Source organism: Bos mutus, chromosome X (genome assembly GCF_027580195.1).
Source record: "Bos mutus isolate GX-2022 chromosome X, NWIPB_WYAK_1.1, whole genome shotgun sequence".
Taxonomy (NCBI): Eukaryota; Metazoa; Chordata; class Mammalia; order Artiodactyla; family Bovidae; genus Bos; species Bos mutus.
Window position 1 is genome coordinate 86,280,929 of NC_091646.1, and position 129,492 is coordinate 86,410,420.

The 129,492-nt window shown below is 40.1% G+C and overlaps 1 long non-coding RNA gene across 1 annotated transcript; it reads left to right on the plus strand.

The window, feature by feature from the left end:
• The first annotated feature begins 37,162 nt into the window (after window positions 1–37,162).
• On the plus strand, window positions 37,163–81,088 carry LOC138986459 (uncharacterized). The gene is made up of 3 exons (XR_011463309.1): window positions 37,163–37,366; window positions 39,391–39,488; window positions 80,909–81,088. It is a non-coding gene; the product is annotated as an uncharacterized lncRNA (long non-coding RNA).
• The last annotated feature ends 48,404 nt before the right edge of the window (window positions 81,089–129,492 follow it).

Consider the following 129,492-nt stretch of genomic DNA (forward strand, 5'->3'; position numbering starts at 1 on the left):
TCTTTCATTCAGCAAATATTAATAATTACTGAGTACGCACTCTAGCCTATTCTATGCAAGGTCCTGGGATGGGGTGGTAAAGGTGACTGACTTCCCAAACTACATTCCCAGGGTGGTATGACAATGTGTAAAGGGGGAGGGTTATTTGGGAAAGTCTTTTTTTTTTTTTATTCAAATTATTTTTATTTTATTTTTAAACTTTACATAATTGTATTAGTTTTGCCAAATATCAAAATGAATCCGCCACAGGTATACATGTCTTTTTGAGGGAGTGATATACAAGCTGAACTTTGAATGACATGCAGATTGGACTTCCCAAAGGTCTGACATGTTGTTCCCCCATCGTTGGAAGACTTATGGAACTAACATAGAAAATGATTATTTTCCCTGTTCCTTTTTTTTAGGCTAAAAGAAAACTCCTCTAAATTTGATAGATTTACTTTATTTTTCCAAAGCACAAGCTTCTAAGCCAACTTGGCTTGCTCTGGACCTCACTTACGGGTTATGGCCCTTCTCTTTGCACAAGGACCTGCCCTGATCTGCCTGCCATGGCACATTCTCTGACTGTCACCCTGTCCTCCCCATTTTCCTTACTCTGGCCTTGTCTTGCCCACGAATCTGACATATACGGTTGACAACCTGGCTACAAACTGGGCTCTTCTGAACAGCTCTGATTGTCTACACCAGTGTCCAAACCTCTGACACTGACTCTGTGTCCACCAGCATAGCTGCCCCTTGACTGACCACAGCCTTCCTCACAGCACCTGAACATTTTGTTAAATGCATACAATAAGAACTCCAAGATGTTCTACCCTAGTCCCACTAAAATGTAAGTTCCTCAAAGACAGAACCAATGTCTCCCTCATCCCAAGCAGTATGCTTGGCACAGTCCTCACAAATTCATCTATAAACACCCCAGTTCCCTGCCCTCTTGGCAGAGGGCCAGGCATAGCTCTGAGATGTGCACTGGACAGTTTCCCAGAGGTCCCCCATGGCAATGAGCCCCGGTTGTCCACAGTGATAACCTACTTGGTGTTGTACCCTTTATTGGATGCTTTCTCTTCCCTGTCTTCCTTCCACATTCTTCTGCTCATGTTACCTGGGATCATCTTCCAGATAAAATGCTTGCACTCACATCCTTATCCCAGGATCTGCTATAGGGAGTCTGCTATACAGACTCAGTCAGCTGTCTATGAGAGAGTACCATCTCCCTTACAAGACTCATCTCAATGAATCTTCAAGGCAACTTTAGGAGGTACTTGTTTTATTTTTCCTGTCTTGTGGAGAAGAAATTGAGGCCCCGAGAAGTTAAGTGGCCCTAGATTATACAATAAGTTAATGGGGAAGCCAGGATTCCAAGAGAGACAGTCTGATGCTACAACTGCATTCTTAACCATCACCTAAAGACTATGGTTTTTCCTGTGGTCATGTATGGATGCGAGAGTTGGACTGTGAAGAAGGCTGAGCATTGAAGAATTGATGCTTTTGAACTGTGGTGTTGGAGAAGACTCTTGAGAGTCCCTTGGACTGCAAGGAGATCCAACCAGTCCATTCTGAAGGAGATCAGCCCTGAGATTTCTTTGGAAGGAATGATGCTAAAGCTGAAACTCCAGTACTTTGGCCACCTCATGCGAAGAGTTAACTCATTGGAAAAGACTCTGATGCCGGGAGGGATTGGGGGCAAGAGGAGAAGGGGACAACAGAGGATGAGATGGCTGGATGGCATCACTGACTCGATGGATGTGAGTCTCAGTGAACTCCGGGAGTTGGTGATGGACAGGGAGGCCTGACGTGCTGTGATTCATGGGGTTGCAAAGAGTCGGACACGACTGAGCGACTGATCTGAATCTGAATCTGAAAGTTTTAGAAATGTTTTTTTCCCCTACAGTCAGATGGCTACATTAACTTAAACTGTACCAACAGTGAAGAGAATTATTTGCCCTCACTCTGCTTACATCTAAGGTCAGTCTTACTTTAGGGCAATCTGGATTCCACAGTACTCCAACACACAGCTTGCATCCTCAGTGGTTTGTCTATAAAGTATTATATAAGGTACGGTTTATTATGCTAATGGAAAAGGGTGTACCTAAGCAAATTGCATAGCCCAGATTTTATTCAAATTTTCACAAAGTCCAAATAGAGTCCAAATGAGTGAAATTGAACTATATTTTGAAATTTATAAAAGTTGGTACGTAAAAAAGCTAAAATATGAGTGTAAATCTTACTCCCTATTTAAAGGTGGGGTCAACAAAAGGTGGTTGAAAGAAAAAGGGAATTTTTCTATCTCCAAGGCAGAAAATAAAGAACAAACAGTGGGAGCTAAAAATCCAAAAGACAGCTGAAGAAGTTCTGAATTGTAACTCCCAGGGTTTTAAGTGTTGAGATGAGTTTTCTTCATGGGAAACAAAAGGCAAATCAGTTAATGAGAATGAAGGTGAAGTGTTACGAATCTGCAGAGAAAGCAAGTTGACAGCTTGATTGGCATATTGAAGGAGAGGAGGAGAATGAATGGAAAATTTATCAGACAAATTTACAGATGCCTTTTTAACCTCAGGAATGAACAGGGGTAGAGATGGAAAAATGCTTTCATCCTTAAATGGCCAGTAATTATGGGCCCTGATTGTCTGGATACAGGGAGGATTTATCTAACTGATATAAAATCTTATTGATGCACCTAAGGATGAGAATGAGACAAATTCATGGGGACAGAATATCCATAAAATAGAATTGAGAATTTATGTCTAATGCCTCTGAAGTATCCAGCAAGGACCAGGTATCTTGAGAAGCAACCTACCTGGTCCCAGCAGAAACATAAATAACTGGACCCAAGGATCATAGAAGCTGGGCTGGGGGGTTAGTTCTTGAGGGTTTTGTCTTCCTATCATTTTTCTTTTCCATTTGGAGCCCTGATTTTTTGACCAAGCTAGCTGTAAACCATATTCCTTTTTTGTTTCATGGCTTGTTGCTTTTCCTCTGAAGTATTTAGCTAAACAGTGTATCTGGTCAAGTTTTCCACTTGGCCCCTTGACCATTCTAGTTGCCTCTGCCAAGGAGGCAGCCCTCAGTGTCTATTCACGGTTCTGGATTTGTTCCTGAGGGTTAGACTTCAAACATGAAGAGTATCAAATAGCTAACAAGATGTTTGGGGATACACAAGTACCAGGGGCTTTCCAACTTCCATAGTGACTTGATAGCCATGAGGCCCATTGGTTTGGGCCCAGCTTGTTTATGGTTACAGCTGGGATAGGGGTCAGACCAGTTCAGTGCTCTTTTCCTTATGATTGTCCTCCATGGGCTGCACACTGTGAGATACCTTCTTAACTTCCAGTTGGTCACACACCTATTCTTTGCTGTATCTTAAGGCACTGCTGAACTTAGGTTGCTTGAAAGTGGGTGTATTAGGGTTCTCCAGAGAAATAGAATCAATCAAAGAATTGGCTCATATAATTACAGAGGCTGAAAAGTCCCAAGTTATGCAGTTGGCAAGCCAGAGACCCAGGAGGTCTGATGGTATAGTTCCAGTCCAAGTCTGAAGGCCCAACAACCAGGAGAGTTGATGGTGTAAGTTTTACTCTGCAAGCAGAAAACCAATATCCTAACTCAAGTAGCCAGGCAGGCAAAGTTCCCTCACACCCTGCCTTTTGGTCTATTCAAGTCTTCAACTTATTGGATGAGGCCCACACTCACTGGGGAGGGCAATCTGCTTTAGTCTACAAATTCAAATATTAACCTCATCCAGAAACACCCTTACAGATATACCCAGAACAATATTTGACCAAATGTCTGGCCACCTTGTGGTGGAGTCAAGTTGCCATAAGTTAACCTGAATATCAGTAAGATTATTACTTTCCAGCAAATATTCTAAAAGGGTTTTCTAGCCCTACTCACCAACCAAATGTCTATCCCACCCTCTTCTTAGTTCAGGAACCAATCAGAATAATGAAAGGTTATTTTTTTATGTATGTATGTATGGATTCCCAGGTGGCACAGTGGTAAAGAATCTGCCTACCAATGCAAGAGATGCAAGAGACATGAGTTCAATTTCTGGGTTGGGAAGATCCCCTGGAGTAGGTAATGGCAACCCAAGCCAGTATTCTTGCCTGGAAAATTCCATGGACAGAGGAGCCTTGTGGGCTACAGTCCATGGGGTCACAAAGGGTTGGACATGACTGAGCATGCATGAACAGTCCACAGTCCATGCATACATGTCTTTTTAACAATAATGTTGCAATTGGTGCAGAAGAGAAATGAAAAGCCTTTATTTCTTCTCCTGTCTCTTCTACTTCCTGGAAAGCCTTGTGACTTCAGGACAGGATCCATGACATTTTGGACTCATCAAAGGAGTGAAAAACAGACTTAGAACAAGATGAGAGTCATCTAATATAATTTGGCTAACTCCAAGTTTCCCCTCAAATTGGGACTTATTTCTTTGATATACTACCTTTAGTCCTAGCTTCCAACTTTTCTTCCTCAACCTAGAAAGTAACTCATATTAGTCACCAGGTGGTGCCTTCCTCTTAATACTTTTGGTCAGGATCTTCCATTTATACAGGGAGAGACAGTATCCAGATGCCTTCTGTCTTGTTTTATGCAGACACAAGGCTAGTCAATAGCCACAAACGGGATCAATTTTGGTAATTAAAAATCCTGAATTCCTTTGTGTTCTATTTGGGATCTGATTTCACTACAGTTTTGGTAATCATTCCTGGTTATTACTTTGGGTTTGTATGTTTGTTTTGTTTTATATCATTGCCAATCAGTGAGAAGTTCTGTAGAGATAAGGTAATCTTACATCCCAATTTGCCAGGGACAGTCTCAGTTTATGAGTATTACCTTGACTTCATGTGTTAATAATCCTTTTTTTTTTCATTTCCCAAAGCATCCCAGTATGGATGATAAATCATATGTTCACCCTATAAACAGTGGTCATTTGGAACAGATTAAGGTTAAATTTACTCTTGTGGGCCAATGTTAAACCATATTTTGGGCTTTTCTGAGACCAGATTCAAATTCCAGCCTAGGTGTTTCTGGGTGTCAAGGTAAACATTTGAAAAGGAGTACCTTTGGGAGCTGCCCTCCACTATGCCACTTCAAGGGTTACTGAGAATTTCTATGTATCTGATCTTGAATTATCTAATCTCTAGATATTTCAAAAAGTCTAGGTTTACTCTGAAAGTTTATTCCTAGAACTCGAAACAATTTTAGCATTATTTTAATGTGAACTCAAGACATCTTTCCTTCGAATTTTATTTTTAAAATAAAAGCTTATTTTTCCTTGAAAATTAGAAGGCTTTGATCTGTATGAAGAACCTGTATTTATCACCCTGGACTGCAGATTTCTTTTTTCATGGGTCTGTGTCAGTAGGATTGTCAAGTGTCCATTAGAGCCCAAGTTGCTGCTCAAGACTTGTCATTTAGCTTAGCCTATTTGATTGCAACCAAATATAAGTCCAGCACAATCTTCATCCTTCTGATGCACTTTGGGAACCATTGTTCAATTCATAGTTATGGAACATTTTCCCAAGTTAAAAACTTGTGCTTGAATCAACAGTCATAGGGTAAAATAAAAAACAAAAATTAAGGGCTGTGTGTCAAAGCTGGATAGAAGCTGGACCTGCTGGGGATAACTGGCTGAGGGAAGGGGGAATTTGTTGGTACCTGAGTCCCAGAGAAGACTGTGGAATGAGTTTTCTTTGCCATCTTTTCTTTCTCTCCCTCTTCCCTTCCCTTCTGTGACTTGCTTTTTTTTTTTTTTTTTCTAGCTTATCTTTTCATCTTCTTTCTTTCTTTAAATATAGTTGATTTACAATATTATGTTAGTTTTAGGCGTAGAGCATAGTGATTCAGTATTTTTTGCAGAACTATACTCCATTACACATTAGTACAAGATAATGGTATTAATCCCCTGTGCAGTATAGCACATCTCTGTCACTTATCTATTTTATACATAGTAGATTGTGTCTGTTAATCCCATAACCCTAACTTGCCCCTTCCTGTGACTTGCTTTCATTTTCCTTTGCTCCCAACTCTTCCTAACCTCTTAGACTCCAACAAAAGCTAGGAATCCTCTCCCCAGAATACAGCCCAAATGTGCAAATTGAACATATAACTTCTGGGAGTTGATACCTGAAGCTTTCCAGGTTAATAACTCCTGGGATAAGTGTACTTGTGGTCCACCTCTTGTCATAAATCAGATGATAAAATAGTTTCAAGGAATCACCTTAAGGAGACAAAAACAACTTCAAATGAATTTGGCAAGTAGGTGATTAGTATGAATGTTAAAAGATTACACTAGATTATATAGCAGTCAGGGAGCTTGGAAAGCATGAGACCCAGGATGATTTCAGATGTCCACACACTCATAAAGCTGTTTGTTAGCCAATGCTGAAAATAGAGATGTGGCATAATCCACGTGGTGACATCTAGAGCTACATCTATGACTATCATTGGTTGTATCTATTGGTGACATTTTCTGTATACTATAAAACCCCTAAACATTATATACTTGTAAGAAGTGTCATTAATGTGAATATAGCTGGTCAATAAATGTAATAGCCCTGAGTGATTCTTTTTATAAATGAATATTCTGAACATTGAAGAATAACTTTAGGCTCTTAGGAGCTATTTTGATTTTGAACACATTTTCATGTACATGCACACATGTATATACACACACACACACAAACTTCCTTTAGTCCCTCATTTTTCCTAAACATGTTTTAAAACTTCTTACTCAAGGTGCTGTCCTGTTTATAGAGAAAAAACTCTGCTTTGTGTATTTGTCATCTTGTCCCAAATCTCCTATTTGGACTTTTTTTCTCATTTCCTACCTACTACTCAGCAGAACCAGATGATACTCTTATAAGGAATTTGCATGATATAAATGCACTATTAAATAAGCATAACAGAAATGTATTGCTCTATTGTAAATTATTAATATAATCTCATTTCCATCTGGGAACTCTTTAAAGCATGCTTAAATTTTTAGTAATGGTAAGTTAATGACATATTAAAAATGAAACAATAACTACTTATCTGAAGTATCAACAATATTATTATTGTATATATTAAAAGGTCATCATTTACTTAAAACATAATTATAGAATGACTCTAAATCACACAGAGACTTACATTTAAAAGTATACATTACATTCTCCCACTGATACTTAGCTGTATTTAAACAGTGGTGGTTGGATTTTTAAAAGGAGGAAGCACTATATCATTATCATGTATTTGTCCTTTGGACAAATTTGGCCCATAGGGCATTGATCTTCTAAAATCAAAACCAACGGTGCCACATCAATGAATCGATAGCACTGGGTGTGCTCTCTCCTCTTTTGCCCTAGTTTCAGGTTCTAGGGATTATGGGAACTTAAAAAGAAATATGATGAAAATAACTTGGCCAGCTGGGAGGAAAAAGCTCCACTTAGGAAGTAGGGAAGAGTCAAATGTATCAGCTAAATGGCACTTCTAAAAAAATAAATAAATGGCTCTTTTCTCTTGTTAAAGATCTCTCCAAGTTATCACAATAAACTCAACACAGTGTGAGTTAGCAGTTAACCCTTGATTATCTTTAGAAAATATAGTGTGCACCTCAGATTTGCAGATGACACCACCCTTACAGCAGAAAGTGAAGAAGAACTAAAGAGTCTCTTGATGAAAGTGCAAAAGGAGAGTGAAAAAGTTGGCTTAAATCTCAACATTCAGAAAACTAAGATCATGGCATCTGGTCCCATCACTTCATGGGAAATAGATGGGGAAACAGTGGAAACAGTGTTAGATTTTATCTTGGGGGGCTCCAAAATCACTGCAGATGATGACTGCAGCCATGAAATTAAAAGACGCTTACTCCTTGGAAGGAAAGTTATGACCAACCTAGATACCATATTCAAAAGCAGAAATTACTTTGCCAACAAAGGTCCGTCTAGGTCATGTATGGATGTGAGAGTTGGACTGTGAAGAAAGCTGAGTGCCAAAGAATTGATGCTTTTCAACTGTGGTGTTGGAGAAGACTCTTGAGAGTCCCTTGGACTGCAAGGAGATCCAACCAGTCCATTCTAAAGGAGATCAGCCTTGAGTGTTCTTTGGAAGGAATGATGCTAAAGTTGAAACTCCAGTACTTTGGCCACCTCATGTGAAGAGTTGACTCATCGGAAAAGACTCTGATGCTGGGAGGGACTGGGGGCAGGAGGAAAAGGGGATGACAGAGGATGAGATGGCTGGATGGCATCACCAACTCGATGGATATGAGTTTGGGTGAACTCCGGGAGTTGGTGATGGACAGGGAGGCCTGGTGTGCTGCGATTCAGGGGGTCACCAAGAGTCGGAGATGACTGAGCGACTGAACTGAACTGAAAATCACTGTAGATGGTGACTGCAGCCATGAAATAAAAAGACACTTACTCCTTGGAAGGAAAGTTATGACCAACCTAGATAGCATATTAAAAAGCAGAGACATTAGTTTGTCAACAAAGGTCCATCTAGTCAAGGCTATGGTTTTTCCAGTAGTCATGTATGGATGTGAAAGTTGGACTATAAAGAAAGCTGAGCGCTGAAGAATCAATGCTTTTGAACTATGGTGTTGGAGGAGACTCTTGAGAGTCCCTTGGACTGCAAGGAGATCCAACCAGTCTATCCTAAAGGAAATTAGTCCTGAATATTCATTGGAAGGACTGATGCTGAAGCTGAAACTCCAATACTTTGGCCACCTGACACAAAGAGCTGACTCATTTGAAAAGACACTGATGCTGGGAAAGATTGAAAGTGGGAGGAGAAGGGGATGACAGAGGATGAGATGGTTGGATGGCATCGCCAACTGGATGGACATGAGTTTGGGTAAACTCTGGGAGTTGGTGGTGGACAGGGAGGCCTGGCATGATGCAGTCCATGGGGTCGCAAAGAGTCGGACATGACTGAGCGACTGAACTGAACTGAACTGAAAGGATCCCAAACAGGATAATATTTTAAAAGTTCTGTTTCACTTAGCATTTAGCATCTGTTTCGCACAGCATCCCATTGTGTGTTTCTTAAACAACTATTAAAATCATTTTACTTTGCCCAAGGGGCACACCTCAGTGTGAGGGATTCAGGTTCCTTGGAGTGTTGCGTGACTGGGGAAGACACACATCAAGTGAAATAATTACCACAGAAATATTTGCCCAAAGAAAGGAGAAGTGATAATAAAAATTGGGGTTTGTATAACACAGCACAATTTATAAATTTCATGTATATATTCCTCAACCTCAGAAGATAGAAAGGTATATAATTATTACCCATGGGTTATACATGGATGGATGGAAAGAAAGAGAAACAATAATAGGAATTTATTTTTAGTAGTCCATGTAGACACTTAAATTTCAGTTTAATGCAAACCCCAGTTGTAGCCCTCCTGATCAGCACAGACAAACGTTTTCAATTTTGCATCCTATGTCTGAAGCTACCAGGTTCTACCTTCTCCAGGCGTGGCATCCAAAACAGAGACTTTGCACATGCACACACCTCCCAGTAATCGCCAGTCGTATAGAATTCAGATCATTTCCTGGTTAATGTTTATTTTGGATGAATGTTTTGTTCATGGGAACATTTTGAAAGAAGGCTGCTCATCATCCAAATATGAATTCATCCATTTCTCCACTTACCAAATATGTACTGAGCGGATCATTGGTGTGCCCTAAAGGTTAAGAGTGAATCAGAAGTGGTCCTGGCCTGCAAGAAGCTAAACATAGATCTTAAAATAGCAAACTAACTGGAAAGTACTTGGGGGGAGTTTGGATGCTATGAATTTAGCTCTTGCCAAGACAAGATGTGTTCTTGGTAGTGGTGGTGGTTAGGGAAAAACGTTTTTTGTAGATTTGAGAGACCCTAATTCAATGATTTGAAGCTTCTGCATCCTAAAAGATCACCAGGGAGCCTTATTTAAATGAGATGTCTGGGCTCCACCCCCAGATACAGTATCCTAATTTAATTTTCTCAAGTAGGGCCAGTGAATTTGAATTTTAAACAACCCCCATCACCTGGCCCCCCAACCAAGGCCTTCAAATAAGTGAGTTCAAGAGACCCAGATAGCCCTCAAAATGTTCTGTAACCAAGTAGTCTTTGCTTGGGGATCTTGCACGTCTAGTCATACTCTTTCTCTGGAACTTGATTCCAAAAAGAACTTGAGAATTAGTCCAAATACTTTGAGTTCTCACAGTGGGGGTGATCTTCATGAATATGTCTCATTTGCAATGAACTCTGTTTTCTTAAAGCACGCACTGTTTGCCTTAATTATAGAGATGAAAGCTTTCTGCCTTATATTCTGGTCTTAGTCTGTCCCTCTCTCTCTATTGATGGTGAGCTACCAAAGGCAAGGGGTTCACAGTCAACAATCTCTCCACCACCCTGCCTTGCACATGAGGAAGTTTGCAAGAAATACTCATTTGGTTGAATTAAATGGACAGGATTTTAAGAACTTGAAATGTGTATGCTTTTCTATTCCAAGAACCACTTGGAATTGCCTTGGGATGATTCTCCTCTACTGAGCAGAAAGCCCTAGTAAGAGTTCTGTTCACCCTTAATGAACAGGCAAATGTTGTTATAAAGGGCTGCTCCCTATGTTCCAAACTCTTCTGGCTTTTGTGAATGTCTTTGCATTAAATTCATGCAGAACTGATAATTTACTTAATGTTTTTTCTTCAACTATTTCCTCATAGAAAGCTTGAACCTAAAAAGAAAATTTTCACTGAAATGATGAACCCATTGCAAAGTTTTTAGTGAAGCTTCTGGGCAGGCTGTGTGTTATTAGTTCTGAGCCTTTAAACATGAACATACACACAAGCAACCACATCTGCAAAAAGTGTCCATGTGCATCATTCCATGGTGTTACTCAAAAATATAGAAGAAAATGAGTTAAATAAAAACATGCAACAATGAATGTGTCTGCTGGGAGAACTTCCTTGTATTTTCCATTATCACAGCTAAATATTGTCAGACCCTTAACTTGATTTTAATATATTTAAGCAATAACCATCAAGGTACAGGGCACTTTCTGGGAATTAATGAGCAGCAAGAAAAGTTGGTGGCCCAAAATCAGACTGAGAACTGTTAACCCCAGTTAGCAATCAATTTGCCAGGAAATGCCTGGCACTGAGGTTGGTATTACTATTTATAAGCCCTTTATATATGTAGAAAAGAAATATATACATCCCCCTGCCATGCCTTCATTTCACAGAATCCTGTGGGAAAGCTGAGAGGTGAATCACACTGTTGCCGCTGCCTTAGGCCTTTTCTGCTAAATTAAAAGTAATTATCAAAATGGAGGCTTTGGTCAACAACCAAAGCCGTATGTAAGCGCTCCCATACTACCCTCCTCTTCCTCATCCCCACCACCTGTAAATTAAAGGGAAGTAATGACAGCACCTTCCTGGGACATTTTCTTAATTAAGTCCAGCACACATGTAGGAAAGTGCATGAATCTTAAGCATACAGCTTGATACAATTTTTTGAGATGAACTCAGTCGCGTTATGACCCAGATCAAGGCTGAGACCATTTCCAGAATCACTAAAGCCTTCCTCATTCTCTCTCTCAGGCAGGATCCCAACAAAGGTAATCACAATTCTGCCCTCAAATGCCATAGAATTGTCTTTCCTTTTCCTAAAGTGTCATTTGCTCAGCCGTGTCCAACTCTTTGCAACCCCATGGACTATAGCCTGCCAGGCTCCTCTGTCCATGGGATTTTCCAGGCAAGAATACTGGCATAGGTTGCCAGGCCCTCCTCCAGGGAATCTTCTCAACCCAGGGATCAAACCCAGGTCTCCCGCACTGCAGGCGGATGGATTCTTTACCATCTGAGCCACCAGGGAAGCCCTTTCATTTTCCTAAGTGTAATGTAAATAGACTCATACAGTGGGTACTCTTTTTGTGTCTTTTTTTCCTCAACATTGTCTGTGAGACGCATATATGTTGTTGCGTGCCACTCTTTTTCATTGTTGCTTCAGAGAAACTTTTTTTTCAATGTAAGTGTTTAATATTAATGGAGACAGAGGAAATTGACTTCTGGCTTTTATTATTATTAAAATTTTCAGTGTAATAATGATTGTTTTTAATCTTGAATCTTTTTATTGAAGTACAGTTGATTTCCAATGTTGTATTATAGATGTATAGCAAAGTGATTCAATTATATATATATATATATATATATATATATCTACTCTTTTCAAATTCTTTTCCCATTTAGATTATTACAGAATATTGAGTAAGAGTTCCCTGTACTACACAGCAGGTCCTTGTTGATTATCTATCTTATATATAGTGGTATGACTGTGAAGAAGGCTGAGCACCGAAGAATTGATGCTTTTGAACTGTGGTATTGGAGAAGACTCTTGAGAGTCCCTTGGACTGCAAGGAGATACAACCAGTCCATTCTGAAGGAGATCAGCCCTGGGATATCTTTGGAAGGAATGATGCTAAAGCTGAAACTCCAGTACTTTGGCCACCTCATGCGAAGAGTTGACTCATTGGAAAAGACTGATGCTGGGAGGGATTGGGGGCAGGAGGAGAAGGGAACGACAGAGGATGAGATGGCTGGATGGCATCACTGACTCGATGGACGTGAGTCTGAGTGAAGTCCAGGAGTTGGTGATGGACAGGGAGGCCTGGCATGCTGCGATTCATGGGGTCGCAAAGAGTCGGACACGACTAAGCGACTGATCTGATCTGATCTGATATATATGTTACTCCCAAATTTCTAAATTATCCTTCCCCCCCAGCTTTCTCCTCTCATAACCATAGGTTTGTTTTCTCTATGAGTCTCTTTCCATTCTGTAAATAAGTTCATTTCTCTTTTTTTTTTTATTCCAAATAGAAGTGATGTCATGTGGTATTTGACTTTGTCTGAAGAGTAACTTTTAAATATGCTAAAGCTTGAAAAAAAAAAGAAGCATAAAAAATGTTCTTCTTTTTCTGACCTGTAAGAAGCTCTGATGCCTCAAAGCATGAATGCCTAGATTCTGTTAGGACTGGGATGGTAACACATATACAACGGCACTGTGTGTTTAGGACATAATAAACTTCACCCGTGCTAAGGCAACTGCTTCATAAGGCTGTTCCAAGGACAGGCACAAGAATTATGTATAAAATTATACACAAGAACTGTGTATAAACAAGCATAAAATGTAAAACGTAGTTGAGGCATCTTTCTTAACCTCTCTCCTCCTTCCCCATTGTGAAAGGAATTATTATCAAGTGCCTATTACGTGCTAGGTTCTTTAGCACTTTTGTTGCAGAAACCAGTACTCGAGAAACCAAGCACCACATTCAGACAGTTGGAGAACTCAGGTTTATTACACCAGCGCGCCCAAAGGAGTTAACACTCCAAGCTCTGAGCCCCAAACAAAGGGATTACAGAGTTTTTATAGACAGACTGTAGTGAGTAACACTAGCTGTTAATAGGCTGGTTTAAACTAAGGGGTTTCACGCATGCAGGAACAGTGGTCAAGATGGGGAAGAGGATGCCTGACCTGGACAGGCATGATTAAGCAGGTTTGCAGGGGCAAAGAGCAGGACTAGGGTGAGTGGGATAAACTCCAGTTTCTAGTATTGCAAGTCCCCACTTTCTGAAATGACGTGACCTACGTGATCTAGACTCTGCAAGGGGCAAGCTGAGTTACAGAGGCAGAAGAAGGAGGTTATGTAAAATTTTAACTTTTCCTCCTCACTTTGTCCTCACCACACTCCATGAATGTAGGTATTGCTTTCTCCAGTTCACAGTTGGAGAAATTGAAGAATGCAAGCTAATTTGCTCAAGGTCACAAAGGTAAGTGGTAGAGTTAGAACTTAGGATCTAACTCTGAAATTTAAGCCCTTTCATCATACCCATAGCCAGGTGAGAAAGGTGGGCCAGAGGGAGTCATAGACTAGGGAAGGGAGAAGATGACACAGGATTCACTGAGATTCTAGTCAGCATCCCTAGGCTTCTTGGGGCAAATCTGAGCCTTCAGTATCTGGACTTTTAAGTGCCATTTTATTTTATAAAAAGAAAAATTTTGGCCATGCCACATGGCTTTCAGGATCTTAGTTCCCCAAGCAGGGATTGAACCTGGGCTCTGGCAGTGAAAGCTCTAAATCCTAACCCCTGGACTGCCAGGAAATTCCCTAAGTGACATTTTGATGAAACTTGGCTTTAGTCTTCATTTACCAGTATGAGAGATGTCTTAAGCATCTTCTCAATACTCTTATAAATTGATGCATAACATTTTTGATAACTTAGTATGTTCCAGACACCCTGTTCATGCTTTCTATGCATTAGCTCATTCAGTTCAGTTCAGTTCAGTTTAGTCGCTCAGTCGTGTCTGACTATTTGCAACCCCATGAATCGCAGCACACCAGGCCTCCCTGTCCATCACCAACTCCTGGAGTTCACTAAGACTCATGTCCATTGACTCAGTGATGCCATCCAGCCATCTCATCCTCTGTCATCCCCTTCTCCTCCTTCCCCCAATCCCTCCCAGCATCAGGGTCTTTTCCAATGAGTCAACTCTTCGCATGAGGTGGCCAAAGTACTGGAGTCCTTTTAAACACCTTATGAGAAAATACTCCAGATAACCCCATGTTACAGAAGAAAAAACTGAAGCATGAAGGAGTTAAGTAGCTTGCTTGAGGTCACACAGCTGGAAGTAAGGGGTCTGAATCTGAATTTGAACCTAAGGATTCAAATCCCAGGTGGTTGAGATCCATTAGCTTGTAAACTATATCATACTGCCTCAAGTTAAGCTAGTGTACATTTTATAAGCAAATTTGCCCTTGTCCTGTATTTTGACCCAGCCATTCAATTCAGATGCAAATTCCTAAAGGGCAGACTGTATCATATTCCATATTATTGTTTTAAAATTTATCCTGAGTTCTGTATTTAGTGGGTGATGGGTAAATATCATCTGACTCACATATCAAAACATTTATTGAATCTCCAATAGGTTTTCATTTTGGAGGATGGATCGCCTGATGGATAATTCATAACAGTGATCCTATTTCCCAAATGAAAAATTAGAAGATATTCTCCGAGCAGTTTTGTTTTTAAATTTTTGAATATAAAAAGTATTGGGTAGGATGATCAAATCACATTTGTTGGTTATTATTCTCATTATGTATTGCTGTGTAACGAATCACCCAAACTTAGTAGCAGGAAGTCACAATCATCTTTTTATGCTCCCAGATTCTGTGTGACAAGAATTCAGGCAGGGAACCAGCAAGTGTGGCTTATCACGCTTTCAAAAATTCTGACGCCTCAGCTACGAAGAATCAGATGACTGGAAGTAGCTTGAATGGCTAAGGTCTGGAATCACCTAGAGCAGGGGTTCCCAACCTTCAGGCCATGGATGGGTACCTAGAAACAGGGCCACACAGCAGGAGGTGAGTGGCGGGCAAGCAAGTGAAGCTTCATCTCTATTTACAGTGGCTCCTCATTACTCTCCCATCACCCCCAGATGTGACCTCCTAGTTGCAGGAAAACAAGCCCAGCGCTCCCACTGATTCTGCATTAGGGTGAGTTATATAATTATTTCATTATATATCACAGTGTAATAATAATAGAAATAAAGTGCACAACAAACATGCTTGAGTCATCCTGAAACCATCCCCCCAATCCTTGTCCATGGAAAGACTGTCTTCCACGAAGCTGGTCCTTGGTGCCAAAAAGGTCGAGAACCACTTATCTAGAGGCTTCTTCACTCACATGTCTGGTGTCTGGTCTGTGATGTCTTATAGACTGGGAATGATGAGCACCTACTCATGGTCCCTCCATGTGACTTGGGCTCCCCCACAGCCTGGTATCTCAAAGTAGTCTGACATCTTACATGGCAGCTCAGGGCTCCAAGTCAGAATGTTCTACCAAACAAGGTAAAAGCGACATCACTTTTTTTAATCTAGCCTCAGAAATCATCTAGCACCACTTTTACTAGACTCTATTGGTTAAAGCAGTCACAAGCCTGCCAATGTTCAAAGGAAGGGTTTGATCCCCACCTGTCGATAGAAGTATCAAAGAATTTGTAGCCATGTTTTAAAATCGCTACAGTTATACAGTCACTAATGAAATTTATTACATAAAGTCTTCACTGTCCTAGTGATAAGAGAACAGACTCTATGGTTTCAATACCTTTAAATCATGAAGTTTTTGCACCTTACTTTATGTCCCTTGGTATGTTCCAGTGTCTCCTAGTTTATTGTCTGTGGAAACTTGAATAGTATTTGTATCCTGCTGTTGTGTGAAAATTGTATAAATCTTAATTATATTGAATTGGTTCATAGTATTTTTCAGGTCTACTATATCCTTCTACTTTTCTGTCTATTCATTCTATTAATTTTTGAGAGTTTGATATTGAAACCCTCATTAAAAATCTTAATTTATCTACTTAAAAAAATTAAGGTAATCTATAGTGGAATTATATGTAACTTTATTCTGTATTTTCCAAGTCTCCTGTGAATGTGTTATCATACTTTCATAATTTAAAAAAATAAGAAAGGAAAAATAAGTCTGCATTGTCCCAAGAAAGCCAAGACCAAGTCAGCTTCGATAGAGCAATGATGGAACTTGAAAGTGTTGAATTGGGGTTGAAATTATATTACTCAGGTGTCCAACTAATTTTATTCTATAATCTTGGGACATCTTGAATCTCCAGGGATGTCCGTTAATGAAGCACTCCCATTAATGCATGTAAGTTGCCTTTGCTCTTCCCCCCATTAGGGTAAGGGGACATTTCAGCTCCCAGCTTTTGCTTCCCTGCTTCCTCACTCCTTCCTGGGTGGTACTGTAACTTGAGATTTTCCTCTCACTTCTTCCCTGTCAAAGCCCTGTCCCATGTGGGACATTATTGGTTAGGAAGCTGTGATCCATTTGAGGAGATAAATGTGAAGCAGAGTAATCAATATCTAAGGTCACAACCCAGGTTGATAACCTCATGGTGAATGGGGCTCCCAGTTATCTAGTAAACAGTTGCCCAGGGTATTTGCACTTGCTATCTAGTAGATTTGTCATTTTGTAACCATCAGTCTTTCTGTATGTTTAGTTGTCCTAATCTAGAATCAAGTCATCTAGAATATCAGAGGGCACTCAGGGTTCATGTTTTGTTTCAATCAGTGTGTTTTACAGGTGAGGGCACTGAAGCCAGGGAGGTCGCTAGGGAGCCTTCTCCGAAGTCAAAGGCTATGAAGGAAAGGAGTACAGAACAGAACCCAGGTCTCTTTACTGCCAATCCAGGCTCTTTTCACCTCACTGCCTAAATCCTCACCACCGCTTCCTAGACCCATGCAGTGCCCCTCACAGTTGCTTAAAAGAGCCCTATCCACAGAGGCACCTGGGAGCCGAAAAGCTGAGAGACTGCTCTCTTTCTGCTTTTCCCGTTTTCCTTTCCTTAGCTATATTGAGGATAGGACTCTGGTGTGTGTGTGTGGGTGTGGGTGTGTGTGGGGGTGTGTGCACGCGCGCGTGCTCAGTCATGTCTGAGGCTTTGCAACCGTATGGAGTGTAACCCTCCATGCTCCTCTGTCTATGGGATTTCCCAGGCAAGGATACTGGAGCGGGTTGCCATTTCCTTCTCCAGAGGATCTTCCTGACTCAGAGATAGAATCCACATCTCTTGCATCGCCTGCATTGGCAGGTGGATTCTTTACCATTTACGCCACCTTTGATAGGGAGATTGAACGGATTGTAAGAAACTGGAAGGGCTTTTGATCTTTAGGTGGTATTTTTCTGGGATTTTAACAGACTGTGTTGGATCATTTTGCATGGAGGCAAGTTTTAAGACGGAGGATTACCTTCTGCTTAGGAGATGTCTTTAGTTCCAAAGAGCTGAGGCTACTACGACAAGGTTCAGAGGATAGGAAGAGTTTGTGTGAGACTTGAAGGTAAAAGGAAAATATATAGAAACCTCGCATACTCCAAATTTTTCCAAGGCAGTCTTGATTTTTATTTTTGGTCAATTGTTTAGCCTTATGTTAAGATGGAGGGTTTGCTATACAAACTAGGAATAGAAGGAATCTTCTGCAACCTGATAAAGAATATCTATGAAATAGCTATACTGAAGATTATGCTTAATGGTGGAATACTAAGCACTTTCCTCCTAAGACCAGGAAAAAGGGAAAGATACCTGCTCTCATTAATTTGATTCTGTTTAAAATTACTGTTTAAAGAGTCCTTGCCAGGGTTTTCCTGGTGGTCGAGTGATTAAGGCTCTGAGCTTCAACTGCAGGGGACATTGGTTTGATCCTTGATCCATCCCTGATCTGGGAACTAAGATCCCGCTTACCCCATGGTCAAAAAAAAAAATACTCATTAAAATATTTGAGACTTCTCTGGCCAGTGGTCAAGACTGCATTTCCAATGCAGGGGGTGCAGGCTCAATCCCTGGTCAGAGAACTAAGTTCGTGCCTGCCACCAGGCATGACCAAACTAATAATAATAATAATAATAAATGAAGAGTCCCAGCCAGTGAAATTAAGCAAGAAAAAAGACACAAAAATTGGAAGAAAAAGTAAAGCTGTCATTATTTATAGATGTTCAGTTCAGTTCAGTCGCTCAGTTGTGTCCGACTTTTTGCCACCCCATGTACTGCAACACGCCAGACCTCCCTGTCCATCACCAACTCCCGGAGCTTACTCAGACTCATGTCCATCCAGTCGGTGATGCCATCCAACCATCTCATCAGCATCTCATCCTCTGTCATCCCCTTTTCCTCCTACCTTCAATCATTCCCAGCATCAGGGTCTTTTCAAATGAGTCAGTTATTTACATCAGGTGGCCAAAGTATTGGAGTTTCAGCTTCAGCATCAGTCTTTCCAATGAATATTCAGGACTGATTTCCTTTAGGATGGACTGGTTGGATCTCCTTGCAGTCCAAGGAACTGTCAAGAGTCTTCTTCAACACCACAGTTCAAAAGCATCAGTTCTTCAGAGCTCAGTTTTCTTTATAGTCCAACTCTCACATCCATACATGACTACTGGAAAAACCATAGCCTTGACTAGACGGACCTTTGTTGACAAAGTAATGTCTCTGCTTTTTAATATGCTGTCTAGGTTGGTCATAACTTTTCTTCCAAGGAGCAAGCATCTTTTAATTTCATAGCTTCAGTCAACATCTGCAGTGACTTTGGAGCCCAAACAAATAACGTTTCTCACTGTTTCCCATCTATTTGCCATGAAGTGATGAGACCAGATGCCATGATCTTAGTTTTCTGAATGTTGAGTTTTAAGCCAACTTTTTCACTCTCCTCTTTCACTTTCATCAAGAGGCTTTTTAGTTCTTCTTCACTTTCTGCCATAAGGGTGGTGTCATCTTCATATCTGAGGTTATTGATATTTCTCCCAGCAATCTTGATTCCAGCTTGTGGTTCATCCAGCCCAGCGTTTCTCATGATCTACTCTGCATAGAAGTTAAAGAAGCAGGGTGACAATAAACAGCCTTGACGTACTCCTTTTCCTATTTGGAACCAGTCCGTTGTTTCATGTCCAGTTCTAACTGTTGCTTCTTGACCTGCATACAGATTTCTCAGGAAGCAGGTCAAGTGGTCTGGGATTCCCATCTCTTTCAGAAATTTCCACAGTTTATTGTGATTCACACAGTCAAAGGCTTTGGCATAGTCAATAAAGCAGAAATAGATGTTTTCCTGGGACTCTCTTGCTTTTCAATGATCCAACAGATGTTGGCAATTTGATCTCTGGTTCCTGTGCCTTTGCTAAATCCAGCTTGAACATCTGGAAGTTCTTGGTTCATGTACTGCTGAAGCCTGGCTTGGAGGATTTGGGGCATTACTTTGCTAGAGTGTGAGATGAGTGCAATTGTGTGGTAGATTGAACATTTTTTGGCATTGCTTTTCTTTGGGATTGGAATGAAAACTGACCTTTCCAGTCCTGTGGCCACTGCTGAGTTTTCCAGATTTGCTGGCATATTGAGTGCAGCACTTTCACAGCATCATCTTTTAAGATGATTTATAGATGATGATTGTTTATACAGAAAACTAAAGAATCTACAAAAAAAATTAGTAGAATATGTGAGTTTAGTAGAATATGTGACTCTAGCATAATATAGGAGAAGGCGATGGCACCCCACTCCAGTACTCTTGCCTGGAAAATCCCATGGATGGAGGAGCCTGGTAGGCTGCAGTCCATGGGGTTGCTAAGAGTTGGACACGACTGAGCAACTTCACTTTCACTTTTCACTTTCATGCATTGGAGAAGGAAATGGCAACCCACCCCAGTGTTCTTGCCTGGAGAATCCCAGGGATGGCGGAGCCTAGTGGGCTGCCGTCTATGGGGTCGCACAGAGTCAGACACGACTAAAGCGACTTAGCAGCTTAGCAGCATGATATAAGGTCAATATACAAAAATAAACTCTACTTGCCTGGAGAATCCCATGGGCAGAAGAACCTGTCAGGCTACAGTCCATAAGTTTGGACACAACTGAAGCAACTTAGCATGCATGCACACAGTACTGACAATAGACAATTGAAAAATGAAATCAAATCACTATAATAACCTCAGATACCATTATATACTTAGGAATAATTCTAAGTCTATGGATAATTGTAGTACGTCACAATTTAGTATGCTATGAATTTCAACAATTTCACTAAAAAACAGTTGCTCCAACCCAGTGATTTCCTATCTACTCCATGCTTCCAGTCACACTTTTGCTATCAGATGCCTTCAATTAAGAGTCGGACATGACTGAGCAACTTCACTTTCACTTTTCACTTTCATGCATTGGAGAAGGAAATGGCAACCCACTCCAGTGTTCTTGCCTGGAGAATCCCAGTGACGGAGGAGCCTGGTAGGCTGCCATCTATGAGGTCACACAGAGTCAGACACGACTGAAGCGACTTAGTAGCAGCAGCAGCAGCAGCAGCCTTCAATTAATCACACAATTTGCATCTTTCATTGTATAAAGTTGAATGAAATACATTAAGCAATAATGTATTTTATTTTATTGTACATTTAAAACTATATTTTGACATTTAGAATAATCATTTAAAAACTGTAGCATTTGGGAAAACGAAGTTTATGAAATTGTAAAATAGCCAAAACATGGGCACTGGAAGCAGTTACTTCTACCAGTTTTGATGGCTAAGTTACTAAAATGAAGCTAAAGAATAAATAAATAATGTTAAAATGAGTTTTATACATCCAATAAATATAGAAGTAAAAGAAATTATGCTATTAGGGAGTTGAGCTGAAAGTAAGAACACTGTAGGAAATTAGAAATGAGACCATGTTTTCCTGGAAGGTGACAGTAACTTGTGCTTCACAAAAGCTTGAACAAGTATGATATAGGGTGAAATGGACTTTTCCAGAATCCGTAAAAAAGTCTTTTCTATAAAAATTTTTATAAGAGTATAGTTGATTTACAATTTGTGTGAGTTTCAGATGTACAGCAAAATGACTCAGTTATACATATATGTATCTGTTCTTTTTCATATTCTTTTCCTATATAGGTTATTACAGAATATTGAGTCAAGGTCCCTGTGCTATGCATTAGGTCCTGGTTTGGTTATCTATTTTATCTACAGTAGTGTGTATATGTTAATTCCAGTCTCCTAATTTATGACTTCACCTCCACATTTCCCCTTTGGTAACCATAAATTTGACTTCAAGATCTGTGAGTCTGTTTTGTATTAATAAATAAGTTCATTTGTATCGTTTATTCAGAAAAAAAAATAAGTCTGAAAGAAATTTGCCTAAAGTGAAAAATTGTATCACTAAATAAAAAATGACAGTCTCCTAATTTTTGTGTGGCTATAACAAAGACCCGGGTCCAGTTTAAGATCATTTGAAATCATACATTCACAAAAATCTAGAAAGACTTTATGAACTTAATCAGACCAGAATGTGGGGAAGCAAGCACCCTGAGTGAATTCATGAATTAAACTTTTGGCTTCCTTATAGTTTTGAATTCAGAAGCTCTGTCCTCTCCCCTCAGCACTTACCGGGACAAAAGGAACTTAGAACAAAATTTGCATATCTGAGAGTGGGGAGAGAGAATTTTCTATCCTCAGGAACTATCAGTTTAAGAAGCACACAACACCTGTAAGTTTGACCTAATTATAGCAATGTGTTCTAATTGAGATTTCCTTTGAAAGACACTCAGACTTTTAAGAGGAAATGGATAATAAAAATCTATGTAAGAAATACTCCTTTTTGAAAGACACTCTGAAGAATTTAGGAATAAAGAGAAGTGATATCCTCAACTTACTCTAAAATGGTTCAAAAAAAATTACCTACGCACATGCACAGGAATGATAAGAAAGCAAATGGGGCAAAGAAGAAACTGTTTATGAATCTGAGTGAAGGCTATAGAAGAGATCTTTAAATTTGAAATTATATCAAAATAAAAAATTTTCCCCATGTCTGTCTAAATCACATACCTTTCACAGCCACTGATGTAAGCTACCTATAAAAATCACGTTTTAGTGGTTTTTATAACCTGAACTGGAATTCTACATATGCTATTTCAAGTGGCTTTTCTAATATAGAACCACCACTTATTATATCTTCACAAAGAACTCATTATACTAACTGAAGCTCAAGCAAAGTTCATCTCTTTAATTAAGCAAAGTTGAAAAAATACTTTATCAGAAACAATTTTGGAATTTTCCTGTCCATATGGCCAAATATCCCCAGGAAAATAATTGCTTTCTTTAAACTAGAAAAGAATGAGAAGAATGGATGGAGACAAGTGATCTTGTTTAAATATGTGTTGTTAGAGGATGAATCTTCGATTTTATAAGTATTTGAAAGCTGATAAGATAGAAGAGGGTGGTCTAAGAAGGATCACAGTGAAGGGTGAAAGATAAGAACATATGGAAATAACCCAAACCTGAAGCTACTTATCTCTGGATTTCTTGTTATGTGAGGTAAATGTCCTTACTGCTTAAAGAAATATGGAAATAATAACAATTAATGATGATGATGATGATGATGATGACAATGTCATCTTTGCTGGAGTCAGCCCTGAGTCTTATATTCCAGATTGGAGAGTAGAAACCATTTTTCCCATTTGGTCTAATGAAGGAAGTGGCATTCAAAATAATTCTTGTTGCATAAAAATTGCCAAACACGGGGTGAAAGGAGAACTATGTCCAAAACTGGTGAGAAAATGAGCCCAAAGATTGGCACAATGTCTTTCAAAAAAAAAAAAAAAAGTGGAGGAAAATTGCCCATAATTTGTTTGAATTGGAATCTTAGATTCAGTGCAGCTTCATTTCTTTCTTTGATGAAGTGCATTTATTCTTGCTGGTATTCTCCCTAAAAGATGCAAGCATTTTTCAAACTACAATTTCACAGAGTGAAAAAGAACATAAGGATAGTTCTGTTTCTCAGCGAAAACTGTGTGGTTTCCTGTGATCTGGCCTCAAGTGTCATATGTCAGCATTTCCACACTATTGTTCCAAAAAGAACCCAGATTCAAGGGCAGGGCACATAAGCCCTACCTTTTCAAGGGAAATTAAAGAATTGTTGTTGTTGTTCAGTTGCTAAGTCGTGTCTGATTCTTTGCAACCACATGAACTACATACAGCATGCCAGGCTTCCCTGTCCTCCACTATATCCTGGAGTTTGCTCAAACTCATGTCCATTGAGTCAGTGATGCAATCCAACCATCTCATCCTCTGTTGCCCCCTTCTCCTCCTGCCCTCAGTCTTTTGCAGCATCAGGATCTTTTTCAATGAGTAAGCACTTCGCATCAGATGGTCAAAGTATTGGAGTTTCAGAATTAGTAACCATTTTTAATAGTGGCCACATTTCAAGATTGACACTTGTGCCTCAGTGCTTCCTTCAGGCATCCTGTTCCTGTTGTCTCCATTCACCCAGGTTTCTACAAAGGTGAGTTCACTGTCACTTCCGATGGACATCCCTCAGTCAGCCATTGTATTAGTTTCAAGCTTAGTGGCTTAAAACAATACAAATTTTCTTTTTATAATTCTGGAGTTCAGAAGTCTGCTTCCCTCTTATAAGAACCCTCCTGATCATGCTGAACCCACCTGGGATAATCCAGGATAATCTCCCTGTCTCAAGATCCTTAATTTATTTGCATCTACAAAATCCATTTTGCCATGTAAAGTACTGCATTCACACGTTCTGGAATGTGGGCATCTTTAGAGGATCGTTATTCTGACTACCACCACCGTGTTTCCGGAAGCAATGGACCACTTGCCTTAATAACTGTGTGATTATCATGTACTGTTTCAGAATGTGGACCTTATGATGTGTTGGCCAAAGAGAGACTTAAAAGAAACCAGATGTAGTATTTATTTCTTTTAGCTTCTGAAATTTGTTATTAAAAGTTGGATGTTATTATCTATCCTATGACTATCAGCTTAATCTTGCCTTTAAAGTAGCTTGATACAACTTCTAATTGTTAGGCTTTTGTGAAAGATTTCTGATCTGATTTTCTAATTCTTCACAGCAAAGTTCTCTGACAATTATCCTTTCAAGACTTTATCCTAGTACTTGACATAGAGTAAATTTTCAAATAATGCATGTTGAATAAATTGAGTCTCTATATTGCTGATGAAAATATTGCGTGTGAATTCTCTGTTTATCAGGTGGTGCCTTTAAGTTGTGGGCTTCCCTGGTGGTTCAGATGGTAAAGCATCTGCCTGCAATGCAGGAGACCCGGGTTCGATCCCTGGGTTAGGAAGATCCCCTGGAGAAAGAAATGGCAACCCACTCTAGTACTCTTGCCTGGAAAATTCCATGGACAGAGGAGCCTGGTAGGCTACAGTCCACGGGGTCGCAGAGTCAGACATGACTGAGCGACTTCGCTTTTAAGTTGCTAACAATAATCAATAAGGGGCTTCCCTGGTGGCTCAGTAGTAAAGGATCTGCCTGCCAATGCAGGAGACTCAGGTTCGATCCCTGGGTCTAGAAGATCCCCTAGAGAAGGAAATGGCAACCCACTCCAGTATTCTTGCCTTGGAAATCCCATGGAAAGAGAATACTGGTGGGCTACAGTCCATGGGGTTGCAAAAGAGTCAGGCACGACTTAGTGACTAAACAACAGCAATAAATACTCCATAAAGTGTTTTCTTGGTGGAGGGTTTGCTCTCTAACCACAATCCTTTGGTTAGTGAAGTTGTTTGATGGTGTTACGCTGGCATGTGTAAAAAGAGATTTCTAGACAACTGGCAGTGACCTGACACTGACCTCCTTCTGAATTAAGACTTTTTATACTTCTATATTGACTTCCCTTGTGACTCAGCTGGTAAAGAATCTGCCTGCAATGCGGGAGTCCTGGGTTCAGTCCCTGGGTTGGGAAGATCTCCTGGATAAGGGAAAGGCTACCCACTCCAGTATTCTGGCCTAGAGAATTCCATGGACTGTATAGTCCATGGGATCACAAAGAGTCGGACACGACTGAGCAACTTACACTTTCACTTTCACTTCTGTATCACAAATGATAAAACCTACCACATATCAAAGGACTTTTCCCAATAGTGTGTTTATTAAAGGAAAGGAGGTATAAATATCTCAGCTAATTACACCTAAGAGATATTTACCTTCAATTTCTCTTCACTAAAATTGTTGGCTAGGTCTGGCTAAGGTAAATGCCCTTTTTCTGATTTTACATCTTCATCTTCTTTCCATTGATTGAACATGGTGGTCAATTCCTGTCTCAATCCGTGCTGAGTCATATTGCACTACTCACTTTTTCATATGAGAAGTGATAGGTGAATTACAGGAAATTTTCATTTTTTATCTGCTGTTACTCAGTTACGAATTCACATCATAATGTCTATGTCACTAATGGTTTTATAGCTCTTTCCACTTGCTAGTAAGGAGATAACATGAAAAAATGGAGACAGAAATAGATGGCTCCACATTAATTTTCCTTTTGGAAAAAGTATGCCCATTCTCTGCCTGGGCAGAAAGGTTTCATACATCAATTTAATATTTAGCAGAAATAAACAAATATCTTTCAGGCTGAGTTCTTTCTGATAAATGACCCTCTCAAAGCTAGAAATCCCCATAATTGTTATGTACATGCCCTATCTCAAAGTCATCATCTTATGTTGGTTTCTGAGTGGTTATAAATGCTACTTTTCCTTGAACGTTGGATTTCCAACAGGTCAGGCAACTGGTCATGCCCAGTGGGTTTCCACAGGGTTGAAGCAACAGTGGGAAATTTCTCATTGGAAATTTCTGAAGATGCAAAAATGGAAGTCATTAACAGAAAGCCAAGAACCTTCTAGAAAGCTAAAGTCTAAGAAATTGGAATGGACTTCCCCAGTGGCTCAGAGGTAAAGAACCCACCTGCCCATGCAGGAGATGTAGGAGACGCAGGTTTGACCCCTGGGTCAGGAAAAACCCCTAGAGGAGGGCATGGCAACCCACTCCAGTATTCTTGCTTGGAGAATCCCATGGACAGAGGAGCTTGGTGATTTACAGTCCATAGTGTTGCAGTGTCAGTCATGACTGAAGTAACTGAGCATGCTCGTATGCAAGAAACTGGAAGAATCCAAAGGAGTCTTGAATGTCAAAGCTAGAAGTAGGTATAAGTACAGAGCCAAGAATCTAAGAAAGAGGGAGATGGGAAGAAATGGAAATGAGTGGGAAAGAGTAAATGGAGAATATTCTGGAGCAAAGACTTAGAACAGGAGTCACTATCCATAGTTCACTTCTACATGCTGTCAAGAGTCATGCATGGGGTGGAGTTTGGAGAGTTGTTCAGTATTCAGATTATTCCCCATTTGTCCTTCCATGTCCATTCTCCAGCTTCCTTTGCCCTGGTTAGTACGCCTTTAAATTCCATCATCTAAGTTACTTTACTGTACAGTTTTGACCAATGGAAGGCCCCAAGAAGAGATCTGAGAGCAGGAGAGAAAGATCAGAGTGTTTATTGGTTCCAAGTCCCATCCTACTGTGCTGCAGACTGGCAGCAGCTGAGTCCTACTGGAGCCTTGGCTCCTGCCTAGTTGACTCTTTCCAACTACCACAGGTATCACTGAAAGTGAAGGTGTTAGCTGCTCAGTCGAATCTGACTCTTTGTGACCCCATGGACTGTAGCCTGCCAGGCTCCTCTGTCCATGGAATTTTCCAGGCAAGAATACTAGAATGGGGAGCCATTCCTTCTTCAGGGGATCTTCCTGACCCAGGGATTGAACCCTGGTCTCCTGCATTGCAAGCAAATTCTTTACCCTCTGAGCCATAAGGCAAGTTATACAATTTCTCTTTGTCACTTGTCCCCTCAGGCCTAAGGATAATATTGTGGCTTTCCACATTTACTAGCTCCAAGGTACTTCACCATCCATTGTCAGTTCTCAATTCCCTGTTGTCACCTCTGTAAACATTCCCTTCTTCAAAATTCCATTTGGGTGTGCCTTCTGTTTCCTGTTGCTGAAACCCCAACTGATAGACAGTAAATGGATATTTACTAGAGTTGTCCAAAATTCTAAACATTTCTGAGTGTTGTTACTATCAGTTATGTAAGTGTGTATTCTGTGCTGTAAGTCACCCTTTCGTGTGACTTGTGATTCAGGAATAAAATGCTTTGTTCCTGCCTTTTATTGGTTTATGGTCTGCCAAGATTACAAGACTGAGCATGCTAAATAGTATAATACTGTGAAGGAATTGCTACAGTGCTGGGAAACGTAATGGGAGAATGGAAAAATTACCCAGGTTCACTTGGGGTTTTCAGGAAAATTCTCTGTTGGCAACCTGAAGAAGGAATTACTGCAGGATTGATGACCTATTGTCTTCCCTTGACTTTGAACTTTGAAAGATGTCCTTTCTTCCCCAGAAGACATCTAAGCAAAGATATCTTTATCATATAAACACTTCCTGAATCAAGCTTATCTTTGGTCAGTTTCTCCAGAGCAGAGACTCAAATAAGAATTCATGAAGAAGCTATTTATGAATGAAGTGTTCCTAAGAGAAACCAATAAGAGAGTGGGACAAGCAAGACAAGGATTGAAGAAGAAGTCAAGGGTGTGAGTTTTGGTAATATCCCAGCCTCAACCTAATCCCAAAGAGAGCTCAGAAGTGTAAATTGCATCTCAGAGCTGTTTCCCTTGTGACATGGGAAGGGGGAGTTTTTGTGTTTCTGTACCAGTTATTGCTTATGAGCTGTCCAGGGTAGAGGGTGGGTTAGTTGGGGAGCCACATAAGTGTCCCAACAGGTCCAGGAAAGATTAGAAGTGAACAAATTGGATCCAATAGTCCAAGGGATGGTCTCTGAAGATGGTGGCAGGTAAGAGTAGTTGGGAGGCCAGCATGCAGACACTAAGGAATGATACGTAGAACCCATAAAGGTGAATCTAGAGAAACTGACTAGAGCACCAGCAAGATCTGCTACAGAATGCTTCCAGGAGCACATCTGCAGCTGTTTAACACACCATTAGGCAAAATCCTGGGCAAAGCAAACAAGCATGGCTTTCTTCACATGTGCATTTTTAGGTTTTAGAGGCATTGCAAGAGGTCTTGAGTGATGCCTGTCTCTAAGGTGACCAACGGTATCCCAGGAGACCAGATTTTCTGTGCTAAAACTCAGATGGTCCTGTGTAACCTGGGATGGTTTGTCACTCTACCTGTATCCAAAATGTCCCTCAGTGAAGAAATCGCAGGTTGTCTCAGAGAAGATCTAACCCAGGCAGAGCCAGTAGAGTATAGGAAGGTTGCAAACAGTTGTTTCTGGAGCTGCGTGGAGTGTGGCAATCTGGGGAGAAATTGAGTCTTGACAAGTGGGGATGTGGGAACTGTAGAAGAAGAAGGAAAGGGCTTCAGATCTGGCTTATCTTCCAGGTATAGCAAAAGCCTTTATAACCTCAGGCAGCTGCGAGTGCCCTTCTCAAGGTGCACTTCTGAGGAAGACCTTGGTTCCCCGGGACAGGAGAAGGTGCTGAGATTCGTCAGAGGCTCATACTAGTGGGACTAGCTCAGGATCAAGACTCTTTATTAGCCATTCCTGAGGGCTTTCTCCCAGATAAACTTTCCAGACTAATGCTTTCATACTTCTTCGTCTTCAGGGAGGAGGTGAGGAAAAAGATGTTTGACATGAGTTTGAATTTTTTACAGTGTTACTGTGAATTCTATTGATGTGATAATAAATTTCCATTTAGCAATATTCTTGTTTAGCTTTGTTTCAAGTCTAATGTGAATGATGATGAGTAATAACACTTCAAATTACATCAATTTTCTATATGAGAAAATATGCCATGTTCATGACATTTTTTGTTTTTGAAAAAGGGAATCAAAAGGTGATTCATGACTACAGCTTTTAACTTATGTATGGGTTGAACTTTTTTCTAAAGAATGTTGTCATGATGATTTCACGCTGGGTAAGCTGAAAATGTTTCAGCATGAGGGTTTTGAGTTACTGAATTAGAGATAAGTTTGTATGCAGGTGTCAATTGTAACTGTAAGAATCTTCTGAATTTAATGATTCCCAGAGCTAGAATGACAGTTCTCAATTCTGACTTCATGGGAGAACTATCTGGGGAGCTTTAAAATAATTCCAGTATCTGGACCCCACTCAAGACCAGTGATATCTGAATTTCTGGGAGTGAAGTCCAAACAGGTAGGCTTCATGGACCCATGACATATGCAGTTCCGTGGGGCCTTGGATTTATAAGCACCCGGCCTCACCCACTTGCTCTGTCTCACTGGAGAGTTGTCAGGGGTCAAGCCTGTCACGTGAGCCTTGAAGGGAGCATCTACCATCACATCTCCTACATACAGGGTTAGGAAAATAGGGATGCGTGCTGCCATTTTCCTGGTCCACTGCTCTTCAAATCAACAGGCTTACTTTGTGCCTCTGCATCAGTGAGGCAGGAGACCCACCGTTAGGTTTTCCTCTGAGCCAGGTAGCCAGTGAGGTCTTGGAACCGTGTGAGACACTTGGCAAGTCATCTACTAGTAGAAGTCCCTGAACCCTAGACACCAAAAGGACTGACCCAGTATTTGGCAGGATGGAGGCTAGAGAGAAAAGTAGGCAGAAAACCCAAAGTCCTAAGTGTTTTTCCTTATTGTCTTCATTCTCCAGAGTGGCCCTTGGCTGAATCTTATATTCTTTGAGTCAAGACTCCCTTTCCTGTCTTTATCATTGGAACATGGGCTACTGCACAGAAATCAGGGGAAGAGCATATTATGTAAAAGAAAGGTCTTGGGTAGATATGTCCTGTGAGTCAAAGCTGATCAGGTTTATCTTTGTTATTATATTCAGAAATAAAAATTGAGCTGACAAAGGGAAAGAGAACACAGAGTGCTCATCATGAATGTTCTTCACATTGTACCCTATCTTTCATTATTAAGTCTTTGCATCAATACAATAAAAACAGTCCAAAAATGAACTGGCTTTCCTATCAAGAAGCAGGAGAATACTTGGAGCATACTTCAGTTATGTTCAGTGAAATAGATGAAGTTATAATGTTTGCAACAATTTCTCTTTCAACAAATATTCATCTAGCACTTACCATGTGCAGACGCTGTTGTAGGTACAGAGGCTACAGCAGTAAACAAGATGAACAAAAATTCCTGCCCTTAGGGAATGCATATTCTAGTGGGGAGACAGGGACAGTAATAATGAGTAAGATATAAAGGATATTTGATGGAAATAGATGCTACAGAGAAATATAAAGCAGGAAATGGAGCTGCTGGAGGTTGAAGGTCAAGTAGGTTTTGGGGCTCAGGTAATGTCTAAATGATCACCTTGGTCTTGGGCACTGGGGAATTTTTATTCTTACTCCTGACTGAGATTGGCTACCACTATCCTAGGGAGGCTTCCCTGGGTGCCTCAGCAGTAAACAATCCACCTGCAATGCAGGAGATGTGGGAGACTCAGGTTCGATCCCTGGGTTGGGAAGATCCCCTGGAGGAGAATATGGCAACCCTCTCCAGTATTCTTGCCTGGAGAATCCCATGGACGTGGACAGAGGAGCCTGGCAGGCGTTAGCCTATAAGAGTTGGACACAACTAAGCGCACACACACACACACACATACCCTAGGGAGCCAGAGGAAGTTTGGTGCCCCAGGACCCAACTGCTGGATGGCACTTCCAGAGATGGAGTCAGCCACCCTATTTATACCATCAAATAAGTTTAGCAGTTGATGGAATTCACAAGCATTGTAAAGATGAGCGACCTTTACTGAGGATGTCATACCAAAAATACCATGAGTAGACAACCAATATTTTAGACTTTTCTTTGCGAGCCTAGTTTTTTTTTAAAATCTAATATAAAATTTGTTTCCATTCTATTGTAACACTGTGATTCAGTTGGTGGGCTAAGAGTAGGGGTGAACTACTCTTGCACATTTCATGAAGAAATAAATCCCTGGGACCTCAAGCAACTCCTGGATATTTCAAACATTTTCAAAAGTTTTTAGAGCCTAGGTATCAAGATCCAACAACAGAGAATTATTCCAGCTTTCCTTTCTTCAGAAAATTGAGACTTTCTTTATTTCTCCTGGGCACGTCTGACTAAAGAAACACTCTATTCATCTTCAAGTGGCTCAGACTTCTATCAAAAGTATTGGATTCTCTTTTATGGAATATATACGAAGGAGGAGACTTTCTGATACTGACTGAGGCTTTGTCTTAGGATCTGTCCCAAGCAAATGTTTCAAAATGAGTTCCTCACTAGCAGTGGCAGCTTCAGCATTTCAATTCAGGAAGGACACAGAAGCTTCATCTAAGTGGAATTCGGAGGTGGGGACAGGTGATAGAATTCGTGCTATGTCTTGCTTGAAGTTGCATTCACATAACAAATACATTATTTTTATTCAGTTTAGATATTTTAAGGGGCTGTCTGGAGAGGAGGTTAGGGCTGGTGGAGGTTACTACAGAAGGTAACTAAAGGTAAAAGCCTTACCCTGCCTTGCTTCCTCACCGCAAATGCTTACCAGACTGGGAGAAGTAAAGAGAAAAAGCTATTAGCTGACGTTTCACTTCTATGTCCCATGTCACCATCAGAATCAGGTCTGGGACTTCTATATAGAGCTCTGAAATTAAGTTTGTCTTGGACTCTCTTCTTCCTCTTCTCCATCTCTCCTCTATTCACCCTACCCAACCCCTCATCTAGTTCCAGCTAATCTCTGCTTTTCGGTTCAAGTTGGCAAATATTTATGAAGGATACTCTATGAGCTCCTCATTTGACTAGGCAATGGAGGGAATACAACGATGAACTGATAAGCATACAAGTTGGGAACTGACAAGAGTTCAAGCTAAGTCTAAGTTTAGAAAGTCTTCCAGACTTATTTACATCTTAATTTGAGACCACTGAAGATCCAAAGTTTTAAGATAAAGGGCAGAAGCTATTTTAACCCAACAACTGGAGGTGGAATTGAATCAGTAGGGCACGTTGGGTGTTGAGGGGCACGCGGGAGTGGGGGAATGGGGGATGTTCTGTGTGCAGTGAACCCTGTCCAGCACCTTTTAAAGTCATACCACCTAGGTATCACATAATCTCAAAAGAAGAGAAAAATCTCCAAGATCCTTTCAACAGGTTAAGATTCTGTGACTCTATGATTCCCAGCTGTAGCCGAGTCACATCTTGGAGTAGCAAATAGATTAGGTAAATTCTCAGATGCTTTCCAATTCCTGGATGATGCTACCCTGCTGTTGTCCTTCATACATTCAGATGACTCTGCCTTTCATTCTTGAACACTCTACACTTAAACATTTTCTCTCTCCTGGATGAAAGATGGTGGGCTGACACCACCAGGAGTTAATGATTCCCTGGTGCATTGTTTTATTAGGCAGCAGTCACAAAGTACCACAAATAACATAAGTTTATTGTGTGACATTACTGGAGGCCAAAAGTCCAAAATTAAGGTGCTGGCAGGGCCTCTATGGGAGGATCCTTTCTTGACTCTTCCAGCTTCTGGTGGTGGTTTAGTTGCTCAGCTGTGCCCAACTCTTGCTACCCCATGGACTGTATGGGGTAGAACCCGCCCACAGAACCCGCCAGGCTCCTCTGTCTGTGGGATTTCCCAGGCAAGAATACTAGAGTGGGTTGCCATTTCATTCTCCAGGGGATCTTCCCGACCCAGGGATTGAATCTGTGTCCCCTGCCTTAGCAGGCAGATTCTTTACCACTAAACCACATGGGAAGCCCCTCCAGCTTTTGGTAGTCCCAGGCATCCTTTGTTTGTGGCAGCATAACTCTATCTCTACCTCCATCTTCACATGGTTGATTTCCCACTGTGATCATGTCTTTTCTTCTCCTCCTGCAAAAACACCAGCCATATTGGACTAAGGACCCACCCTACTCCAGTATGACTTAATCTTAACTTACATCTTAATTACATCTGTAAAACCCCATTTCCAAATAAGGTCATATTCACAGGCCCTGTGGGTTAGGACTTCAACATATTTTGGGTGATACAACTCCACGCACAACATCTGGTGACCAACAATGTTTTTCCGTGTCTAGGAATAAGGTTTTGGTTGGCAGCCATGAAACAAGCCAAAACAAAATGGTCCATGGGGGAGGAAACCATGATCTGACTAGCCTGACATGCTTGTCAGTTTGTGCTAACCAATCTTACATGTATTTACCTTATCACACCGGCTGTACACTTTCTTTCTTTCCCCTTCCTTTCTTCCCTCCTGCCTCCCTCTGCCTTCCTTCTGTCCCTCATTCCTCCTTCCTTTCTTTCTTTTATCATGGAATGAAACGGTTAAATATTTGGTGCTGGGAGATTTATGGAAAGATCTGGATCAGAAAAAAGGTACTTTCCTGTGAGTAAGGTAAATATTGAGGTACTCATCAGTTTATCACATACCCTAAAACCATAAGAGAGAGCTTGCCAAGTGTTTTGTAATGGAAGGATCCACTGCAAGTATTCAGGTTTATATTTATCTTTGCATTACACACACACACATAAACACACACACACATCTGCATTCACACACACACATTTTTAAGTAACTTAGCTGACAGCATCAACATTTCATTCAGAGCATTCTGTGGGTGGTATTGTCTCCAGCACCACCGTCTTGTGAGATAACTGGTCACATATTTCCCTAGCACAAGGAGACCAATTAAAGTAATTGGCATTCTGCAAATTTGAACCAATGATTTGCTCACTAATCCCAATCAGCCAAGGTGAAGAAATTTGGTTCATGCTTCTCGTAGAGCCAGAAAAGGAAACTCTAGCAAAAAGAGCTGCCCCATCGTCTTCTCTTCCCCTCTTAATCACCTCCAGGTCTGCAATTCTCAGTTATCAGAAAACAACACTCTAGGTTCAGGCTCATGATAAATTATAACACAGCTCAAAGAGTAAGAGAACAAAAATTATTAAAATAATTATCAGGAGACACTTTCTCAAGAGCTTAACGTGTTATAAAACTCTTTATACTGGGGTAAGTCAGAAAAGGGGCTTTCCAGGTGGCTCTAGTGGTAAAGAGCCCTCCTGCCAATGCAGGAGACAGAAGAGACGCAGGTTGGATCCCCGGGTCGGGAAGATCCCCTGGAGAAGGAAATGGCAACCCACTCCAGTATTCTCACCTGGAAAATCCCATGGACAGAGGAGCCTGGGGTCTAAAAAAGTTGGATACAACTGAGCAACTTAGCACACACGCATGAGGATCAGAATGGGAGATGCCAATAGGATTAAGCTGTTACATTTTTTGTTTTAACCTCACTGTTTTGAATTTGGACTGGTCATTGAAACTCCCTCTCCTTGACTCTGCATGGGATATACAGATCTGTTCTTATCAATGTCACAAAAATACTTTTGAAAACAAGTGGAGGGTGGCACAGGAATCTCTGGAGACATCATGAGTGTCTAGATGCACTTTCTGATTTAAAGATCTTATTTGAAGAAAAATTCTCAATAGCTCTGGAACTAAAAGGGAAGCATAATGGTGTTTGGTCAGTGGAGCAAGAGATTTGTAGCTGTGAGAGAAAATTCAGATAAAGTTATTTAGAGTGTGCTTTTTATACATCTCTTAGCATAACTCGGGCTTAGAAAAGATCTCAATTGTGATTTTGCTGGTTTAGTTTTGACCTGAACAAAACGGATTTGCCGGTTTTGTTTCTTCTTTTTATTTAGATAGGACACACCCTCCTGGTTTTGAGAAATCTGATCATTATCTCTGAGTTAGAATCAGGCCTGATGAAGTTCTTTTTCCAATTTTGGATGTTTGATCATGCTGGATTCCTACCAAAAGCCTCAAGGAAGACTTAACTTGAAGGACAAAGATGATTGTCAAGTGAGCTATGAATTAGGGTCTGATTCTTTGGTAGACATTCAATGAAAATGGTTTAGGCAAAGGTAGATTCAATAAGGCAGACAAAAATGCTTTGGGGAATAAGCAAGGCAAAGTAAACACACAGCAACTCATTAAAGAAACAGCCAATGACCAATTCAAAACCAATATCTGATACATAATTTAAGACCCAAAGGTCACTTAATATCAACTTTATTGCAACACAAAAGCACAGAAAAATCTGGCTGGCATTTGTTCTTCAGCTTGCCTTAGCTGCTTTTATTTAATGTAAGTGTTTCTCCAGAGGCACAAAAAAATGTAAGAGTAAAATCGGATTTATCGGAGGCATTTGTTTGGATTAATTACATAATAAAAGCATTTTCATATTGCTAATTTACTAAGCAATGTCACTGGAATGCTGAATTGCTTTACTTTTATTATGATGATCAAAAGAGATAAATGCAGGCCTGGCCACAAAACCAAAGCAGAGAGAAGAGAGGCAGCAGTCATTCTTCGCATAATTACTGGTATTTGTCATCCTTGTCTTGAAAAGGGGATCATCAGTTTTTCTAAAGACTGTTTTCTTTGCTTCAGAGCCTCTTCTTCAGCATGCTGTTTATCATCCATGTTGTCCTTATTTACCCAGCAACAAATAAACGACGAATATGTTTTTCATTAGGCAATTTAATGAATTTAATTTTGCTTCAAAATGTTAATTTAAAAGTGTGCATTTCGTTCTTACAAGGATAAAACTGAAAAAATTCTTGGTTCTCAAGTGTTAGATTAAATTACTAGAAGTAGAATTGAAAACCAGGATTAATCAGTATGAAATTTAGTGTTGTGAGCCTGAGGTTGATTTTTATCAATTATAATTAATTTTCCTATCCCTTTAAGAAAACAAAGGCTCAAGAATCAGGGCTTCTATAGCTTTATTTACATTTAGGGAGAAATTTTTGAAGAAAACAAGTGTAAGAGGAAACAGAAAGGAAGTTTGCCTCAAGGAGAAAAACCCTAAAGAAAAAGCTGCTATCCATCACTAGAAAATGAATGAGAATTGTATTATTTCTTGGCTTTTAAAGAATCTGTCTTTTGCCAAATCTAACAATGTTGCCAACTTGGAAGAAAAAGGATCCATTTTTTCCCTACATAACCACATTTAATAATTTCCATGAAATTGACATTTTAAAACTATGGCAAAAAGCCAAATTAAAACTTTTGGGTTCCTAATCCCTAAATTCTGAACTCGTTTTCTTAAGGAATACCTATGATACACTTTAAAACGAATCCAATTAATATAATTACAGAGAGGTTAAATAACACATACACTCTGGATCTGTTTCTGTAAAACAAACCTGTTCTGTTATTTATATTTGGTTATTTTTAAAAATTAGAAATGGGGCCATATATATAAAGTAACTTAAAAAAAAAAAGTGAATCTGTTGTCTTCTGCACCATTAAATTTGAAAAAAGCCCCTACAACCAAGTAGCTTGGAAATCTCATATTCATGCTTCTGAATATTGCTGCGGTGGTAACGAGAAAAGCAGTGCATCCAGGTATTTAATGTGTAACCGAAACAGGGTACAGGCATCAACCTGTATCCCGCGGCAGTTGACATGCTAGTTTCTTCGCCTCCTCTCTCTCGCGCGCACTCCACCTCGCTTCCCCAACCCTCTTCCTCCACAAGATAAGAGGCACCCTCTGGGCCGTGGAAGGTGCCTCGCGGCGAGTGAAGAGCCACCGGAAGAGTGAGGGCAGAGCGCGCGGAGCCCACGCCCTTGGCCGCAGGGTGAATGCGGGCGGCCGCCGCGGGCCGGGGGAGAGGGGAGCCGGGTAGGAGCGCGGGATTGGGGATCTGCCGCACGTGGCGCTGGCCCCGCAGCCCTCCCGGGGAGGATGGGGGGGGTTGGGGGGGGATGGGCGGGCCGGGGGCGGAGCGCTGCGCTTCGCGGGGCGGCGGGAAAGGGGCGGAGAGGACAGCTCTGACTCGGGCGGGCAGAGGGACGGTGGCAGAACCTGCGGGCTAGTTGGGAGGCTCACCCTCTGGGAGGAAGGGAAGCGGAGACAGCCGCTGCCGAGGAGCGAGGAGACGCCTGGAGGCCGAGGGTCAGGCTGCCGCTACCTCCTCCAGCAGCGGACACCGCAGAGATAGCGCAGCCGGCGGGCGCACCGGCCACCAACGGCGACCCTTCGCGCAGGTGGGCACCCTAGAGCGCTGCGTTCTGTCCCCTCCTGGGCCACCGTGGGCCCGATGCCCTCCCTTCCGGGCCCCTGAGCTCGGGGACGAGGGCTGGGCAGGTCCGGGGACCGGAGGAAGGTGCTCGGCCCCTTGGTGTGCACAATTGTGCGCGCGCGCTGTGCTAGATGGGGAAGAGGTGCGGAAAAGCTGCCTCTCTCGGGGCTCACTGTCCCCATCCCTACCCTTTCCGGACGAGCTGACTCCCCGAGAGGCTTCGGAGGACTGCGACCCCCTTCCCTCGCCCTCAGTCTTAACGGTGCGTGCAATTCGCTCCCCTCTTCCCAATGCACACCCAGCATCCATCAGGACGCCCCTTGGAGAGAAGAGTGGTGGCAGGACCAGGTAGGGCGTGAGCGGGGAAGGCGAGAGTTGCTCGAGTATTGTCTGCCGGGGCGAGTGCCTGAGCCCGCGCGCTCCCTCCCGCTTTAGAGGCCAAGGGTAGGGGTGGAGGTGGTGGTGGTGCAGGAGGGAGCGGGGAGGAGGGAGTGGGTTTGCCGAACTTCTCTCGGAAGGCTGACTGTGTGCATGCACTTGGCGCCTTGTGCATGTTTGGGTGAGGGTTTAATGGAGACACGTGGGAGCAACATTGGTTGCTGGCGGGCCCTCCAAAGAGCCTCTTGGGGTAGCCCAGAGCGCCTTCGAGGTTGGAAAGGAGGGGTTGGTGTTAGTGTAAATGTCAGTCCTAGGGAGGAGAAGGAGAGCGGCTTTAGGAGACTTGATTTTCGTAGATTTGCTGCCATTCCTTAAACCAAATCAGGCTTTCCGGGCGTTAAAGTAAATTACCAGTAAGTGGAGACGGATCCCTGATGAGGCTGAAAAGGCCCCCGGGTTTGCTGGGGAGCGAGCTCGGCGGGCCTGCTGCCTGAGTGGCTTCTGGTGCTGTCTCGCGTGGGGTGGGGGTAGGGGGTAGGGAATGGTACTTGTCCCTTTAGCTTGAGGTGCTGGAGCTGGAACACTTCTTCTGGATAGACTTTAGGACCAAGAGGAGGCAAAAATTCTCAACTCTGGAATCCCAACCTCTGTCTCTGTCCTCTCTCCCTTTCTTTCTCCCTCTTCTTCTCCCTCTCCCTCTCTCAGACACACACACCACACACCACCACACCACACCACACCCTGGGGTAGTCTGCTTGTCTGTCTGTCTCTGTCACACACATCCACACCACACATACACCCTGGTTGGGTCTTTTATTCTAAATTAACTCCAGCATCTCCGTGTGTGTGTGTGTGTGTGTGCGCGCGTGTGCGTGCGTGCGTGCGTGTGTGTGAGGCTTACCACACACACACATATCCCTCTCAGCTCATGGCTGCTTTGACTCACTGATACACAGTTGCTCATGGATTTTTATTCATTGCTTGTTCTGCTCATAGATTTTTATTCTTTTTTTTTTTTTTTTAAGAAAAAGACCTGCCTATATTAAAATCTGTGGAGTGTCAGAAAGACCTTTCAGCACTCATTCACATTCAAATCAAGAATAGGGCCGTATGATGAAAACACCCCACATAGATGTTTTAGATTGGGCAAAGCTCTAGTTTGTGGTAGAATTAATATTATTATTTTAAATAGACACTTTTACAACTATGTGACAGAGTAATCTTTTCCTGGATCTCTCCCTTTTTTCTTTGTGATAATTTACAGAATTCTTAATTACCTGGTTAACAAAAGTTGTCCTCTAATATTAAAAGACCCGTCTTGAAACAATTGCAAGGTTGGCATGAGAATAGATTCTGGGACTCATATCTCTTTAATGAACTGATCAGAGTGGTGTTGATCTGAGACTTATGTATGGGCAAATTTCTAAATAATTTATCAAACCATTGAGGGTGAGGGACTCCTTACAAATTTTCCACACAGAAGAGAGAGAGCACTTTTATCTTTTAGAGCAAATATTTTGCCACTCTCCCTCCAATTGTCTCTGTTAGATGCCTAGAAAATATGCATGGTAAATGAATAATGCATGGCTTATTTCTCTTTTTCATCTACAGGTGGCAGTGTAGAAGCCAAGACGGGAGCTTCCAGAAGTACTTTCAGAAAAATAAGAGTGAACCTCAGTACGCAAACACAGGGATCTGAAAAACCACAGGTATGTAGAAAAATTAATCCATCTATCTGGCTTTATAATTATTGCATTCCACTATCCTGACATTTATATCGACTTTTATGAAGTGAAATGTATTTTGAGGTCTTCTCAAAGGGGAAAGCAAGTGTATTCTATTGCAGACAATGTATTTAAATAAAACTACTGTGCATCATTATACTGTGTTACTTTTTACTGCTCTAAAAAAGAGGCATTGTTTCCATTGTGACCACATGGCTTTGCATTCAACCAATTGTCCCTTGATGTTTGCTTTTAAAAACACTTTTCCTGAAGCTGTATGAAACTGCCAATTGTTTTGAAAAATTTATTTTGGGACACGGTTACCAAAGCCACCCTGTTGAACCAACATAATAATACCCAGTTTTTATTAAAAAACTGTCTCACTTGACATCTCACTTATCAGAATACATACAGGCTGCTGCTTTTTTTTTCTTGGCCACTTGGGGCAGCATGTGGGCTCTTCCTTCCCTACCAGGGATCAAACGAATGCCCCAAGGGAAGTCTCTGTGCTGCTACTTTAAAAAAAATTATGTATGGAACAGTCTTATGGAATCTGTGGGAGAGGGAGAGGGTGGGAAGATTTGGGAGAATGGCATTGAAACATGTAAAATATCATGTATGAAATGAGATGCCAGTCCAGGTTCAATGCACGATACTGGATGCTTGGGGCTAGTGCACTGGGACGACCCAGAGGGATGGTATGGGGAGGGAGGAGGGTTCAGGATGGGGAGCACATGTATACCTGTGATGGATTCATTTTGATATTTGGCAAAACTAATACAATTATGTAAAGTTTAAAAATAAAATAAAATTTAAAAAAATGAGCCACATGCTCAGCAGTGACAGTGCAGAATCCTAACCACTGGACTGCCAGGGAATTCCCTAGGCTGCTTCTTTTAAACCAGCCCTTGTCATTTTTCTCCTACTTTGCTGGCTTTTCCAAGCCCCAACATATAAGAAGTACCTTCATAATTCACCCACTTGACTCAACTAATGACAAATTTAATATGGGAACAAAGACAGTCAAGTTCTCAAGTTCAGAAAGTTGTTCATTGTGACACAATTCAAAATAATTTGCCTCTGGTCATCATTAAAATATAAGATTTTGCATATTAAGGCCCTTTTTCAACTGAGTTATGAATGGTAGAGGAAGTGGGGGTAAGGGGAGTTCACCTTGGTAGCTTTTTATTTTCTTTCCTTAGATTTGTGGGCCACAGCTAATGATGCTTTCACAGGGAAACTATAGTTAACGATCATGTTGCTTGTATAAAGACCTGGCATCAAAATGGCTGTTAAAGGGGATGAAGCTTTGTCTTTCCCCAGGGGATGTATGCATTCATCCAATGCCAGAATGTGGAGATATCTTGTGATTTTTTTACTTTCTGCCTTTACAGTTGAAGAGGGATTTGTTTAGCCCCTGCCAATGAGGGTGTAAGACAAAGTCAGATGCTGTTCTTGAAGAGAATAATATCAAATTGGACATTTACCAGTAGAAGGCAAATTGGGACCTCTGACTTGAAAAGTATAAATTGAAAACTGAAAGATTGTTTGCTGGAAAGATCCCATGGGTGTTGAGTGGCTTGATGACAGCTCTCAGACACTTAGGAACACATAAATTTGCACGTGTGTGGGCCTTTGATTCATTATCTGACTCTGTAAACTGGGAAGTAACTAATCATTGCACAATTTGGCTAAGAAGAACGGGGTCTAATCTTCTAAGTCAGAAAGGAAAGGAGCAAAGATGAGATTTCACTCATTTCTGGAATTATAGCATTCTCAATATAGAGACATCAGGTGCTTTAAAGATGTGCCCAGGAAGAGCACTGCTTTGAAAATACTGTATTTTATTTTTAAGGTATAACATGGGACTTCCCAGGTGGCATTCGTGGTAAAGAATCCACCTGCCAATGCAGGAGACACAAGGGATGCGGGTTTGATCCCGGGGTCAGGAAGATTCCCTGGAGTAGGGAAGGTTCCCTGGAGTAGGAGATGGCAGCCTACTCCAGTATTCTTGCCTGGAAGATTCTATGGGCAGAGGAGGCAATAGTCCATGGGGCCCCAAAGAGTCACACAACTGACTGAGTACATACATACAATAAAGTGTGTACAATGCATTAATCTGAAGTGTATTGCTCTATGAACTTTTATATGTGTATATGCTCATGGGACTACCACCCAGGTCAAGAATACAACTTTTCCAGTATCCCAAAAGATTTCCTCCTCTTTCCCCTTCTGGTCAGTTTTTATCCTATTTCTAATCTGAAGATAACTACATTATGATTTGGATTCACACTGTAGTATTTTTTAAACTCCATCCATTCCTTTTATTGGTTGTTAAGCTCCATGTAAATAGAGTCATATAGAAGGAACTTGTGTGTGTATGTCTTCTTTCACATAACATAATGTCTTTGTGGGGACTTCCCCATAAGCTCAGTGGTAAAGAATCCGCCTGCAATACAGGAGATTCAGGAGATGCAGATTTGACCCCTGGGTTGGGAAGATGCCCTGGAGGAGGGCATGGCAACCCACTCCAGTATTCCTGCCTGGAGAATCCCTATGGGCAGAGGAGCCTGGTGGGCTACAGTCCAGAAGGTCACAAAAAGTTGGACACGACTGAGCCACTGAGCACACACGCACAATGTCTTTGTGATTTATCCATGTTGCTGTGTTAGTAGTTCATTCTAATAAGTTGACTAGTAATTTCTGTTGTATGGATATAACACCATTTGTTTATCCATTCTCCTGTTGGATCTTTGGATTGTTTCTACTGTATGACTAACATGAATAAAGCAGCTGTGAATATTCTGGCTTATGAGTTTTGGTGCACATGCTCACTCATTACTTTTGAGCATATACAGAGGTGTGGAACTGTTGAGGTCACAGGGTATGCTTGTATTTAGCTTCAGTGAAAGTGAAAGTCACTCAGTCGTGCCCGACACTTTGCAACCCCATGGATTATACAGTCCATATAATTCTCCAGGCCAGAATACAGGGAGTGGGTTGCCATTCCCTTCTCCAGTGGATCTTCCCGACCCAGAAATCGAACTGGGGTCTTCTATATTGCAGGCAGATTCTTTACCAACTGAGCTATCAGGGAACCCCATCCATTAGCTTCAGTAGATATTGCCAAATGGTTTTCCAAGATGATTTTACCAATTTACACTCAACCAGGAGTTCCAGTTGCTCCACATTTTCACCAACACTTGGTTTTGTTGGTCTTTTTAGTTTAGCTGTTTTTGTAGGAGAGTAGTGATACGTACTTGTGGGTTTAAAATTTTTTTTTAATTTAAAAAATTTTAGCAAAATGTACATAACATTTACCATTGTAACCACTTAAAAATGTTGGTGGTATTAAGTACATTTACTTTGTTGTACCACTATCCATCTCCAGAACTCTTTTCATCTTGTGAAACTGAAGCTATATCCATTAAACTATAACTCCCCTTTTTCTCTTCCCCTAGTACCTGGCAAACACCTTTCTACTTTCTATCTCTATAAATTTGACTAAAGTACCTCATATGGGTTGAAATCCAGAATATTTGTTCTTTTGTAACCCACTTATTTCACTTAGCATAATTTCCTTAAGATTCATTCATGTTGTAGAATGTGTTGGAATTTCCTTTCTTTTTACAGCTAAGTAATGTTCCATTGTATGAATATCCACCACATTTTATTTATCCATTCGTCTGTTGGTGGATACTTGGGTTGCTGCCGCCTTTTGGCTATTGTGAATAATGCTGCTAAGAACATGGATGTATAAATATTTCTTTGAGACCCTGCTTTTATTTTTGGGGATGCATACCTACAAGTGGAGTTGCTGCACTGTATGGTGATTCTGTTTCAATTTTTTGAGGAACCACCACACTGTTGTCCATAGACACTGCACCATTTTACATTCCCAGCAGGTACAAAGGTTTCCGTTTCTCCACACCCTTGCCAGCGCTTGTTATTTATTTATTTATTTTTTGACAGTAGCCATCCTAATGGGTGTGAGGTGGTCCTACGGTTTAAATTTATGTTTCCTGATGAGTAATGTTGTTAAATGCCATTTCACATACTTACTGGCATTTGGATATCTTTTTGTGAAATTCCTGTTAAAACCTTTTTCCCAGTTTTGAATTGGATTCTTTGTATTTTTCTTTTTCTTTTTGTAATTTCTTTTTATTCTGCACATGGACCCTTTGTCAGATATATGTATTACATTTTCTCCCAGTCTGGGTTGCCTTTTCACTGTCTTCACAGTATTTTTGATGATTTTTAATGAATCTAATTACCATTTTTTTTCTTTCTTGGGTATTGCTTTTTGCATTCTATTTATGAAGTCTTTACCTACTTTGGGGATATTTTTAAAAGCTTCCCATCTAGTTACTGAAAATATATGAAGGCAATCTGTTTGGAAGATGCAATAAATTAACCAGAAGCAGATTTCAAAAAAGTATCCTAAGAATGAAAGTTGGTGATGTTCTTTGCTGCAGCAGGTGCCACCAAGGGCTTGAAAAAAAAGTCTTTGCTGCAGCAGGTGCCACCAAGGGCTTGAAAACAAAAGTTTTTTTCCATCAAATACATGGACACTGATGATCTTCCTCAAACTGCTCCTGTTGCTTTCTCCCCCTACCTCCACTGACTGTGACTTCAGGGCCCCTCTAAAGTGGGAAGAACCCTAGGAAAAAGTCCCGGGGATGGCTTGGCCAGAGGAAAGAATGTGGCAAAAGGGATGGTTTTCTATTTTTCCTTAATTTATAACCCATGCTTCCAAAATTAAAGTACCTTCCCCTCCCCTCTTCCATCCCCAAGGAAGGTTGCTGCTCTTTGGTGATACTTCTTTCCTTTGCCGCTGAAATATTTATGTCCTCAGGATCGTGCCATCCCTCGGCTCCTCTCTGTCTCCATCTTTTCCCGGAAGGCCCTGTGTTCACATTTACTCTCCAGTCTTGAGCTGGCCATCTGTCCCTGCTCTGTGTTCTAAAGATACCCCAGGTCTTTATCTCCTGTTTTCCATACCCATCCCTCAGCATAAGGTCCAGATCTGTATTGTTCTCTGCCTCCTGGACATCTCTCACTGGGTATCCCATAGGTGCCTTTCTAAAAACCCTGTTTTGTTCCTTTCCAGTCCGCTCTTCTGCTCTTAATGCCTTAACTGATACATTTGCTATTAATCTAGTGGTTCTCCCACACAACTTATATATCACTCTCAAAGCCCACCTATAGTTGATTGTCAAGGCTGTTAGGTCCTTCTCCCATCTCTGAATCACCTTTCAAAGGCATCTTCTCTTCCTTAATATTTACTACCTTGTGATTCAGGTCCCCCCTTGTGATTCAGTCTCCAAATTCATCTTCCTGATTCTTACTCTTGCCTCTAATCCCCTACTTCTCATCAGCTTTTGTTTCCTAAAACAGATTTAATCACGTCATTTCCCACTTTAAAATGATGTGTAGCTCTCCACGCCTACAAGAGGGATTCCAATCCTGTAGCTTGATTTACAGTATGACACTCTTCATTATTTGCCTTCAACCTGCTTTTAATGCTCTGTCATCTGCCACTTCCTCCCCACACTCCATCTGTCTTACACTGTTTTCCATTCCTAGAACATTCCTTGAGCTCTTTCTGTGCTTTTGCTCATGCTGTTTCTTCTGCTTCTGATGTCTGTTCCTGTCCACTGGTGACTTACTGGTCTTTCCTTAAAAACCAGCTCAAATGTGACCTCTTTAACTGAGCCTTCCTATCCTCTAAGTAGACTTTGTTGTTCATACTTTTTTTTTACTGTTGTTAGAGGAATGACTCCCTAATTGCAGGCACTATCACATACTAATCTTCGTACCCTTAGATCACCACTTCAAATATAGAAGGCATTTAACAAATGTTCATTGAATGAATAATTCATGACAAAGCATTCCTTACTATATCAGTTAGCTTTGGCTCCTCAACAAACCACCACAGTATTGGTTTGGTTTGTGGTTTAAAACAACCAGCATTTAGCGAGCCCTTGATTCTGTGGGTTGGCAGTTTGGGCCAGATTCAGCTGGGTGGTTCTTTGGATCTGGGCAGGTTTTTCACCGAGCGGGTTGGGGTCTGGCTCTTCCAGGATGTCCTCAGCTCCTCTCCACATGGTTTCTAATCTTTAACCAGGCCAGCATGGGCTTGTTAACACTGTGGGTGGCAGGGTTCTAAGAGAAGGGGCAGAGGCATGCAAGACCTCTTGAGGATTAGGCTTGCAACTGGCACAAAGTGACTTCCTCTGAATTCTATTATCCAAAACAAGTCACAACGCCAGCCCTGACTCAGTAGTTGGGGAAATAGATTCCCTCTCTTGAAGGGAGGAGCTGCAGTCATGTTGCAAGGAGCACAGAGAGAAGAGAATAATTGCAGACATTTTTACACTTACCTAGCAGCAGGAATGGGCTTCCCCAGTGGCTCAGGGGTAAAGAATCTGCCTGCAATGCAGGAGACACAAGAAACTCGGGTTTGGTACCTCGGTCGGGAAGATCCCCTGAAGGAGGAAATGGCAGCCCACTGCAGTATTATTGCCTGGAGAATCCCCATGGACAGAGGAGCTTGGTGGGTTACATTCTGTAGGGTCACAAAGAATCAGATACTACTGAAGTGACTTAGCACATATGCACCCAGGAGCAGTAATGTGAGAGTAGAGCAGGCTTGGGCTAGAGAGCTGATTCCATTTAGGTCCGCAGCAGGGAAAACAGTTTTGACCCTGAAAGATTGAATCTGTTTGAATCTAAGATGAGCCTACCAATATGGTACCAGGGTTCCTAGCATCCTCCTTTGGCCCTCCCCTCAAGTTCTCTGTCTTTATCCTTTTATCCAAAGTATATTTAAGACATCCTTGGTTTCCTCTTGGCATTTATGAGGTATTGATACCACTGATGCTGTGGAATGGGGAAGCTGCTCTTCAGTCCTGGAAAAGGAGTTACGTCTCTCCTCCTCCTTCCTTCTGAAAGCTGTTACAGTTAAGCTTGAGCATTGGGGAAGCTTCTCATCATGGAGGACCACTGAGTATCTCACATTGATTTGTCTCTAGCATCTGATTTAAGAGGCGTTTTTGGAAGAGGAGGATGTCAGGCGGTGAAAAGAGATATAATTGATTGGGGCTGTTCATCTGTGTTCTACCTCACTTACGTGGGAACATTGAAGCTATCCTTCTACTGGGAAACAGTAGTAGTAGTTTATCCAATGTTAATGTTTGTGTGCTTTTCCAGCTGTTACAAACTACTCAGAGTGGAAACATGAATTCAAATGTTTCAGATTTGCTACCTATTAAAGAATCTTTTCTTAAAGACTAGACTACACTAAGAGAAAGTATCATTCTAATATACAGGTAGGATCTTAGTTCAAATATACATGAAGAGTATGTTAGTAAGTATGCTTAGTTAAATGTACACAAAGTGATCCCAATGTTCCAGAGATAAGATGGTAACCATGGTTAGGTTTGAGTTTTTCCATAGCTTGGTTTTAGTACACATCTATATGTTTTAGGAGAGCTGTTTGAAGTATTTAAAGAAAACATATACATTTTGCCTCATTCAAACTTATAACCAAAACAAAAAACTTATAACCAAAACAAAAAACAACAACAAAAAAACTTATAACCAAAGCCTTATAACCAAAAAGCCTGAAAGAATAAGGAGGCCATTAAATGGCCTTAAGACCCTTCTGGCCTCTTTCTGGTCTCTCATGTGTTTTCCTCCTGCCTTATGCCGCTCTTAGATTGGCCATTGGCACAATTAGAGGCATGAAAAAGCCACAACTCTTGAGTAATCCCCTGTCAAAATAACAGATGTGCTAATATTTATGGGTGAAAATAGAACTTGCACTTATGTTAAAAAATGTCTGCTAGAAGTTTTTTCTTACGGCATGCTTTTCCTTTTATTTATCAGAGAACAAAAGATTTATATTTTTGAGTTCACATCTCAATTATTTATAGATCAGTTTCTTCCTGAATCTCTGTATTGCCTTTGCTACTTATTTAAAAATGACAACATCAATTCAGGTGGCCACAATTAAGTATTTTTAGAAGACAATGACAATTTCAAGTTAGAAAAATCACCGTTTTTATTTGTTAATTTATCAAGTCAAGGAATTTTAACAGCTTGCAATAGGGTACTAGTTGAGATAGATATCATTTACACGTTACTCATGTTTTTGTTTTCTAAAAGAGCTAGTTTGATATTACAGACAATAGTCTAAAATATTTTATATATTATATCCCCAATATGTTGCATAATGTGTGTTTTCCTTCCTAAGGTATATCTGTTGTTATTTAGTTGCAAAGTTGTGTCTAATTCTTTTGCAACCCCATTAAATGTAGCCCGACAGACTCTTCTATCCATGGGATTCCCCAGGCAAGAGTATTGGAGTGGGTTGCCATCCCTTCTCCAGGAGATCTTCCCAACTCAGGGATCGAATCCACATCTCCTGCATTAGCAGGTGGATTCTTTACCACTGAGCCACCAGGGAATCCCATAGTCTCTATGTACTATATTACATAGAAAGAGAAACACTGTTCTGGTTCCCAGTAGGTTTCTAAATAGCTCTGGGCTTCGGTTTTGTCATCTCTTAATGTAAGGGTTGGACTGTTTATTTTAAAAGTCCCATCTTATTCTGACATCCCATTTAATACTGTGGTTGTGTTTTCCCCTCTGATTTTAGTAAGCTTTACCAAAAACTCTTATTGGATTAAATTTTTTATTATATAAAACGTAGAGTTACATTATTATAAGGTTAAAGAAATGAGATCAAGCTAGGTAGAAACCAGGAGTCAAGGATCCATCATTGTACTATACTCAAATTTGTGTCATTGTGGAGTTTTTCTGTGCTTGGTCAAGAGCAGAATGACTACAATCCTACTAAAGAACAGAAACTTTATTGCTGAGTAGGGTGCCTATCCTCAAACTATCTTCTTTATCATAACCTCTTCAAGAATTGTACTAAATTTGAAGCCAGCTACATGACTTGCCAGGTTTTTGTACCAAGCATTTGACATTGACAAATCCAGGTGTGGTTTTCCTTATATTCATCCTGCTTCTGTTTGCCGACTTTCTTGAATTTGAGGGTTGATGTCTTTCATCAGTATTGGAAAATCCTCGGCCATTGTCTCTTCAAATATTGCTTCTGTCCTCACTTCTCTCTGGCTGTCCAATTACGTACATGGTCAGGATACCATGTTTCTTACCTTCTTCTTTCTTCTTTTCTATTTGAGTTTTAATGTGAGTTTTCCATTAAGCTTTACCTTTAGGTTTACTAATCCTATCTTCTGCTTTGTCTGTAAAGTGAAAATTGCTCAGTTGTGTCCAACTCTTTGTGACTCCATGGACTATACAAACCATGGAATTCTCTAGGCCAGAATACTGGAGTGGGTAGCTGTTCCCTTCTCCAGGGGATCTTCCCAACCCAGGGATCAAACCCAGGTCTCCCACATTGCAGGTGGAGTTTTTACCAGCTGAGCCACCAGGGAAGCCCAAGAATACTGAAGTGGGTAGCCTATCCCTTCTCCAGTGGATCTTCCTGACCCAGAAATCGAACCAGGGTCTCCTACATTGTAGGTGGGTTCTTTACCAGCTGAGCTACCAGAGAAGCCATTTACATAAGCATTTAAAAATATAAAGTGACACTATGAAGCAGTGTGACAGGTTTCCTGCTTTGTCTAGTGTGGTGTTAAACCCATCCAATGAGTTAATATCAGACACTGCATTTTCTTAATTTCAGATACTTAATTTTTCTAGGATGTTCGTTTGATTTTTTATATGGATTCTAGTTCTCTTTTGAAATTCTCCATCTTTTCATCCATTTCCTTTTTTCCCTTATTTTTTAACCAGTTAATCGGTTTAATGGTATTACTTACTGAATCCAATAATGCAAGTCATCTGTGAGCCTGCATCTATTTGTCTTTTTTCTATTGCATATTGGTTGCATTTACGTGCAGCTTTTCTCATGTCTAATAATTTGTTTTTTCATTCTGCCTCTGTTTATTGCTATCAACCCATCTTCCTCCCAGAGAAGGCAATGGCAACCCACTCCAGTACTCTTGCCTGGAAAATCCCATGGACGGAGGAGCCTGGTAGGCTGCAGTCCATGGGGTTGCTAAGAGTCAGACACGATTGAGTGTCTTCACATTCACTTTTCACTTTCATGCATTGGAGAAGGACATGGCAACTCACTCCAGTGTTCTTGCCTGGAGAATCCCAGGGACGGGGGAGCCTGGTGGGCTGCCGTCTATGGGGTCGCACAGAGTCAGACATGACTGAAGTGACTTAGCAGCAGCAGCAGCATCTTCCTCCACCCCCCTCATGTATACGTGCTGTCGTGTGACCCCAGGGACTGCAGCCCACCAGGCTCTTCTCTCCATGGAATTTTCCAGGCAAGAATACTGGAGTGGGTTGGCATTTCCTTCTCCATCATGTCTAATAATTTTTTATTTTGTACCCAGACACAGTGTGTGAAAGTCTTACTAGTTCTAGATTACATCTTCTAGAAAGGATTTCCTTCTTGTCCTCTGTTAGGTAAATATAGTGAGGAGCTGATCACCTTCAAATATTGAGCTAAATTAAGGCCAGGTTGCAGTTTTAGGAAGGCTCAATCTAGTTATGGTTGTCTACTCTCCTCAGGCCTGGATTTCCTGGGCTTTTGATTGAAACCTTAGAGTATTTCTGTCTTCTTAACCCAGAAAAAATGAGGGAGATTAAATTTTCCCCCTTTGGCGGTCTTGGACTTACTTGTCTCCTATCTTCTTAGTTTAAAATTCTTGCAACTGTCTTGAGGAGAAACCTGGTTATGCATTTGAGGCTGAACACCCACTGTAATAAAAACTTCATCTCCAAAACACTATGAAACACTGGAGAGTTCACTCTGAAAAGAACCTTCAGCCTGCTGTCTTAGCCTCCCTCTTACAGCTCCAGAACTGAACACACAGGTGTATTTTCCATCTTTCATATTAGCCTTTGCATGTTCATTAAAAGCTTTGCTGATTTCTTTTCCACAGTAGAAATCCTTTCTCTTGGTCTCAGGAATATGAACCCAAAGGTCCGAGGTGCCCTGAGGGAAGATGATCAGCAATTATCTGCTCACCTCAGAACAGCTCCCTTCATTTGATCTTCTTGTACTTGAGTCCTTTATAGTCTAATGGAAGACTCAGACTTTTTTTTACTGCATAAAACATACAAAATAGGATCTGAAACTTCATAATACATTATATTTACATTCTCATCTATTCTTCGAGTGGAGTCTTCTGTTTAAACATTGCTAGGCTGCTTCAGTCATGTCCGATTCTTTGTGATCCCATGGACTATCACCTGCCAGGCTCTTCTGTCCATGGGATTCTCCAGACAAGAATACTGGAGTGGGTTACCATGCCCTCCTCCAGAGGATCTTTCTGACCCAGGAATCGAGTCTGTGTCTCTTTCATCTCCTGCATTGGCAAGCGGGTTCACTAGCACCACGTGGTGTTTAAACAGTAAACATTTTTCTGCTTTGTGATATAAGTAATTTTGGTTAGAAGCACCTCAGTTCAGTTCAGTCACTCAGTCATATCCAACTCTTTGTGACCCCATAGACTGCAGCACCTGAGTCCTCCCTGTCCATTACCAACTCCCGGAGCTTACTCAAACTCATGTCCATTGAGTCGGAAATGCCATTCAACCATCTCATTCTCTGTCGTCCCCTTTTCCTCCTGCCTTCAGTCTTTCCCAGCATCAGGGTCTTTATCAATGAGTCAGTTCTTCAAATCAGGTGGCCAAAGTATTGGAGCTTCAGCTTCAGCATCAGTCTTTCCAATGAATATTCAGGACTCATTTCCTTTAGGATGGACTGGTTGGATCTCTTGGCTGTCCAAGGGACTCTCAAGAGTCTTCTCCAACACCACAGTTCAAAAGCATCAGTACTTTGGTGCTCAGCTTTCTATATAGTCCAACTTTTGAATGCATACATGACGACTGGAAAAACCATAGCTTTGACTAGATGGACCTTTGTAGGCAAAGTAATGTCTCTACTTTTTAATAAGCTGTCTAGGTTGGTCATAACTTTTCTTCCAAGGAGCAAGCATCTTGTAATTTCATGGCTGCAGTCACCATCTACAGTGATTTTGGAGCCCAGAAGAATACAGTCTGTCACTGTTTCCACTGTTTCTCCACCTATTTTCCATGAAGTGACTGGATGCATGATCTGAGTTTTTTGAATGTTGAGTTTTAAGCCAACTTTTTCACTCTCCTTTTTCACTTTCATCAAGAGGCTCTTTAGTTCTTCACTTTCTGTCATAAAGGTAGTGTCATCTGCATATCTGAGGTTATTGGTATTTCTCCCAGCAATCTTGATTCCAGCTTGTGCTTCATCCAGTCCAGCATTTCCTCATGATGTACTCTGCGTAGAAGTTAAATAAGCAGGGTGATAACATACAGCCTTGATGTACTCCTTTCCCAATTTGGAACCAGTCTGTTGTTCCATGTCCAGTTCTAACTGTTACTTCTTGGCCTGCATACAGATTTCTCACGAGGCAGGTCAGGTGGTCTGGGATTCCCATCTCTTTCAGAATTTTCCACAGTTTGTTGTGATTCACACAGTCCAAGGCTTTGACAAGTCAGTAATGCAGAAGTAAATGTTTTTCTGGAACTCACTTGCTTTTTCTGTAATCCAAGGGATGTTGGCAATTTGATCTCTGGTTCGTCTACCTTTTCTAAATCCAGCTTGAACATCTAGAAGTTCAAGGTTCATGTACTGTTGAATTCTGGCTTAGAGGATTTGGGGCATTCCTTTGCTAGAATGCGAAATGAGTGCAATTGTGTGGTAGTTTGAGCATTCTTTGGCATTGCCTTTCTTTGGGATTGAAATGAAAACTGACCTTTTCCAGTCCTGTGGTCACTGCCAAATTTTCCGAATTTGCTGGCAGATTGAGTGCAGCACTTTCACAGCATCATCTTTTAGGATTTGAAATAGCTCAACTGGAATTCCATCACCTCCACTAGCTTTGTTCGTAGTGAGGCTTCCTAAGGCCCACTTGACTTCACATTCCAGGATGTCTGGCTCTAGGTGAGTGATCACACCATCGTGATTATCTGGGTCATGAAGATCTTTTTTGTATAGTTCTCCTGTGTATTCTTGCCACCTCTTCTTAATATCTTCTGTTTCTGTTAGTTCCATACCATTTCTGTCCTTCATTGTGCTCATCTTTGCATGAAATGTTCCCTTGGTATCTCTAATTTTCTTGAAGCACCTGCTGACTCATTATTTCCCAAGGAGGAGAATGGGAATTGTTTGATAAGATGGTCTTGTTCAAAATATTTTCATTGCATTTTTTCGGTTTTTCCATTGTAATTTGTTTAGAAAACATTTTGTAGGTAGAGCATGGGAATGAAGGCAGTTTCAGTCGGTTTAAAACTCTCAGATGAATTCCTTAGTAGATCCATTTTACTTCTATTTTGTACTAAAATAAGACATAATTGTCATTACCACTCCTCCCATTTGTGAAAAGAATTTGCTCCAAAGAATTCTAATACCATTAATAGGCAGCATCCATATGGTTCGCAGATGGAAAAATGAGGGAAGGAGCCCCTCAGATTATTTAAATTGGAATCATTTCATTGTTAAGGAGCAGTTCAGTTGTTAACTTTTCTCTGAAGCTGTGTAGACCTGGCCAGTGATGAGAGCCCCGGGGCTGGTGGGAGCCCTGAGTTCCGGTGTCAGCTCTGCTTCCCAAAAGTCATGTGTCCCAGCGGGGTCCTGTTTTCTCATCTTGAGAATGAGGACTTTGAAGTAGTTGAATCCTAGTCCTCTCCTTCTTTGTTCTTTGGATTCCAATCATTCATCACTTGAAAATTAAGATTGTACTTGCATTTCAATAAAGTGTACTGCCAGAATCAATTAAAAGAATCAATCTGTGCAAATTCCTTTTGCCTCATGAATTTTCTGTTTGTGACACCAAATGCTGTGCAATATTCTATGTGCAGTACATCACTATGAAAAAAAATCTGAGTCCTGAGTACCTGGATTCAAGTCCCACGTTTGTCATTCGTCTGCTTTGAGGCCTTGGACACATCATCGACGTCTATAAGCCAAACTGAGGCTGGAAAATGGATAGAAGAGCAGCCTTACCTGTTTCAGAGCTATTGTGAAGGTGGACTAAAACGTTTCATGAGTGAAGGCTCCTCATGAACAGTAAAGTGCTATAAAAACATTAATTACCATTAGGACTGTAATGACACAGGCCTTGTCAGCAGTAACCATCTGTTTGTTGTGGCTGTCACTATCAAAAATGAGATGTGAAAACAGCCCAAGGGTATTTAAATTACCTACACCTTGACTTTGGTTCCCATTTCCCTTCTGGGAGGGGAAACGTGGTGTAGGTAAGCTGACACTGTTCAAGGTATAAACTGTTTCTTTGAAGCCATTGAAGTGTAGAGCTGGATAGTTGGTGTGATTATTTTAGCAAATCTCCCTCTTTTAAAGATGCAGTTTAGGAAGTTTAACTGACTTGCTTAAGGTAACAGAGCTCCTTCAAGGTAAAACCACAGCTAAGACCGGTAAGTGTTCCCTGTTTAAACCCTGATCTGTGCAATTACTTCTACAATTTTGGTCAAGGACCAAAATAAACAGATTGCTTTTGCTTTCAAACCTTGGGATTTTCCTTTTCCCTTCTCCCTTGCCTCCTGACATCTTTCACTTCTCTCCTACTTCACAGCCCCCACTCCCATTCTGAAAGTGGTACCTCTCCCACAGAGAAGAGGGTTCTTCCTCCAGCTCTCACCCAAAGCTGCCCCCACTGTGTGATTTTGATTCTGACCCCATTTGCCTTCTCTGGGATTTATTCTGTTACTCTTATCTGTGTCTTATATTGCCTTTCTTTCCCTTTCTGTTGATTCAATGATGGTATCCAAGCTCACTGTACATTTTTTTTTCTTTACTTCATCATACACACTACTTCTTTTCAATACTTGGCTACTGGAAAGAGAAATTGGTAAGTAGTCACTGCTCTCTCACTATTCATTCATTCCTTTTCTTTTTCTTCATTTTCTTAATTGTGGTAAAGCACACAGAACATACAACTGGCTATCCTAACCATTTTTACATACACAGCTCAGTTGTATTAAATACATTCATAATGTTATGCAGCCATCATCCATCTCCAGATGCTTTTTTATTTTTCAAAACTGGAACACTGTCCCCACTAAACAATAACTCCCCATGGCCCCCAAGCCCTTGGCAAGCACCCACCCTGTTACTGTCTATGTGATTTTTCCGTGCATTTCTTATGCAGTAATGTACAAGCTCAGTGACTAGTGCTTGCTGGTTGCCTAGAAAAGCTACCTTGCTGCCTCTCTCCTTCTTCTGTCTCCCTACTGTGCCTCTTGCCCATCTGTTTATTTTTTTCTCACTCTCTGCCTTCTCTTGCCCCCTGCTCTGCCCTCTCCCCTCCCATTTGTTGCTGTTTTCTGGCCTCTTATGGGGACAACTTGCCACCCAGCTTCTGGGCACTTTTTCTCCTTGTTTGGCCTCTTCAATTACTTCTCAGGATCTAGGCTGGCTTCCTTCCCCACTTCTATTTTTTAATTAAAAAAAAAAATTTATATTGGAGTATAGTTGCTTGGGGCTTCCCAGGTAGCTCAGTGGTAAAGAATCTGCCTGCAATGTGGGAGACCTGGGTTTGATCCCTGGGTTGGGAAGATCCCCTGGAGAAGGGAATGGCTACCCACTTCAGTACTCTTGCCTGGAGAGTTCCATGGACAGAGGAGCCTGGTGGGCTATAGTCCATGGGATCCCAAAGAGTTGGATATAACTGAGCACAGCACAGTGGCAGCAGCAGCAACATAGTTTATTTATAATGTTGTATTAGTTTCTGATATACAGCAAAATGATTCAGTTAAACACATACACATTATCTATTCTATTTCAAATTCTTTTCCCATTTGGGTTTGTTACATAATATTGAGTAGAGTTCCCCATGCTATATAGTAGATCCTTGTTGATTTTCTATTTTATATATAGTAGTGTGTACATGTCGATCACAGACTCCCTATCTATCTCCCTCACCTTTCCCCTTTGGTAACTATAAGTTTGTTTTCCATGTCTGTGAGTCTGTTTCTGTTTTCTAAATAAGTTCATTTGTATCATTTTTTTTTTAGATTCCACATATAAGTGATATCATATGATATTTGTCTTTGTTTGACTGTCTTCACTTAGTATAATTTCTGATGTTCTTCTGCAGTGGAATTTAGCAACAACACCAGCCAGCAGGGACTGTTTCCTCACACCTTTGACTGCACCATGCTGAGCCTTCATGCCTTCAGCCCCTTGCTTCTCTTTACTTCCATAAACATTCAGCCAAAATGCCTTCCTCAGTGAAGTCTTAACCAGCAGCCTCAGCTGCGGCTCCACAGAACTTTGGGAGTCCTTCTAGCAGCTCCAATTTCAGTGTTGGTGGGATCCATCTTGTCCCCCTGCCCACTCAGTGAGTGCTTCCTGAACTGGAGTTCTGGGTGATTCTTTATCAGACTTGGCCCTTAGCCCTGAATCAGTGAAGGAGAGCATTCATTCACTTCTATAGATGAGTGCTTTTCTGATTGAAGAGGCTGAATGTTGATCAACCATGGGGAACATTAAGGTATGAAATCAGGAGAGAGATTCACATAGTACTTTATTGTGGTCATCTATGACATTAGCCAGTTTTTTGAACGTTGAGTTATTTTACATGAAGTACCACAGTGTGCCGGGTAGACTGATGGCCCTCCAAAGATGTCCATACCCTAAACCCTGGAACCTGTGACCATGTTAAATGGCAAAGGGGAATTAAGATTACAGATGGAATATAAGGTTGCTCACCTAACTTCAAAATAGGTTATCCTAGATTATTTCGGTGGACCTAGGGTAATCAAAAGCATCCTTAAAAGTGGTATGTAATGTAGAATGTCCTTATAGCTAAGTTCATGGACTACTGAAAGTCTCAAATTGCCTTGAATGTTATCTTTGGTTAATGCTTCACTGATAAATTCCTTTCTATAACAGATATAATTCTATCAGCTTTCTGTGATATTAGCTGTAGTGAATGCTTTTATTGAATGCTTATATGAGTCAGGTGCTTTATATCTATTACCATATTGAATGTGCTAAATAACCCAAGAAGTAGATATTATTAAGTCCTTTTATGGATGAGGAAACAGGCAGAGTGATTAACTTACTGAAGGTCACACTGCTAGTAACCAGTGACCCTGAGGTGTAATTGCACATATAAAGAAGAATTCTGAAGTGTCACATTTTCCCTTTTGCAAGGCATGCTCATGGTTTATACTAATGTTATATTTTTAAAAAGTCTTGCTTTAAAATTTGAAAGTTGAAAATTAATTTGGACTTTGTCAAAGCAATATGACGCCACTGTAGCCAACATAGAAAATAGAGGACAAAAATTAACCTGTAGTCCAAAAAATCTTTTAAGAACTCTTTAATTTTATATTGGAGCATAGTCGATTAACAATGTTGTGTTAGTTTTAGGTGTACAGCAAAGTGATTCAGTTACACATACACATGTATCTCTTCTTCTTCAAATTCCTTTCTGAAAAACATCTTGATTATATTTTGGTATATTTCCTTTCAGTCCTTTTGTTCCTGTGCATACGTGTGTTGCAGTTTCCCACAGCTGTCATCATGGTCATCTTATACCTTTCTTATTTTACATCATGTATTTTTTATATCACTTGTCATTATCTTTAATACACAATAGGTGATTGCCAATTTTGATTAAAAACGATCCTTTAAGAACAGTTACCATCTAAGACATGCTGTTCTCTTGGCGAGAGCAGGAACATAATCCAAATCACACAACACAGTTAAAACCTGCTTGGAGGTGGCTGGTGTCATATATGCTCACATTTCTGTTGGGCAAAGTATGTCATGGAGCCAAACCCAAAGTCAGTGAAGTGGCACATATACTTCTCCCCATGACGACCCACAGGATGAACAATCCTGTCATAGAAAGGGAGAAGTCATAGGGAATAATGGTCCTACTTCCCACCAGGAAGGGATGAGATGACTAGAAGTAGAACATAAAAATAGAAATAAATAAAAGTAGGAGAGACAGGTTGGTGGGTTTTGAACCCAGACTGACCTTGAGCAGAGGCTTTGTTTTCAGGTGCCTTTAATGTGAAATGGAAGGGTTAAAAAAAATGATGTATTGAAAGCATGCAGCACTTTGCCTGACACGTAATAGGCTGTCAGCCAGGGTTAGCTTGCTTCAAAGATGTCGTTTTGCCAAGGTACTGAACGTGCTGTTTTAGGGCCCCTGTTTGGATCGCACTCAACTTTTTGAGGTTTTAACTCAAATATATAATGTTGTGGATTTTTTAGTCATTAAAGAAAAGTGAAAGTCGCTCAGTCGTGTCCAACTCTTTGTGACCCCATGGACTATATATAGTCCATGGAATTCTCCAGGCCAGAATACTAGAGTGGGTAGCCTATCCCTTCTCCAGAAGATCTTCCCAACCCAGGAATCTAACCAGGGTCTCCTGCATTGCAGGCGGATTCTTTCCCAACTGAGCTATCAGGGAAGATTGGCCTAATTTGTGGATTATTTTCCTTAAATTCCTGGCCTCCAGGAATTCCCAAGGGGCTTCCCAGGTGGGCCTAGTGGTAAAGAACCTGCCTGCCAATGCAAGAAACATAAGAGATGCGGAAGGAAATGCCAACCCACTCCAGTATTCTTGCCTGGAGAATCCCATGGACAGAGGAACCTGGTGGGCTACAGTTCACAGGGTTGCAAAGAGTCGGACACGACTTAGCATGCAAGCACACAGGAAATCCCAAGGCCATGAATCACCATTTCCCGGGTGATTATGTATTCTTAGTTGCTTAAAGGGTGGTCCATGGGCCCTGAGCATCCCCATCATCTGCAGGCTTGTTAGAAATGCAGCATCTTGGGTTCCCATCTCAGACTTATGGAGTCAGATTCTGCATTTCAACAACATCCTCAGGGGATTCGTATGTATATTAAAATTTGAATAGCACTCTTATACCTGATCCTTAGAAATGCTGTTTTTTGAATTATTCTTTTCCTTTCAATTTGACCCTAAAGAACAAATCAATAACGATTAGGTTGAAAAAATTGGTATATACTGTATTTAAAATAGACATAGTTAGAACAGTAGTTCTTTAGAATTGTTTTTTCTTTTTCAACTTCTATGGGGAAAAAACACATTATTTTATCTATAATGTTTAATCTTGATTACAAACGGTTTGGGCAAGAACAGTTTGTTTGGCTTATTTGAATTTCAGAAGTCTTAGTTTTACGAGTTCAAACTCAAACAATATTAAAAGTAATCTAACATGTAACATTTTGAGTCTTTGGGACAAAGTGATAATCGTTTGTGCTGCTTGTTCCTGTTCTTTGATAGTAATCTTGTTCTTGAATTTCCTTATGTGTAGATTTTATTTATGTCTGAGGACGTAAGTCATGGGGGGTAGAGTGTGGACACTGAAGGAAGTAAGGTTTAAAAGCATTGAGTCTTTACAAACTCAGATGCACAACCAGTTTAATGTGTTTGCCTGGTTTTAGGGCAAATCTGCACCTGTGTTTATCAAAGTTTTATTGGAACGCAGTCCATTTATTAACTTAATCATCTATGTCTGATTGCAAGATACAGTGGCAGCAGAATGACAGAGACCACTGTGTGGTGGCCTGTGAGCTTCAACTGTTTACTGTCAGGCCATTTATGGAAGAAATTTGTCAACCTCTGGTAGCAATAGTGAAAGATAGCCTTTGGGATGTGTGTGAAATTCTTGAGAAAGGTATCTGAAGAATCTTGATTAAAAGAAAATAAGAAAGGAGTCAGTCTAACATTTAATAAGGTTTCATTTTCCTTCTTCCAGATTATATGTTTGTGTTAGGGTCCTGAACTTTGCCACTTTAAGTCTTTCGACCGATCCTTTTCAAAGTACTCAAGATGACCCTATGATCGGATACTGACTGTACTACACCAATTCAGTAGTTAATAAGTGAATGGTGTGTATTTTTATATATATTTCTTGGGTGCATGCTACTTCCTTCCTGTAGTGCAATGACCATTTTCCCCTCCAAAACCTACCAGTCTTAGGCTCTTCTTTACCTGGGGTGCCGCCTTGTGGTGGGCTGTGGGCCCTTCACTGATGAACTCCTGCCTGGCTTAGTCATTGAGGGAAGTGAATCAACCATGGGGTGACTCATTGCAAAACCTGCTCAGAGTCAGAAGCCCCATCATATACCTTAGAGATCATGAATCATTAGACTGGGACTATATTCTGGTGGCTACAGTTTAGAAAAAAATCCCCTATTATGATTCTTAACCCTTTTCCTCCCACTGTAAATGGACTTAGAGTAAATGTTTTAAAAAAATAAATTAGTCGTGAGGTCTTTTTCCAGGATTTAATCTTGATTTACATTTTAGTTAATTTAGTGTCTCTCAAATTTTGATCTTCACGGTTGTATGTATAGATATATTTAAAAAATAATGTACATATATACACTTATGTGTATTATCCATGTATTTGTGTGTGCATGCAAGTATATAACTAATTCTCATTTCTAGTAAGCCTTGTTACTGAGTTTGAGAGAAGAGACTACAATTATACACTTAACAAGCTCTTTCCATTTCTGGACCCCTGCCTGTCTGATGAATTGTCCTCAGGTAGGTGATAATCCATCACTTATTCAATAATCAACAAACAGAACCTTTATGCAAAGAATCACATCCATTGTCTTACTTTCCACTTATTTACCACTTATTTACCACTGGGTAAAATATTTACCACTGGGTAAAATATGGTGACAAAGCACAGCAGTCCACCAGTAATCCCTTGATTCAATAGTAACTGCTAAAGTCTTACCTAAAGACCAAAATACCCTCAAAATCCCAGATAAAGATTATACCACTTATTTACGACTATGTCAGAAGAGAAAAATGCATATGCACTAAATAATCAGTTGCTTAGCTGTACATGTTGGACATCATGTCATTATTTTCAAGATACAGTAATAACGAGCAAAATTATCAACCAGATTATTCTGCTGTAATTTTCACTATTCCACCTGGATGAAGATAAAGAGAAAAGTGGTACTCATAAGAATGGACAGATCTGGGATAGATTCAGCATAAATAGCTCTTTAGAGATGTTTGAAACTATAGTTTTCAGCTACATGTCCACATAGTTTAAAGATGTATTCATTCCTGAATGTTGCTAAGCATCCGAATGCCATGAGTAGCTTGCAACAGCAGTTTGTGTGGTTGCTATGTTCAAAACCCTAGAATAAGCAACTGGAAAATTCTATCAAGAGTGGGTAAATATTACTGTAGTAACAACTTATTTTCTGTAGGAGAAATTTGGAAAATAAAGCCAGGATCCCTGGAACTTCGGTAGAAATATATTTTGCATAGTATGGAGAAAACATAAGGAGAAAAGTCATGCTTCTGATCCCACTTTTCATTAAGAATACTTTTCCTTATGAAATGGAATAACTTTAAATGTCACATTGTGAGTGACTTTCTAATGCCCTCTTTGCTGCTACTGCTAAGTTGCTTCAGTTCTGTCCAACTCTGTGCGACCCCATAGACAGCAGCCCATTAGGCTTCCTCTGTCCCTGGGATTCTCCAGGCAAGAGTACTGGAGTGGGTTGCCATTTCCTTCTCCAATGCATGAAAGTAAGAAGTGAAAGTGAAGTCGCTCAGTCGTGTCCGACTCTTCGCGAACCCATGGATTGCAGCCTACCAGGCTCCTCCATCCATGGATTTTCCAGGCAAGAGTACTGGAGTGGGGTGCCATTACCTTCTCCGAATGCCCTCTTTGGTTTAGATAAAATTAAGAGAAGGTGCAAAGCCCTGAGAGAAATGTTGTTCCATTTTCCTTTTTTTTTTTTTTTTTTTTTTTTAGCATCAGTTCAGTTCGGTCACTCAGTCATGTCCAACTCTTTGTGACCCCATGGACTGCAGCACGCCAGGCTTCCCTGTCCATCACCAACTCCCAGAGCTTACTCAAACTCATGTCCATCGAGTCAGTGATGCCATCCAATCATCTTATCCTCTGTCATACCCTTCTCCTCCCACCTTCAATCTTTCCCAGCATCAGGGTCTTTTCCAATAAGTCAGTTCTTCGAATCAGGTGCCCAAAGTATTGGAGCTTCAGCTACAGCATCAGTTCTTCCAATGAATATTCAGGACTGATTTCCTTTAGAATTGACTGGTTTGATCTCCTTGCAATCCAAGGGACTCTCAAGAGTCTTCTCCAACACCACAGTTCAAAAGCATCAATTCTTCGGCACTCAGCTCTCTTTAAGTCCAACTCTCACATCCATATGTGACTACTGGAAAAACCATAGGTTTGACTAGATGTACCTTTGTTGGCAAAGTAATGTTTCTGCTTTTCAATAAGCTGTTTAGGTTGGTCATAACTTTTCTTCCAAGGAGCAAGCATCTTCTAAATTCATGGCTATAGTCACCATCTGCAGTGATTTGGTAGCCCCCCAAAATAGTCTCTTACTGTTTCCATTGTTTCCCCATCTATTTGCCATGAAGTGATGGGACTGGATGCCATGATCTTAGTTTTCTGAATGTTGAGTTTTAAGCCAGCTTTTTCACTCTCCTTTTTCACTTTCATCAAGAGGCTTTTTAGTTTTTCTTCACTTTCTGCCATAAGGGTGGTGTCATCTGCATACTGAGGTTATTGATATTTCTCCCAGCAATCTTGATTCCAGCTTGTGCTTCATCCAGTCCAGCATTTCTCATGATGTACTCTGCATATAAATTAAATAAGCAGGATGACAATATACAGCCTTGATGTACTCCTTTCCCAATTTGGAACCAGTCTGTTTTTCCATGTCCAGTTCTAACTGTTGCTGCTTGACCTGCATACAGGTTTCTTAGGAGGCAGGTCAGGTGGTCTGGTATTCCCATCTCTAAGAATTTTCCACAGTTTTTTGTGATCCACACAGTCAAAGGCTTTGCCATAGGCAATAAAGCAGAAGTAGATGTTTTTCTGGAACTCGCTTGCTTTTGGGATGATCCAAGGGATGTTGGCAATTTGGTCTCTGGTTCTTCTGCCTTTTCTAAATCCAGCTTGAACATCTGGAAGTTCACGGTTCATGTACTGTTGAAGCCTGGCTTGGAGGATTTTGAGCATTACTTTGCTAGTGTGAGATGAGTGCAATTGTGTGGTAGTTTGAGCATTCTTTGGCATTGTCTTTCTTTGGGACTGGAATGAAAGCCGACCTTTTCCAGTCCTGTGGCTATTGCTGAGTTTTCTGAATTTGCTGGCATATTGAGTGCAGCACTTTCACAGCATCATCTTTTAGGATTTGAAGTAGCTCAACTGGAATTCCATCACCTCCACTAGCTTTGTTCATAGTGATGCTTCCTAAGGCCCACTTGACTTCACATTCCAGGATGTCTGGCTCTAGGTGAGTGATCACATCATCGTGATTACCTGGGTCATGAAGATCTTTTTTGTACAGTTCTTCTGTGTATTCTTGCCACCTCTTCTTAATATCTTCTGTTTGTTAGGTCCATACCATTTCTGTCCTTTATCGAGCCCATCTTTGCATGAAATGTTCCCTTGGCATCTCTAATTTTCTTGAAGAGATCTCTAGTCTTTCCCATTCTATTGTTTCCCTCTATTTCTTTGGGTTGATCACTGAAGAAGTCTTTCTTATCTCTCCTTGCTATTCTTCAGAACTCTGCATTCAAATGGATGTATCTTTCCTTTTCTCATTTGTCTCCAGCTTCTCTTCTTTTCTCAGCTATTTGTAAGGCCTCCTCAGATAACCATTTTGCCTTTTTGTATTTCTTTTTCTTGGGGATGGTCTTGATCATTGCCTCCTTTACAATGTCATGAACCTCTTTCCATAGTTCTACAGGCACTCTGTGTATCAGACCTAATCCCTTGAATCTATTTGTCACTTCCACTGTATAATCCTAAGGGATTTAATTTAGGTCATACCTGTGTGGTCCAATGAGTTTACTCATTGGAAAAGACTGATGCTGGGACGGATTGGGGGCAGGAGGAGAAGGGGACGACAGAGGATGAGATGGCTGGATGGCATCACCAACTTGATGGACGTGAGTTTGAGTGAACTCCGGGAGTTGGTGATGGACAGGCAGGCCTGACGTGCTTCAGTTCATGGGGTTGCAAAGAGTCGGACACGACTGAGCAACTGAACTAAACTGAACTGAACTGTGTGGTCTAGTGGTTTTCCCTGCTTTCTTCAATTTCAGTCTGAATTTGGCAATAAGGAGTTCATGATCTGAGCCACAGTCAGCTCCTGGTCTTGTTTTTGCTGACTGTATAGAGCTTCTCCATCTTTGACTGCAAAGAATGTAATCAGTCTGATTTAGGTGTTGACCATCTGGTGATGTCCATGTGTAGAGTCTTCTCTTGTGTTGTTGGAAGAAGGTGTTTGCTATGACCAGTGCGTTCTCTTGGCAAAACTCTATTAGCCTTTGCCCTGCTTCATTCTGTACTCCAAGGCCAAATTTGCCTGTTACTCCAGATGTTTCCTGACTTCCTACTTTTGCATTCCAGTCCCCTATAATGAAAAGGACATCATTTTTGGGTGTTAGTTCTAGAAGGTCTTGTAGGTCTTCATAGAACAGTTCAACTTCAACTTCTTCAGCATTAGTGATCAGGGCATAGATTTGGATTACCGTGATATTGAAAGGTTTGCCTTGGAAACAAACAGATCATTCTGTCGTTTTGGAGATTGCACCCAAGTACTGCATTTTGGACTCTTGTTGACTATGATGGGTATTCCATTTCTTCTAAGGGATTCTTGCCCACAGTAGTAGATGTAATAGTCATCTGAGTTAAATTCACCCATTCTAGTCCATTTTAGTTCACTGATTCCTAAAATGTTGATGTTCACTCTTGCCATACCTGTTTGACCACTTTCAATTTGCCTTGATTCATAGACTTAACATTCCAGGTTCCTATGCAGTATTGCTCTTTGCATTATCGGACTTTACTTCCATCACCAATTAAATCCACAACTGGGTGTTGTTTTTGCTTTGGCTCCATCTCTTCATTATTTCTGGAGTTATTTCTCTATTGTTCTCCAGTAGCATATTGGACACCTACCGACCTATCTTTTTGCCTTTTCATACTGTTCATGGGGTTCTCAAGGCAAGAAATTTTTAGCATGGCAATACCAAAATATGCTCTTCATATGAAGTATATTGTTCTAGAAAACATAATTTTTTATCTTTTTAAATTCTGTTAAATCGGATAACTCTCTTGACTATGAAATTCTTTAAATACAATCTGGATCTCCTGAGTTTCCTTTTGCTTGGATAAGATAGAAAAATGCCCACATAATTATTAAAGCCACTTTTTTGATAGCAAAGTACTGACAGCTTCTTTGCCATCTAGTCAACTACTGTCCTTGTCTCATCCTTAGCTTCACATTGGAATCATCCAGAGAAGATTGTACAAAATATAGGAGCCTGTGCTTCACCTCAAATTTCTGATTCAGTTGATTTGAGATGGGCCATGGGTGTGTTTATGTGTGTTACACTACCCATGAGATTGTAATATGCAGCCAGGCTTGAGAATTACTGTTCTAGGGCCTCGACAAATCCTTGACAATTAACCAGATCTGTTAACTGACAATGATCTGTAAAATGATGTAAACAACTGTAAGTTTAGGTAGATGCAGCAAATTATTGTGGTTTCAAAGTACCCTCCAGCTCTGAGTTTCTGGAATTCAAATCCAGGTACTGCAGGGGATGTCTGATTAATGACTGTATTGGCCAACTTGTTTGAGACACTTAGCCAGGAAATACCTTTGTGACAAAGTAGGCTTGGTCTGGTGGGGTGGGATATCTGACTTAGAGGCAGCTTCACTCAGCGGAATGATGGTCCCACTCTTTTGCATTAAAGGGTTTCCATAAAATAATCCCATGAGATTGGTTTTATTCTATTTGGACAACTCGGGGCACTGAGGTTTAAAGAGAGGATACCTAATTAGAATGTGGCAGAGCCAGCTTTTGCAAGCGGGTCTGTTTGTCTCTTAGCTACATTCTTTTTCCACCTTCTCATACTGTTTCTCAAACATTGAAGGGATTTTCCATGGCCTTAGTTGCACTGCTATGAGTGTTCAGGAACAAGGTTACCTGTGAGGACAAAAGAGCTCAGGAGCTGCTCATGCTGTCACAGTAATGCCATGTTGTGTTTGAACATGTTTGGACTAATGTGGGTGAATGATCATCATTTATGGGTGACATACATATCCTTAATGTTTTCAGGCTGTGAAGGCTCTATTATTTTTATATAAATGTTATATTGTAATCATTTAACATGTACGTGAAAAAGGGGTTCTTGGAATTCTTTTCAGAAAAAGAACTATTAGAGTAACCTGCTAAAGTCTTTATTTATTGAATGTGTTAAATGTAATTTATTTAGAGTCCTGTTAAACTTGTCATCTAATAATTTCAAGTGAAGCAGTTCCTTGTGGTCAATTTTTATTAACTGAATCACTGGTAATGCCTTTGCTCAGAAGTTTACATGTCAGTTCAAGAATTAAACTTATTAATACAAATGGGAAGGTACACACCTTTTAGTTATAGCAACAACAATTACAAAAGCAATTTCCATTTAGTGACTTACTATTACGTGATAAGACACTGTAGATATAGTCTCTCTAATCCTGCTGCTGCTGCTACTGCTGCTAAGTCGCTTCAGTCGTGTCTGACTCTGTGCAACTCCAGAGACGACAGCCCACCAGGCTCCCCCATCCCTGGGATTCTCCAGGCAAGAACACTGGAGTGGGATGCCATTGCCTTCTCCAAATCCTGATGAGTTCAGTGGAATTCTCATTTTGCAGTAGGGAATATTTTGTTTGTTAGTCACTCAGTCATATCTGACTCTTTGTGAGACCATGGACTGTAGCTTGCCAGGCACTTTTGTCCATGGAATTCTCCAGGCCAGAATACTGGAATGGGTTGCCATTCCCTTCTCCAGGGAATCTTCCCAACCCAGGGATCAAATCCAGGTCTCCTGCATTGTAGGCAGACCTGGTTGAAAAACTTTCTGACTCTAAAACTAGCTATCTTACAAGGGAGACTGTTTTTCTGCTAGTACTCTGTTTTTTTAAGAAAATAAAAAATAATGACATTTCACTAAATTTCTTCAGTGATTGTTCCAAATTGGTTACCCTTATGTCATAAAGTTTCTCTTACCATATGGATTTCACTTCTACCCTCCCCAACCCCCCACCTCCTTTTTGTAGCTGCTTCTTTGAGGGTTTTTAAAAACCTTTTATGCATGTATGCACACATATGAAATTAAATATACACACAGAAATGTGGTTTTAACAGTATGTAGCTGAAAGAAGATGGAGAAGGAAATGGCAACCCACTCCAGTATTCTTGCCTGGAGAATCCTGTAGACTGAGGAGCCTGGTGGACTGCTGTCTATGGGATCACACAGAGTCGGACACGACTGAAACGACTTAGCAGCAGCAGTAGCTGAAAGAAATATTGTAAATGAGCACCCATTTAACCACTGCCAAGGCCAAGAAATGAAATGGTTCCAGGACCTCAGAAGCTCTCTCCCCTTCCTTTTCTCCCAGAAGTATCCTGACTTGATGCAAACCACTTCCTTATTTTGCTCTTCAGTTTTCCTACCTAAATTTGTGTCCCTAAATTATGTAGTTTTGCTGATTTTGGAGCTTCATGTAAATGTATTAATATAGTACATACTCTGGTGCCTGGCTTTATTTCTTCAACATATTAGTAATGTCATTTTATGCATAGTGATCTTACACATATAATTCCCATGTGCTTGCTACATTTTGATGATATTAAAATGGCATGTTTTCCAAAATTTAATTTCTAACAATTGCTGATATATAAAAATTTTATTTTTGAGCATTGATGTTATATTCAGCAATTTTGCTAAAAACCCATCAAAATTTTAATAATAGTGATTCCTTTTCTATGAATACAATCTTTTTATCTGTAAATAATACCATTTTTTCTTTCTTTTTAATCTTTCAGCCTTTTTCTTGCCTTATTTCCATAGCCAAGACCTCTAGTCTTCCCAGGTAGCTTCCACTGGGGCTTCCTTGGTAGCTCATCTGGTAAAGAATCTGCCAGCAATGCGGGAGACCTAGGTTTTATCCCTGGGTTGGGAGGATCCCCTGGAGAAGGGCCATGGACTCTATAGTCCATGGGGTTGCAGAATCACATGACTGAGTGACTTTCACTTTCACTTTCTAAGATCTCTAGCGCAGTATTGAGTGGAAGAGATGATCATGGACATCTTGTCTCATTCCATTTTCTAAAAGGAAGTGCTTTTGATGTTTATCATTAAATATGTTTATAATAGGCTTTTGTTATGTATCTTTCTTAGAATAGGAATTTTCCTTCTATTTAAGTTCATTTTAAAAATCATCAATAGATGTCAGTTTTTCTCCATCTATTGAGGTGAAAATATGATTTTTCTCCTTTAATATATTAATGTAGTTAATTATATTGACTTACTATATTTTAAAAAAAACTTAGTGGGATTCCAGATTTACTTTGATCAAGATATATTATTCTTTTTAAAATGATATGGTTTTGGTGTGCTAATGTTTTTTCTTTTAAGATTTTTGCGTCTTGAGATCATGAATGAGATTGGTGTATAGTTTTCACTTATAATTCTAGTTGTCTTTTTTGTGTTTGGCTCAGTCGAAACTCAAGCTTTGGAAAATGTCCTTTGCTCTTGTTCTATGGCAAGATTTGTATAATTTTCCTAAAACTTTGTATTGAGTGTTATTGGTTTCTTAATTTTGGTAGAACTTGCTGGTTAAGCCATCCAGGCATGCAGTTTATTTTGACTGTGGGAAGGTTTTAATTATTGATTCAGTTGCACTGGTAGGATTTATATTTCTTGTGATCATTTGCATACTAAGTCACTTCAGTCGTGTCCTACTCTTTGTGATCCCTGTTTTCCACCAGGCTCCTCTGTCCATGGGATTATCCAGGAAGAATACCGATGAGTTGCCATGATCTTCCTGACCCGTGGATTGAACCTTCATCTCTTTGATCTGCTGCATTGGCAGGCAGGTTCTTTATCACTAGTGCCACCTGGGAAGCCAATGTGACCATTTAGATAGTTGTATTTTTTGAGAATTTTTCCTACTTGTCCAAAATTTTAAACCTTTTGGAATAAAGTTATTGAAATTAAAAAATTATCTTTAATGTCTGCAGTTACATCTTTCTGTTTCATTCATCAGTCTTGGTCAAAGGTTACACATTTATTAATCTACTCAAATGACCAACTTGTCTTTGTCATCACTATTTTATGCTTTTTTTTCTACTTCATTTCTGCCTGAAATAATATTTCTTCCTGTGCTTTCTTTAGGCTTATTTTGCCCTTAACGCCTTGAGATACATACTTGGCTTTGTAATTTTCAGCTATTCTTATTTTCTAATGTATATATTTCTTATTCTAAGTAGTTTTGGTTCCATCCCACAAGTTTAATATTTAGTAAATTCGTCATTCAGCTTAAAATATTTTCTAATTTTTATTGTTCTTTTTTTCTGACCTGTGGATTACTTAGATATGTTATTTAATTTTCTTTTAACAAATTGGGGTGTTAGTTCTGTTGGACAAAACATCGTTTCTATTTCATTTAGTGAAGTTCTGCTAGTGATAGCTTTTTTTCAGTTTTTGTTAGTTTGAAAGTGTCTTTCTCACTTTCCTTCTTTATAGACATGTTCACTGGTTATAGAATTCTAGGTTGGAACTGTATATTCATAGTGTTTCTTTCAGCATTTTGAAGTGTAGGTATTCCACTGACTTCAGATTTTAGTAATTTGGGAGTAGGAGTGGGAAGGGTGTCAGTTCAGTTCAGTCGCTCAGTCATGTCCGGCTCTTTGCAAAACCCATGAACCGCAGAACGCCAGGCCTCCTGTCCATCACCAACTCCCGAGTCCACCCAACCAATGTCCATTGAGTCGTTGATGCCATCCAACCATCTCTCATCCTCTGTCGTCCCTTCTCCTCCTACCCTCAATCTTTCCCAGCATCAGGATCTTTTCCCAGTGAGTCAGCTCTTCGCATCAGGTGGCCAAAAAGTATTGAGTTTAAGCCTCAGCATCAGTCCTTCAATGAACAGGACTGATCTCCTTTAGGATGGACAGTTGGATCTCCATGCAGTCCAAGTTCCCAAAGGGGAAGTATTTTTTAAATTTTCAGGTTTAAGTCCCCCATCTGCAGTGTTTTTGGACCCCCCAAAAAAAAAAGTCCCACTTTTTCCCCTTTTTTCCCCATCTTTTCCCATAAGTATGGGACGATCCATGTTTCCAAAGTTTTTTTTGGAATTTTTTTGTTTTTTTAAGCCATTTTTCATCCCCCTTTTTTCATTCAAAGAGGCTTTTTAGCTTTTTCACTTTCTCCCAAAGGGGTGGTGTAAATCTGCATACGGGAGGTTATTGATTTTTCCCCCCCAGAATTTTTCCAGTTTGTCTTCTCCAGCCCGGGTTTTCTCTTAATTACTTGCAAAATTAAATAAAACGGGGTGACAATATACACGGGGTTTTACCCTTTTCCCTTTTTGGGAAACCCAAACCCTGTTTTTTCCATGCCCAATTCTCTTTGTTTCGCCTGATACAGGTTTTTTAAAAGGAATTAGGGGTCGGGTTTTCCCATCTTTAAAAATTTTTCCAAGTTTTTGTGACCCAAAAGTCTTGGGTTTTTGGCGGGGGTAATAAAGCGAAGTAGATTTTTTTTTGGAACCCTTTTTTTTAAGGACCCAAAGGGTGTTAAAATTTGGGCCTCTGGTTCCCCCCTTTTTCAAAAACCAGCTTGAACATCGGGAAGTTCAGGTTCATTTTGCTGGCCTGGCTTGGGGGAATTTTGGGGGTTTCATTCCCATGTGAGATAAATGAATTGTGGTATTTTTGAGCATTTTTCATTGCTTTTTGGGGAGGGAATTTTGGTTTTGGCCCCTTTTTCCAGCCAAAAGGGGGTTTATTGCGGGGTTTTTCCAAATTTCTGATATTGGTGGGCATTTTTACAGCATCATTTTTAGGTTTTGGGAAAACCCCAAACCAATTCCAATCACCCCCCCAAACTTTTTCGGGGTGATGCTTCCAAGGCCCATTTGATTTAAAATTTCCCGGGAGTCTTTTTTCCAGGAAAAGTGATCCACCATCGTGTTTCCCCCGGCCCCCAAGAAGATTTTTTTTGGCAATTTTCGGTTTTCCCTTGCCACCCTTCAATATTTTCCCTGCTTTTTGGAATCCATACCATTTCTGTCCTTTATCCCTTTTTCATTAGAAATTTCCCTTTGGTATCTCAAATTTTTTTGAAGAATCTCTGTCTTTCCCATTCTATTTTTTCCCCTCATTTTTTGGGGGATAAAATGAAAAGTCTTTCTTATCTCCCCCTTGCTTTTTTTAAGAACCCTCATTCAAAAAGATATATTTTTCCCTTTTTCCATTTGTCTTCAGCTTTTCCCCCAGCTTTTTTGTAAAAACCTCCTCAGATAACCTTTTTTGGTTTTTTACTTTTTTTTTGGGGATGGTTTTGATATTGCCCTCCTTTAACAAGCCATAAACCCCTTTTTCCATAGTTCAAAGGCACTTATCAGACCTAACCCTTGAATCATTTGCCCCACTTCCACTGTAAAAATCCTAAAGGGATTTAATTTACCCCATACCTGGGGTTAAAATGATTTGGGACTAAAAAAAAGACTGATGCGGGGGCCATTGGGGCAGGAGGAGAAGGGGACAAGGGGATGAGATGGCTGGATGGCATCCCCAAACCTTGATGGACGTGAGTTTGAGTGAACCCCGGGAGTTGGTGATGGGCAGGCAAACCCGACGGGCTTCAGTTCAAGGGGGTTTCAAAGGTCGGACACGACGAACAGGCTGAACTAAAATGAACTGAAATGTTTTGGTTAGTGGGTTTTTCCCGCTTTTTTAATTTCAGTCTGAATTTGGGGAAAGGAGTTATGATCTGAACCACAGTCAGCTCCTGGGTCTTTCTGTTTTCTGCTGGACTGTATAGAGCTTCTCCACCCTTTGACTGTAGCAAATGCAATCAGTCTGATTTAGGTGCTGACCATCTGGTGATGTCTGCGTGTGCAGAGTCTTCTCTGTAAAGGTTAAAGAAGGTGTTTGCTATGACAGCGGTCCTCCCTTTGGCAAACTCCATATCCTTTGCCCCGCCATTTTGGTACTCTAAGGCTAAATTGCCTTCGTTACTCCAGATGTTTCCTGACTTCCTACTTTGGCATTCCAGTCCCCTATAATGAAAAGGACATCATTTTTGGGTGTTAGTTCAGAAGGTCTTGTAGGTCTTCAGCAACAGTTCAACTCAACTTCTTCACATTATGATCAGGGCATGGGATTTGACACGTGATATTGAAAGGTTTGCCTTGGAAATAAACAGATCATTCTTGTCAAGCTTTGAGATTAGAATCTGGCACTGGCCTCTTAATTCCTTGTTGACTATGATGGGTATTCCATTTCCTTCTATGACTCTTAAGTCGCCATAGTAGTAGATGTAATAGTCATCTGAGCAGACCACCTATTTCAGTCCATTTTAGTCTTCTACTGATTCCTAAAATGTTGATGTTCACTCTTGCCATACCTGTTTGACCACTTTCAATTTGCCTGACTACAGACTTGAATATTCTGGCATGTTCCTATGCAATATTACTCTTTTGCATTATCGACTTTACCCCATCACCAATTAAATCCACAACTGGGTGTTACTTCTGCTTTGGCCCCATCTCTTCTTACTATTTCTGGAGTTATTTCTCTATTGGTTCTCCAGTAGCATATTGGACACCTACTGACTCTATCTTTTTACTCTCGATACTGTTCAGCTGGCTCTCAAGGCAAGAAATCCTTTAGCATTGGCACACACAAAATATGCTCTTCATATGAAGTATATTGTTCTTAGAAAACATAATTTTATCTTAAATTTATAAATCGGATAACTCTTGACTATGAAATTCTCTTTTAAATACAATCTGATCTCCTGAGTTTCGCTTGGATACATAGAAAATGCCCACATAATTATTACTAAAGTTATTTTTTGGATAGCAAAGTAATTGATGTATTTTGCCATCTAGTCAACTACTGTCCTTGGTTCTATCCTTAGTTTGACATTGAATCATCTAGAGAGATTAGGTTAAAATATAGGAGCCTAAAGCCTACCTCAAATTTCTGATTCAGTTGGATTTGAGATGGGGCCATGGGTAAAAATGGCAAAAGCACATTACCCATGAGATTGTAATATGTGTTGTGCTCGAGAATTACTGTTCTAGGGCCTCACACAAATTCCAGATACCAACCAGATCTGTTAACTGACAATGATCTGTAAAATGACAAACAATCAAAGTTTAGGTAGATGGCAAAATTATTGTGGTTTCAGTACCTCCAGGCTCTGAGTTTCTGGAATTAAAAATCCAGGTATCATGAGGTGATGTCTGATTAATGACTGCATAATAACTTGTTTGAGACACTTAGCCAGAAATACCTTTGCAGACAAAAAGAATGGTCTGGTGGTGATACTGATCGAGGCAGCTTCACTAGTGGAATGATGGTCCACCTTTTTGGTATTACACTCCAAAATAATCCCATGAGATTGGTTTTATTCTATTTTGACAACTCGGGCACGAGGTTAAAGAGAGGATACCGACTTTCAGAATGTGGCAGAGCTACTTTTGTATGTTGGTCTGTTTGTCTCTTAGCTACACTCTTTTCCACCTTCTCATACTGTTTTCAAACATTGAAGGGATTGCTGGTTTTAGGCTGCACTGCTATGGTGTTCAGGAACAAGGTTACCGTGAGGACAAAAGAGTTTCAGGAGCGCTCATGCTGGTCACATAATGCTACAAGCTGTGTTTGAACATGTTTGGACCAATGTGTGGAATGATCATCATTTATAAGATATATACATCTCACGTTTTCAGGCCAGAAGGCTCTATTATTTTTATATAAATGTTATATTGTAACTACTAACATGCACATGAAAAGGGTTCTTGAATTCAGAAAGAACTACAGAGTAACCTGCAAAAGTCTCTCATTTATTGAACGCGGTTAAATGTAATTTATTTAGAGTCCTGTTAAACTTGTCATCTAATACCTCATGAAGCAGTTCCTTGTGTGGTCACTTTACAACTGAATCACTGGTAATGCCTTGCTCAGAAGCTTTAGTATAAGGTCAGTTCAAGAATTAAACTTATTAATACAAATGCTGTACACAACCTTTAGTTATAGCACACACTACAAAAGCAATCCATTTAGTGACTTACTATTACGTGATAAGACACTGTAGATATAGTTCTAATCCTGCTGCTGCTGTTACTGCTGCAAGTCGCTTTCAGTCGGTTCGACTTGCGCAACTCCAGACGCATAGCCCACCAGGCTCCCCATCCTGGGATTCTCCTAGGCAAGAACACTGGGAGGATGGCCGGGTTTCTCCAAATCCTGATGAGTCAGTGGAATTTCTATTCGTGTAGGGAATATTTTTGAGCCTATAGTCACCAGTCACTATCCGCACTTTGCATTCATGTGACTGTAGCTTGCCAGGCACTTGTCCATGGAATTCTCCCCGGCCAGAATACTGAAATGGGCTGGCCTTCCAGGGAATCTTCCTAACCTAGGGATCAAATCCAGGTCTCTGCATTGTGAGGCAGACCTGGTTGAAAATCCTTCTTAATTTTAAAATCAGCTTATTCCATAAGGAGACTGTTTTTCAAGCAGCTCTGTTTTTTAAGAAAATAAAAAATAATGACATTTCACTAAATTTCTTTCAGTGATTGTTCCAAATTACACCTTATGTCAAAGTTCTCTCTACCATATGGATTTCATCACCCTCCCCAATCCCACCTCCTTTTAGAAGGGCTGCTTTTGAGGGTTTTAAAACCTTTTATACAAAGTGCACACATATGAAATTAAATATACACACAGAAATGGTTTTAATATATGTAGCTGAAAGAAGATGGGAGAAGGAAATACAACCCACTCCAGTATTCTGCCTGAGAACCTTGACTGAGGAGCCCAGACTGTTGTCCATGGATCAATACAGAGTCGGACACAGACTGAACGACGATAGCAGCAGTAGCTGAAAGAAAGACAAATGAGCACCATTTTGAACTCACTCAAAGCAAGAAATGAAATGGTTCCAGGACCCTGTAGCTCTCTCCCCTTCCTTTTCCTCAGAAGTATCCTGATCTGATGCAAACCACTTCCTTTATTTTGGTTCTCATTTTCCTACCAAATTTGTGTCCCCAAATTATGTAGGGTTTTTTGTTGATTTGGAGTCTATGTAATGTATTAATATAGTAATACTGGTGCCTGGCTTTATTTCTTCAATATTATTAGTAATGTTATCATGTATAGTGATCTTACACATATAATTCTATGTGCTTGCTACATTTTTGATGATATTAAAAAAGGCATGTTTTCCAAAATTTAATTTCTAATAATTGTTGATATATAAAAATTTTATTTTTATACTGATGTTATATTCAGTAAATTTTGCTAAAAACCCATCAAAAATTTTTAATAATAGTGATTCCTTTCTTTCAGAATACAACCTTTTATCTGTAGTCAATACCTATTTTTCTTTTCTTTTTTTAATCTTTCTGGCAGCCTTTTCTTGCCTTTTATTTCATAGCTAAGACTCTAGTCTCTCCCAGGTAGCTTCTTAGACTGGGCTTCCTTTGGTAGCTCATCTGGTAAAGAATCTGCCAGTAATGCGAGACCCAGGTTTTATCCCTGCTGGGAGGATCCTGAGAAGGGCCATGACCGTATAGTCCAAGGGGTTGCAGAATCACATGACTGGAGGACTCTCACCACTTTCAAGACTTAGTAGTATTGAGGGAAAGAGATGATCATGGACATTTTGTCTCATTCCATTTTCTAAAAAGGGAAGTAAGCTGATGTTTATCATTAAACATGTTTATAATAGGCTTGTTGTGTATCTTTCTGAATAGAATTTTCCTTCTATTTAAGTTCTATTTGAAAAATCATCAATAGATGTCAGTTTTCCATCATTGAGGAAAATATGATTTTTCCTTAATATACAATGTGTTAATTATATTGACGCATTTAGTATTTTAAAAAAAACTTAGTGGGTTCCAGATTTACTTCTTGATCAAGATATATTATTCTTTTAAAATGATATGGTCTTGGTAGTGCTAATAATGTTTTTAAGATTTTTATGCCTTGAGATCAAGTAATGAGATTGGTATAGTTTTCACTTATAATTTAGTGTTGTTCTTTGTGTTTGGTCAGTTTAAAACTCCAGTTTTGAGAAAATGTCCTTGCCTTGTTCTATGGCAAGATTTGTATAATTTTTTCCTTAAAACTTTGTATTGAGTGTTATTGGTTTTTAATTTGGTAGAACTTGCTGGCTAAGCCTATCCAGGCATGCAGTTTTTTTTTTGACTGTGGGAAGGTTTTTAATTATTGATTCAGTTGTACTATAGGATTTATAGCCTCTGTGATCATTTGTATACTGAAGTCACTTCAGTCGGTCCTACCTTTGTGATCCTGTTTTCCACCAGGCTCTCTGTCCATGGATTATCCAGGAAGAATACCGAGTGGGTTGCCATGATCTTCCTGACCGTGATTGAACCTTTCATCTCTTTGATCTGCCGCAATTACAGGCAGACTTATCACTGTTAGTGCCACCTGTAGCTTCAATGTGACCATTTAGATAGTTGTTTTTTTTGAGAATTTTTCTTACTTGTCCAAAAAATTTCCAAACCTTTGAATAAAGTTATTGAAATTAAAAAATTAATCTTTTAATGTTCAGAAATAGCATCTTTCTGTTTCATTCATCAGTCTTATCAAAGGTTACATACTATTAATCTACCAAATGACCAACTTGTCTTTGTCATCACTATTTTATGCCTTTTTTTTCTACTTATTTCCTGGGCCTGAAATAATATTTCTCCTGTGCTTTTAGGCTTATTTTGCCCTCAATGCCTTGAGATACATATTTTGGCTTTGTAATTTTCAGCTATTTTTTATTTTCAATGTATATATTTATTCTAAGTAGTTTTGGTTCCATCCTACGTTTAATATTCTCCTGAGTCCACCCAAACCCATGTCCATTGAGTCATGATGCCATCCAACCATCTCTACAGTCCAATCCTCACATCCATACATGACCACTGGAAAACCATAGCCTTGACTAGTGCTAGTGTGAGATGAGTGCAATTGTGTGGTAGTTTGAGCATTCTTTGGCATTGCCTTTCTTTGGGATTGGAATGAAACTGACCTTTTTCCAGTCCTGTGGCCACTGCTGAGTTTTCCAAATTTGCTGGCATATTGAGGCAGCACTTGACAGCATCATCTTTCAGATTTGAAATAGCTCAACTGGAATTCCATCACCTCCACTAGCTTTGTTGTAGTGATGCTTTCTAAGGCCCACTTGACTTCTCACACTCCAGAATGTCTGGCCTCAGGTCAGTGATCACATCATCATCATTATCTGGGTCATGAAGATCTTTTTGCACAGTTCTCTGTGTATTCTTTGCCACTCTTTCTTAATATCTTCTGTTTGTTAGGTCCATACCATTTCTGTCCTTTATCAGGCCCATCTTTTGCATGAAATGTTCCCTTGGCATCTCTAATTTTCTTGAAGAGATCTCTAGTCTTTCCCATTCTATTGTTTCCCTCTATTTCTTTGGGTTGATCACTGAAGAAGTCTTTCTTATCTCTCCTTGCTATTCTTTTTGAACTCTGCATTCAAATGGATATATCTTTCCTTTTCTCTTTTGTTTTTTGCTGACTGTATGAAGCTTCTCCATCTTTGGCTGCAAAATATAATCAATCAGATTTTGGTGTTGACCATCTGAAGTGATGACCATCTTCTCTTGTGTTGTTGGAAGATGGTGTTTGTTATGACCAGTGTCTTCTCTTGTCTTGTTGGATCTTTGCCTGCTTCATTCTGTATTCAAGGCCAAATTTGCCTGTTACTCAAGGTGTTCTTGACTTCCTTTTTTTCTTCTAAGGATTCTTGCCTGCAGTAGTAGATATAATAGTCATCTGAGTTAAATTCACCCATTCAGTCCATTTTAGTTCACTGATTCCTAAAATGTTGATATTCCTCTTGCCATCTCTTGTTTGACCACTTCAATTTGCCTTAAGTTTAGGTAGATGCAGCAAATTATTGTGGTTTCAAAGTACCCTCAGCTCTGAGTTTCTGGAATTCAAAATCCAGGTACTGCAGGGGATGTCTGATTAATGACTGTATTAAGGCCAACTTGTTTGAGACACTTAGCCAGAAATACCTTTGTGACAAAGTAGGCTTGGTCTGGTGGGGTGGGATATCTGACTTAGAGGCAGCTTCACTCAGCGGAATGATGGTCCCACTCTTTGCATTAAAGGGTTTCATAAAATAATCCCATGAGATTGGTTTTATTCTATTTGGACAACTCGGGGCACTGAGGTTTAAAGAGAGGATACCTAATTAGAATGTGGCAGAGCCAGCTTTGCAAGTGGTCTGTTTGTCTCTTAGCTACATTCTTTTCCACCTTCTCATACTGTTTCTCAAACATTGAAGGATTTTCCATGGCCTTAGTTGCACTGCTATGAGTGTTCAGGAACAAGGTTACCTGTGAGGACAAAAGAGCTCAGGAGCTGCTCATGCTGTCACAGTAATGCCATGTTGTGTTTGAACATGTTTGGACTAATGTGGGTGAATGATCATCATTTATGGGTGACATACATATCCTTAATGTTTTCAGGCTGTGAAGGCTCTATTATTTTTATATAAATGTTATATTGTAATCATTTAACATGTACGTGAAAAGGGGTTCTTGGAATTCTTTTTCAGAAAAAGAACTATTAGAGTAACCTGCAAAAGTCTTCATTTATTGAATGTGTTAAATGTAATTTATTTAGAGTCCTGTTAAACTTGTCATCTAATAATTTCAAGTGAAGCAGTTCCTTGTGTGGTCAATTTTATTAACTGAATCACTGGTAATGCCTTTGCTCAGAAGTTTACATGTCAGTTCAAGAATTAAACTTATTAATACAAATGGGAAGGTACACACCTTTTAGTTATAGCAACAACAATTACAAAAGCAATTTCCATTTAGTGACTTACTATTACGTGATAAGACACTGTAGATATAGTCTCTCTAATCCTGCTGCTGCTGCTACTGCTGCTAAGTCGCTTCAGTCGTGTCTGACTCTGTGCAACTCCAGAGACGACAGCCCACCAGGCTCCCCCATCCCTGGGATTCTCCAGGCAAGAACACTGGAGTGGGATGCCATTGCCTTCTCCAAATCCTGATGAGTTCAGTGGAATTCTCATTTTGCAGTAGGGAATATTTTGTTTGTTAGTCACTCAGTCATATCTGACTCTTTGTGAGACCATGGACTGTAGCTTGCCAGGCACTTTTGTCCATGGAATTCTCCAGGCCAGAATACTGGAATGGGTTGCCATTCCCTTCTCCAGGGAATCTTCCCAACCCAGGGATCAAATCCAGGTCTCCTGCATTGTAGGCAGACCTGGTTGAAAAACTTTCTGACTCTAAAACTAGCTATCTTACAAGGGAGACTGTTTTTCTGCTAGTACTCTGTTTTTTTAAGAAAATAAAAAATAATGACATTTCACTAAATTTCTTCAGTGATTGTTCCAAATTGGTTACCCTTATGTCATAAAGTTTCTCTTACCATATGGATTTCACTTCTACCCTCCCCAACCCCCCCCCTCCTTTTTTTGCTGCTGCTTTGAGGGTTTTAAAAACCTTTATGCATGTATGCACACATATGAAATTAAATATACACACAGAAATGTGGTTTTAACAGTATGTAGCTGAAAGAAGATGGAGAAGGAAATGGCAACCCACTCCAGTATTCTTGCCTGGAGAATCCTGTAGACTGAGGAGCCTGGTGGACTGCTGTCTATGGGATCACACAGAGTCGGACATGACTGAAACGACTTAGCAGCAGCAGTAGCTGAAAGAAATATTGTAAATGAGCACCCATTTAACCACTGCAAGGCCAAGAAAATGAAATGGTTCCAGGACCTCAAGCTCTCTCCCCTTCCTTTTCTCCCAGAAGTATCCTGACTTGATGCAAACCACTTCCTTATTTTGCTCTTCAGTTTTCCTACCTAAATTTGTGTCCCTAAATTATGTAGTTTTGCTGATTTTGGAGCTTCATGTAAATGTATTAATATAGTACATACTCTGGTGCCTGGCTTTATTTCTTCAACATATTAGTAATGTCATTTTATGCATAGTGATCTTACACATATAATTCCCATGTGCTTGCTACATTTTGATGATATTAAAATGGCATGTTTTCCAAAATTTAATTTCTAACAATTGCTGATATATAAAAATTTTATTTTTGAGCATTGATGTTATATTCAGCAATTTTGCTAAAAACCCATCAAAATTTTAATAATAGTGATTCCTTTTCTATGAATACAATCTTTTTATCTGTAAATAATACCATTTTTTCTTTCTTTTTAATCTTTCAGCCTTTTTCTTGCCTTATTTCCATAGCCAAGACCTCTAGTCTTCCCAGGTAGCTTCCACTGGGGCTTCCTTGGTAGCTCATCTGGTAAAGAATCTGCCAGCAATGCGGGAGACCTAGGTTTTATCCCTGGGTTGGGAGGATCCCCTGGAGAAGGGCCATGGACTCTATAGTCCATGGGGTTGCAGAATCACATGACTGAGTGACTTTCACTTTCACTTTCTAAGATCTCTAGCGCAGTATTGAGTGGAAGAGATGATCATGGACATCTTGTCTCATTCCATTTTCTAAAAGGAAGTGCTTTTGATGTTTATCATTAAATATGTTTATAATAGGCTTTTTGTTATGTATCTTTCTTAGAATAGGAATTTTCCTTCTATTTAAGTTCATTTTAAAAATCATCAATAGATGTCAGTTTTTCTCCATCTATTGAGGTGAAAATATGATTTTTCTCCTTTAATATATTAATGTGGTTAATTATATTGACTTACTTATATTTTAAAAAAAACTTAGTGGGGATTCCAGATTTACTTTGATCAAGATATATTATTCTTTTAAAATGATATGGTTTTGGTGTGCTAATGTTTTCTTTTAAGATTTTTGCATCTTGAGATCATGAATGAGATTGGTGTATAGTTTTCACTTATAATTCTAGTTGTCTTTTTGTGTTTGGCTCAGTCGAAACTCCAAGCTTTGGAAAATGTCCTTTGCTCTTGTTCTATGGCAAGATTTGTATAATTTTTCCTTAAAACTTTGTATTGAGTGTTATTGGTTTCTTAATTTTGGTAGAACTTGCTGGTTAAGCCATCCAGGCATGCAGTTTATTTTTGACTGTGGGAAGGTTTTTAATTATTGATTCAGTTGCACTGGTAGGATTTATATTTCTTGTGATCATTTGCATACTAAGTCACTTCAGTCGTGTCCTACTCTTTGTGATCCCTGTTTTCCACCAGGCTCCTCTGTCCATGGGATTATCCAGGGAAGAATACCGGAGTGGGTTGCCATGATCTTCCTGACCTGTGGATTGAACCTTCATCTCTTTGATCTGCTGCATTGGCAGGCAGGTTCTTTATCACTAGTGCCACCTGGGAAGCCAATGTGACCATTTAGATAGTTGTATTTTTTGAGAATTTTTCCTACTTGTCCAAAATTTTAAACCTTTTGGAATAAAGTTATTGAAATTAAAAAATTATCTTTAATGTCTGCAGTTACATCTTTCTGTTTCATTCATCAGTCTTGGTCAAAGGTTACACATTTATTAATCTACTCAAATGACCAACTTGTCTTTGTCATCACTATTTTATGCTTTTTTTCTACTTCATTTCTGCCTGATTAATATTTCCTTCCCTGTGCTTTCTTTAGGCTTATTTTGCCCTTAATGTCTTGAGATACATACTTGGCTTTGTAATTTTCAGCTATTCTTATTTTCTAATGTATATATTTCTTATTGTAAGTAGTTTTGGTTCCATCCCACAAGTTTAATATTTAGTAAATTCGTCATTCAGCTTAAAATATTTTCTAATTTTTATTGTTCTTTTTTTCTCTGACCTGTGGATTACTTAGATATGTTATTTAATTTTTCTTTTAACAAATTGGGGTGTTAGTTCTGTTGGACAAAACATCGTTTCTATTTCATTTAGTGAAGTTCTGCTAGTGATAGCTTTTTTTCAGTTTTTGTTAGTTTGAAAGTGTCTTTCTCACTTTCCTTCTTTATAGACATGTTCACTGGTTATAGAATTCTAGGTTGGAACTGTATATTCATAGTGTTTCTTTCAGCATTTTGAAGTGTAGGTATTCCACTGACTTCAGATTTTAGTAATTTGGGAGTAGGAGTGGGGAAGGGTGTCAGTTCAGTTCAGTCGCTCAGTCATGTCCGGCTCTTTGCAAAACCCATGAACCGCAGAACGCCAGGCCTCCCTGTCCATCACCAACTCCCGGAGTCCACCCAAACCAATGTCCATTGAGTCGGTGATGCCATCCAACCATCTCATCCTCTGTCGTCCCCTTCTCCTCCTGCCCTCAATCTTTCCCAGCATCAGGATCTTTTCCAGTGAGTCAGCTCTTCGCATCAGGTGGCCAAAGTATTGGAGTTTAAGCCTCAGCATCAGTCCTTCCAATGAACACCCAGGACTGATCTCCTTTAGGATGGACTGGTTGGATCTCCATGCAGTCCAAGGGACTCTCAAGAGTCTTCTCCAACACCACAGTTCAAAAGCATCAATTCTTCGGCGCTCAGCTTTCTTCACAGTCCAACTCTCACATCCATACATGACCACTGGAAAAACCATAGCCTTGACTAGATGGACCTTTGTTGACAAAGCAATGTCTCTGCTTTTTAATATGCTGTCTAGGTTGGTCATAACTTTCCTTCCAAGGAGTAAGCGTCTTTTAATTTCACGGCTGCAGTCACCATCTGCAGTGATTTTGGAGCCTAGAAAAATAAAGTCAGCCACTGTTTCCACTGTTTCCCCATCTATTTCCCATGAAGTGATGGGACCAGATGCCATGATCTTAAGTTTTCTGAATGTTGAGCTTTAAGCCAACTTTTTCACTCTCCTTCTTTCACTTTCATCAAGAGGCTCTTTAGTTCTTCTTCACTCTCTGCCATAAGGATGGTGTCATCTGCATATCTGAGGTTATTGATATTTCTGCCAGCAATCTTGATTCCAGCTTGTGCTTCCTCCAGCCCAGTGTTTCTCATGGTGTACTCTGCATATAAGTTAAATAAACAGGGTGACAATATACAGCCTTGACATACTCCTTTTCCTATTTGGAACCAGTCTGTTGTCACATGTCTACTTCTAACTGTTGCTTCCTGACCTGCATACAGGTTTCTCAAAAGACAGGTCAGGTGGTCTGGTATTCCCATCTCTTTCAGAATTTTCCACAGTTTATTGTGATCCACACAGTCTAAGGCTTTGGCATAGTCAATAAAGCAGAAATAGATATTTTTCTGGAACTCTTTTGCTTTTTCCATGATCCAGTGGATGTTGGCAATTTGATCTCTGGTTCCTCTGCCTTTTCTAAAACCAGCTTGAACATCTGGAAGTTCATGGTTCATGTATTGCTGAAGCCTGGCTTGGAGAATTTTGAGTGTTGCTTTACTAGCATGTGAGATGAATGTAATTGTGCGGTAGTTTGAGCATTCTTTGGCATTGCCTTTCTTCGGGATTGGAATGAAAACTGACCTTTTCCAGCCCTGTGGTCACTGCTGGGCTTTCCAAATTTGCTGGCATATTGAGTGCAGCACTTTCACAGCATCATCTTTCAGGATTTGAAACAGCTCAACTGGAATTCCATCACCTCCACTAGCTTTGTTCATAGTGATACTTCCTAAGGCCCACTTGACTTCACATTCCAGGATGTCTGGCTCTAGGTGAGTGATCACACCATCGTGATTATCTGGGTCATGAAGATCTTTTTTGTACAGATCTTCTGTGTATTCTTGCCACCTCTTCTTAATATCTTCTGCTTCTGTTAGGTCCATACCATTTCTGTCCTTTATCGAGCCCATGTTTGCATGAAATGTTCACTTGGTATCTCTAATTTTCTTGAAGAGATCTCTAGTCTTTCCCATTCTATTGTTTTCCTCTATTTCTTTGAATTGATCACTGAGGAAGCCTTTCTTATCTCTTCTTGGTATTCTTTGGAACTCTGCATTCAGATGGGTATATCTTTCCTTTTCTCCTTTGCTTTTTACTTCCCTTCTTTTCACAGCTATTTGTAAGGCCTCCTCAGACAGCCGTTTTGCTTTTTTGCATTTCTTTTTCTTGGGGATGGTCTTGATTCCTGTCTCTTGTACAATATCACAAACCTCTGTCCATAGTTCATCAGGCACTCTGTCTATCAGATCTAGTCCCTTAAATCTATTTCTAACTTCCACTGTATAGTCATGAGGGATTTGATTTAGGTCATACCTGAATGGTCTAGTGGTTTTCTCCACTTTCTTCAGCCCGAATTTGGCAATAAGGAGTTCATGATCTGAGCCACAGTTAGCTCCTGGTCTTGTTTTTGCTGACTGTATAGAGCTTCGCCATCTTTGGCTGCAAAGAATATAATCAATCTGATTTCGGTGTTGACCATCTGGTGATATCCATGTGTAGCGTCTTCTCTTGTGTTATTGGAAGAGGGTGTTTGCATATTCCATTAGGACTTTTACTTAGCCTCAGACATAGGGTAGTTGACATGAGGACTGGGAGACATAGTAAAAGTCAAATTCATGTGTGATGTAGAAGTTGGTTTAAAGTTTACAAAGCACTGTTGCACATGGAAGAATATGAGAAGGGGCAGAGAGTACCATGGAGTTCTCCATAAAATAATCCAGCTCTTCTGTTCGCGGGCATAAGAGAAGGCCTCTTGTATGGCCATTTTTTAAATTCCCTGTGCTTCATGTAGTCCCTGCCATGGGGGACTTTCTCCTTTTCTTTTTTTCTTGTCTTATTTATCTCTGTACGTCCTTCTTTTTAAAATACTTGTACCATCATCATGTACATGTATAGAAAAGTTATCAGTTTTCATGTACAGAAAGGATCCTTTATTAGTAGCTCCAGTGACTAGATTTGGGGAAGATGGATGATGAGGGATGATGGAAGAACAGGGCCAGGCCTTGCATACTTCATAGTTGAAGCCCCTGTCCAATAGTGTGAATTGGGAGACTTTGGGTAGTTTTGCTGATTTCAGATTGGGGTCATAGGTTATTGCTTAAACCATGACCTTTTACACTACTTAGTCTCCCCTCTCCTTTATTCCTCAGACCCTCATCAGAATGTGTTTGGGTATGTACCTCCTTTAGCCTTTCTTAGACCAGGGTATCCCACTGAGTGCTCACTCAGAACTAAGCCTCACAAATTTGCTTCTCTCTGGTTTTTTATCTCCATTACCTCTGGTGCAATGTTCCATGTTGGTGACAGTGGCACCAGGTACAAATTAATTGAGATGGGGCAGAAGTAACAAAAAAACATGGCACGCCTAAATGGGTTTCAGAAACTAGCTTTTACTTCTTAATAGATTGCAGTTTGTGGTGGAGCATGCAAATCACATCAAAACTATGCAGATTATTTCCTAGCTTGTTACTCGTTTCACATACCTGAATAAGCCTCTGGTGAAATTCAAAGGAGACTGTTCTTCTGAACCACAGATCCCAAAAGCCAAGGAATCACGAGCTATTGGGAAATTCATTTATATAGTACCTGTTTTTCCACTGCATTCCTCTTTCAGGGGAAGTAATCTTGGATAGTCTAATCCATTCCCTTATGTAATCTTTCTTACCGTGGAAAGTTGAAATCTCGAACTTTGGAAAATGTGTAGTTTCCTTTGAGTTTAGCCTTTTCTGAAAGGAAGGCTGGGTGAATAAGGGTTTGCCCTACCTTTTTGCTCTGTCAACTTGAGAATTCTTGTTCTTCCTAGAAATGTCTCAGTAACTTATATTTCAGAGGAATGGATGATGGGTCTATGTTTGGAGTAATAGAATAATAAGACAGATTTGTTAGAGGGAGGGCCACTGTGGGAACTGTTCATGTGGTCACGGTTGCTCATGACACTTGTACACCCTGTCTACGTATGAATTATTCATTGTGCTGCCTTTGTTATAATAGCCACAGTGTTTGGTCTCTAAGACTGTCTTGTGATATATACTTCTTTTGCTAAAAGGCTACATATCAGCAGCCTCATTTGATTTAGAAGCCAATTCAGCATACCACGCATACCACTCGAGAAGAATGTCAGGATCCTTCCTGCTCTGAAAATGTCATGCATGCTTAAAATGACAAAGTTTGTCACAAACAGTGGTTGCAAGTGCTTTTTATTCATTCTTGAATCTTCAAAGCCCTTTAATTTGAAGGTTTTATCTTCAGTCAGAAAAAATCACTCAAACACTTGTTTTGACTTTTAATATCAGAAAGTTGAATTGGAGATTTAGAGTATATCCAAAACATAGAGTGAAGGCAAAATGTATTTTTAAAATATTGTGGTTAAGAAAAAAAAAAAAAGCTTAACAGGAAATTTACTGCTTTAACAGCATTCTTGATTAAAGTTAAGACCTACAGGTTTTATTGACAAAGATAAATTTGAGGAAAGATAATTTTGAGAAAATCCAGAATAAAAAGAAATAAAAATACCTGCAAGAATTTTTGAAGTTAAATTAAGAAAGGATTAATTGCCCTAAGAAAAATTTGACTTTCTCTTTTGCCTCCTTATTTCTGTTTGAACATCGTTCATTCTAATCCACTTTAACCATTTTTAAGTGTACAGTGTACAGCAGTATTAACTATATGCACATTGTTATGCAACAGATCTTTAGAACTTTTTCATCTTGCAAAACTGAAAGTCTGTACTCATTAAAGAGCATCTCCCCATCCCCAGCCCCTGGCAGCCACCGTTTCACTTTCTGTTTCTACGAGTTTGACTACTTAGATGCTTTGTATAAATGGAATTATGCAATAGTTGTCTTTCTGTGAGTGGCTCATCTCACTTAGCATTATATCCTCAAGGTTCAACCATGTTGCAGCATATGACGGGGATTTCTTCTTTCTGAAGGCTATAGCCCATTGCATGTATATACCACATTTTCTTCGTCCATGTCTCTGTGGAACTAGTGTGTCTTTTTGTAAAATGTTCTTATGAAAGCTTTGCTTGGGACTTAAAGCAACCCAACCACAGAGGACATAGAAAAATCAAATATGAGTCACATATGGTAAGAAATAGAATTTTCGTTTGTAATATTTAATGTGCGACTTTCATTTTCTTCCATGCAAAACTTGAAATTTCTTCAACTGGGATTCTAGTGTAAATGGGTTAGGTTCCCACTCCCTGGAACATGTCTCCCCTGATGCAGCCTCCCACCACGGCCCTCTTAAAATTATAGCTCCTCAGACTGTCCCTTAAGGGACAGTGTGCCTGGGAGCCAGGACTCTTGACCTGTGGGAGCTGGGAGTCCTGTGGTCCTACCCGCACTGACTAAGGCATGTGTTCAAGTGCTTGCTGGAGAGTGTGATAAACAGTGGCATTTTCTCCTCAAGTTGTCCGTGTTTCACTCGAATGTCTAGAGGGAAGAGATAAGGGAAAAGAGGCAGGGCAGGGCAGGAAGGGAGCTGATGGAGCCAGGAAAGGATGGATGACCTATGAGATCATTAGGGTTGGTAATGGGCTTTCTCATTGGACTATGTGGGCCTTTCTCACAGATGAGCTTCTGTGGGGATTCCAGCCCCCCACTCAGAGTTGAAGCAGCTCTAGCTCAAGCAAAACCACACAAGCAGTACACTCCGTGGCCTGGATATAGTCTAAGTGTTGGCAGAGAACCAGGGGACAGAGTATGACATGAAAGAACACGGGATTTGGGAGACAATCCTATGGTGCTGCTTTCACTCTTTCTTGCCTTTGGTTCTTCCTGGGAGCAACGTGATGAAGCAGATGGGGAGGCCAGGTTTGGATGGTGGCTGGGGAGTCCCTATCCTCACGGCTGCTATAGTGTCATTAGTTTTCCTGTCTTTGGCAAGTACAAGCTGTTAGAAGAAGCCTTTTCCCCTCCCTGACCCTTTTATTATGCTTGGATAAGGGTGAGGAGCCACGGAGGGTGCGTCTTCTTTGATTTCCTCATAGGAAAGCCAGGCAGGGTGCTGCCAGGCAGGTGAGGGAAGAAGAAAAGCTGAGGGAAATGCCCAGCATCTTACGGAGAAACCTGAGTGTCTGGGGGGAATGCTTGTGTGCTTGGACTGTGGCTTCTCAGAGACCCCCACACCCTCTGGCTTCTCAGTGATGGAGTCAGGATGTGGGGAAAGGAGGGGGCTCAAGCCCAGGTGCGTGGTTGGTTCCGCAGCAGTGCCAGCCGGTTCTGTCTTGCCTCCCACGACAGCCTGCTAGGGAGGAGGTGCACACCCCAGCCCTGCCAAGTGGCAGGGCAGTCAGCTGATTCTTAGGCCTGAGTCAGGTGAGGGCCCTGACAGACCTGGCCCCTGCAGTGAGGGCTCTGCTTTAGGAGGCAGATGGAAGCCGAGGACTTTCTGCTTTGTGACTGCCAATTTGGAAGCAAGAATAAATATTTTTAAAAGATCTTTACCGAGTCATTTGTGTATTATGTGTGGTAGTGATGGTGGTGGTGGTGGTGTGTGTGTGTGGCTTTAAAACATAAGTTTACATTGTTAATTTTGTCCCCTAACCCTTTTAATAAAGATCCCCAAGTCTGCAGCAAAGTTGAAAGGATTTTACAGTGAACATATAACACTGCTGTTAAGTCACTTCAGTCGTGTCCGACTCTGTGCGACCCCAGAGACGGCAGCCCACCAGGCTCCCCCGTCCCTGGGATTCTGCAGGCAAGAACACCGGAGTGGGTTGCCATTTCCTTCTCCAGTGCATGAAAGTGAAAAGTGAAAGTGAAGTCGCTCAGTCGTGTCCGACTCTTCGCGACCCCATGGACTGCAGCCCACCAGGCTCCTCCATCCATGGGATTTTCCAGGCAAGAGTACTGGAGTGGGGTGCCATTGCCTTCTCTGACATATAACACTAGATGACCAGTATGTTATGATACTTGCTTTATCTAATAGCTAACAATCTATCATCCATTAACCCGTCTTGTTTTATGATGCATTAAAAGAAACACTTGCCCATAAATGCTCCTGCATTATAAATTCAGTGTTTTTTTTTCTTTGAATTTGCATATGGTGAAATGTACACATCTAAGTGTAAAGTGCTATATTTCCCATCATTCTGTCAGCATACTTTTTTCCCCTTTTTTACAAAATCAAACTTCTGGCTAGTTACAGAATTGTCATAAATTAAGAAGTAAGGTTTTGAAAGTAGTTGGGAACAATAGCATATGACGAGCATATTAGAAAGATTATGTTCATTGTAACATGAAATTTGTTCTTTTGGTAAATACCCTGGCCCTTCTCTTGGTTCTCTTCCTCTCCATTCCCTTCTCCATATACACAGGAGAGAGAAAAAAGTAAAGCAATTGATTAGTGAAGTTTTTTTTTTTTAGGATCTCCCAGAGTGAAGGACTAGCTAAAAAGTGACTTCTACTTCCAGCTTTTGCCATTTGCGTTTTGGCAACCACTTTCTTCTTCTACTTTTCCTTTTGTTGTGAAATTCAATGAGAAATAGTCTGTCTAGTCCCTATATTTCATAACAAAAACCCTTCCTCAATTTAGCATAGCTATTCTAGAAAGTCCAAATAGACAATTCCATGACAATTCATAATGTTGTGTTTCCACGTGAAATTAAAGGAATCCGCCTGCCAGTGCAGGAAACATAATGAGATATGGGTTCAGTCCCTGGGTCAGGAAGATCCCCTAGAGGAGAGCATGGCAACCCACTCCAGTATTCTTGCCTGGAGGATCCCATGGACAGAGGAGCCTGGCAGGCTGCAGTCCATAGGGTTGCAAAGAGTCAGACACTATTGAAGCGACTTAGCATGCATGCATGCATAAAGTGACAGATTACTTGAATACTATGAAGGGCACATTTGTCACACTTATTAGGAAAATGGGGAGATATAAATGTTGATTTCTGTTTATTACTGGTTCTCTGGGGAATCCTTGCACTGTTTGTTTTAATTGTCTGTACACAATGGCCATGTCAAGCTGCTTGAATGATGGAAGAGAAAACCCAAACTCAGGTAGGACAAGAATTTGATCTGGGTCTGTGTGATGTCTTGTCTTTAAAAAGGGGAAAATGGACAAGATTGGCTTTGTAAATATTTGGTGTGTATGTTCAAATGCCTGGTGCTGTAGGTTAAAGAGAGACCCCAAAGAATAGATTCTCTAGAACAAGCATACTGTTTGCTTAGGAAGAGCGGATGTAGGTATGTGATAAGCAGGATCAGGATAGTAAGTTTATAGCACAGGTTCAAAGAGCAGGCAATGGCTGGCAGCTCTGGTGGTTGGGGAAGGTTTCTGTGGGGAGTATCTGCTTTGAGGTGATTGGATGTGGATGGAGAGAGGAAGGGAAGACGGCTTTCAAGGTCTCTCAGTTGCTCACAGCAGAGATGCTTATTCCCTTCAATGCAGTATGAATCAATGAAAGATTTGGGGAGGTCTTAACAGATAAAGTTGAAAAGATAAGTTGGAGTAATTATGTCAGGTCTTAATTGACATGTTATTTTATTTATTTATTTTTAATCTTATTGAAGTATAGTTGATTTACTATGTTTTAATTTCTTCTGTACAGCAGTGACTCAGTTATATATATGTGTGTGTGTGTGTATATATATATTCTTTTTCATTATGATTTGTCATAGAATATTGAATATAATTCCCTGTGCTATAATACATTATGACCTTGTTGTTTATCCATCCTATATATAATAGTTTGCCCAAACTCCATTCCTTCCCTCCTCTACCCAGAACCCTTGGCAATCACAAGTCTATTCTCTGTGTCTGTGAGTCTGTTTGTTTCTTTGTTTGTTTTTGTAGCTATGTTGATTTGTATTGTAATTTAGATTCCACATATGAGTGATATCACATGGTATTTGTCTTCTCTTTCTGATTTTGCTTAGTATGATAATCTCAGCAAATGGCATTATTTCATTCTTTTTGGTGGCTGAGTAATATTCCATTACTGTTTTAAAATCACATCTTATTTATCAACTCATCTTTGACAAATAATTTTATTTTTTTAGTGTACAAAACTAATTTATTTTTATTTTTTTCTAATTTTATTTTATTTTTAAACTTTACATAATTGTATTAGTTTTGCCAAATATAGGCCAATACAACCCTTAGTTTGCTGGATTATTTTCCATTCTCCACCTGTGGTTAACAGAAATCACACTAGACCAGGGTCTTTTCATCAAAAGAAAGAATAGTATCCATTCACTGATTTATTGTTTGAATAAATAATTTGTGTGAGCTAATTTAAAAAAAGTTTATGAGAAATGATGATTAACCAATATATGCGAAATAAAATTTTAACCCTAAGGTTTAAACAGAAGTGTCACCTTTTCATGAGAAAAAATGTGACCATCTACTCCTTTTATTAATGGGGACACGGTCACTGTTTAAATCAAAAACAATGTAAGAAAATGCCCAACAGCATGTCTTGTGTATAGTTACTCATCTTTTAAATGTTGCAAAATGCTGAAGGGATCAGAAAACCAGAAAGGGTGGGGGAAGTTGGTGGTTTAAAAAATATAGTGACTAACTGACTTGTGCTGACTAACATCGGTGAACTCATAGTGAGTAACAATAGTGAATTTAGAAGGGATATAAATACAAGGAGAACTATTTTAAGACTGCTATAATACAAAAGGCAGCTGAATTGGTCACAAGTAAGGGTTCCCTCTGGGAAATTTAGAAGTAGTTCAGTTCACCCCTACAAAGTCTTATTTCTCTTTCCCTTCTTACGGGAGTTAGATGGAGTTCTTTCAAATATGGCTCCTTTTCCACTGGCTTCCTGGGGGTAGTTCTTGGCAGATGAGCTTGCATGTGGTTTTGCCTCGAAAAAAACACTGTAGGTGTCCAATGGTAAGCAAAAACAAAAGGTCAATGGTGGTGTCTGAAAACTGGAAACATAAAAGGTTTATTTGAGTTTATTTTCTTAGTTTTTGTTTCCAATCATGGGATAAAAGTATAAGGACTGACAAACCATCTTTTTCATAAACATAGATGCTATCTTTTTAAAAATGAAAGATTATAGGTTATAGATAGAGCAAAATTATAACTGACCAGAATGTGCAAAGACAGAAAATCTATTGTGGAATTTCCAATTATTTGAGTGTTAATCAGAAAATGTTTTGTTTTTGTTCTTGTTGAAAATACTTTTAAATGTTAATTTATTTTCCTTGAAACTCATTTTCCCAAAAGTATTTGACCTGAGGCCAGATAACGAATTTGCTGTCTTTTTCTCTCATAACGTCTGCCTTATTTTTGTTGACACTGATTATTGAGTGGGTTTCCCCGGTGGCTCAGTGGCAAAGAATCTGCCTGCAATGCAGGAGCTGCAGGAGACACAGGTTTGATCCCTGGTTGGAAAGATCCCCTGAAGGAGGACAGGGCAACCCACTGCAGTATTCTTGACTGCAGAATCCCATGGACAGAGGAGCCTGGCGCGTTGTACTCCATAGGGTCACAAAGAGTCAGACACCATTGAAGCGACTTGTCCCATGAGTGGTCTCTTGCCTCATTAGACTTAAATTCTCTAAAGACAAGGATACCACATGGTTATCATTGTAATACCAGCACTCATCTAACCCAGTGTCTAACATATAGCAGGTACTTATTTGATCAAAGAAATAAGAAGATTATGAATCATACATTAAAGATGGATTTCTCTAGCTGTGTCTTGGGAATTAATTTTTTCTGGAAGAAAATAACAGACTCATCTACACCTAGGGCATGATGGGATTTCAGTTTTTAGCTAAAATCTTTAAATGAACTTATTTTCCCATTGTCTTTTCTGTTAAGCTTTGTTTTCTCTCATAATTTGGGATTTCCAGGGACGTGGGTCACTTTTAATATATTCCACATATATACGGAAGGCAATCATTAGTTCTATTCATTTGGGTGAGGCCTTGGATAAATAAATAATGTCCCTCATTTAGTATGATAAATAAGAAAGAAAATTGTCTCAAGTGCATGAATTTGAATGGCATGGATAGGAAAGAGAAAGCCTCAGGTTTCCTTGGTGAGAATATTATCTGAAGGTCTTTGAACAGTTAATTAAATGGAGTATTTATTTAAATAAATGGGAGTCTGTAGGCAAATTGACGAGCAGTTTTGGTTTTTCTAAAGAAATCTAGTGGTTTTGAAATAATTGAAACTTTTAGTAGAAAATATATTATGAAGTCCCCTCAGTGTAATTTCAACATGAAAGGGTGTACTGCTGCATTTAACATTGAAGATGATTTCAGTATTTTGTCTTAAATTTAGCAGACCTATTTTTCAGACTTGGAGGTGCTGAGAGCAGATGCACATAATACCATTCCTTCAAAATTGGTGGTAAATTTCAGTTAAGTTTAGCGCACCAGAAAAGCTATACTGTAGAGTTTTGTGTTATATTTAGGGAAGACTTCATCTAAAATTTTTGCATTCACAATTGGAGCAAATTATATTTAAAAGGGAATAGCTTTTAAGATACAATTTGGTTACTGCAGTGTATCCTTTATAGGTTTTGCTGGTTTACAAGAATGAGAAATGAAGGGAGAGAAAGGATTTATGTGGACATTGGATTCAAGAATCGCCTTAGGCATTTGCATGGCCCCTTAATCTCAATTGAGACTGTCTTCTGTCTTTTATGTCTTCTAGTTTTGGCTAGGGACAGGTGTTTTAAGTATTGTCTCTCAGGTAGAATCACTGTTGCCAATTTATTCTGAAGTATATAAATGCTTATTCTATAAAATTCAGAGATTGACTATTTTCCAATCTCATCTAGGTTTAGAGCTTTGAAAATAGGTTAGTAAATAGCATGGTTCAGTTTTCATTTTGACATATAAGCACCCCTCCATGAGTTTAATCCTTTTAAAAAAATTCGCATTAGTAATGTTTGAAATAGCTTTCCTGAAATGAAACTTCAGAAGGGAATGGAACTTGATGTCTTGGGATTTTTAGAGCTTCTCAACAGAGAGCAATGGAAAGCCCAGGAACATAGATGGCAGGAGTGCTTCACAAGGAGGCTATTGAATGGGCCAGGAAATGCTGCAGATAAATGCAATTGGAGAGCAGAAGACAAATCATGCTGGAGCCTTTAGACTCTTAGCTATTCGGTTTTTTTTTTTTTTGGTTTTAACTTAAAAGGAAACCTAGGTTTTTACACTTTGACATTAAAAAAAAAGGAATCTAGACCATCCTTTCCATTGAGCAGCCTCAGAGTCAGGAAAACAAAGTAGAAAGCGTTTGTTCACTCCTTCAAAGTTTTTCTCTGGATCTGACGCACTTTTCAAGTCTGCAGGAGGATGCGAAGTCTTCAGTGTTCATCACCACTAAAGAGAATCTGTGGCCTCGGACTGTTTAGATGATGTTGCCCAAAGTAAGAGCTTAAGTAATATGTTGAATGACTGAATTCATAAACCTTATCTTAAAATTCTGGTATGACAACAAAGCTTGTATCCTGGAAGAAGACATTTCAAGAAAGGAAAGCAAACATTGCTTTATGCAGGAAGTCAAATCATAGTATCTGCTATACAAAGAGATGGTGCCCATTAGAGCTATAAAAGAAGCTCAAGAAACATTTATATTGGGTGATGGATGATAGATATGTGAAGAGAGATGTCTCTGATCATGGAAGAAAACAGAGTAGAATCAATTCACTAGTGGAAGCAAATCATATATATTGTACTAAACACTATTTTAGAAGATTTAGGTTCTTCTTTTGTTTCCAATTATATAACTTAAAAAAAAAGCATTGAAGTATAGTTGATTTACACTGTTGTGTTAGTTTCAGGCGTGCAGCAGAGTGATTCAGATAGACATACATGCACACACACATATTCAGGTTATTTTCCATTATAGGTTATTACAAGATCTTGAATATTGTTCCCTACATTATATGGTAAATCCTTGTTGCTAAGGTTCTTAATAAAACATTTATCAATGGTTTTTCTGTCTCAAAGAGTGTTTTTTAAAACTTTTTATTTAGAACTAATTTTACATTTGCAGAATAGTGGCAAAAACAGTACAGAGAGGTCCCATAGTCCCATCACCCAGCTTCCTCAATCTTCCACGAACTGTTATTAAGACCGGGAAATGAGCATTGGTACAAAACTTCTAACTAAACTCCAGGCTTCTTGTCACATTTCAACCAGGTTTTCCATGTATATCCTTCTTCTGTTCCAGGATCCCATCCAGGATCCCACAGTGCTTTTTAGTCATCTTGTTTCCTTTATAATCTCCAATCTGAGACAGTTCCTCAGTTCAAAGAATATAAAAAATATTTCTCTAGGGCGGCAGAAAGTGAAGAAGAACTAAAGAAAGTGAAAGAGGAGAGTGAAAAAGTTGGCTTAAAGCTCAACATTCAGAAAACTAAGATCATGGCATCCGGTCCTATCACTTCATGGCAAATAGATGGGAAAACAGTGGAAACAGCGGCTGACTTTATTTTGGGGGGCTCCAAAATCACTGCAGATGGTGATTGCAGCCAGGAAATTAAAAGATGCTTATTCCTTGGAAGGAAAGTTATGACCAACCTAGACAGCATATTGAAAAGCAGAGACATTACTTTGTCAACAAAGGTCCGTCTAGTCAAGGCTATGGTTTTACCAGTGGTCATGTATGGATGTGAGAGTTGGACTATAAAGAAAGCTGAGTGGCAAAGAATTGATGCTTTTGAACTGTGGTGTTGGAGAAGACTCTTGAGAGTCCCTGGGACAGCAACAAGATCTGACCAGTTCATCCTAAAGGAAATCAGTTTTGAATATCATTGGAAAGACTGAAGCTGAAGCTGAAACTCCAATACTTTGGCCACCTGATGCGAAGAGCTGACTCATTTGAAAAGACCCTGATGCTGGGAATGATTGAAGGCGGGAGCAGAAGGGGACGACAGAGGATGAGATGGTTGGATGGCATCACCAACTCAATGGACATGAGTTTGAGTAAGCTCTGGGAGTTGGTGATGGACAGGGAGGCCTGGTGTGCTGCAGTCCATGAGGTTGCAAAGAGTCTGACACGACTGAGCGACTGAGCTGAATTGAACTGAAATAATTAAAAGGGGCTTCCCCAGTAGCTCAGCTCGTAAAGAATCTGCCTGCAATGCAGGAGACCCCGGTTCGATTCCTGGGTCGGGAAGATCCACTGGAGAAGGAATAAGCTACCCACTCCAGTATTCTTGGGCTTCCCTGGTGGCTCAGCTGGTAAAGAATCTTCCTGCAATGAGGGAGACCAGGTTTCAATCCCTGAATTGGGAAAATCCCCTGGAGAAGGGAATGGCATCCCATTCCCGTATTCTGGCCTGGGGAATTCTATGGACTGTATATAGTCCATGGGGTCACAAAGAGTGGACACAACTGAGTGACTTTCACCTTCACTTTCAAAAAATTACAAGGTAGTTACAAAAGAATTTTCATCTAGAAGTATTTATCCTGCTTATACATTTCATCCTCCCTCCAGTCTTTTAAAATATCTTTTTATATATATATATTTGCAAAATGCTTTACAAGTTTTACTTGTTCCAAAAATTAGTGAGAAGCAAGGAGTAATTTTTGACAATTTTCTCATTTTATTTAAAAGGAAATTGAGCCATAGGGGAGTTTGTATTGTATTTGAAAGCTGAGAATAACAAATTGAGGAGACACGGTTCGAACCTTATTTCATTTGTTTATGGCTTCGTTAGCCAGAATACTGCCTTTTGCACTGTCTGAGCATCCCCTTGAATGTGATGACTGACGTGAATTCAGGTTGACCTCAAAGCAACTAAAAGACGCAGAATTTCCATAGAAGCTATACCGGTTTCCTTTACTGCTGTTTCATATTCACCTTTCCCAAATCAACTCCCAGTTTGGTGTTGCTGTATAAAATGAAACTGCCTTCTAAACAAAGGGGAAATGATGCATTGGGGGGGGGGGGCCTCCTTTGGCCAACAGAATCACCTTACTCAGAAAACTCATCACTGGGTTGACATGGGAATAAGGGAAGGATGGATGTGCTATGGTTCCAAGATGCAAAAAGGTCTTTCGAGCTGAGGTCCACCCCTAAAGTAGCCAAGCTGCAGAGGCTTGTGAGGCTTTGGGAAGCCAAGATATCTGCCTTCCCAGAATGCTTCACTTGACAGAGAGATGCAAATGTATTGCTTTTCCATGAATTGTGTAAGTGAATGTTCCATATATTTTTTGCTTTGTACATGTTAATTTCTGCCTTTATTTGTGTGCTTTGGTAAAGTTATTTGAGAGTTCAACGAAACACAAAATAGAATTGCCGGCCTTTAAAGCAACCCAGGGAAGTAGATAAATCAGTCTTTCAGGTTTCTCACCCAGCATTATGAACCCTCTGCCTTTTTCTCCTTTGATTTCCTAGACCCCAGGCAATCCAGCTGGGCCACTGAGGAGGGGAGGAGGGAGTGCAGAGGCCCTTTAAATTTCCTTTCATCTGGTGTCCTCTTTGCTGACAGAAATAAATTAGCATGTCATATATTAATATACTAGTGGCTTTTAGCTACATTATTCCTTTCTGGTAAAATCAGTGCAGTTCAGTTCAGTCACTTGGTCATGTCTGACTCTTTGCGATCCCATGAACTGCAGCACGCCAGGCCTCCCTATCCATCACCAACTCCTGGAGTTTACTCAAACTCATGTCCATTGACAGTGTCGGTGATGCCATCCAACCAAATCATCCTCTGTCATCCCCTTCTCCTGTCTTCAATCTTTTCCAAAATCAGGGTCTTTTCCAATGAGTCAGTTCTTCACATCAGGTGGCCAAAGTATTGGAGTTTCAGCTTTAGCATCAGTTCTTCCAATGAATATTTAAAACTGATGATAGACTGGTTGAATCTCCTTGCAGTCCAAGGGACTCTCGAGTCTTCTCCAATACCACAGTTCAAAAGCATCAATTCTTTGCCACTCAGCTTTCTTTATAGTCCAACTCTCACATCCATACATGACTACTGGAAAAACTGCATCTTTGACTAGGTGGACCTTTGTTAGTAAGGGAATGTCTCTGTTTTTTAATATGCTGTCTAAAACCTAACCAAAGCCTCAGGGACATAAACACTGAAGGCCAAGGACTTACCAGTACAGGCTTGTGAACATTCTAGTAAGTGAGGATTTTGCCCCTGTTCAGTTACTACCCCATGCTGGTTAGCCCTGTCAGTGTCTTAATCACATGAGAAGCATGCAAAGTAAATCTTAGAAAAACTACTAATTATAAATATGTTCTCCTGGAAAACAGGAAGCAAGCATTTTTAAGCCTGTGAAAGAAAGGAGGCTTTCCAAATGAATCCATTTATACAGTGGACTATACCATATTATGTCTTGTGAATTAAGAACTATGTGAACATATTCTGAAAAATATGAGAGAAATAAAGAATTTATTTGTCCAGCTATCTCTGTCAAGAAGGTTTTATTTCTATATGTTCATTCGAGACTGGACCCTTAACAAATAGTTTTTACATGAAAAGTAATTTTTATGCTAGTGTTTAGCAAAGTTGCGATTATTTTCCATGAGCCTCCATATTCTATTTTGACATGAGTTTAGCATCAGGCATTTTAAGTAACATTTTGGCTTCCTTTGGGTATTTCTTCTCTTAAAATAAGTGGGAAAAAATCTTACCACTTCTTTCTTTTGTAATTAAAATTTTCTTTGTGCTTTTAGGAGAATGCTTTCAAAATGGTAGGAGTTAGACATGTTATGCGTGGTGTTAAGGTCCAAAGAAACGAATTAGAGTGAAAAAAGAGGACTTCATGTTCCCCTTAGAAATATTGAGAGTTGATGTTTCGCTTCACAGACATTGTACAAATCTACTTCTTCCTAAATGGATTTCTTTTAGTGACTCTCAGCATAGGTACTTGTTGACCTTTGGCTACAATAATAGTTCTCCAGTTTTAAGAAATGGACTTGTATGATTACAAACCAAGAACACTTTAAGTGGTTATAATACAGGGCTGTTGTAATGTAAAACTTTTCAACTGTTTTCTAGCTTGGTCATTATTATGTGCCTTAGAAATCCTTATTCTGTGAGTGAGTGCTCTCTGCTTTTTCAGTCTGTACAGTTATTAGTGGTTGATAAATATCAAATTTTCTATACCTACATTGGGCTCTTAGAGCATACAGTATTATCAAATGTAAGGTCTATGAAAGATATTTTACAGTGTTTAATGAATATTAAGGTATTCTTTGTATTGGAACTTATGAAAAATCCATTTTTCTTCAGATACTCTATATAGCCCATGCTTTTAAACCAGGCTGGTTTTAGCTCTACCTTGTTTTTATGATTTGTCCTCCATTACTGAGAATGGTACAAAATGAGACCTTTGCTGGTATGTTAACTTGATTATAATTTGTATGTATAACAAAAAAATCTCACATGACAGAGGATGAGGTGGTTGGATGGCATCACCGACTCAATGAACATGAGTTTGAGTAGGGACAGGGAAGCCTGGCGTACTGCAGTCCATGGGGTCACAAAGAGTTGGACATGACTGAGTGACTGAACTGAACTGATCACAAAAAATGGATGTGTTTCTTCTATCATCAGTACTAAATGAGAGCCCTCTTTCAAGATTTTTTTTTTTTTTTTTTGGTCAGCATCTTGCACTCCTTGTTCAGCCACTCAGTCCTGTCCGAATCTTTGCCACACCATGGACTGCAGCACTCCAAGCCACCCTGTCCTTCACCACCTCCCGGAGCTTGCTCAAACTCATGTCCATTGAGTCCGTGATGCATCCAACCATCTCGTCCTCTGTCATTCCCTTCTCCTCCTGCCTTCAGTCATTCCCTGCATCAGGGTCTTTTCTAATGAGTCAGCTCTTCACATCAGGTGGCCAAAGTTTTGGAGCTTCAGCATCACTCCTTCTAATGAATATACAGAATTGATTTCCTTTAGGATTGACTGGTTTGATCTCCTTGCTATCCAAGAGACTCTCAAGAGGCTTCTCCAACACCACAGTTCAAAAGCATCAATTCTTTGGCATTCAGCCTTCTTTATGGACCAACTCTTACATCCATACATGACTACTGGAAAAAACCATAGCTTTGACTGACTTGCACTCCTAGCTATGGTCTGAGCAAGGATACTGAGATTAGTATGCTGCACTGGGTCTTCAATAAGCAATTGATTCAGTACTGTGCTCATCTTTTGCGTTCCGACAACCGCATACTTATCAAGAGTGTTCCCAACCTATAAGTGGATTTATTTTATCTTAAGATGGGCCTTAGCTGTGGCTCAGCCTATAAAGAATGTGTCTGAAATGCAGGAGACCTGGGTTTGATCCCTGGGTCAGGAAGATTCTCTGGAGAAAGGAATGGCAACCCACTCCAGTATTCTTGCCTAGAGAACTCCATGGAAAGAGGAGCCTGGCAGGCTACAGTCCATGGAGTTGCAAAGTCAGACATGACTGCACAGTTAACATTTTCACTTTCACACATACTACCTAATGTGAGAAATGTTTCTGACATTTGGGACATGGGTTTATGGAAATTAGATTAAAAGAAAAAGGAGATGATGTAGTCTGTCTTGTTTTAGGATAAACAGTGTCTCTAAAGTTTTCCTTTAAGCCTGCGTTAACTCATTGTGTTCTTTTTTAAACTCTAGTCTCTCTTTGGGAACCACATCTTAAAAGGTAAGCATATTTAGTAATTCCTGGCCTAGAGGGAAGTACCAATGATTGCTGTTTTCAGAAGAGAAGCATAGTGTCTTAGAATGAGCTAGATCCATCCTTCCCTGCTTTTTTTTTTGAACAGATGGAGAAACTGAGTCCTAAAAGGTTGCAACATCCTTGAAGTTATGCAGAGAACTAAAATAGCATATGGCTTATCTACGAGGTAAAGATGGGAATTGCTTCTGCTTGATTGGCACCCTCTTGAAGAGAAATACTTTTGCTCAGCTTGGTGAGTGTTGACCTTCTGATTACATCACTGAAGATTTTTTTTTAAATGTTAAACCTGTATTGGAAAAAATACATATCTTGCTTTTAAAATGGAAGCTCTCAGCAGCATTTAGATCAATCCATATGTTATGGTTTAGGCCAAATTAGCCAGCCAATTTCAGAGCTGTTGTTTGGAAAGCTTTGGTATACATTCATTAGAAATTTCTGTCAAATCACAGCTTGTAGAAGTTATTTCCAAATGTCCTTTTCCTTGCTGGTTAAATGAAGGCTGCTTCTGAGGAAGAGGTCATATGCTCCTTAATGGGGCCAGCCATCCTTCCCTGGTGCTCCCTATGCTTGTCTACCTGTCACCTGCTCTCAAGCATGGTGCTCCCTGGGTACTTACTGATGGCATCCTTTCCAGTGCCCCTCTGTTCCCAAGCACCTGCACACCCTCCTTGAGGGCACAGAACCTGGGGGTTCAGGGCCAGGTGGAGAACCCCACTGGGCACCTCTGTCCTCCCATCTACCACTAAAGAGCTACAGTGAGCAGATCGCCTGACTGGAAAGCTTTCCTGGGGTTCCACTCTGCACTCAGGGTAGAGAATTCTTGCTGTAATGAGTGATGGAGTCATTTCTTTGGGGAAGAAACTCAGAAAGTGACATGGATGATACATACCTCTACTTGGGTTCTGTGTTTGAGGTCAAAGAAGACTGTGAGAAACTTTCTTATACTTTCTCATACGTCTTCATTTGTTAAAATAGCTATTATGTGCTGGGCTCTGAAATAATATGGACAGATTTAATCTTTACTGTGATACTGTGAGGGAGAGATTATTGGCCTTATTTTAAATATGAGGCCATAGATATTGGGGCTTCCCAGGGGTGCTAGTGGTAACGAACCCGCCTGTCAATGCAGGGGACATAAGAGACGTGGGTTCGATCCCTGGGTCGGGAAAATCCCCTGGAGAAGGGCATGGCAATCTACTCCAATATTCTTGCCTCCTGGACAGAGGAGCTGGCTGGCTACAGTCCACAGGGTCACAAAGAGTCAGACACAACTTAAGTGACTTAGCACGCATGTACACATAGATACTTAAGAGTGGCATTCAAATCATTTGCCTCAAATCACATACATAGTAAACAATAAAAGGTATCCTCACTTGTTTGATTTCACCAAATCATACCAAGAAAAAAATAAAAATGAATGTCTGGTTTGCTATTTCCTCCCTTCCTTGTATATCACTGAATAACAAAAGAGTGACTTTTCAGGGCATATATTTTTAGTTTGAAAGAATTTGTGTTTAATATTAAGACTATCTCTTTATTCCAAAAAGCACGTTTTTTGCTGTCCCACTATATGTCAGACTCCGTACTAGGTGCTCTGGATACAGCAGTGAACATATATCAAAATAAGGGGTATTTTTTGTCAAGTCCTGAGATTAAAAACAGGAAGCTTTGTGTGTGTTTCATCTTGTCCTTTCTTCTATCAAGGCATTGAAACATAGAGCCCAAGATCAGTCGTCATCATTTTTCCATTGATTCACAGAATTACTGAACTAACAAGGTACTCCTGAGGTTACTACACCAGCTCCTGAGGTGTGAGGGAAATGTGAACTAAACCATTCTATTATTAATAACTTTCAAGGAGGGAGATTCCATTAAGCCTTTGTGGTAGTTCCTACTTTAGACTTTTACAGCCTGTTGTGATGATGATAAATTATTTCTGCCCCATAAGAGTTGGCAAGTATGAATCTGAATTTTTAAGGTGAATACATTAAGAAATTTTAAAAAATCTTAAATTCTATACCTTTAACCAAAATAAACACCTTTAGACATTTTGGGATGATGAGCAGAGAGCCTAGATGCATGGTCACATACCTGTTTTTCTATAGCTGTGGCCTGAATCCTACACATTCTGAGATAAAGCGAGAAGCTTTGTGACTGTTTGACAGTTCCTCCTGCTTTTCTGTCAGAAACTCTGTGTTCTGTTTACCCCACTTCTCAATCTGGTATAGATGCTTCTGGAAACATCTCTTTTAGTAGTTATCTTTGCCACTTCATAGGTAAGTTGACCTTTTTTTTTTTCTTACAGAAGGCTCTTTGCTTCATGTAGAATTGTACACCTATTTCAATCCTTATCATTATGGTTAAAAGACCTCCTGATACAGTAGAATTCTCAGTTCATGGACTATAGCCTTGAGCCTGTTTTATTAAACTCTCATGTGGTAACTTACCACGTGCAAAGCTTCAGTGATGACCACTTTTCACCTCAAGTCTCATATTCCATGATTTAGTTTATCCCTTGAAAGTACAAGGGAAAACCAGAGCCCCTTTAAATACTTCCATCATGAGAGCACCAGTTGTAGGGGAAACATCTCCCCAAAGTGTAACTTATTAAACTTTCATGAAAGTTTCCCATTTAAAATGTCACATTGATAAGTCTCTGAGATAAAACTAGAAGCTTTATCTGTGCACATTTCATCTTGTTCTTTCTTCATCAGCAAGCTGTTGAAATAGATCCTACAGGCATTCATTCTCTACCCTGCAGAACTATCCAGTTTACTGAGTAGAGGGCTCCTGCTCTCTGGAGTATGTCATGCTGGTGCATGTTTCAGGGCCTTGGTGGCTGTGGTGCTACCTCTTTGCAGTATCTGGGCCATGCTTGGCTTGAATTACCTTACAGCGGCTCTTTCATCCTGGTCCAAGAAAGGACTCATGGCAAAAACTGTTATTCCTTTCAATGTCCAGCTTTTTGTCTAGCTCCTTAGTATACTAAATGTGACATTCTTCTCCATGTACCTAAGACTGTGCTTCACATTAGGGACAAAAGCAGTCTGGGTTGCAGACTTAAACAACATGCAGTTTCACTCAATCAGTGAAAGATCGCATTTGCTCAGTCACTTCAGCCATGTCCAACTCTGCGACCCTATGGACTGTAGCCCCTAGGCTCCTCTGTCCATGGGATTCTCCAGGTGAGTGTACTGGAGTGGGTTGCCATGCCCTCCTCCAGGGATCTTCCCAACCCAGGAATCAAACCCACATCTTTTATGTCTCCTACATTGGCAGGTGGGTTCTTTACCACTAGCGCCACCTGGGAAGCCCTCACATTTGATAATTCCCCAGTTTTTCAAGGTGAAACTTTTCCACTGAGATCACTATGACAGTTGTGTTAATGCTGGTGGGTTTGTATTTTGGGAAAACTTTAAGTTAATATATTTATACTCATTATGTTATTTCTTATTAATTTAATGCTCATTTTCATTTTAGTTACCTATGTAATTATTGAATATCCAGACTCCCCACTGAAGTTCAAATTCCATGATGATGGAAACTGTTGTCACATTGACTCATATATGTATAGTAGCTGTATATATATAAACAGTCAATACTTGTTTTTATGTGTAAGGTAAAGAACACTGGTGGGGACCTGGAATTTGGGCCCCAATCCCATTTTTGCCTCAACAGCGTAGGCGACCTTGGGCCAGCTACTTCCCATAACTGGACTTCAGTCTCTTCATCTGTGAAATAAGGCCATAGGAAGGGGGATTCATGCAGTCACTTTCAGCTTTATGAGTCTCAGTGTGTGAGTCTGACTAAATGGAGGAAGAATTGCAGCCAGTCCGTTGAATGCCACGACTTTCTTTCCAAACCCCGGCTGATTCCATTGAAGTGCCCTGCCCTGGGCTGGGAAGGGCTGGCCCAGGGCCTTCCTCAGGAGCCCAGGCCAGAACCCGTCACCTCCTTTGGGACATCGGGAGCAGTGTTTTCCACACTTTTCCTGTTGCAGCCCCATTCTCCTCAAAATAATAAAAGAATTAAAAAGACTTCTGCTTCTTTGTGGGCAGAAGCCATGTCAACCTTAACCTATGCCTGGCTGTTTGCTGCAGCTAAGATGGAGGAATCCCAGGAGGTGGTTCAGTGGGCAGTTGCTCTGGTGGGAGAGGAGGGTGGAGACACTGGCCTTCCCCTGCTGACTGGACTTAGAATTGACTTCAGCCTCCACTCCTATGTCCCATCCCCTGCCCTACCTCCAGCACCACAGTTTCTAGCCACCTTGTAATACTTCAGATCCTCTGCCTGGCCAGGTAATAGGGATTCAGATGACTGTAGTAAGTATAGTGGTGTGTGACAGACCAGTCTCAGAAGCTAGGAGCCTGAAATTTACCATATCAAAACCCCTCCCCTAAGCCTCCTATATATTCCCCCTTCCCCTCCCCTTATCTGATTTACTGCCAAGAAAATTGGAGCCCTCTCTGTGACAGTTTGGAAAGTCCTGGATCAAATGGTCTCTTCTCTAATGCAAGGGGAATCAAATTTGAGAATTCAACAAAAAATTATACCAATTCCTGGAAAAAAAAAAAACTATAGCCTACCAAATCTCATCTGAGATGAAATCAATAATCTGAATAGTTCTATAATCATTAATAAAACTGGATTCATAGTTTAAAACATTCTGAAAAAGAAATCTCCAGGCTCAGGTGGTTCTGCTGGTAAATTCTAACAAACATTTGAGGAAGAAATAGCACCAATTTTAGACAATCTCTTTCAGAAGAGGGAAAAGTTCCCAGTTTGTTTTATGAGGCCAGCATCACTCTGATACCAAAAATGGTAAAAAGAACAAAACAAAGAAAACCACAGACCCATATACCTCAAGAACATAGATTTTTTAAAAAACATAAAAAATATTAGCAATATTATCAAATTTATATGTTTAGAATTGTTCGTAATATTTCCTTATTATCCTTTTAATGTCAGTGAGAATGATGTGGTATTCCCTCTTTCATTCCTGATGTTAGTAAGTTGTGTTTTTTTTTTTTCCCTTTGTCAGTCTTGCTAGAGGCTTAATGATTTTATTGATATTTTCAAGTAATCAGTGTATGTTTTCATTGATTTTTCTTTCTTTCCTTTCTTTGCCTTTTTTTCCCTTTCATTTTCATTTATTTCAGCTCTGTCGTTTCCTTGCTTTGGGTGAATTTTGCTCTTTGCTTTCTTGTTTTTGCATGTGGAAGCTTAGATTATTGATTAGAGACCTCTCATTTTTCTAATATAACTGTTTGTTATAAATTTCCCTGTAAGTAGCATTTTAACTGCATCACACACATTTTGATATCTTGTATTTTTTATTTTTTTAGTCACACCATGCAGCATACAGAATCTTAGTTCCCTGACTAGGGATCGAACCCATGTCCCCTGCAGTGGAGGCATGGATTCTTAACCACTGGACTGCCAGGAGGTCCCACCCATGATAAGCTTATATTTTTATTTTGTTCAGTTAAATTTTTTTCACTTGAAACTTTCCCTTTGACCCATACATTAATTTAGAAGTAACATTGTTGATTTCTAGTTTAATTTCATTATGATCAGAAGACATATTTTGCATTATTTCAATTCTTTGAAGTTTGTTGAGGTTTAATACTTTAGAGTTTGGTCTATCTTGGTGGATATTTCATGTGTACTTGAAAAGAATGCATATTCTGCTTTTGTGGGTTAGAATGTTTTATAAATACGAGATTCAGTTGTTTGGTGGTATTTTCTGTCTACAATTTCTACTATATATTACTAAGAGAGGAGTAGGAGTTTTAAAGCTTCCAACTATAACTTTAGATCTATCTGTTTCTTGTTTGAGTTATGTCAGTTTTTGCTTAATGTATTTTGAAGGTCTGTTGTTAGATACAAATGCATTTCAGATTTTCACATCTTTTTTGGCAAATTGACCCTTTTATGTAGTCTGCTTCTTTGTTTCTGGCAGTTGTCTTTGTTTTGAAGTCTGTTTTGTCTAATGTAAAGCCACTCCAGCTTTCTTCTGAAGTGTTTTCATAGTATACCTTTTTCTATCCTTTTACTTTTAACCTATCTACAGATAGTATTATATTTCAAGTGAGGTTTTTGTTAGCATATGGCTCATATTTTTTATTCATTCTCATAGTCTTTGTCTTTTCATCTGTTTAGACCATTTGAGTTTAACATAATTATTGATATTGGATTTATGCCTATCATTTCATTATTGTTTTCTGTTTGTTCCTTCTATTTTCAGGCATCTGTTTTCTGTATCCTGCCTTCTTTATTTATTTCTTAGTGTTTTATTTTACTTGATCTCTTGTGTTTCTGTTTGTATCTTTTTATTCAGTACCTGCTCTAGAAATTGTGACCGTCATAAAGGTCCCTTTATCCTCCCTTCTGTTGTTACTTTCATCTGATCTGTTATATTGGCATACTTTGAAATCCCGTAGGCAATGTTATAATTTTTGCTTTCAACAAAGAGCTCTAGAGGAAAAGTATTATGTTTTATTTTTAGCCAGATATCTACCAGTTCTCTTGCTCTTTCTTCAGTCCTCATGTTCCTTGTGGTATCACTCCCCTCTGACTTTTCTTTAGCTGTTATCTTAGAGGAAGTCAGCTGCCAATAAATGATCTTAGTTTTCCTTCAAGTGAGGATGTTAGTATTTCACTTTCATTCCTGAAGGATAGCTTTTTGAATGTATACATTTATGTCTCTTGGGACTTCCCTGGTGGTCCAGTGGTTAAGACTTTGTGCTCCCAATTCCAGGGGCCTGGGTTCGATCTCTGGTCAGGGAACTAGGTCCCATACACCACAACTAAAGATCCAGCATGCCACAACCAAGACCTGGCATAGCCAAATCAATCAATATTTAGATTTATGTTTCTTGAGAAATTTAGGAAGCTTTCAGCTATTATGTTGTTAGATTTTCTTCCTGCACTGCATTCTTTCTCTTTTTTCTGGGACTACCATGACACAAATGTCAGATCTTCTGTTATTGTCCCACAAATCCCTGGGACACTGTGGTTTTGCTCTTAAATCTTTTTTTTGTTTGTTTCCCTCTCTGTTGTTCAGATTGGCTAATTTCTATGGTTTTATCTTCAAGTTCACTGACTCATCTCCACACAGCACTGAGCCCATCTAGTAAGTTTTTATTTCATTTTATTTTTCCATTCTAAAATTTCCAGCAGTTCTTCTTTGTATATTTTCTGTCTTTGTTCAGATTTTGGTTCAGACGGTAAAGCATCTGCCTACAATGCGGGAGACCTGGGTTCAATCCCTGGGTAGGGAAAATCTCCTGGAGAAGGAAATGACAACCCACTCCAGTATTTCCACTCTGGAAAATCCCATGGACGGAGAAGCCTGGTAGGCTGCAGTCCATGGGGTCAAAAGGGTCGGACATGACTGAGCGACTTCACTTTCACTTATAGGTTCCAAGATTGCACATGATTGGTTGCTGGAGCATTTTTATAATAACTCTTTTAAATTCTTTATCAGGTAGTTCAAACCTCTCTGTTTTCTTGACATTGGCATCTGTTGATAGTCTTTTCCCATGCTGGGTAATTTTGAATTTTATCCAGCATATTTTGAGTATTATGAGACTGTATCTTGTTGAAAGCCCATGGAGAATGTTGCTATTTTTGTTTTAGCAGACAGTCTACTTGGTTAGGTTCATAGAGCAAGTTCTAACCCACCTTCTGTTCTAACCCACCTTCTGGTCCCAGTGTCAGTTCAATTTTCCAAGCCTTGACAGTGGTACTTGAATGTGTCTGATATATATGCTCCCCAGTGACCTGCCTGGGACTTAGGTAGTTCAGTTCTCAGGGTCTTCAGTAGGCTGTTTAGGATGAGATCCACGCAGGTAAAGCTTACAGGTGAGTCCAGGAGTTCAGAAACCATTTATGGGGCCTCTTCCCAAGTTCCTTCCTCTGTGATCTCAACAGTACTTTTAAAAAATTTTTATTTGATTCAAGTATAGTTGATTTACAATGTGTTTATTTCTGCTGTAGACCAAAGTAATTCAGTTATGTGTTTCATTATATTCAGTTATATAATTCAGTTATATATATGTGTTTGTGTATATATATATGCCTGCATGCTAAGTCACTTCAGTCATGTCCAACTCTTTGCGACCCCATGGTTTGTAGTCCGCTAGGCTCCTTTGGCCATGGGAGTCTCCAGGCAAGAATACTGGAGTGGGTTGCCATGCCTTCCTTCAGGGGATCTTCCCAACCGAGGGATTGAATCCTCATCTTTCATGTCTCCTGCATTTTCTGCATTAGCAGGCTGATTCTTTACCACTAGCGCCACCTGGGAAGCTATATATATATATATACACACACACACTCTCTTTTTTTGACTCTTCCATTATGGTTGATCAAAGGATATTGAATGTAGTTCCTTGTGCTATACAGTAAGACCTTGTTGTTTTCCAATAGTTTCTAAGTCCACCAGACTTGCCTTTTTTTAACCAAAAAATTGGATTTCATTATTCTGTTCTGCCATGTACTTCCACATCTGTGCCATATCCCCAGTGCAAGCAATAGAGAGAAACACCAGAGAGAGAAAAAATATCGCGAGCTTTGGCCCCATCCTCTTGGAACCCCTGTTCTGCTGAACCCAGAGGAATGTTCTCCTCCTCCAGAGTTCTGGTCCTGCAGGCTCCTGTTGCTCCAGGCTGCTCCTGGGGGCTGTGGCCTGAGAGAACAGAGAGGAGGAAAAAATGAGGGATTTCCCCCACTCTCTGAGTGTCAGGAGTTTTCTTTCCTGCTCTCTGAGCCAGAGTTACAGGGCATCTCCTGGCTCTCTGTCAGTGCCTGGTGCCTGCTGGCAATGTGTTGAGTTCAGTCTTGGGGCATACTAGAGGAAAAGTCATGGTAAACTTGCTGGCACTTTGGTGGTATTTGAATTCTAGTCTTTCCTAATCTGCCTGCTACTATTTACTCCTCAGTCCTCAAAGAGCTGCTCCAGGCAGTCCTTCCAGGTTTTACAGTTTGTGTTCCCTGGGAAAGACAGGGTGGAGTGTGCTGTCAACATCTTAAGCAGACCCAGAAGTTCTATGTCTGTTTTCAAATATTTAGAATAGCATGAATTTAAACAATGGATATGTGAACTGTCTCCTTAGTGTTACTCTACCCAGCTTTACCCTTTGCTTGAAAAACCATCCTTGGATCTAGATGTGCATTTTAGAAGGAAGGTGGGATTAATACTGCCAATTAGTAGTGTTATATCCATCATTCGATGAAATTAAAGTTGCTTCTTTCTTGACACTACAACTAAAATTAAATGGAGAGAGTTTTTTTTTTTTTTCCTCATTGACCTATTTATTACAATGGAAGTTCTTTTTCAAGCACAAAAGTTATACATACAACTCAGAGCTTTCTGAAATCCTTTTATCCAACTAGAAAAAGACCAGGGAGACAGTGCTTCTATAAATTTGAATCCAGCAAGCACCCTCTTGAGGCAATGAAATACTTCTTAAATGAAGAGAGCTTCGTTGTGCAGATTTTTCAGTGCTCTGTTTTAGATTCTGAATGTTAGCTGGGCTTATAATTCCTGGAGAAGTGATTATTATGCTAATAGTTAAAATAGTTGAGTTAAAAATCTGAGAACAAGCGTCTATGAGGATTGGAAGTGAAATTGTAAATGTCTCCCTCCATAGCTAAACAGTTAAAGGTATTACCAGGGTGGTGAATGATTTTCAAAGACCTGTTGTTCAGGAGGGGTGGGGAGCAGGAAACTCTGTTGGTATTAGAGGAGAATGGAATGTTTTAGGCAGTGGGGGGTTGTCATTTCCAGGAGCAGGGCTGGCAGTGCGGTGGGAAGGTCTGGCTCCAGCTTGAGCCCACTCACAGGATGTTAGGGGGAAGTGTGACTAAGGTCACGGCCACGCCACATGGTGGGCCAGCTGGAGCCAGGGCAGGGGCCGCTGTGGCCACACATCCTGAGTTTCCATAGTCTAATGCACTGGGTTTGAAAGAAAGGGTGGATGCAGGATGCTGGCTAGGCGTGCAGAGCGCGTGGGCTGCTATGTCTTTAAGTGACAGTGGGTGGAGATTACAGCATTTCTTCTGCTTTTCCTTTGACACCTTTTAAAGATACAACCCACGGTTTGCAAGGGTTTCTGCCTATGTCTGCTAGAGGGATCTGAAACCCTGCAGCATTCCTAGGAGCACAAGGAAAAATTTTGAGTACCATTGACAATGAATATGGAAATTTTAAATTAAGCTGGAAATTTGAAATGCTCTTCATATTCAGCAGTTTAATAGGGGACTATTTTGAAATCCTTCTTAGGGAATTTTGAGACGTTTTCACATCTGAAAAGGATACGTACATTGCTTGTAACTTTTCTTTGGAAAAGGGCTATTCAGGTTGTTTAGCAGGTTGGGTTTCAGAATTTCAGCAGCTTTATGGTGTTGTCATCCAGTTTGACAGATTGAATGTGCACTTAGAGGAAATGGAATGTATTTTTAATCGCTGGAATGTATTATACCTAAGGAACATGGGAAAGTATATATCAGGTTTCAGCTGAGATTAATATTTTGCTGATGATTTTTCAGCTACATGGCAAGTTTAAACTCAGCCTCTACTTGAACAGTGTCTAGTATTTCCTGATTGTCAAAAAGAAAATGGGTCTTAGAAAACTTGTCTAGAATTCTTATCCTTAGCCCATTAGGAGCCAAGGAGGTCTCACTTGAAAATTAATGTCTTAATTTAGGGAAAAAACCAATTGTATTAAAAAGTATAAACTATAAATCTTTTCCCTCCCTCAACAAATTATTTTAAAACTGCTTTGAGGAATGAGGCAAGGGGTTTTCTTTAGATTACTTGGCAGTTTGAATTCAAACCCTTTGCCTTCAAGCATCACCATAGAAACTTGGGTAGGAGGCTGTAAGTACTGTGGGCTGTTATCCTTAGGCATCATGGTGAAGATTCTGTGTTTTTAAGATCGTGTCTCCTGGCAAGGATTCATTGAAGTGAAAATGAGTTTCCTTTAAAGTGCTAAGTATTTACTTAGTTGTGATGTTCTTCTTAAAAATTAAGACTTGCATTCCTCCTACAGAGAGAAAGGTAGAGGAAGTAGAAAAAATCATAATCTTGAGTTATGTTATTTTGATTGTAATGCCATATTCAAAATATGTGATCTTACCTTTGAAATTAGGGGCCTGAAAGGGACAGATGTCTGTTTTAAAAGCTACAAATTCTTTTAATAGAAAGGGAGAGTGGAAATCAAGCATTTTTTGAGTGGTCACCCATTCCTTTTATGGATTTTTTTTTTTAATTTTCACAGCTGTTCATTGAAGTAAATTTATAGACTTGAAAAAAAGTCAATGCATAGGATGGTGAGTTTGGCCTTTGTTGGACAGGGGATGCTAAGAAGGAGGAGAAGCTAAACAGACGGGTGTGTTTGGGGACTTAAAACAGCTGAGAATGACTTTGCCCCTTCAGGACATTTGGCAATGTCTGGAGTAGGTTTTTGGTTGTTCCAACTGGGGAGTGGAGATGCTATTGGCCTCTAGTGGATTGACACTAGGGATATTGTTAAACATCCTACAATGCACAGGACAGCGCTCCTAGCCTCAACACCGATGAATGGTTTGGCCCCGAATGTCAACAGTACTGGTCTTGAGCAACCATAACTTGAAATGAAATAAAAAAGAAATTAAATATTCTCCCTGCCTCACTGAAGTGTGTCGAAGAAATGTTAGCCTGAGTCACTCACCTTAGCAAAGAGTTATATCTAAATACTTTTTCTAGATATCTCAATGAGTAGAAACCATAGCTTACTAACAAAAAGGATTTATATGTGATCTCTGGGATCCATTATTTTAATCATTTTTTAAATGTATAGTTCATTTATAATGTTGTGATAGTTTCAGGTATACAGCAAAGTGATTCAGTTATATATATATATAACTGAATATATATATATGTATATATATGTATGCTGCTGCTAAGTCGCGTCAGTCGTGTCTGACTCTGCGACCCCATAGACAGCAGCCCACCAGGCTCCCCGGTCCCTGGGATTCTCCAGGCAAGAACACTGCAGTGGGTTGCCATTTCCTTCTCCAATGCATGAAAGTGAAAAGTGAAAGTGAAGTCGCTCAGTCGTGTCCAACCCTTAGCGACCCCATGGACTGCAGCCTTCCAGGCTCCTCCGTCCATGGGATTTTCCAGGCAAGAGTACTGGAGTGGGGTGCCATTGCCTTCTCCAATATATATGTTTGTTTAGTCACTAAGTCATGTCCAACTCTTTTGTGACTCCATGAACTGTAGCCCGCCAGGTTCTTCTGTCCATGGAATTCTCCAGGCAAGAATACTGGAGTGGGTAGCCATTTTCTTCTCCAGCCATTCTCTTCTCCAGGGGATCTTCTCAACCTAGGGATCAAACCCAGGTCTCCTGAGTTTATATATTATTATATATATAAATATAATTTTCACTTTCTTTCCCCATATAGGTTATTACAAAGTACTGAGTATAGTTCCCTGTGCTATATAGTAGGTCCTTTTTGTTTATCTATCTGGGGCCCATTATTTTTTAGGATTTCACTTTCAAGGTACACTGCTTTTTCTCCATTCTGCTTTTCTCATAGTAGAATTTTGTCTTCTTTCACTTCCACCTGATCTTTCCATCATGGAGGTAATAATCAGTTGGCAGCCATTCTGTATGAAGTATTCTTTTGTCCAGGGTATTTAGAAGCTGCTATTATATTCAACTGAGCTTCAGGTACCATCATCCAGTACAGAGTGCTACAGTGTATATTGGCTATGTTCAAACTGTTACTAAGCATCAAAAATAGTAAGGGTTGCAAAGTCAGAATATAATGTACTGTAAGGATATGGCTTTGTTAGCATCAAGTGGCAGTAATATGTAGTTCTTGTTAATAAAACACTTAAGTTCTATTTTTAGATGTTCGGCTTGTGCCTGGAGACTCAGAAATTGAGTTTCAAAGCCTCAGCAATTCAGAGGTCCTCTGCTCCCTTTTGCCACTCAAGCAGGTTCCTTCCCCTTTTCACCGTTTCAAGTGACCATAGATTTGTAAAAGGTGATATACCCATAGTATCTGACGCAAGACGTCATTCTTAGACATTTTGGAACACTTACCACTGTTTTGGGCTTCCCTGATAGCTCAGTTAGTAAAGAATTGCCTGCAATGCAGGAGACCCTGGTTCGATTCCTGGGTTGTGAAGGTCCCCTGGAGAAGGGCTAGGCTACCCACTCCAGTATTCTTGGACTTCCCTTGTAGTTCAGCTGGTAAAGAATCCGCCTGCAATGGGGGAGACATGGGTGTGATCCCTGGGTTGGGAAGATCCCCTGGAGAAGGGAATGGCTACCCACTCCAGTATTCTGGCCTGGAGAATTCCATAGACTACAGTCCATGGGGTCGCAAAGAATTGGACACGAGTGAGCGACGTTACCTTTCTTTTTACTTTGCACCACTGTTTTAAATGGCAGAACACTGCAATCAATGAAAAGATGGAATAGAGCTGGGACAAGAGAGCTGGAAAGCTGAGAAAGGTGAGGTTTGCAGACAATGGGAAGAGTGTCAAATAAACCAATAGTGGTTCATTCTGCAATATCTGAAATATTTTTGAGCACCTAGAAAATGTGAGTTCTTTAGGCACTGGTGGCAGTCTGGAGAGAGAGAAGGGATGGGATTTAGCTAGAACTGAAAGGGCTGATGGAAGGAACAGCAAATAAGACAATCTAGACTGCTGATTTTATAAAATAAAACATTTTCTCATAGTCCTAGGAGAAGACCAGATGTCTGCCTCTCAGTTTTAATTAGGAAATGTGCTATAGTTATCTGAAAAGGATTACCTTTGCCCTCTTAAAATCATATTTTACAAAGATGCTGCCACTAACTCTACCCAAAAAAAAAAAAAATAGAGATGTATATGGGTATAAATAATACACAGATAGAGCTATGTTCTCAATGATAGACATTGAATTGAAATTTAAAAATATAAATATTTCCCCATATTACCTTTTTAAAAAATGTTGAACAATGGACATGCAGATTTTTGTTGTGGTGGTTCACTGAACATTATCCTTTCATCTGCTAAAAGTTTAAACTCCACAGAAAATTAGAAAGCAATCTAACCATTTTAAGTCATATTTTAAAAATACATCTCTTGGCCTGAAAAAGTGTACATATTATATTACTTACCTATCTTACAACTGATCTTTTTAATTTGCCAAGGTCAGAGGATATACTGACAAGGGTGGAAAGTGACTTTCACTCAGGCTGGGTTTATCTTTTGTTTTGTTCTTCCTCAGTTTTAATCTCTCAGAAGAACTTTTTATAATTTTTTAAAAAATTTGGCCTGAGCTATAATTTTATATCTTCTTTTTATAGGGTACTTTGAGTGAGGCACTCCCTCTCTAATATCAATTTTATTAACTTTTAAAACGAGGGGGTAAAAACAATGGTGGATGGGGATAGATGAAACAAGCTTGGCAAAAATAACCTTTGCAGTCAATTAAAGGAGTCATTATACTATTCTCTCTACTTTGGGAGATGCTTTTAAGAGCTCCCCAATAAAAATATTTTTAAAGGAGGCAGCAGAAATAGATTATACTAAATCTTGTTCCAGAACAACCATTGGTGCTCTTAAAAGGTCTAGGGGAGATCTGAACATACCCAGAGGCCAGGTTCAAAGGCAGGCATATGTGGTATAGGATTGGCTCAGGACTGTCTGGAACCAGTAGAAGATGAAGGGAGAAGATGAAATGAGTGATGAGCGATGTAGATTGAAATTTCTTAGCTGTGATGAGTGAATCCTGACCTGGCTCTTATAAACTTAACCGTAATGCAGTCTGTCCTCTGCTCATTCTATTCAGCCCCATTTCTCCCCTCCTTTCCTCTATAAATTGGTCCAAACCTCCCATTGCCCTGAACAATGTTATATGTTCATAAATGCAGAAATATGGTGCCATCTCGAGTCTTGCATGCCCTCAGCAAGATGATCAAGAGTTTCTTCTGTCTCAACACTTCTGGGAGCTGTGCATTTGTTTCTGGGACACTTTAGTCTTTGTCATGAAGCTCTGATTAAGTGCCTCACTTCAGTGGTTGGGTTTCTGGAGCCATCTCCTTATTACCTTGCAAGAGTTGTTTTATTTATTCTGATGTACAGGACACACATTAGGTAGAACTTTCACCCTGTCCATCTTGGAACTCACTGATCCTCAAATCTTACACTTACTTGACTTTCTGTTGAATCCCAACAAGAGCTACTGAGAGCAGAGACTTTGTTGTTGTAGTTCAGTCACTCAGTCATGTCCAACTCTTTGTGACCCCATGGACTGCAGCACACCAGGCTTCCCTGTCCTTCGCTGTCTCACAGAGTTTGCTCAAACTCATGTCCATTGAGTCAGTGATACCCTACAACCACCTCATCCTCTGTCATCCCCTTCTCCTCCTTCCCCTAATCTTTCCCAGCATCAGGGTCTTTTGTTTACTCTATCCATCAGGTGGCCAAAGTATTGGAGCTTCAGCATGGGTCCTTGCAATGAATATTCAGAATTGATTTCCTTTTAGAATTGACTGGTTTGATCTTGCTGTCCAAGGGACTCTCAAGAGTTTTCTCCAACACCACAATTCAAAAGCATCAATTCTTCAGTTCTCAGCCTTTTTTATTGTCCAACTCTTACATACATACATACATAGATTCATGAGTACTGGAAAAACCATAGCTTTGACTATACGGACCTGAGACATCTCAAAAACCCTAGAAATACATTTTAATATAAGAGCTCCAGAGATGTTCCTGACAACCCCATGACTACATACACATCATTCTAGTTTTCTGGCAAGGACCAGGGCACTGAAGAGCAGAGATTCAGAGGTCTCCCACCTCAGAGGTCTTAACTATCTTCTGAGGCTGGAGATAGATGTAGCGCCACCTGCCACCCTCATATGGAACTGCACATGTATTCCCCATTTTCTTAGTGATTTTGATTTTTTTTTTTTTTTCTTCCTAAAACCCTGAGTGAAATCTTGGAAGAAAGAAGGGAAAAGAGGAAGGAAAGAACTAGATTGAGATTGAGGTAATCATAACATCATAACAGAAAACTTTGAAGAACTGAGGTGTGGAGGGCAAATCCAGTAATACTGGCTCTGTCAATAGTGACCTGTGAGTAATTTATCCATAGATTGCCCTTTATGTAGAACCTGTTACCCCATATACTTCCCCTAAGCTGTGGTGTTTCTCTAATGGAGGAAAGACAAAAGAAGTTGGGTTACAAACCGCTGCCTAATATAATACTTGTTTCTCATTTACTCAACAGATATATATTGAACACATATGTACATAAACACAGCTGGGCAAGATGCTGGGGCTAGTGCAGTAAGTAGGCAAGATAGATTCAGACTCCTTCTGATGTAAGAATGCACCATGGCCTGTAGGTATGTTCTCTGGCTCACACAGTGTTATAAACACTGCAGTGTTTCTTTCTTTTGAAAAAACTGGGAGATTGGGCCTCCTGGACCTATATCTTCAAGTGGTAAAAGTCAGGGAAGTTGGGGAGGGTTAGTATGAAAAAAATACCTACCATGGTAAGCAGAGGCACAGGTTCCACAACTTGCCCTGGCCTCCACCTCTCATTTGTTTTTGGTACTTCAGCCCCGGGGACATCTTGGTTGGGATCTCCTGTGGTCATGTTCCTCGTTTTCACAGGGATCACACTGTGGGATGGGGAGGCTTGGGTGAGAGCTGGAATGAGAAACCAGGTTGGGATGGGAGGTGTGGCTCCTGCTGCTCTCCCTGCCATTTGGGTGATGGATGGAGTTACGCCCTCCATCCAAGCCTTCCCAAGCCACTGCTGCACAGCTTACTTTAAATAGCTGCACAGTTGCTGTGCACTCTTCAGGATTAGAATTTTAAGTCAGAAAGGGGAAATCATGGCTCCAGCTTTTTCTAACCCTCCTATCCATGAAGCCTCCATTTCTGATCGTTGGGTTCTTTATTTTTTTCTTCCCTAAATACACTTACAGCATTGTTTTCGCCTCCACACCTGTGTCTCTGCCATTCTTCTTACCTAGCCAGCCCTTTCCTACCTGCTCATTGGTGCTGCTCACCTTTGAAAGCATACCCTGCCTCGCTTTCTCTAGGCTCTGAAGGCTGGGCACTGGTGAGGTTCAGGCGGCAGGGAATAGAGCTGCCTGTAGGGGCTCTTGTGGCTTCTGCCAGATCACTTACTTTGATCTGTTTTACATACTGGGCTTTCTTGTTAATTTCCTTTGAAGAATGCATTCCAGACCTTCAGATATTTTTCATTTGTTTAGAGTCTATCTGTTACTTCATAGTATTCATTATCGTTCCTAACCTGCATGCCTGGATTCTACAACTGTACCTTAAATCCTAGACCACAGGATTCCTGTCCAACTCAGTTCTACTGTTCCAGAGCCCAGTCTGGGACTGCACATAGTCAAAAATAGATATTTGTTGCACAAGCAGATAATTTCATTTACTGATCGTCAGAGTACAGTTTATAGATTATCCAAATTTAAATATTAATACCCTGAGACCTTCTTCTGAGGGCATACCCATTCGTTGCTCCTCTCAAAATGTATTAATATATAGTTTAAAAAATGGAATCCATCTATACCACCGTCACTTTATTTCCCTTATCTGTTGGGTTCTGTCTCTTTAAGTCTGAGTCTAAAAGTAAGGGACAGGTGGTGACAGGCCTCATGGGAACAGACGTTGGAGCCTCAAACCACCTGATGTGGGGAAGGTAGGGAGGGATGGGCACTTTGACAGCATTCAAGGTGGAGACCACAGTTCAGAAATGCCCCGGGGATTCCCGGACTCTCCTTCAAGAAACACTGTGCCTGCAGCATGGCATCTCTCATTGGGCAAATAGGTACCCTTTAGGGGAGACTCCACATTCCAGCCCATGGTGGAAGGATGGCTGAACTGGCTGTTGGGGACCCTGATTTATTTGTTAACTGTACCACTTGCTGTTTTTTTAACCTTTAGCAGTCACTGAACTTTTCCAGGTCTGTTTTGTCTAGCGTTAGGAATTAAATGGGCTTCCCAGGTGGTGCTAGTACTAAAGAACTTGCCTGACAGTGCAGGAGATGTAAGAGATGTGAGTTTGATTCCTGGGTTGGGAAGATCCCCTGGGGGAGGCCATGGCAACCCACTCCAGTGTTCCCCTTAAGTTTCAAAAGAGAATACTAAACTCAGACCATGGAGGATGAAAGGTACTGAGGCGAACAGACATATAATTTATTGATCAAGTCTCTGCCTTATCCTAAAATGTCAAGGTTGTATTCCATTCTTCACTAGATGTCTATGTTCCCAAATTAAGACAATTTAAAAATTATTTTTGCTGAGTTACATTATTTATTGTCCTCAAATTTTGGAGTACAGTTGATGTCTGGTTTTGCAAATTCCTGAGAGGGTCTTCATATTACTTCTAATTTTTTTTTGTTCAGTTTTAAATTCCAAGATAGAGATGATGACTTTATAGTAAACATTGCATGTAGCAATTCACTTTACCTTCCCAGTAACCCTATGAAATAGGTAGTTGTTTCCCTTCGTTTTACAGACAAGAAAGCAGACATAGAGATGTTCAATGAATTGCCCAAAGTTACCCAGTCTGTAAATGGTGGAGCTGAGACTTGGCCCCGGGCAGTCTGGCTCCGAAGTCTGTGGTCTTAACCTTATTCTGCTGTCTGTCTCTAGAGTCAGTTAATTCAGGTAAACCAATTGATTTTTTGTTGTTGATAATGGAATTGATAATGGAATTTTGGTGCTGCTTTTCACAGCCACTACCTGACTCACAGCTTTTTTGCAATTAACTTTAATGTCATTTCCAGATAACTAATTTTTCTAGAGCTCTAGAAGTTCAATGGTTGGGCTTAATGTCTTCTGTTACCAAGAACTTAATCAGCCTCAGTTTATGGCCACAGAGACTTTACCTGATAACTACCAACTCATCAGCTTCTGAGAAATGTTACACAGCTAGTACCTCTAATTGGGGTGATCAGTGTTGCTGAGCACACAACTGAGCACACGCGCACACATCCCCTTCCAGCCACTGTGCCATTTCTCTTTGAAAGTGTTGTCTTTATTTACTGCTGCAAATACCTCTCTTTCCATGCTCCATTGTCTCCACTCCAATTACACTTCATGTCCCTACCCACTGTACCCCCAAAATGGCTCCCATCAAGCACTCCCAGACCTCTGCATTTCAAATTCACTGGTGAGTCCCCAGTCCTTATCTTATTCAGCTTCCCAGCAGGATTTGACCCAGCTGCTCCTGCCATCTTCCTTGAAATTGTTTCCTTCCCTTGGCTTCCTTGAGGCCACACTTGATGCTCTGCCTTCCCAGAGGGTGCTCCTTGCCAGTCTTCCTTGCTGAATCCTGGCATCACTCCAACCTCTTCTTATTCAAGTGCCTCAGTTCTCCTACCACTTCTCTATCTGTCCTCACTCCCAAAGTCAAATTAATCTCTTGGCTTTCAATACCACTTAAACGCTAATGATTTCATCTTGGAACTCTTCACTCAATTTCAGATTCATTTCTGCTTGGATGTCTACTTGGCATCTCAAACCTAGCATATCTAAAACCCAACTCTTCATCCTCCTCTACACACCTCCCTAACCCCAGCCATACCCAGCCTGCCTCTTTTGGGGAAATAGCAGTTTTGTTCTTTCAGCTGTCCAGGCCAGAAACCCTGGAGTAGTCAGTGACTTCTTTCTTTAGCTTATATCCCCCGTCAGTGGGCTTCCCTGGTGGCTCAGACAGTAAAGAATCCTCCTGCAATGTGAGAGACCTGGATTCAATCCCTAGATCAGGAAGACCCTCTGGAGGAGAGCATGGCAACCCACTCCAGCGTTCTTGGAGAATGCCATAGACAGAGGAATCTGGTGGGCTACAGTCCATAGGGTCGCAAAGAGTCAGACACGACTGAAGTGACTTAGCATGCACGCCCCCATCAGCAAATCCTGTCTGCTCTTCCTTTAAAATATATCCAGAATCTGACCAGTCACCTTTATCTCCCACCGATATCACTTAGGCCAGGCCACTGGCATCTCATCTGGTTAATCAACTAAGCATTCTGTTCCATCCTTGCCTCAGGTGGTACCTCTTCGATCTTTCCACTCTTCCCGATCAAAAGCCTCCTAGGTATTTATTTTTCTTAGAGTAAAGACCATAGTCCTTGAAAGATAATGGCCTAGAAAGCTCTATGTCATCTGCTCCCCTCATTCCTGCTCAACCGAATCAGTGTCATCTCCTTCTTTCTCCCTTGCCCATTCTGCTGTAGCGCCATGGCCTCTTTGCTATCCCTTAACTGACCAGGTATAATCCTATATCTCCTCTGCCTTGCCCTCTCGTTTGTTGTCTAGGTCTCCATGGAACCCACTTCCTCCCTTTCCTCAGAACTTTGTTCAAATGCCTGCTTGATCCGAAGGGACTTTATTCACTGATCACGCTAAACAAAATAAGAGTCACCCACACACTCCCACCCCCACCTGCATCCCAGGATTGTTGGTCCTCTGTATCCTACCAGAGATCACATCACCTACTGGCATATTTTGCATTTATTTGATTGTCTGTCCTTCTCCTCTGGACTGGAAACTCCACGAGGTCAGAGACTTTGTCTCATGTTAATTGCTATCCCTTGAACCTAGCCCAGTACATGGAAGTTGAGTACTCAATAAGTTTTTTTTTTTTTAATGAGCAAGTGAATTAATCATTTGAACAAGGTGGTCAGAAACAGGCTATGGGAAATGAGGATTTTCCCAGGCTGGAAGGAGACCTACAGCATCTACGAAATTTTATGTGTTCTAAGAGACCACCTCTACCTATCCTTCATATTTGACTGTTTCTAAAACTGGGATACTTATTAGAATGGACAGTCTGTCCCACGTGCCATCTGCCATGCAGTGGTTATGATGCAGTTGCTGTTGCCCACGCATTTACAAAGTTGGCCATAGCTGTTCACATGGCCAACAGCTTAGTTGAGTTGTCTTGTATATTACTGGCTCTATATATGGCTGAGAGTACCTATCATTTGATGCACTTTCAATAAGAGTACACTTATTGTCCTTCAGATGAATGCATAAAGATGTACAATGGAATACTGCTCAGTCATAAAAAAGAATGAGATAGTGCCATCTGTAGCAACATGGATGGACCTAGAGATTATCATACTAAGAGAAGTAAGTCAGAGGAAGACAAATGCTGTTTGTTATCACATACAGTGATATATGTGGAATCTAAAAAATACAACAAACTAGTGAGTATAACAAAAGGAAATAGACTCACCAATATAGAGGACTAGTGTTTACTAGTGGGGAGAAGGACAGGGGAGAGGGGCAACATAGAGGTAGAGAATTAGGAGGTAAAAACTACTTCGTATAAAATAAATAAGCTACAGGGACACATTGTACAGCACAGGGAATATGGCCAGTATTTTAAAATAACTATAAATGGAGTATAACCTTTAATATTGTGAATCACTGTGCTGTACACCAGAAACTTACACATCAACCATGCCTCAAAAGGGAGGTTACACTTAATAAAATAAAATGTTATTGGCACTGAAACAAAATGTTATTGTGTACCCAGAACAGCGGGGAGTAAATTTGATATTAGTGAAGCAAATGTTCATTGTTGGATAAATGACTGAAATCCCACATTTTCTTTCAAAGCAACAACTAGGAAAATACAAGTAGTTGAAGCTGTGTTATTTGTTGCTGAGATACATGCAGGAGGACTGCCAGTTACACGCCAAGCAGTGTAACTGAAGGCAAGAGAAATCTCCAAACCTCACAGAACAAAGCAATGAAAAGCTAGTTTGACTGTCACTCAGGACTATGTTTAAGGGATTGTGTCATAGTTAATTGACAAAGTTTGTTTCTTACCTAATAATGCATAGAAGAATTGAGTGTCTTACAATCAATGGCATGTCAGGTTGGATGAAATAGAGTGGGTCTGTTTTCTAGATCTTAAATTTACAAAACGAATTTTTCTTTCTTTTGTTATTTATAGTTATTAGTTTACATTTTAGATTTTATGATGCCAAATTTACTCTTCCATATACATTAAACAAAAAGGGAGAAGCTTGGCTAGAAACTTGTGTTTTGGTTTCTTGATTTTCCCCCTGAATGTTTTTTCTCCAGCATTAAGTAGAGAGCTAGCATCATTGGGAACAATTATCCAGAAATGAAATTTGACTTTGGTTGGTTATGATTGGTTTGAAGATAAATTTTTTCAGACACTTGCATGTTTCTGGTTTTCAGCTTTTTCATTTGAATTAATTACAAGCTCCCAAGAAGATAGAAAAATAATAGAGAGAGGGTTCTGAGTGACTATCACCTAACTTCCCACCATGGTGACATCTCAGTTATCATAACCATAGCATAGCTACAGTTTAAAAATTTTGTTTTTATTTTATATTGGAGTATAGTTAATTAACGGTGTTGTGTTATTTTTCAAGTGTACAGCAAAGTGATTCAGTTATATGTATACATATACCCATTCTTTTTCAAATTCTTTTCCCATTTAGATATTTACAGAATATTGAGTAGAGTTCCCTGTGCTATACAGTAGGTCCTCGTTGGTTATTTAAGTATATCTGTGTGTACACGTCAGTCCCAAACTCCCAATCTATTCCTTTCTCTTAACCTTCCCCCCAGCCCCAGAACCATAAGTTCATTCTTTTAAGTCTGTGAGTCTGTTTCTGTTTTGTAAATAAATTCATTTGTGTCATTGTTTTAGATTCTGAATATAAGTGAGATCATGTGATATTTGTCTTTCTCTGTCTAACTTAATTTACTATGAGAATCTCCAGGTCCATCAATGTTGCTGTAAATGGCATTATTTCAATTCTTTTTAATGCACAGCCACAGTTTTTAACGGATCATCTTGCACTCTTCCAATGACCTGCTGGGGAAGGAAAAGAGAGGAAAAGTAGCTTTGTCATACTGTACAACCACTTAAGGAGTGTTCCTGGTCACAGGAGGTGAGATTGGAGGAGCCATGTTCTAGAGAGAGTCATACATTGATGGTTACCTCGTAGAGGAAGTCATCAGGTTAAATTAATTTGTGAGCTAAAACTCTCCAACAGAGAAGGTCATCATTAATTTGCTTTATTTTCAGTGCAAGGTTTCTTTTACAGAAATTGTTTTAAAGCAATTTAAAATGCTCTATAAAACTCTTAAAGAACAACTTGGAGTTCTAGAATCAGTCGGAAGGGACTTCTGGTCAACCACTGGTTAAGTAAGGTGACTTCCCCTTTACCATCCCTGATAGGTTCCTAGTCGGCTCTTCTGAAGGCCTCTTTCTGCTTAGGTCTTCCTTCCAGTTTCCATATGGTAAGGCTTTTTTTTTTTTTTTTTTTTTTTACGGACACATCACACCACAGACAGTTACTTTAGCGCTTTCTCTCCTTCCTTCTGCTTAATCAGCCTCAATCCTTTAATACTGGAGTAGTTTAAGCAGTTTCCCTCATTACCCTGCTTACAGCTCCTTCACAGGCTGCAGTTTTTTGAGAGCTTGGCCACATCCTGGAGAGAGGATGATGATGGATCAGATAAATTGAGAGAGCTGAGAGATACATTTTTGGAAAAATAATGACAAAGGGGATTTAGTACTAGATTGGAAACAAAAGCTCACTATTAAAATCATGCTTTTCACATGAAACGGTGTCCTCCTTTTCTTGTTTCTCTGTCCCATGTCTATTATTTGTTCCTCTTTCACAAGCTAGGGGGTGGTCTGCATTTTAAGGGGTCCCAACACCTCCTTCTCCCCAGCCTGAGCCTCCTACTCACTTCCTGTTTTCTGCCTCACTGACTCTGTGACCTTATCACCTCCCAGCCAAGACCACCACCAGCACCTTCACCTCCACCTCCACCCCCACCCCTGACCTTGCCTGGATGCCTGACTTCCAAGTTTATTTCAGTGCTGTTTTTCGTTTTTCTTCCCTATTGTTAGATGAGAACCAGGTCACGTCAGTATAGTTGGTGATTGATTTACAAAGTCTTAAGTTCACTTACACTTAGCATCAATTATGCCTTTGAAAATTCTGTTTCTTTCCATGGAAAACATCAGAATAGTAACCACCCCATCCCCAGTCTCACCCCAAACATTTTGGTATATTAGGAAGCAGAAAAAACCCATGCAGAGTACTTCAAGGACTCTTCTTTTCAGAGGACTGAAACTCTGAGAATTAATAAGCCTATTTTCAGTGTCTTCTCCTGCAATTACTGTGTGTGTTTAGTCACTCAGTCATGTCTGACTTTTTGTGACCCCATGGATTATAGCCTGCCAGGCTCCTCTGTCCATGGGATTCTCCAGGCAAGAATACTGGAGTGGGTTACTGTTTACTCCTCCAGGGGATCTTCCTGTCTCAGGGATCAAACCTGTGTCTCAAGTGTCTCCTGCATTGCAGGCAGATTCTTTACCACTTGAGCCATCAGAGAAGCCTTGATCAATTACTATTTAGATCATTTAAAGAGAGAGGACTAAAATATGACTTGGCAGTTTATGGACACTTTTTCCCTTGCAATAGACACAGGTCAGGGTGTGAGAAAACTAGATTTGGGAATATTATTTCTGCTTCATAAGAAACTAAAGCTTTTAATTAGGAACAGTACTGACTTGAAAGTCAAATACTGCGACATAGTGAGCTTGACTGGAGTCAGGTGGCAAGGAACTTGAAGGCGGGGGAGTAGAGAGCCAAGTCACCAAGTCTGAAAACCAATCTAGCTCAGTTTATATTGACCCAGTGTTGATACATTTTTGTAGATATGTAAATAAACCTTGAATAAAATCTCTAAAATGTTCCTTTATATAAGCAGATTTGGAGATATGTAAAACTGGGCATACCAACTGTGATCCCTAAAGAGCTTATCATTATAGATGAAAATTTCCAAATTGAGAAACACGTAGACATGGAAAAGTTATTAATAAGAGCTTTTGCCTATTCAGAGTGGTCCTGAAAGATTTTATTTGGTGACCTTATGAAAGGTTGTGCTAGAACAAAAACACTGTCCCATAAATAGAAATGAACTTTGGAAAACTTGACAGTGTGATAAAGACACTGCTCTCCTTGAGCTCCTGTGTGTGGAATATTCTGTAAAGGTCCTAAATCCATTGGGAACTTTTGCCTATCTACAGAATGTCCATACCTATGTTTAAAAGGGAAAAAAATAAACGCACCATGGATAGATAACCCAAAGGGACAATGCATTTTAGCTCATTGGTGTAGGAAAATATGTAAATTTGTCAGGAAAGTTCAAAATATGCCCTCTTGATTTCCTAAAGCATAGACCTGCCCTGGAATAGGACATATTCGATCACTGGAGCCTTTTTTTTTAAGTAGGCAATTTTCCCCATGGTAATATTTATATTCCACAAATTACTAAACAGATTGGGTTAAAAATATGGCAGAAAAGGAAGTGCCTTTCCTGTAAGTCTGGTTAGATATGCACCCTGACTGTAAATAGCTGAGCTATGTCCTTACTCTCCATGTAAATTTACAAAAAAAAGCAACCTGATTTCATATGTTTCCATCCGCCTTCTTCTCCATATCACTCCTAATAAATTCTTACAAGGATGAGGATCCACTTATTCCAGCATAGTACAGTTTGGAAGTTTCATATGACAACCCTTTTCTCACCAAAAACTAGTATTATGAAAGGAATGCCCACTTTGCTCCACAGGTTTGTTGTTGCTTACAGCCTTCCCATCAGTGTGCTCTTGAAAGGTTAAACTCACGTCTGAGCGATTGTTTTCATAAACTCAGAATTTTGCTTCCAGCCCTCATGGCTCGATAGTGTGTAACCTGGTCTCTCCCCAGTATTAGCCACGTTTTTTTCACACTTATCTCTAAGGGCCAAAGATTATCTCACAGAAGCTCCGAAATAATTCCTGTGTCTGCAATGCATGTGTAAAAGGAAATTTTTCAAGGGAAGAGGGTGAGAATCAAGTTCAAACTCTTGAGAAATTTTGTAAAGGATTATATTGATTAGCAAAAGCTCTCCGGCATCTTCTGGTAGACATGTGAGAGAAAGCAGTGATTGTAATTAATTTTTAGTGAGTGCCACATATTTGATAATTGCTCTGATTCATGCTATTATATTCCTCTTCCTTCACCCACAGCAAAACAAGCTTAATTTGATTCATACCCTTAGGAAGAGGAAAAAAAAAGCCTAAGATTACTCACATGGCTGTGATTCAGCTCTTGGCTCTTACCCCCACCTCCCCCTCCTCCTCCCCCCTTTCTCCCACCCTGCCCACTCCATATTCACTCCCACCCAGTGGCGTTGCCATCAAAAACTGAGTCAGTTCATTCTTTAAAATGGGTGGGGAAAAGAAGACAACTAATGAAAACTTTTCTGAGCAAAGTGTACTGCTTAGATCTGAAATCATTGCAGGAAGACGGGCAGAGTGGCTGCTTATATAATAGGAAAAGCATGGAACAAAGGGCAACTCTCATAAAGAAATGTTAAGAGTGTCTTATATAATTCTAGACATAGTTCACGTGCATGTTAGTAGAGGTAGACACATAGCCACATAGACAGGCATCTATGAACATCTTCTTATTTTGGCAATTTTATATACACTGGATATAAAACTGATCCTCTCATCTTGAAGTATATTACTTTGCTATAATCAAAAAGTGAATCTAGCCATTATCCAAAGATTTTTCTAAATTGAGGTAGTTCATTTACAAGGTTGTATTAATTTCTGCTGTAAAGTAATTCAGTTATGCATGTATATATGCATTCTTTTTTTATATTCTTTTCCATTATGGCTTATCACAGGACATAGAATATATAGTTCCCTGTGCTATCCAGTAGGTCCTTGTTATTTATCCCAAATATTTATTTTTAATTTCTTACTTATTTTTAATTGAAGGATAATTGCTTTACAGTATTGTGTTGGTTTCTGCCAGATATCAACATGAATCTAAAGATGTTTAATCATTGTAAAACATAAGTGAGAAAGTCATTTTGTCAGCCTTCAAATGAACAGTGTGACTTAGAAGCCTTAAGACTGTTGAGTTCCCTCCCATCCCGGAGGAGCTGGAAGATTGGTACTGGGGGTGATAAGCTCCCCTTTAGTGAGCTGATGATTATGGCACATATTATGGATGCAGTGATTTCTGTTCCTTCCTCATATTTTCTCAGTTATTCCCATTCTCCAGATGAAACCAAAGCTGTGAGAAAAAGGAAGTCACTTTCCTAAGTCCCCACAGGTTATAGTCCCAGATCCAGTATTAGAACTCAGGCTGTCTGACTGCATCCTGACCTGTAGTTCCGGTTTGTGGGAATCTGACACAGTTGGATCATTTGGTATTTCAGAGATTGCCTGGAGACAGGAGCGGTGACCAAGAGGAAGCTCTGTGCCCAAGCTCCAAACCTGGCTTTAACTAAACTGTTGAATCAGGTCTCTGTGTGTCTTCCTGCATGGAGGGGAATAGAATCAAGCCTTCCCCAAACACTCATTTGTAATCCTAATCACCTTCTCTCCATTTTTGCTGGCTTTCCCCCCATTCTGTTACCATCTGTCTCAGAAACACTGCCTGGATAAAGACAAGTCTAAGCAGTTGCTCGCCCTCCAACAAAACATAGAATTATTTCTCTTTTCCCCCAGAGCAGTGCCGAGCACCATATTTGAGGAGTTCCATATTTATAAAACTTGCTTGCATCTCAGCGATGTCTGGTTGCTGTCCATTTTATCATTCTTCAAATATGTTCTATGCTGGCTGGAAACGATTAGCTTTGTTACTGGAGGGTTTGTGGGATGCTTAAATTTCTTCACAGAGTTTTCAGATGGAAATCCATGTAGTTTTCTCCTTTAAGAAATGAAATTCCTTAATAAAAGACAGCATGGGAGAGAGTGCATGCTGAGGTTTCTTTTTGAACCCCCCACACACCCTCACTCCTTGGTTTTCCCTGAGGGTAACTATGGTGGAGTCTTATGTCATGACCCTGTGGAGAGAATAAACAGTGAATCTCTTTTTCCTGGGTCTGAAACCACTTCCTTATGCCTCTGTTTGGGGGCCCCTTTTTGATGCCAAGGGTGGTGCTCCACGCCCACAGGACTGTAGTATTTCCCCCAGTCTTTGACCCATTCACCTTCTTTCCTGGCCAGCCGATGAGTTTCCATGTCTTGACCCATCTGGGCTGACTGGAATGGAAATTCTTCTTGAATGTCCTCCCCAGCAGATCCTAGCCCGATTCTGCACTGGCTTTTGGAAACTCCAAGAAGTTTGGACAGAAAGGCCCCAGCAGATGTCAAATGTAAAACCAGACAAGTATTAAAATAACTGAAACTTTGGGAGGAAAATATGGATTGGCTAGGTGTTTGTCAAGTGATTCTTTTAAGAAAAGTTATGGAATTGTATTTTTCTCATGCAGAAATGTTAAAATGACTATGTATTACTCTAAAATGATGGTGCGTAGAGGGCTGTTAAAGCACAGAGATTGGATGACAATGATAACAAAACAGCCAATCCTTACATAGTACATACTATCTGTCAGGCATTGTCCTCCACTTGTACATGTATTTTTAACCCAGGTATCACAGCTAGGTATCAGCAGAGCCAGCATTCAAACCTTAGCAAGTCTGGCTCTAGGCTTTAAAAATATGTTATGAATTCTTTTAGATGTCCAAATTTTAGGCATTCGATTCTATTAATATGCTGTTTTCATAGTCTGTGTTTATTTCCATTGAAAACTGTGTAATTATAGATTTTATGGTCTTTATATATTGTAGGAAGATAACTTTCTTTAAACCAATAAAATTTTACTCAAAAATAGTCAGTGGCTAGATAAATACATCCCTATGGAAATGTAAGTTTTAAGAACCAAATGAGAAATATGTGCACATAGTTAAAATAGAAAGGTTTCAAAAGTACAATTTGGCAATGTACTTCTAAATTGTTTTGTGTGGATTTAACTTCAGAAAGTCAGTTCTATCTATACATTTAGTGTGGGATTTATTCCAGTAAAAGAGTACAGGGACTCTTTCTGTAATGCGAATAGTCAGCTCCTAAATCAACTGGATTTACAGGGTATATACCTTTTCTCTGCCTTCCTCTACCAATTTGAAAATGAGATATTTGAACATTTTGATATATTATAGAAATAGACTGTATTTTTTTATATTATAACAAAATTAGTTCTCCATCAAGGCATAATCAGCAATGCATGTCAAGCCTTGGTCAGAGCAGTTGCTAACTCTGTCAGGGTTAAAGGAAGTATGCTGAAAGGAGATAACTGAAGTTAAACTGCTCAGACCAAGGCTTCCAGATTTTTTGTGTGGGGACTTGGACTCCTTATTA